The following is a 142597-nucleotide window of genomic DNA, read 5'->3' as shown; positions in this document are numbered from 1 at the left end:
ACTAAAAGCCTTATAAGCTCTCATATTTTAAAACAGAATAATCAAAAGTTTAAACTAATGAGTACTAATATTAATTCTTGATTAACTTTTTCATATAGTTAAATTATGTGAACTTATCTAAAAACACTATATAATCGGTTATTTTGAGAAATCATTGGAGCATAGTGATATATCGTTTTTTATTGCTTAAATTTTAACAATGTTACTTATTCTTTTTGTGGTTGCTTTTTTACGAAACTTATTCCCTTTGTGTGGTTACTTTTTGACTAAAAATGTGATATATTTTCTCTTTTATTCAAGATCCAACTAAAAGTAAATATAACTGTCAAAAAAAACTAAAAGTAAATATATGAAATATAATTGAACCTTACTAAAAGTAAAATATGAAATTGTGGTTGGAGAAAAATCTACATGAGTTGCATATGAGTACTTAAATCCAATGTGATATTTTGAGCTCACAAAAATAGTGTTTAAGCAACTCATTTAGCGATTTATGGTTGAAAATAACTTTCGTCAACAACCAACGGAGTAGTAGATTAGACATTTATTTCAAATCAATGCATTTATTTGAGTGAGAGAACATCAATACATTTCACAGAATAAGAAAATAATACTCCTTCCTCTGTTTACAAAGATCGTTGTTTTGGACATTTTTTCAATATTCCAAAATGTACGTTATTTTAGAAAAGTAATACATTTTTTGCTAATTTTTTCTAGTATACCCTCATTTAATGCATTCTCTCTCACTTATCACATTTCATATTAACTAATTACAACTCTTATCTATTAACTACATTATCTTCTATCAGTTGTATATGGTACTGGTAAAATTAAATAAGAACACTTTAATAACATTATGTTCAATAATTGTCATTAACTCTTTTTTATTTTTGAGGGTCAACTTCTGTTTCTCATTCAAGAAAGAGCAGATGAATCTGCTGGTGGTACATCATCTGAAATTACAAGGGAGGCCCCGGGTAATAATTGTCATATTACTCTTTGTGGAAGGAAAGGAGTAGCACCGGTTAAATCTAAGAGCAAGTTGATGCAATTTTCTTTTGTGTTTGTGTCTTAAAACTGACACGTAATAAGCCCTTTATTGTCATTTACTCATTTAGAACCTTGCTTTTCACGTGCTCGTTTCTTAACGAGTGAGGACGAGTGTTTCTTAAAATGTCACGGCACGAATCACAAGGAAACGTGATTCAGCCGCGTATATGGGGCCCTCACACGCGTAATTGTCGGTCCACAACCCCATTCTACTCACGTTGTTACCTAACATGGTAAAATAGTAAAAAACAAAACAGCCTGTAAACTATACTACTGGTTTTTTTTTTTATGTGCTATATATACAATTATATATGTTATCCAAGTTTAAAAGTAATAAGCCAAATAAAAACAAAACATGTTACAAATTCCAATTCTTTTTCTTTTCCTGGAAAGAAGCATTCGAAATGACCCCATGTTACCACATTTCCATTGCTATTCGGTGCATGTTTAAATAATTGAAGGTAAAAAATTATATTGAGTTAGCTATTTTTTTTTTTAAATATAGGCTATGTTCATGTTTAGCTGATAAGCTAGCTGAAAGCTGATAAGCTAGCTGATAGCTGAAAGCTCATAAGCTAGCCGATAGCTGAAAGCTGAAAGCTGAAAAGCTGCGTGATTGAAACAAAAGTGTTTGGTAAAACTAGCTGTTAAACAAGCTGAAATTATAAAATGACATAAAAGGACATACTTGCATAATTATTTTTATATTTAACATTACATTATTTTCACACTAATACCTATATAATATTAATATTAAAATTATTATCACTTTAAATATTTGTATTAACCCAACTTATTTATTATCTTAAAAATATAATATTAATTTTTACTTATTTTTATTAATATAATATTTATAATACTTGTGGTGCACACCGGTGTGGCGGGAATGGTGGCGGAAACTGCATACGTAAGTGTGAGGAGAAAATATGTTTAGTGTTTTTATAAATATATAAGGGTAATGGTGAAATTTTAATGAAATAATGAGGATAAAAATGAGAATAAATTTAATAAGCTATGAGTTTTAAGTTATAAGCTACCTGAGATAGCTTATAACTTAAAGCTTTAAGCTACCAAAATAAGTTCTTTCACCAAACATTTTTTAAGAGCTTTTAAGCTAGTCAAATAAGCTATAAGCTAGTTGAAATGACATGTCAAACATAGCCATATTGAGCTAACTATAAAATACTATCAATATATATTTATTAGCTTTTAAATCCACTTGTATCTAACACATGCACTTATTTTTCATACCAAAACAATATATACATACACTTATCTCTACGATATGTATTTCTAAATTTTAGAGGAATGATCGGTACTTCCTTATTTAGCTTTTGACTATTAATTAAGACTATTTAACTCATATTCTACGTATACCATTATTTGATTTTCTATATCTCGCCTCTTATTTTATTTTTATCTATCATAATTCAATCCCACTAATTATATGACCAACAATTATATGTTATAACTCAATTTTAAATAAGTATTTCAATCATATTATTCATCCATTCGTAATATTTTAAACTGTATGCATAATCTTAAATAACAAAAAATTTGAAATTGAAGAAATATCTAACCTTTTACAGGTGCAATGAGTAATGACCATTCAAAAGACATTGTTTTATAACCAAAAAAAAAAGACATTGTTTTTTTTGGTACATTGAAAAATATTCAAAAGACATTGTTTGAAAATAAATAAAAAATTAAAATAGGATCATAAATCATATATCTCTTACTCGCTCTATTTCTCTTTTTTTTTTTTAAGGTACTCATTATCAAGTACTTTAGTTAAAGGCTTTATTGATAAACAATATTAAGTTTCTCTTTTTTATTAAAAAATTATCTAACTCCTTGATATACTTCTTATCTCTTAGCATCATCCTACATAACAAAAAGTTAGCAAATCAAAGAGAAAATAATTTTTTAGGTGTTTCAATTTTACATGATGAAATCAAGTTGAAGATAATCATGAAATAAAATGCATGTTAGAACATAAGTAAACATTCTAGGTTAGTACATCAATATCTAGCCGTTGGATATATGTACTGAAATTTTTTCTTGAAGCTTGAGTCATTGAAAAAATAAAAGCAAATACCTCAATAAAACCTATGTGAAGTGAAAATTTTGAATGATTATTGACACTTATTAATTTCTATAGTTGTAGAAAAAAATGGTTAGCGATTGTCCTTTTTTCTTTTGGTAAGATCTTATTTAGTATTAAGCATACCTTTTTGAATTTCATAACGCATATGAAATAAATAATAATAAATTTATTTAAAGTATTTTTCAATTAATAGTAGAAGTATATATAATTACATTAATTGTTGAAGGAAGTTCAAGAGAAAGGGATAGATAAGTTTTATTTTTATTTTTTTCGATACATCGGAAGACGAAAGTTTTTTTTAGTGAGTGACTTTAACTTTTAAGGTTTATTATTAATATTAATTATTAGTTAATTAATACTTCAACAAATCTAAACTAATAATATGTGTCTTATGGAATTCATAACTAATATCATATTTAATGTTAATTTTGACCTATGACATTCCATAATTTATATAAATTAAATAATAATAAATTCATTTAAAATAATTTTGAGTTTAATAGTATATAGAAAGTTATATACTAACATTGATAGAGGAAGTTCAAGGGGAATATCGAACGGCTGAGATTAAAAGTCAGCTAAATATCGAACGGTTCCGAAAAATCACATATGAAATAATATGTATAATTACTTAACAGCTTATAGGTAAAAACAAATATATGTAACATTGTTTATTGATAGACTATTTTACCCTCGAGGTTTCTAAACTTCTCCTTTATATTATATATAAATATAAATATAAATAAATAAATATAAATACCTTTTCGAATTTCATCTCATATGAAATAAATAATAATAATTTTATTTAAAATAATTTTCAATTATTAGTAGAAGTCTATAGAATGACATTGATGAAGGAAGTTCAAGAGGAAGGAACATAAGAGTTTTTTTTGTTGAGTGACCTTTAACTTCTAAGGTTTATTATTAATATTAATTATTAGTTGATTAATATTTCAACAAATCTAAACTAATAATATTTATCTTATGAAATTCATAACTAATATCATATTTAATATTAATTTTGACCTAAGACATTCCATTACTCATATAAATTAAATAATAATAAATTCATTTAAAATAATTTTGAGTTTAATAGTAGAAAGTTATATACTAACATTGATGGAGAAAGTTTAAGGGGAATATCAAACGGTTGAGATTAAAAGTCTGCTGAATATCGAACAGATTCTGAAAAATCACATACGAAATCATATGTATAATTACTTAAAATCTCATAGTTAAAAAAATACATGAATTTTTTTTATTGATAAATTATTTTACCCTCAAGATTGCTAAACTTATCATTTATATATATAATGGTTAACAAATTAAATAAAAATTAAGTTTAAAATAATTATACTTAAATGCCATTCATCCTTTAATCTTTTTTAAATAAAATAATTTGTACTTTATTTGTTTCAATAAACTGGGATGATGAGACCTTCACAGGAGTGAGATCCATCACGCTTTTCTATGGCTTTTTTGTAACTGCCATAGGAGTTGTCTATGATGATCACAGTCTTCCTTTCAAAGATTCTAAAAGTGAAGGAGCATATTAGTGTATTACAATTAAATTTAAGAAGTACCCTATTCTAGTCATATAATTGGTTACATAATGTCAGACATATGAAATACAATAACCTCGTCCCTTGAAATCCAGAATTCTTCGTCCATGTGTGGGTAAGATGAATGGTGTGCCTCTTTCAACAAATAGTTCAAATAATAATGTGCTGAAAAACATCTTTACATTTTTCTTTCTCTTATAAAAAAGTTATCAATACTTATTGTGTTATACCAACTACATAGTTATTCGAATAATAAAAAATAATAAAATTCATGTTTAAATTTATTAAAAATGAAACAGTCGAACAAAAATTTAAAGTTAAAATGAAACTTAAAATTAAACAATGCTAATTACCATAAAAAATAATAAAGTTGATTTTTAATACTATTAAAACTATAAGTCTATAACGGTGGGGAAATGAATTTTAATTGAAACTAAAAGTAAGTATTTAAATAAAATATAATCTATTTATCTTATGATTGAGTTTTTGAATAAAAAATTAAGATTGAAATAATTTAACTTGAATGTTATTAATCCTTCAGTTTTTAATTTTTTTTAACTTTAAATAAAAAATGAAATAAAACTCAACAAATAGAGTTGATAGATTTATTTTTTTGAAAGAAAAAATATATATATTAAGTAAAAGCTTTGGGAAAAAGCTCAAAATAGTACAGGTAACAACGTGATTAGTATACCAAAAAAAGCTAATCACCTAAAAGGAATAAGAAGGTAGAATTAAACCGAAAATCAAAAACAATAATGTAAAATTAGTGACCACATTCATAATGTAAATGACACCTACAAATGACATAAATTGGATTAAACTTAATGTAGATGATGAAGATGACAAATTGAAACTAAATCAATGAAATGTAAAAGGAGAAAAAATGCTTCATTACCGGATTAGAAGAAAAGATTATCATTTGGTCAACTAATTGATAAAAAATTAATAAAAATTTAAAAAAAGCAAGAAACTCACATTGGTTGAAGATTAAACTGTCAAAGAATGGAAGCAAACATCATAAAATTGTGCAAGAAAAATAATGAAATACAATTAGAGAAATAATCAAGGAGATGACTTTAAAGTTTATGAAGAAATTTTTTTTTTGATAATAATAGTTAATCAATAGCAAATAACAAAACATGCATAAATTATAAAAGTAAAATAAAGGAGTAACTTTCATCTATTGAATAAGTGATAACAACATGCATATTGCAAATAAAGACTGAAACTTACAGGAGTGGGAGATGAAGAATGAGAAGAATGAATCGGAAAAAATAAAACAGTTTGAGAAGAACGTAGCATGAGAACAAAATCTGAAGAAGAAATGATGGAAAAATCAGAACAGAAAAATTAAAATATATAAATATGGCGAAAAAAGAAGGGCTCTTACCGGATTGAAGATGATGATGGAGAAAAACATTAATGCCAGAAAATGAAAAATGATGAAAAAGAAGTGACCAATAGAGAAGAAAAGATGCAAAAGAAAATTCTCTAACCTAATGGAAGATCTTCTTGTGATGGAATGATGCTGTTGGAGGATCCAAATCGGAGAGATTACTTGCACATGAATGAATATGCCAAAGATCAAAATGTGAGAGATGAAAATAATTTGAAAGGGGAATGGAAAGATGCTTTTTATATGGGAGAAGAAGGAAGAGACTCTTGGTGATTTTGTAACCATAATCCATAATCAAGAGTTACAAAAGCAACAAATAAAACTGCCAAGAATATGAAAAAGTTATATGTAAGACCCGGTTTTAGGGCATACTATTTTAATAATAATATTAAATAATATTCTGTGAATTGCTTGTGCTATATGTGATATTATGCCTTTTAAAAAGGTGATTAATTGTTAGAAGCAATATAAAGTCCTAAAAACCTCTAGACGTTGATTAGCGCGACGATATGAGCATTTTGACTATAATATTGCTAGGGTTCGGCGACGGCGACTTTTAGGTCAAAATCGACCCGACGGCAGCGATGAGTTGGCAAATCGAGTCGACGAGGACGATTTCGTGGGCCGCACCTTATGGGGAGGTGCTGGGCATGATTTTAAGAATATTCTAGGAGAGAATATTCCTTGGTTTTATTTTTGAAGGTTTTATTTAAATAAAATGGGGTTTTATTTAAATAAAATGCATTTAAATAATTTTAACCTATGGTTTAATATCAAAATTAATTCTGAAAATATTTTTGAGGCATCATGGAGCTGGTGCACGAATTTTTGGAGCCAAAAATTATTGATGAGGATTTTTTATTTTAAAATTGAAGCTTTGGGTGCATTTAGGAGGGAAATGGTGCATTTAATGCATTAATTATTTTGGGGTTTTTATTTAAATTATTATTTTAAAATTTTTTGGCGAAAATATGAGCATGGAGAGTGTGTGGTCGGCCAAGACTTGTGGAGGAAGGAAAAAGAAGACTTTTGCAAAAATTTCCTTTTCTAGCTAGGTTTCATGGTGGAGAGAAATTAGGGATTTGATTCTTTGACTTTCTAATTGATGTGAGATTGATTTATAAATTTTTAATACTTTAAGGGATCTCTCCAAATCTGATTGGAAACCCTTGTGATTCAGATTTAATTATTTTAAATAATTAGGGATTTAAATGCTAATTTTTCTGGGGTTTAATTAGGAAATAAACCTAAATTTGAGGGCTAAATGCGGGGAGCTTGGAAAGCTCTAGAAACCCTGGGTTGGGCTGAAGAAAGGGGCGGCCATGGGCCTCACTTGGAGAGGAAGAAAAGCAATTAATGCTTTGCTCTCACCTCTCACGATAAATAGAGAGCTCCTCCCTCTCATTTTCTTCAAATCAAGTTCATTTGCTCTCTTCTCTCCTTAGCTGTGAGCTTCTCCTCCCTCTCTTGTCTTTCTTTATTTTTATTGCTTTAGTTTCTAATCCTTGAGCAAGGTCATTCTCAATATGCTCTGTGGTTGCAGCTTAAGCTGATCTGCCAAAAACATAAGAGAATGATCTTGATCGAGTTGCTTAGGAATATTTATGATTTTGGGGGTTTTTCTTAAGAAATTCATGATGTTCTTATAATGTTCTTATGATCTTCAAACAATTATTTTAGAAAAGAGGTTTTGATCTTATGAAAGAGAAAGTTTTGATTTTTCGAGGTTTTTAAGATAGTATTTTTGAAACGACGGGGAAGGGATATATTATCGCTAAACGACTACTAATTCGTACCGTTACTCTGTCCACATGACTAGGAAGTTTGGAGCGAGCGTGACCCCGCCAAATCGAAAGTCTTAGGACGTGTTCTGCTGTGACTAAGGTAAGGGCACTTCGGCCTCGGCCTAGATAAATTGTTTGTGATTGTGATTGTTAACAAGCATGATGCTAGGACTATTGATGATGTATGTGCTAGATATGCTATATGATAAATGCTAGATAGTGTTATTATGAACATGCCTATATGCCTAGGGTGTTAGCTATATTTATTGCTATGCATGCAAGTTATTATGCGATGATATGTTGTTCATAAGAGATGAACGTGATGAGCTTAGGGCCTAGTGATGATGACTGACTTGCATGGCATGCATTTGTGGGCCAAGTGACCTGGACTGGGCTTGGTTGGCCACGGATGGTGACCTGGACTGGGTTAGTCAGTGGTGACGTTCAGGGGATGGACCTGAACAAAGGACGAACGTGAAACGGCAGTGCGTTGGAGAGGTCCAACCCCGATCATCAAGCTATTGGGCAGCGGTGTGTTGGAGGTGTCCAACCCCGATCGTGGAGTCGTGTTCGTCCTGACTTTCCATGAGGGATTGGCTTATGAATATCCATAGCGTCTGCATGCATGTGCACGAGCATTGACTAACAATAAACTATGAGATAGTTCCCTATACTTGTGAAACTTAGAATTATGAGATAGTTCCCTATACTTGTGAACCTTAGAACTTAATATAGTTCTCATATTTGTGAATGGTAGCATAGTGAAGAACTCGTGATTGATAGGGTAGTATACCCTACTTATGATGTGTGTGTGTTAGAAGTTGACCCTTGCTTGTTTGCTTGTTTGATGTTTGTTGTTTGGGGCGCTTAACGCATAGACAACAAGCATGCGTGTGATCAGTCGAGATGCGACCCTATCTCTACTTGATGTGGACGACGGCAAGGTTCGAGACATCGACTGCGCGACTTATGGTTCAACTATGGGATTGGCGAGAGCAGAGGATGCGAGACGATATGATGCGAGCGCCGGAGAAGGCCTTGGAGGTCATGCAACCTATGAGTCGGGTATTGAGGGTGATAATTGAGTCTGTACTTGGGGGTGGGCTGAGTTTGTTTATAGGGTTCGAACCTAACCTAGAGACCTTCTTGTGGTGTTGGCTCGGGGGCGGTCGAACACTAGTTTAATCATTATGTTGTAATTTGAAAGAATCATTGTACGCTTCCAAAACTTTTATTAATAAAATTAATTATTCAGCCTATTTCTCATGTTACTACTTTTTATTTGTAAGCAATGTTATTGAAAAGTTTTATTTCAACGAAAATTTACACACGTTTTTGGAAAAAGGTTACTAAAGTGACCCTCGATAAATCGGGGCGTTACATTATACAAAGGGTTTCATAATAAAAGGACCAACACTTAGGATCAGAAGCAATGAATGACCAAGATTGATTTCATATTAAATCACTAACAAATTTACGTATATGACCATGGAAAAATTTTCACCGATGTGTATTAAAATATTAAATTACAGTTTTGCCCTCAAGGTTGCAAAAACTCTCCCTTTATATATAGTATAGATAGATAGATAGATAGATAGATAGATAGATAGATATAGATAGAAGTATAGATAGATAGATTAGTTTTAGCTCTTAACTTTCCTATTGCTATTAATCATTATTTAAGGTTAATTCGAGCTGAGTATAATTGCTATAAGAAAATGATAAATGTTCTTTTTTTTATTTTGGTACATATGATAAATGTTCTATATTGAAGTGAGAAACATGATATATAGGTAGGAAAAAAAATTATAGTTGTGAGATATGTAAATGAATGAAGGGTGGTAAATGATGTGATTGTTCACAAAATATTTATTTTTTAATTTCACATGAGTATAGGACTATCTCATTTCTTAGATTTTTATAATTACCAAATAAGTTTAAATTGCTGCTCTAAATGGAAATACATTTTTTTTTCTAATTATCATCTCATTGTCGATACCACTTGACTTTCATTGCGACAGAAACATGATCCGTCACCAAACCCTAGCGAATGATTGAAAATAAATTAATTAGAGATGAAATGTGGAGAGAGGAGTTTTTCGTTGCAAAGTATATAGTGATAGAATATTATTTGCGGCGGAAGTTTGCTCTGTCACAAATCCTAATGAATAACACAAAATGAATTAGCGACGGATTATTGGGAGAGAAGTTTCCCGTCACAAAGTAATGGCGACGAAATGTTGTTTGCAATGAAAAGAATTCATTTCCACAACCCGTTGCTTTTTTTTTTTAATTATTACTAGTATTTTGTGACGAAATAAGTTATTGTCACAATGGAAGTAAAAAAAAATGTATTATCACCTATATATGAGGAGGCAATTTTTTTTTTGGTTTACATGGAGGGTTGTGGCCCGAAAGAAAAGAAACTACACCAGGGTAGACCGAGGGAAAGTAACTCTCATCCTATCAAACATCAGAGCAATCAAACAAACCGACGAAGGAGCCTCAAACCAGTGGGTGGCCTATAGCAAAAGAGTGAGCTAGATTAGCCAAACCATCAGCAACCTGATTAGCCTCACGCTTAACATGAACACAACATAACTCCCAATCCTTAGCCATAAAATTCCTAATCTAATTCACCAAAGAAGCATATGGATGCAAAAGATCACACCCTTCCATCATCACCAACCTCACGGCAACTAAGGAATCACTCTCCACATACCACAATGACTCTAGGTGAGCTATGGTCCCAAGCCAAACCAACCATGGTGTACATAGCCCACAATTCTGCCAAAAAAACATTACTAAAGCCAAGATTTCAATTGAATCCAAAGAGTCAATTGCCAAGATTTCGACTGAATCTAAAGAGCCAAATGAGGAGGCAATTTTAAAAATAGAAATAAATATAAAGTTATCGCTTCTCAGAGTAGTTTGATAATTAAAAAAAAATCCCATATTGATACATACGTTCTATTATTACTCTATAAATGTAAAAAGGCCTATGTTGTAGTTATATTTATTAGATTTTGATTTAAAAAATATAGAACATCATAAAATTTGTATGTGACTATTGTGTTGCATATATAGAGGCAAGAAACAGTCAAATGCTATTTAACAAAACGAAGATAATATGAATAAATAAATAACAGTATACTGTGAGACTTGTTGACTGTTTTCTCTTTTTTTTTTTTTTCCATACAAGCGGAATGAGTAATGATATATACACACCTCATTTTTTAAACAATTTATTTTCACATCTTTTTGTTTTTATCTCTCTCATGTTATTATCTATCACATCTCATACTTTTTCTCTCTTACTTTTTCTTTTTTTCGTATCTCTCTCTTCATTCCACCTCTTCCACCTCAAATGAGAGGTGTGTAAGTAACATTATTGCAAGTGAAATAGAACAAGTGGACAAGTAGTGAGAGGTAGGATAGGAGCATTGTCAGGTGAATAGTTGATGACTGTTCTTTACTGTCAGGGCAATTTGTGTATAAAATAATAAATTGCCTAAATTACGTAAGATAAATATTGAATAAACTCATACCAATTTCTGCTATATTTTTTAATTTTACATTTTACTACCAAATAATTGCCTCTAAGAATAAAATTTTAGTAATATGATATGAATGTTTCCGGCTTGAACATAATTGCCTCTGAAATATGACACATGTCTTATACAATAAAAAAATAATAAAATTTTATTATTTTAAATTTGAAAAAATTAAAAAACTAATGATATATTAAACTCTTGACAACACAAATTCAAATTAAGAAAAAAAAAGACATGCAACATTTTCCGACAATTACCGTAAAGAAAAATAGAAATAAGTACATACCAAACGAGTACCGTAAACTTTCCTTAAAAAAATGCCTCCATTGTTTAAAATACTTATTCTCACATGTTAGACTTTCTCAGCCAACTTGGAACAAGGGTGTCTGTTTGAACAAGTCACGAACCTCTTATTAAATCAAATGAGTTGATGTAGTGATTCAGTATTCCATCATCTAATTAAGTGGTTAAGAGTTTGGTTATCAACTCTTATAAATGAAAAAAATTTGTCAGTCCCTTAATACTAAATGCATAAATTGTAGGGCGGCAAATTAGTCTTACAGCTACCGACTACATGTATGATGTACCAACCATAGGGTGCCATAGTTAAGAAGAAATAAAAGCCACGGCCTACTTTTCTCCCCACAAAAAACACGTGCTTGAAACGAAAACAATATTTTATTGATGTCTAATAGAATAGAATAATAATAAAAGCAGGAAATTTTATCAAAAAAATAATAAATAGTCATTAGAATTTAGAAGATAAAGACCACATGGTCTCACACCTCTTACTCACAACTCAAACCGAAGCACCTTCACGGAACATGCTTAGGAAACTGCCAATTCTTCCTTCATATTCTCTCTTCTCACCCTCTCAAAAACTTCCTCCATTGAACTGAACACCCTCCTCATCAAACAGATTTTTCTTTTGTAAACAATTTTCTCAGTTCAATACTTTTCTTCTGTGAAAAATTCTGGTGGGAATTCGGTTAAGAATGGCAACTTTCCCAAACACGGTGGCGGATGGCCGGAGCTCCGGCAAGGCACTGGAGAAATCCAACTTCTCACAGACTTGCAGCCTCCTGAGCAAGTTCTTGAAGGAGAAACGTGGTTCTGGAGATTCTGTCTCTGGAATGGGTGGGAAAATGGATCCTAAAGGTACAATGATAATATTTGTTTCCTTTTTTCTTGTTTGTTATATGAAATTAAAAAAAAAAAAAAATTGCTTTATTTGAAATTGGGTTTGAAAATTGCTGATGGAGGTGTTGTTTGTGATGGAAATTTCAGCTTGTACGAAAGATTTGTTAGCAAACTTGCAAAAATCAGATGGGACTTTGAGACCAAATGCTTCTTCTGCTATGGATATTCTTCCCCAGCTTGTGGAAAACCCCTGCATTAAGAAGTCTAATGTTAGGTGTGTGACAATTTTAATTTCTGTGATGTTCTTCATTTTCTGATAGGATGTTTGGTTTCCAATTTGAGAGGTTTCAAACCACGGTCAAATCAAAATCATGGTGGACAAGACAAAAGCTTGGGCAAGTTGGTTTTGTCCACGGTGATTTAGGCTTCAAACATGCACTAAGATGAATGTTGATGCCTTTCAATACAAGAGTATATTGTACACATGAAAAAACAGCATTTTGTAGCTTGATCTGTTTAGTTTATAGGTATGAGACTTATGAGTGTTACATGATTATTACAACCTCTTTTTTCTCTTGATTTAGGTCAGCAGGGCCTAAAACACCCCAATTGACAATATTCTATGCTGGAAAACTGTTGGTATTTGATGGTTTTGTGCCTGAGAAGGCAACAGAGGTTATGGAGTTGGCGACCAAGTTAGCATCTGATAGTTCCAGTTCTGAAGAAAATTCCCCCAAGGCTCCGGTTGTCGCTGAAAAATTGAAGGAATCAAAAGCTCCTCAGACAAACCTGGCCTCAGAAACCTCTCGACCAGGAAACCAAGCTGTTCGTTCAGGTATTTAATATTTCAATTATCTCCATTTGAACCCAGATAGGAATCACTGCTCCAAGCTAGTAAGATGTTCATACACTAATTCAAGACTACAACTACTTTTGTCTAAACAGATATGAGGTATCCAAGGAGAGCTTCACTTCTTAAATTTCTTGAGAAGAGAAAAGAAAGGTAAGGACTGGTTTTGTATATATTATTTTGGTTACTTTGATTTGGTAACTTTTTGTTACTCAAATTCAATGCTCATTAATTCATTGATTCTTCAATTGTTACAGGGTAATTGCTAAAGGACCTTACCAAGTTAACAACCCCAAGCATGAGGGTAGCAGTTCAGGAGGTGAACCTGAAGATCAGAGTTCCAAACACTTGGACCTTAACCTCTAGCATGTTTGAATTTATCTTCAGATCTTCCCAAGTCAGCTCTCCTTCCAACGTGAAAATTTACCATGTATCGGAACAACAACAACACGGACATGTAGTGGTTTAGCCCATCTTGAATTTAGGATATACAGGCTCTGTGCCCACTCAAAATACCCTCCTAACTTCTGTGATTGCAGGCCTTTTGCAGAGATTGTTGTGGCCTTCATACATATATGATATCTATAGTATATATTTGTTTTTATAATGTATCAATGAGGTCCAACGCTTTGGACCAAACCAGAGTTAGTATAGTTTTGTTGTTGAGATTGATTAGTTTCAGAAAATTCCCAAGTATTTGTGCATTATTTCACCGATTATATGTGCTCCCGAATCCCGATTTATAGGCTTAATTTCCATGACTGTATTTTTTTTTGAAATCCAGATATTTAGATAAGAAATATAAGAGACTTTAGTCCTGCAAAATGATTACACGGGGAAACAAAACGAAAACCTCAAGCCACCCCTAATAGAAAAACGAAAAACAACCCTACACCTAAGAGCAAAGAACCAAACGCAAAAAACAAACAGAACTAAAACCAATAGCCTAAACCAAAAACAAAACCAAGAAGTAACAAGAACACAACAACACTTAATACGTTCATTGCTTATACAATTCCACTTCCCTTGCACATATATATAACCTCATCATAACTATCCTCAAACTCCAAACCTAAAAATTTGCCTAGAAACCATGCATTCTTAGCATGCGTGAAGTAACCACCATAACGAGCACTACTAGGCTCCAATGGAGCAAGAGAAACAAAATTGTCATCCTCAATCACTTCCAAAACCTTACACTTGGCCTAGGACGGCAAATGAGGCTTACTACCTCGTTTGACTTTTTTAGGACGCCCATGCCCCAAAGGATTTGGGACATGAGCTCTTTGAACCTGGTTATTAAGAAATACCAAGAATCCATATTCAAGAAATCCATTGAGTCATCCTCGAACCAAGAACCAACATCACCCAAACCCCCAAGAGCAAGAACAAAACCAGAAGAAGAACTGAACTACATAACATAGCCTCTCCCGAAAGCACAACCACCCACCTTCTGCTCCGGGCTAAGGGAAAATGACTCACCCAACAAGCAAAGAGACCCATCATTTTAAAACTCGGCTCGGATCGGCTGGTCCGACCAGTTCAATCGGGACTCGGTGGTTTGGCCGATCCGAGCCAGTAGTTGGATCGGAAATGCACAGAACCAGATCAAATCGGTGTGACTCGACCGAGTTGATCATAAAACCGGTGACTCATCCGGTTCTCGGTTGAGCCGGGAGTCACCCAAAATAATTTGTTTCCTTGCAGTTTTTTTGGAAAAAAGTGCTACAGGCAAGGTTTGAACGTAGGACATGGAAGCAACAAAAGGAAATCCCTCGCCGAGATTTAAGGCTCCATTAATTTGTTGCTCCTACTGGATGATGAGAAATATTTATAGAATAGCCAAATATAATAAAAAACAACAAAAATAAAATATATATTAAACATTTGCAAGTGAATACAACAAACAATTAAAGAAATTTAAGTTTGGTAATGCATAAAACACTACTTGCAAGTTTTTAAATTTGAAGTATCAAGTTATCAAACAAACTTGGCTAGTATTTCTATTTTTTAATTTTTTTCAATATTAACCGAGTCAAGCAATCCGCTCAATGACTCACTAGTTCGACCAGTGACTCATTAACTTAGTGTCTTGACCGAGTTGATGTCCGAGCCGAACTTTAAAACACTGCATCGACCACCAACAAAGAGTCCACCCCTGCGCACAACCTAGGAGCAAGCTGCTCACCACATCCAGCAACACCTTCCCATAAATTTCCCCAAGAATCAGGAAAAGAAAACAAATTAAAACAGGTAATCGAGACTCCATGTTGATTTACCACAAATCTCACCCCTTTCTACTCACCAGTCACATCAAAAGGGAGAAAAAGCAGCACATGCACAGACGTCCTCAACATTGTTTCGAAACAACACCAACCTCTGGAAAAGAGGGTGAAGATCTCAAGCTCCCCAACCCCCTTCACCTCAACAGCTTTCATCCGCAGATCATAGGAGTGGATTTCAAGGAATATCCCAATATCAGGGATCCTTGAGTCCCTAACAAAAGACCTTGAGATATTTACGACCATTTGCTCTTCATCCGTAGTAAAACCACCACCGCGTAGTGGACTCGCTGAAACCCCATCAAGGCATCGCGCTCAGGGGAATGAGTAGACCCGAACACTATGGTCTGCCACACACGTGAAGAAGATGTAACACCCCGTTTTTAATTAAAATAATGTTGGTATTTTATTTTAATTAAGATTATATTGTATGGTGGTTTAATAGGTGATATAATAATACTTTAATGAAATAAAATATTTTTTTTTGTGATGCTGGGTGTGTTTTATGAAATGGAAGAGAGTTAGGGGGTGAAAGTTAGGATTAAAAATAGAGACAAGGACTAGGAGAGATTTTAGGATTTTTAGTTTAGCCCTTGAGGAATTAGGTTTAGATGGTTTAATAAGGATGGGGAAGCAGCTAAAGAAAAAAAAATAAGAAAGAAGAGGACGCGTGAAAGAAGGAGAAAAAAAAGAAGAAGGTTGTGCGTGAAGTAGCAGGAAGAGGGGGAGAGCGGATCGGCTTCGGAGAATTCGATCGGGAACGGGGAACTACACTCAATCCAAAGGTAAGGGTGGGATTTTGAGTTTCTAATGGAATTATGGTGAATGATATTAGGGATTTGGGAGATGTAGAATTGTTGCTGTTAATGATGTTCTGGAAATCTGATTTGAAATCCATTGATTTTGGGATTTTCTTTTGTGTGATTGAACGGGGTGAGGGCAGAACCATAGTATGCTAGGAGTTTTGGGTTGAGGTTCCCTTTTGATTTTCTTTATGATCACGCACATAAGGACTGTTAGGTAGCATGCTTGTTAGGTTTTGTGTCTTGTTTGATGAGAAACAACTTTAATCACTTATTTTGGAACATAAAACGGACTGGTCATTTTCCTGGTATGAACCGTGACTTTCGAAGCCTTTTAGAGCCTGTTTAGAGTGCTCGAATAATGTTGCGTTGAACTGAGAAAGTGTAGGCCTTTGAAAGAGCTTTCTGGAATGATATGGTACATAATTTTTGGTTGAGAGACGAGGTCTGTAAGTTCAGTTTAGTAAACCATGTTTTTCTGCGCTCTGTATCTGCTATCTCTTCCAGTGAACTTCAACGTGATTTTTCACCTTGTTAATGTGCCCAGAAAATTCTTTGATGAACTAGAAAGTGGTAGAGTTTTCTGTTAGCTTTTCAAATTGAGGTCATTTGTAATTTTTGAACAAGTAACGAATCTTGTAGGTTATCTCTACTGAAATATGTTTCTGCTGTGAGCGTAATTCCTGAACTGCTATATGAACTTTAAAGTTGTCTTATAATTGGTTTTCTTTCCTACTGCAAGATAGAATGAATCAAATTGAGTACATAGTATAACGTTAGTGTTTTATAGTAAGATTAATGATTTCTTGAATATGAGCCAAAAGAATAAGGTGCTGAATTATGTGGTTTTAAGCGATGATAGTGATGTGGTGATATAGGCGCAATGTCTCATGTTGAAGTGATGATTATGAGATGTATACGCCCTTTCGAGTCGCATAGCATCTGCATACTCTGTGATGGCCTGTATTGGCGTTTTGTGATGAAGGCTTATGCCTTGTGCCTCTGATAATTGGCAATTAGTGATGAGGGCTGAAGCCCTGTTGGTACCTCATGCACATGCATAGTCCTTGTTGTGTTCAAGTTGCATCCGAGTCGATGACGTTATTTGTGACTGTTTTAGTAACTGAGCTATATTAATATAAAAAGAAGTGGTGTGGCATTAATCTAGCATATTTATTGCCATTCTTATATTTATGATGCTCGATACCTCACCCCTTCTGTTTGAATGTTACCCTTGTTGGTAACGCGCAGGTAATCAGGAGGAGTAGTATATAGCCTTTATTTCGAGTTGGAGTCCTTGCTCTGATACGTAGCACTCGGGGGGGGGGGGGGGATGGACGCTTGTTTCATTTCTGTTATATTTGTTGTTGAATTAAGTTATCATTGAGGAATTGTTCTTATTAAGTTGTGAACAAGATGCTATGTTTTCTTTAAGTTTTAAATACGTTATATCCACAGTTTATTTATTGATTTAGTGAACTATTTTTATTATTAAAAATTAATTATCTGCCACAGGAATAGTTATGTTTAACGCAGTTATGTTCATCATTTTTGTGTTCGTCTGCTATGAGTCCTTCTCAAGTTTATGTGCTATGTATCTGTTACAGGAGTATTATGTTGGGGGGATGGACGCTTGTTTCATTTCTGTTATATTTGTTGTTGAATTAAGTTATCATTGAGGAATTGTTCTTATTAAGTTGTGAACAAGATGCTATGTTTTCTTTAAGTTTTAAATACGTTATATCCACAGTTTATTTATTGATTTAGTGAACTATTTTTATTATTAAAAATTAATTATCTGCCACAGGAATAGTTATGTTTAACGCAGTTATGTTCATCATTTTTGTGTTCGTCTGCTATGAGTCCTTCTCAAGTTTATGTGCTATGTATCTGTTATAGGAGTATTATGTTGATGTTTTAAGTGATTATGTAATGCCTCATGATCGTTTGAAATTTTATCATTCTGATATTTGCAATATATATCGATTTGAATTGGGGTGTTACAGAAGACATCTCAAATTTATTATTTAATTTAAATAACAAAACTAAATCATTTCAATTTTTATTTATTTTAAATTATGTTATTTAATGTATCCAATTTTTTTTTTTTGCCATTACATTATTTTTATATTTTGATCCTTACTTTTTAAAATTATTATTTTATGTTTATGATTCTTATTATCACATCCATCATAAAAGTAAGTTTTTAATTATTATCTTATTTCATTTTAATATATGGTAAATTAAATTCGTTAGAATTATCATTTAAGATTAAATTTACATGAACAATATTTTTATATTAAGTTTTTAAATTATGTATTTATAAATTATACTTTTTTTTTGAAATGGTATTTATAAATTATACTTGAATACTTAAATTATTTTTTTGAAAGATAACATCTAGATATTAAATCTTACCATTTAACTTTATATTTATTATATAAATTATATTTAAAATAACAATTGGAAAATTATATTGAGAAAGTGGTAGATACATCCTCGGGGTTAACTTTTTGAGTTTAATTTATATGCACTTTTACACCGTCAACCAATCAGATTTCAAAGATATGAGAAAATTTGGTTTTTTATTTAATTTCATTAGTTGACGTGACACATTCTTATAATCTTGTTAGTTGATAGTGTAAAAACAAACTTTATACTATTGGCACGTCATTCCTTTTTTCTAACTTTTTTACGCAAACATTCAATTATTGTCCACTACATCACAAAATACAATTTTCATTTAGTTTAAAAAAAAGAGTGTAACTCTTTGTTTTGACATTATTGAGTTTAGTTAGTTCGTTTTATTTTCTTGTTAATAAAAAACTTTACATTAAATATTATATTTAAAAGAAAAAGAAATTACGTGAAACAAAACATATGCCATAATTAATAAAGGAACGTGATACACGGGGTGAGCATCCACTAAACCTAAATCTGGGACATGGAGCACTAGCCCCATATGCTACTTCCTTTAATAGAGCCGTACGGAATATAAACCTAAATCTGTAGCAAATTGAAGGTTAATGCTTCATTTCATTTTTAAAAGAAAAAAAAAGAAAATTATCAAAAAGAAAGTGAGACTATGGGCCGTTAACCCGTTAGGCCATGGACCAAAGAGCAAAGACATATAAGTATTGGATGTAATTGACCAAAAAAAAAGTATTGGATGTAGAAATATAAAATAAAGTGAATTTTGTGGTACCAATTCTTTTTTTGTGTGGTATACCGATGTGATATTTTAAGCTATAATTTTGTTATTTTGTTGAAAAAATGCGAAAAGGTTTATTATTGCAATTTTAAAAAGTTCAATGATCAACTTAATGAATTAATAACATATAGTTATTATTTTTGTTTATGTTATGTAATGCACAATTTGAAGATGAGGGTTTTTAGTTCAGCTTGCAACTCCGAAAGATCATCTAAATTTCTTTCATGTCAGGATCTTCTTCCTTCATGCTCCACCTATATCGAACCTCCAAATCTTCCTCCATCCTCTTCCTCTAAGTTTAAATTGTATGTTTTCTATTCGTCTATATCGTTTAAAGTACCACACATTGATCTGACTTAAGGTACCATAGAAAGCACCATCACCATTGACAATGAAGTTTTCCTTGACTGCCACCATCTCATCCGAATCGAATCTCATTGTAGTCATAACCCCCCCTCTGCGATTGTCTTTTTTGTTGCGAGAGTTGTCGTTGAGTATCATGGTAATCGTCGAGCCTCTCAACTTCTCTGCTGTTGTGTCGTCATTTGCGAAACTTGGCCCCATCGACCCCTGCAACCTCCACAAAAGGCACCTTATCAGCTTCACGTTGCCATGCTCGCACCTCTATCGCACTCCTATGATTTGCACCTCCGTGGCACTTTTTAACCCTTTTCCTTCTCTTTTTTTCATTTTCCTTTTTCCTTTTTGGGTTTGGGTTTTCTTAGTTTGGGGTTGTTAAATGGTTTTTGGGTTGAATGGAAACGGTTTTGAGGGAGGATCTTGTGTTGATAGAAGGACGAAGATAGGAGTTTTCTGCAACGAGCTTTTTCAAATTGGAGATTGACATGGAGATGCCTTTAAAGTGTGTTTTGAGCGGTGAAGGATCAGAAGAGATGGTGGTGTTTGGAGTTGATTATGTGCCACCCTCTTTTATCTTCGTGTCATCTCATTTTCAAACATACTATATTTTTTCACTCTGCATACTGAGGTGAGAAACTAATTTTTCATAAAACACTTTCGCACATTGTAAAATGTAGAACTGTTTTATGAAAGGTAGTTCCGCACTTTTCTATGTGCGAGAACTTCAAAGTATGTTCCGCTATTTAAATTGTAAGATTAAAGTGCGGCTGTTTTATACTCCTGGCGAAGTATGTTTTTCTGTTTTTTTCAAGTGTCTATTTTGAGTGCCTTTTATTTAAGCCATTTGATCACCAATCTGTTTTCTCCTAACTTCTAATGATATGTGATGGAAAACATAAAGATATGTGAAATTATGAGTGTGTTTGCCTGCAATTCCCAAATGTGGATCCGAGCTCCAAACATTGATTTGGGCCTCAAATGTGGATCTCTAGCGTTTTGAAAATATTTGGGAACCAATTTTGAGAATCAATTCTACAAACTTGATGTGAATCTGGCATAATTGATTGAGGGTAGCTTCTCCATTTAACTGATCTGATTTTGTGTAAGTGCACTATAATTCAATTACGAAAATCAATTAAGGGTAAATGTATTAAACATAAATCACGTTATCTAAATTCACGTTATCAGACTCAATTCTGACATGATCTAACTCTGCTAACACTGATCAAAACAAACATTATGAAGAAGATGGTATAAAAGGAATATTGTTGTGCCAACACTTCTTTTTCACTCCAACTTGATAAAATAAGAAAATAAATGAGTGATATAATAGAAATTACATGAAGAAATAAAAAGAAAAATGTATGAAAAAATAAGATAAGAGAAAAAGTTAAATCTATCTAAGCACACTTGACAAATAAGATAAATGAAGTTAATTCTGTCAGGAAGACAATGCTTACCTAGGGTGGACAAGTTTCAAACTGGTCCACCGGTGGACCAATGGTGTTTTTAGTAATTTAACTATAAAAAAAATTAAACCCTAAATCCTTCTCCCCCTTCTTCACCAGACCCACAACACCAGATCAAATCCTCCAACCTCTCTGGCGATGTCGACATCGGTGACGGGAACAACCTCACTTGCACCCTCGACGAGCTCAAAGAGGCGCAGAACGATCTCAAATTGTACCCAAACAAGAAGACTTTCTACCAGCACGCAGATGACCTCAAAACTCTCATATCCTCCGCCATAACCAACCAGGTAACCTGCTTAGACGAATTCTCCCACGACGGCGCCGACAAGCAGGTGAGGAAGGCTCTGGAGAAAGGGCAGATTCACGTGGAGCACATGTGCAGCAATGCTTTGGCCATGGTGAAGAACATGTTCGATTCTGATATTGCAAATTTTGAGAAGAACAGTGTTGCAGGGAAGAATATTCCCCAATCCACTGTTCTTCGTCAGATTTGTTAACTGGGTTCAGTGAGGGATTGAGGGGAGATGGAAGAAACATAAAAGAGACAAGAAGATGATGGATTAAAGATGAATCAAGAAAGGGAGAAAATGAGGTTGAAATTTATGCCTTTTTTAGTTTAATTTTCTGAAATTGAAAATTAATAATGGGTTTGGTAACAGATCCAGCAAAAGGATGAGGAAAGAAAACATTTTCTTGACATATCCAGCAAAAGGAGGAACGAAATATATTTTTTATGGGTTTTTTGGGTTTATGGTTGTTCTCATGGAAGAAAAAAGAAAGGAATGGGAGTATGATTTGAGTGGAAGTGGTGGGTAGAAAAAGAAGAAAGAAAAGATGAAGGGAAAATGTAGTTGGAAGAAGAGGATGATGGGGATGCTGGGATTTTTAATGGTGATGGTGGATTTTGCAATTTAGAGGAGATGGAGAGTTTCAGAAAGAAAGAGGAAGAAGATGAGGTTTTTTGTTTTAACTCCGATTCTTCGTTAACTTTCACTTTCTTCTTCCTTTGTCTATGATATCATTCAACCTTTATTCTCCCATTCCAAGAAGAAACCTGCGGCTAACATTTCCAAATCCAGAAATATAGTTTTTCTCACTCTCACAAATAATTTTGAGAAAAACAGTGTTGAATGGGAGAATCTTAAATTTACATTTTTATCCTTTTAATCATCATTTAATCCTAGCCATCTAATAAAAGAATATTTCAAGATTCTCAAATCCAACGGCATATGATAATGGTCCACCGGTGAACCAGTTTGAAACTTGTCCACCCTAGTGGGCACCGTTGTGTTAAAACCGATTCCCTTACTATTTTTCTTGGTAAGCTTGCGCGAGAACTTCGTTGTGACGGCCTTGCATAATAATTATGGTGCGGCTTTGGATATAAAAAACAAATGTAATCACTGACAGACTGACACTACTGATTGATTGATGTTAGATATGCGACTGGATTGCTGACTTGCTGCTCCATATGACGTGAGATTACAATAAATGTAATCACAAGTTTTGAATTACTTGGCTTGATTTTCCTCTTTTGCAGATGACCATTACACACTTTGTTTTATTACAGAAGATCATTTGTTCATGGTTTTTCCTTTACAGCAAGTTTCCTCTGTTCAGATCATCTGAAACTGTTGTTTCGGCACTCGATTTAGCCAAACCAACTTGAGATTATTCACCAAGAAAGTCTTCTGACAGGATTGGAGTTGGTGAAGGATAGGCTGAGCTTCTGGAAGCCTAGAGGCTAGAGAGAGATGCAACATGTTTTCCAAATTTTAAAAAAATTAATTAAATTTTATCTAATTGACCTTAAAAATCAGGCTCAACTTTTGTACTTATAAATCAGGTTCAATTGAGGTAAAACTCATCATCTCACTTCTATATTCTGAGCTACTGAACTTTACTCCATCTCCAAACAATGTCTTCTAAAGCTATTCACTTTAGCAAGAGGATTGATGAATGCAGCCTTCAAAAAGGGGTGTTGGTAACCATTCTTCTCCCTCTCTCATTTTCATTTGTATATATATTATGAATGAATGTGTATATGTGTAAGGTATGATTTTATGAATAAAAATTGCATGTTTATTTTCTAATTAAAGGACTTTGATTATGGATATGCTTCATTAACAATGGTTTTTTTGGCAGAGGATGCCGAGGAGGTTTGTTAGTAAACATTGGATCAATGCAAGAATTTCAAACCCAGTAGCTCTTTTGCTTCCTGGTGAAAGGTGGAAAGTTACTTGGAAAAAACATGGTTCTGATGTTATCATGTTTGGAGATCATTGGAAGGAATTTACAGAGTTTTATTCTTTGGATGTGGAACATTCTTTGTGGTTTTCTTTCAGGAACGATTCACGTGTTCGAGGAACACAATTCAAAGTTAGGATACATGAATCTGGCTTGGAAATAAAATACCCTGGTAGAGATCAAGAAAGCACTGACTCCGGTGAAGAGAGTGACACTGACAAGAGTACTGATGATGATGATGATGATGATGATGAAAATGAAAATGAAAATGAGGTTCACGGTTCCTCAAGACGCCAGAAAAAAAGGGAAAAATCTCCCTTACCATTTTCTGGGTCTTCTAAGAAGAAGAAAAACAACCCAAAAGAGGGCCATCATAAAAGCTATCACAGGCAGCATGCAGGAACTGAATCTCAAAGGGTTATGAGTGAGAATAATACAAATCCTAAGAAAACAGGTTCTCGTCTTTTCTCCTTTTCCGTTTCCTTTCCAAAGTTGGTTGAATGTAATATAAAGTGCTTAAGAAGGAGCAGTTCTTTTGGTAAAATTTTGTCATTTCTTGGGTTGATTTTTGTTTGGTCCATGGATGATGGAAATAGACTTTTTCAATTGGAAACCATGTCAAGTTTCACTATAATAAATTAATATATAAATAAATGAATGGTTAATGAAACTTGATAACTATTAAGTACGATTTGGTGATTGTTCACTTCATTTTTTAGCCGACATGACAATTAAAAGTTATAACATGTTGCTACTTGGTGTTTTGCATCAGCATCGATGTGATTAATCACTGTTGCCGCGGTGGATACCTTGGTTGCAAAAAGGATTTGTAAAACTTGACTTTGGTCAACTTGATTTGTTTTGTTAACAGGTAAAAGAGGAATCAGCCAAGCCAAAGGAGGGTGGTCTGAGGAGGAGCCCCTGAAAGACTCTAGAATTAGTAGTGCAGATAAAGCTGTAAGTAGCTCTGAGAACGTCATCATTCGTTGTACAATGCACCGATCATACATAGAAAGGAATACGATGGTAAGGAAATTAAACAAATGGTGTGTAACACATATGAAATGTGGTGGAAAATTTAGTTTTAATTCTGATTAATTTACTTTGTTATTGTGGCAGTATCTTTAATTTGCTTTAGTCCACCATTATTAATTTCAGTTTTCAAACGATCTTCCAAACATGCGCTCGCTATGTTTGGATCAATTTAATTGTGTGAATTGTACAAGTTGCATAATGAACCCCATAATAAGTCAGACAATCCTTATGTTATAACAAAACATTGACTATTGAGAAAATTGTTGTCTAAACAGTCAATGCCAGGCCGTTTTGTACCAGCACATCTACATAAGGAGGAAGGGAATGCTATTCTTTGGGTTGCTGAGAAGAGTTGGGATGTCAGGTTCAAGCTGAACCAAAGCAGTAATCAATTTTCACTTACTACTGGTTGGAAGAAATTTCAAGAGGAAAATACTTTGAAAAAAGGTGATAAATGTGTTTTGACGCAAATGAATTCAGAGAAACTTTCATATAGTGTAGAGATTGAACGTGCCAAAAGAGCATCAAGCCCTCACTTGGTTCAAGGTATATAATAACTTGATTGCTTTTTATTTATCTTGAGATTTTATTAATTATTAGCTTCATTTTCTCTTTATACTCTGCTTGACATGTTTTTGGATGAAGCAGAGGCAGAAAAAAGAAAACAAACAAGGCTTCAAAGTAACTTAGCTGAAGGCAGTGGAAGAGGAATTGCAGCTAATGTCTTGGATAATGGTTTACTTACTAGCTACCAACACATATATACCTCATTCTCTTCATTTCTTATTCGCTCATATTTGAGTTGTTTTAATTTTCAACTCATCCTCTTTCTTTCTTTTTCTTGTAGATTCTGAATTTCCTAAAATGAACAGCAAAAGGGAGAATCAATTCACCATCATTTTAAAGAACACTCATATGAATGAAATGGTAGTGCAAATAACTTATTGTGTGTTCTTTTGTTGTCTTTAATATGATCAAAGTATTTTATTTTTATGAGCCTACAATACAACTTTTTTTCCATCCAATTTTGCATTGTCTATTCTAAATCCACTCACATGAGATATAGGGTTCTCATTTTAATTTTGTGAATAAACTTGTCATGTGGGATCAAATATTTATGCCATTGCCATGACTAATTAGATTCACTTGTATTTGATGAGCAGAAAATACCACTGGGATTCATAAAAAAATATGTCACTGATAAGGTAACCAGTGTGGTGCTTCGAGCTAAGGGGAGAAAATGGGATGCCCAGCTATCCTATGATCCAAAGGATGATTCCACAGCATTCTCTTCTGGTTGGTCTGAATTTGTGAGGGAGTGTCACTTGAAGGAAGGAGATCAATGTGTCTTTGATCTGGTTGATAAAGAAAATTTTGTGCTTGAAGTTAAAGCTTCAAGATGCATGTTCTGAGGTGTGACTTGCTTATCACTGTGACTTTAGTGTTTTCCTAGTTTATTTTCATGCGCGGTTTAGAATGGTTAGCTTTATGCCTTTATAGAATTCTGGTGATCTTCCTGGTAGTACTTACTGTATGAACATGTATAACTTTTTTTTTTACTTGGATTCTGTAGTGTTTATTTGCTATTTCTAATATGAAAAGGGAATATAAAAAATATTTGGGTTAAATAAGTTTTTCGTCCCTAAACTACGTGTGTAGTTTGATTTTTGTCCCTCGCCGGCTTGACTACTAAAATAGCACTGGACTAAGGGAAATTGTTGGTATTGGTCCATGTTCGGGGATGGCGCCCAATTAACAAATAGATTGGTTATCATCATCTTCATCGACTTTTTCAATAAAAAAATAATTCTTCACTGACATCTTCAATTCTTCATCCATCATCATCTTCATCCATCATCTCCAACATTTCCATATCATCTTTAACAAAAAATCCCAACTAAAAAAACCGAACCTAGAACCACCAAAACCCTAACCTAAAAACCCAATTCCAGTGATGGGCGTAGAAGATCTCACCCACTGAGGCACCATTGAACCAACATCAAAATTTTCACTCTGAATCACTAACCCAGATTCAAATCCAAACTCCTATTCGCCATCGTATCTATATCTAACCCACTTGGAACACAAACATATTTAAATAAAAAAATAATTTAATTCATATATAAACATTGGAAGATTATTATAGGTTATGTAATAATCTTGAAAAATTACTTCTCATTTTTATTTTTTGGTTTTCTTGATATATTTTTTTACTTTTAAATAGTGTTTTTTTTTTAACGTAAAAAAAAAATAGTGTTTTTTTATTCAAAAAAAATAGTGTACTGTTTTTTATTATTCTTACAAGTCTTTCTCTTTTATATATTGTTAGAAAAATTTATCACATTTATATGGGGGCGTTTGTTACAAGGTATCAAAATCATGTCCAGGTGAGTGGATTCCCAGGGATATTATGATATGAATGTTATTCCCGGGCATCTTTTAAAAAAGTGTTTGGTTGATAAATTCAATTCCCAGGTATGTTTTTAAAATTTATTTAATTAAAATATTTAAAAATATAAAATTTGAAGTAAAAATAAAAGTTAATGGGAAATAACTTCCATTCCCATGGGAATACAAGATACCCATCCTTGAACATGAGAATGAAGTTTGGAGAAAGTCAATGTAAATTGCATGCCTGGGAATCCACAATACCTGGAAATATTTTTTCTGAAACTTGTACCAAACATGTGAATGTTACATTCCCAACCTAACTTACCCGGGAATCTTTAAAGATCCCTTCTACCAAACGCCCCCATATTGTTTTTCTCATGTATATATATTGTTGTATTCTAAAATTTTATATTTCGAACTCACTTTTCCATGAAAAGTAAAAAAAAAATGTAACGTTAATAAAAATGTAAATGAAATTTCAAACAAATATTTAAAGAATAGTAAACATAAGTATTAAATTTACGCAATAACACAAGTCATCTAAGCTTTGTTCAAGGGTAAAAACTAGAAATTACATCAGAAGAAATGGACTGGGTTCAACCTTGGGAGGGCAGCTGAAAAACGTATTCCCTCACCGCTGGATCACTGCAAAATTCGTGGATTCGGGCGCATCTTATGGGTATACATAGAATCACTTGAATAATTGATTTTGTCTTATATGCTCTCTTTTTTTAAGTTAAAGGTTAATTATTATTAGATCACATGCATTGATGGAATAAGAGTACTTTATCGGCACACGTTAGATATTTTCATATTTCTTCTCTCCTTTTTATTTTTTAAATACGCATATCACCTATTTATGTTTTTTTTTCTTTCTAATTTGTTATGCTTTGAATCAATATACCAAAACTATTTTAATCTTTCACATGTATAAACGAAAACATAAAATACAATTTATTTGAGTTAATTTCCAAATCAATCCTTTAAAACTATTTGATATCAATTTTTATGACATATTTGATATCATTTTAAACGTAAGATATTCAATTTATTTATTTATTTTGTAATATATAAAATAAACATAATCATTAAAAAAATATTTTGTTAACATATATCTTAATGGTAGAAAAGTCACAATTGACTTTTATGAATTATTCTAATATCAAAAAAATATTAAATGTTAAGTTAATATAATAGTTATTTTCGAAAAAAGTCATACTTTTATTACTTTTGAATATTTAACATTACTTAATGTCATTTAAATATTTTAATTTTTTACAAGATGTGAATCATAATTAATATTTTTACTAATTTTAATAATTAAAAGGCATTAAAAAATTTACTATTAAAAGTTAATATACTTATACTATAAAGTTTAACGTTAGCTAAATGATATTTTTAATCATAAGTTTTACAATTAGTATTTAATTTAAGACTTTAAGTAATAATATAAAATATCTTCAATAGCTAATTTGTATTCTTATTTTTGTAAACCTCATATTAATTATAAATATAGCTAATGGATAATATTTTAGTTAATCTGACTTCAAAATGACGGTGCACAAGGTTTATGGTCAACCTAATTATCTTGAATGACTTGACCCGACACCTAAAGCTCAATTTGGATTTTTTCACATCGGCCTTGTGCCATTGGTTTAGGTCTCGGTTCAAACCCTTAGAAATTGAATCAGCCCAAGACCAAAATGTTACTTATACTAACACTAAATATTTTGGGCTTAGCCCTTACGAGATATGAGCAAAGTTTTAAGTCTCATTTTCCAACGCTAAGTCACACTCCATCCCTTCTCCTTTCTCCACTCACTCGAACCCTAAGCCACCTTATCTAGACGCCGCTCATGTCCCTCGATGTGGTCGGTGCGTGCCGCCCAACCACAATCTCTGGCGAAGAAGTGAGGGGATTGTGACATTGTGGTCACTTCTTTCACATTCATCCCATTCATTCACACTTGTCTCACTTTGTCATCGTGGATTCACTTTCTCATTTGATGCTGTAGATCACCTTCATGTTGATGATTGTGCAAAAAATGTAGGTGCGAGACTACGAGAGCTAAGAGGTTTTCACCTTCATTTGATCCTTTGACCTCTATCACAGGTACGAAAGGTTTTCAAAAAAAATTATGCAAATTTATTTATTTTTGTCATTTTTCCTCTAGATTTCCCAATTGGTGACATTTTGGTAGTCATCGTGGATCTGCAATTTTGGCTAGGATTTTAGGCAGTGAGGATTACAAAATTTTATGAAAATTTTGAAGGGTTTGGCTTTATGGGATTATGCAATATTTTTTACAAATGTGATTGATATGTTTGATTGAGGTGATTCTCATTTTGGCTTTTTCTCTTAAGTGTTTTAGTTTATCCAAGGAGACTCATCATACCGATGAGGAGCAAATGTATCTTAGTAAGAAGCTTGACTGGAAGAAAAAGAATGTCAAGTTTTGATTTCAAAATTGAAGAATCCAACTAAAGGTTAAACTGGAATATATTAGTATTCAGACACTTGTTTTTTGATTTATTAAATGAATTGATTCCCATGAACCATTATGTAGGAAAATGAGAAGTTTCGGACAAAGAACAATGTGATGAAGGAAGTTATACGAAATGCAACATGTAACAATTATAGTGGATCTACCATTGCAGGTAAACTTTCACTTAAGATGAAGTAGTTATGAATTGAGAATGATCGACAAATGGATGAATTGAATCGCATAGGGGCCTTCGCATTAGCTAGTCCCATGAAGGCTCTTGCCAATGGGACTTGATGTGTTAGATTGAGTTTTTGGAAATCAATCATATGCATTTCCTAGGACTAGATCACCAATGGTGTTGATGATGTGTAGTGAAGTCCGTTTAGAGAGATATGTGCTTATGGGTCTTGCATTAGCTTCTATGAAGGAATTAATTAAGATGCCTCAGCCAGATATGCTTCTCTAGATTAAGAGTTCAAGTAAGGAGAAATAAGTACTGAATGCACAATAACATGTTTCTTCTTATATTGATCCAAATCTCATTAGGTATGTAACTGAAACTTCAAGAAAATTTTAGGTAGTAATAATCAATAGTCCCCCCGGAGACATTGGTGGGCACCGTATGATGTCCAACTTCTTATACTCTCTTGCTTATGATGATTATTTTTCTCTCGAATAATAATGAAAGTTATTTGAAGAGCCAAATATATTCGTCATTGATTGCTAGAGAAATCATCGTGTTTGTGATATATACTGGCATGAATGAATCTAAAGTGGATCTTTGTTAATGGTATATTTCTATTCATGTTCTAAGTTTTGTAAATAATTTTCTACATTTGGTTGAAAATTATTAGTATTGATTAACATTTTTCACATGCATGGTGAGGTTCAATTACCTTCCCCACTTATCCTAGTTCTGGAGATAAATATGCTAAGGTTTCATAAGTTGCATGTTTTTGTGGTTTGTTTTCATGTTGATGTATTAGGTGAAATTGAAAATTCATTCATGACCTATAGAAGACTTCATTTTGGATGTGGTGTGCATGCAATATCCAATGGTTTCTCTAAGGCGAGCGAGTAGCTTTCTTCATGTGTGGGTTTCCTACAACGCCATAGTTTCCTGGAACTTTGGCTTGAGCGAATTTTCTTTGACTTGAGCAAGTTATTTACTCTAAAATGGATTTCTTCACCCTCTTGTTGCTTTTCTTCTATGAAACCTTCATGGATTCTCTTTAGCATCCATACTACATCAAAGATAGGGATTAGACTCTAAATTCCACATAAAATCTATTCTAAGTGTAATTATTTACTAAACTACATAGCTGAGGGTTAAGTTGATATGAAATTTCACACTTTTATCATAGATAAGTGCCCAAAGTAATATGGAAAACTAGGTAAATTTAGCATTTATCAGCTAGTGTTTCATGCTATGAACTAATTATTCTAATTAAACAATTTGTATTTTAATTTAATTAGTTTGTTTCATTGTTGCATGCAGATTACATGGGTTGATCGTTCTAAGTATGATGAGAGTGTTTACCACCAACTCTATTACCTCTTAGTTGACTCGGGCACTACTTTTGATGCTCATTGACGAGTTGCAACTCTCCAAAGGCTATTGCATTCTTTGTAATGCTCATCTCCTTTTCCACCACCCTAGTACGCCTCAGGTACATATATATATATATATACATAGTAGCAAATATTTATAAATGTGACATGCATATTGATCATGAACATGTTGATTCCTGCGTGTAAGCATAAGTCAAGGTGTTATGTTAAACATGTAGAAATGAGCGTAATCCATGTGGGGAATCCTTCACATTGACAATGTTTTTTTGGCAACATTCACATGTTTAACATAACACCTTGACTTAATAATCCATGTTTATGTGAACAGGATAGCAACAGGATAGGATAAGAGTAGGATAGACTCTTATCATATCCTGTGTTTGAGGTGCATAGAATAATGTATCAGATTTATATTTGAATAAAAAATACATTTAAAAATTGATCATTCTATTAAATATAATTTCTTTACATTTTCATGAATAAGTCTATATTTTAAAATACATAAAATTAATTTAAATTTTATTAATTAGCCTATTTTATTGTTTTGAAGATAACCTATATTTTAAATAAAATTATGCAGTTAACTAATCGGTTTTCACTTAGTTGTGGCACGTGATAATTAACAATAAAAGTTAACTAAATTAAGAATATTATTATTTCAAAAGTACTTTATATTTAAATAATAGGAGATGAAAATAGAAAATTAATCTATTACTATTAAAAAATCAAAATTTGTAATCAATGGTTTTCACTTAGTTGTGACACGTGATAAACAATAAAATAACTAAATTAAAAATATTATTATTTCAAAAATAATTTATATTTAAATTATTATATAAGTAGATAAATAATTTTTAAATAATATGAGATGAAAATATTAAATTAGTCTATTATTATTAATAAATAAATATTTGTAAGTGAGTATTCTATTTTATTATTTATGAATAATAATTTTTTTATTTTTTTATTTTAGTTAAATTAATATTTTATATTTATTATAAAAATATATAACTAGGATCATATCATGTTTGATGGCCAGGACAGGATAGAATATGCCATTATAGTAATCATATCTTGTTGTTTGCCATTATTCTGTCTCCTATCATATCTTGTTCATCATGTGTAAAAGTTATTCTGAGGGGGAAGCTAGGATATAACAAGATATGATATTAGTTATATATTTTCTTTTAGTATCCTGACTCCAAATTAATGTATTTTAATATTATATAATTCATAATTTATAATCATATTAATTAATAAATATAAAAATATTAATTTCATTAAAATAAAATTATTATTCATAAATAGTAAAATAAACTACTCACTTACAAATATTGATTTATTAATTTTTTTTTTTGACAACAAAAGATGAATATTATTAATATCAAATGTTTCATGTTTCATGAGAACAAGCCTCTCATGAATAGACCACCAACCAAAGAGAAAAAAAAAAAGAAACAACCCATCTAGCACTTGTGCCTCGTTAAAACCTCCCTAGGAAAAACCCTCTGAAGGAGAAAAACCTAGGGTAGGAAAAAGAGTACACATAGCACCAGAAATCTTACACAAAAACTCCCAAAATTCAACCATTGCATATGCCCATAGCCCAGACCCTTAATTGTATCACCTTCCACCTGGTTATAAAACATTTCCCACGCTGCTGTAACTAATGAAAAAAAAATCAGCACACATAAGCAATGTACAGAACCATCAAGTAAGCACACTACCAAGAAACTCCATTTGCCCACATGCCTCCCCAAGGAAACCAACGTAGCTCATTTGAAAGCAAAAAACCATTTAACACTTTTGAATAAACAGACCATATTTATCAAAACATCATCATGCAGATTTACCAGAATAGTTCACAAAGTCCTCAAAAGTCAGCAGTATCCATTCATGTGCCTCCTTCATCAGTCACAAATCTGCCAAAGCAAAATCTCCCCATCCCGTCCACTCTTAGCCAAAAAGTCTGCCTCTTCATTTCCCTCACGCCGTACATGCCTTATTTCCTTGCAGTTCACCTCAGATAGCAGGATATCAATTCTGTCCAGTAAATGAAGCAGTCTCCAAGGCCTTCTACCCTCATTTTGTACCCATCCTACAGCCACCTTACAGTCACTTTCTATGATTATTGGAGAGAAATTAAACTGTTTACAGAATATCAAAGCGTGGTATATGGCATGAACTTCCTCTTCATAAACCCACATGATTCCTATCTCCAAAGCAAAGAAACCTACAGCTTCACCACGACAATTTCTCAAAACACCCCCCACTCCGCTCTTTCCCGGAGTCCCCAATGATGAACCGTCAACATTAAATTTTAGAAAAGGCTCTACCGGTGGTTCCCATTGCACATCCCCTCGATCCTTATCTTTTTTTGGAAGTGCAATATGCTGAAAACCAGTTGCAAACTGCATAACACTGTATGGACATTTCCACCACCAAGATTTTACCCACCATGCGATGCGAGTAGAATGCATATCCCACACCGAATCAGCACTGAAACCCTTGTCATTGAATATCAACCCATTCCGTTCCAGCCAGGTTGACCAGCACAACGCATAAGGGATCATGTCCCACATCACACGATCTGAAGCACACCTCAATTCTGCCTACATGCTCAAAAGATCCTTCATCATATGAGGCACTACCCAAATAACTCCCTCCCTCTGTAAAACTTTACACCACAATCCCCAAACTACTGGACAGTGGAGAGATAGATGTGAGGAGGTCTCTATGGCAGAGTGGCACACACCACAAAGTCCCTCATCCGGGAGATTAATTCCTCTAACCAGCAGATTAGCCTTCGACGCCACCTTGTCCTTTTCCAGTTGCCACATAAAAGTTGTCACTTTTGCAGGCACCAACTTTCGAGTCAGACTTGGCACCACCCATTCTGGCTCACTAAACAATTTATCTTCCAAACTGCCACACAATGCTTTCACCGAAAATTCACCCATTGTTTCACCTCTCCACAACAGCTTGTCAGGTCCATGCTTGTAAATCATATCTTGAATGTTCTTGAAGAATGTATTATACTGTTCCAATTCCCAATCAAAAAATGACCTTCGAAAATCAAGCTCCCATACCCACCTATTTCCATCTCGTCGCCCCACCTCTCCTACCAAGGCTTGTTTGTTTGAAGATACTGCAAACACCCTCGGAAATGCGATCTGCAATGACACCTCTCCACACCACACATCAGTCCAGAACCTCACACCCCGACCATCACCTATTCTGCAAGCCAACCCATTAATAAATTCAGTAACCACTGGACTTTGTTCTCGCCATAGCACCATTAAATCCTGTACTATACAAGACCCAACATTCATTCTCATCCCCTCAAAATGAGGCATTATGCAATTCAAATTTAGCCCATATTTCAAACAGATTATTCTCCTCCATAGGGCCCCTTTCTCCCTACCGAATCTCCACATCCATTTAAGCAGTAGAGCCTTATTTTTCCACCCCAGGAATCCTACTCCCAAACCCCCAAACCTATGACTTTTGCAGATATCCTCGCAGCCCACCCATGATATTTTCCTTACATCTTCTGCCCTCCCCCCCATAAAAAATGCCTCATCTTTATCTTCATCTCCTTGATTACACCTATAGGGGCCTTGAAAACCGACATATAGTATAACGGTAAAGCGCTGATCACCGCTCTAAGCATCACAACTCGACCACTCATCGAAAGAAATTTAGAGTTCCAGCTCGCCAGGCGATCATCCATTGTCTCCAGCACTGGTTTCCAGAAATTAACCCTTCGTGGTCTTCCCCCAAGAGGCAGTCCAAGATAAACGATTGGTAATTGTTCCCTCTTGAATCCCAAAACAGTTGCAGCTTGGATTTCTAACTCACTGGAGACGTTTACCCCAATCAAAGATGATTTTTGAAAATTCACTTTCAATCCCGAGACTAGCAAGAACACTTCCATTACCATTGCGATTCTCCTCACTTGCTGCAAATCACATTCACAAAACAGTAAAGCATCATCCGCGAACTGAAGGTGATTCTCCTCACTTGCAGCAAATCACATTCACAAAACAGTAAAGCATCAACCGCCTATATTCACGCCACACGAAAAATCTCCCTCCATTAGTTGATTCAGCATACAAGACATGGCATTGACACACAAATTAAACAGCAGTGGGGACAACGGATCTCCTTGCCTCAGACCTTTCTTAACTTGAAAAAATTCTGTAGGTGACCCATTCACTAAAACTGCTAATGTTGCTGTTGACACACAGCTCCGAATCCATTCACACCATCTAACCCCAAACCCCATTTCTTGTAACATATCTTGTAAGAAACCCCATTCTATGTTATCGTATGCTTTGGCGAAATCTACCTTCATTAGGAAACCACCACCCCCCTTCATTTTCAAAGTATCAACAACCTCATGAGCAATCAAACAACAATCCACAATTTGTCTTCCTTTTGTGAATGCGAACTGATTTGATGTGAGAAGAGCTGGCATGACCTCCCGTAGCCTGTTTGCTAGAACTTTAGCCAAGAGCTTATAAACCCCGCCAATCAGACTGATTGGTCTATAATCATTCAACGACTCCTGGCTGTCCCCTTTTGGTATCAATGCAATGAAAGCCGCATTCAATCCTTTAACCAATTTTCCATTCCTGTGGAATTCAGCAAAAAACCTCATTAAGTCATCCTTAATCACTACCCAGAATTGCTTAAAGAAAGCCATAGTAAATCCATCCGGCCCCGGCGCCTTTGTAGCATCACAACTCTTAATTGCTTCCAAAACTTCCTCGGTAGTAAACTCTGCATCTAAAAACAGGTTAGACTCATCATCCAACGTTGCCATGTTAGCACAATGCACTCTTGGACGCTCAGCAGGCATATGAGCAAAGAAACTCTCAAAATGAGATTTCACCGCTTCTTTAATTTGCAAAGGGTCCTCTAGAATCTCATTTCCAAGGCGTAGTTGTTTAATGCTTTTCTTTGCTGTTCTTGTTTTACAAACCCTATGGTAGAACCGCGTGTTTCTATCACCCTCCTTTGCCCAGCGAAGTCTCGACTTCTGGATCCAAGCCGCCTCCTCTGCTCTATATTCTTTCCACAATTCTTGATTTATTAATAGTAATAAACTAATTTAATATTTTCATCTCCTATTATTTAAAAATTATTTATCTACTTATATATTAATTTAAATATAAATTACTTTCGAAATAATTATATTTTTAATTTAGTTAATTTTTATTATTTATCACGTGTCACAATTAAGTGAAAACCAATTGGTTACAAATATTGATTTTTAATAGTAATAGACTAATTTTCTATTTTCATCTCCTATTATTTAAAATTATTTATCTACTTATATAAATTTATAATTTAAATATAAAGTACTTTTGAAATAATAATATTCTTAATTTAGTTAACTTTTATTGTTAATTATCACGTGTCACAACTAAGTGAAAACCAATTGGTTAATTGCATAATTTTATTTAAAATATATGTTATCTTCAAAACAATAAAATAGACTCATTAATAAATTTAAATTAATTTTAGTTATTTTAAAATATACACTCATTCATGAAAGTTTATAAAAAAATGAATTTAATAGAATGATCAATTTTTAAATGTATTTTTTACTCCAATATAAATTTGATACATTTTTCTTATCATATTTTGTCCTTATCATGTGCACCTCAAGCACATGATAGGATAAGAGTCTATCATGCTCTTATCATATCATGTTGCTATCCTGTTCACATATCATATTCTGTCTTGACCACCAAACGGGTCTTAAATGTCAAGTAAATACAATAGTTGTTTTCAAAAAAAAGTCATAACTGACTTTTGTTAATTATTCTAATGTCATGAATAACTATTAAATGTAATATTAATATATTAATTATTTTAAAAAATGGAATTATTTAATATTTAAATTACTACAAATTCTGAAAATATAAATATGAGAAAATCCACCTACTAATTATAGTATGAGAGAAAAAACTTGAAATTCTGGTTCTTGCACAGGACATATGTCGAACCAAATGTCTAGGACATCTGGCACAACGTACAGTAGATAACAGCAGATAATAGCAGAAGTGAAGCACAGTATTGAACGAGCAAAAACAATAAAGAATAAAGAGGATTGGTAACCCAGTTCGGTGCAACATCACCTACTTCTGGAGGGCTTCAGCCCGAGAAAGATAATCCACTATTATAGAGAATCAAGTACAAAAAGGTCTTAACAGAACTGCCCCAGTTCCCAGTCTTTCTACCTATTCCTACTCGTGGTTTATTACTTAGGTCTCCCCCTAAGTATGAGAACCCCCTCTCACTTTCTCTCAATCACTGCCACAGTGATTTAACAACTCACAACAAGAGTAAAGACAGATCTCATGATCAAACAACAATTGAAGAGATTACAACTCAACTAAAACAAACCAACTCTAAGCCATATGATTTATCAATGAAGGCAGTAGAGTGGTGTACAAAATCACAGAACAAGGACTCACAAACACAAACCCTAAAACACCATCCTTGGGTGCCCAATGCACACTTAACAACTAGGGTTAAGCCTCCTTAAATAGAAGTTCTTCAGCACGCCTTGATCTTCAATGGGCTTGCACAAAATAGAGTCCACAAAACATATCTGGAACAAATCTTTTTAAACTAGTAACAAATCTTATCAAATAAGATTTGAACAAAAGATAACAACTTTCACAATTTAAACCAAATCAAATCCTCTTCAGCAGATTTGATTCCACTATAATATATTCCAGATAGCACACAGAAGCTTCTTCAACAACCCTAGCTTGAATACCACGTAATCAAAGCACAACTTCACAGAAAACTCAGCCAACTCATATCAGATCCGCAGGGATACATGTCATAGTCAAGATGTTACAACATCGTGTCCGACAAGTTGGCACAGACAAGTATACCTTAGCTAAAATGCAGACAACCATGAAAAAAGGAACAACAAAACTTATGAAGAAAGTCATAGAATGAGGGGTGACACTTGTCGAAGTTGCCACTTTTAAGTTTTATAAATGACTTAAATACTCTGGAGGTCCTTGAAATTGTATGAAGTATGAAAATAAGTCCTTGAATTTTTTTTTCCTGATTTGGGATCCCTGGAATTTTTTTCAATCTAATTGGGTCCCTACCCGTATTTCATGCTTATGTGATTCATTTTTTACACAATCACAATTTCCACGTGGATTTATTCTTTTTCCTTCTTTTGATTTTAATTTTCTTTTAACTTTCCATCTTCTTCAATCCTCTTCTTCACCTGTCGACAACACCACCACCTCACCAATACCACTCCCTTTTTCTTCTTCTTCTTCTACTCCTCTCTCCAGCGCACCACCACCAGTCAAGCGTCAGACCGCCACACTCTTCTTCTTCTCCTCCTCCTCCTCCTCCTCCTCCTCTTTCGCTTTCACCTTCACCTTCGCCTTCTCCTTCTCCTTCTCCTTCTTCCTCTTCTTCTTCTTCCTCTTCTTTTTCTTCCTGCCGGTCACCACTCCCTTTTCAAAGCCACCAAAACACTCTCTCCACATTGGCCCAAAATTCATATCAGCCATGGAAATTAAATTAAAAAAATTTGTGAGGGTTTTCTCCAGATCTGAGTCACGCTCTTCAACCTCTTCATCCCTCTCACGTTCTTCATATTCCTTCTTGCGAATTGGTGAGGGTTTTCTCCAGATCCATGGCTCTTGCAAATGGAACATGTTCTTCACATTCCTCCTTTTCTTCCCTTCTTCATTGTTGATAAAAATCTAACCTTTAGTCCCTCTTGTGTCTGAAAAAGAAGAAGAGAAAGTGATATGGCAGAAAAAGAGATGGTGGAGCAAAGTGAATGGGATCGAGAGCGGCAAGCTTGTAATTCTGGGTTCATGTAGCGGTGATTCGCAGCTTGGGGCGGTGGTTCTGGGTCGGAGATGGGGACGAGTTTGGTTCTAGTGTGGATTTCTGTTCTTGGTGATGGAGGAGGAAGAACGCCTACTTGGAGAAACTTCAAAAACGCCTCTGGGATGAGTACCAAAAGGTGTTAATCCAAGAAGAACTTTTGTGGGAACAAAAGGCTCGTGTTAACTGGCTTGAACACGGAGACAAGAACACGCGGTATTTCCACACATCAACTATGATCAAGCGAAAGAGGAACATAATTAAGATGTTATCGAGGGATGATGGCTCCATGGTTACAGATGTGGAACAACTCAAGTCAATGGTTGTGGAGTTTTTTACGAAGCTGTATACTAGCTCGCGTGAGGGGGATGCCAACTAGGTGTGTAATGCGTTTCCAAGATTGCTAGCAGAGGAGATTGTGGAGATTGAAAAACCTCTAGACCCTGAAGAGATCAAGCATGCAATGTTTGGTATGGGTGCTCTAAAAGCACCTGACCTTGATGGACTGAATCCTCTTTTCTTCCAATCGCAGTGGGATGTGGTGGGAGATTCTGTAGTCATAATGACTCAGGATTGCGTTAAAAATCTGTCCAAGGTAAAGGAGATAAATGATACTCTTATAGTGCTTATTCCTAAATTGGATAGGCCTAGCTTTACTTCTCATTATAGGCCTATAAGTCTCTGTAATGTGGTGTACAAGACTATAACAAAGGCTATAACTAACAGAATTAAAGGGGTGTTACATAAACCGGTGGCCCCTAATCAATGCAGCTTTATTCATGGAAGACATAGTTATGATAATATAGTCATTGCTCAGGAGGTATTTCACTCCATGCACTACCTAAAGAGAAAAAAAAGGGTGGATTGCTATGAAGATAGACCTAGAGAAGGCATATGACCAGCTGGACTGGAATTTCCTCTACAAGACTTTGTTGGAATTAGGGTTGAGTCGTAGCTTCTGTGATCTGATCATTAGTTGTGTGTCTTTGAGCTCCTTCCAAGTTCTTTTTAATGGTGGTAAAGCTGAGAGTTTTACCCCTACTAGAGGCATTATACAAGGTGATCCTATTTCACCTTATCTTTTTGTCATGTGTATTGAGAGGTTGGCCCATAGAATTAAGAGGGAAGTGGAGTCTGCTCATTGGAAACTCGTTCAGCTTTCAAGGGGAGGTCCTTTGATTAGTCATATTTTCTTTGTTGATGATCTTCTGCTTTTTCGGATAAGCTTATGAGGGCCAGATGCAGCTGATGATGAGTTGCCTATATGAGTTTTGTCTATCGTCAGGGCAAAATGTGAGTAAGGATAAGTCCCGAATCTTGGTTTTCTGAGAATGTGAGTAGGCAAGAAGCTTCTAATATTAGCAGGGTGGCTGGTATTCGTTTAACTACTGATTGGGGGAAATATCTCGGGGTTCCCCTTCTTCATAGAACTCCAAATCGAGCAACTTATGACTTCATCTTGGAGAGGTCTCAGAAAAAGCTTTCGTCTTGGAAGGCTTCCACACTTAGCCTTGCTGGGAGGATTACACTAGCCAAATCAGTGGTGGCGACTCTACCTTCCTACTGTATGTAGACGATGTTGATGCCTAAAGGGGTTTGTGACAAGCTCGATCAGCTTCAGAGAGGCTTTGTTTGGGGAGCGGAGCATGGAGCTAGGAAGGTGAGCCAGATCAAATGGGATAATATTTGCAGGCCCAAGTCCCATGGAGGTCTAGGCTTTCAACGCTCCTACGATTTCAATCGTGCTTTGGTGATGAAGATAAGGTGAGGGTTGATTAACAAGCCAGGGTCGCTTTGGGCGAGAGTCATTAGAGGTAAATATGTCTGTGACAATGACTCTATCCCAGTGGTGAAGAAGTGCGGTCGAGAATCGCTCATGTGGAAGGGGATCAAGCAGACTTGGGGAGACCTAGAGTCTAGATGGCGCTGGAAGTTGGGTGATGGCACGAGGATTCACTTCTAGGAGGATCAATGGTTGCACTCATGTCATCGTTTGAGTCAGGTGGTAACGCAACCAATACCCAACGAGCTGCTGCATCTCCCAATTTCAAGCTTCTACGATGATCAGCGAGGCTGGAGACTGTACTTGTTTGAGCGTTTTGTGCCAAGGCATTTTCTCCAGGAAATTATGTCTATGCACAGACCCTATGAGAGTGGAGACAAGGATGAGGTAGTTTGGGTGTTTTCTCCGGAAAATTCTGTCTATGCACAGACCCTATGAATGTGTTCTTTGTTGAGCTAATGGCAGTGACGATAGCGGTAGAGATGGTTATGGGCCTTGACCTGTCGCGAGTAATCTTGGAGATTGACTCAATGGAGGTTGTTTCCCTCCTAGATAGCGGCGAGGTTAGGGGTCATCAATATGAACATATTGCGTGTGAGATTCTCATGATGCGTGATGCTCATGGCAGTCTTCACCTTCAACATGCTCCTAAAGAGGCCAACACCTTGGCCAGGGGCGGAGGCAGGAATTCGTCTCTAGGGGGGCTAAGATTGAATATCATAAAAAGAAAAAACTAAACATCACCAATAATACAGATGTGTGTATGTGTGTGGGTGGCACCTCTTGTGCCTATTAAATCAAATTTGGCTTACCCAAAACAAAAAAACCTAGCTCTCAGACTTTCACTTTTCTAAACTATTGTCATTGAAATAAGAGAAACTTTCAATTATTTTTTTACATACCCATTTCATTTGTGAAGTGGAAATATAAAAGTTTTATCTTATTTATAAGAGATTTATGTAACTATCTTATATTACTATATTATTTTTAATTATTTTATAAAGCGCTGCCCTATACGACTATACCTCTACAATGCCTAATCACCATTAATATGTTACTCTACTTAAATTTTAATATTGGTACTTTACTCTAATTTTTTTTTTTGATAGGCAGGTACTTTACTCTAATAAAAATGTATGGGTATACAATCATAAAAAAAACAAGAGGCCAAGGCCAAACAAAAAGAAAAAACGAGAGAAAAAGAGAAGTACATGAAATAGTAAAAGTTGGGAGAAAAAACAGAGGAGTAAACGTTCCCAAACAGGGGAGCAAAATACAAGTCAAGGTCTCTAGGCTTTAATGTGTTAGTCATTCCCTTCGTATTATACATTTCCATGTCATCAAGTCTAGTGGGAACTTGGGGGTGACTAAGCCACGGGAAGCACCCCCTTGGCTCCGCCACTGACCTTGGCAGACTTCGTCGCGAAGGTTGGTCTGAGCTTGTCGTATGGGACGCACTGGTTTGAAGCTCCCTTTGGAGAATGCCATTATCTTTTAAAGAAGGACAAGGGTCCTGAGGTTTCCTAGTCGTATGTGGCTGCTCCTGGTTAGGCTTGTGCTTGGGGTTTCTTAACCTCTCTTTGTAAAAAAGAATAATAACATTCATAAATTATACTACTAATATAGTAAATATGTTTATAAATTATGATTATCATTGTTTACTATATAGTTCAAATAATTGAAAAATGGAAAAGTTGAATGGTAAAGTTGATTATAATTGCTCACTTAGAATGCACATCCATGTATTCATTTAAAGTGAAAGAGTTTTGTAACTTTTACACCATTTTTTTTGAGAACAAAAGATAGTTATTATTAATAGAAGAATTTATGAGAACAACCCTCTCATAGATCACAAAAGATAGTTATTTTTAAGATAACTTTTACACCATACCATTGTGAATTGTGATGTTTTCAGTTTTCCATTTGAATTTATGCTCAAACACATACAAAAGTCATTTGGTAGAACATTGTGATGAGATGTGCAGAATTCACAAGAACACCATGATTTGACCAAAACAAATAAATTAATAAAAAAAACACAAGTACAGTGTGAGATTATCATTTAAAATATAGAAGAAAAAAAACCACTTTCTTAGTTTCTTTTATAAATAGTGACAAAGGGGTTTTGCGTGGAGTCCTCTGGTTTTCTCTGAGGCTCTGCTCTGAGAGGGTCATTGTGTTTGGGGACCCTTTGAACCCTAATCTCCAACCAAACCCATTTTCCTGGAAAATCAAACACAACAAGCAGGAAAATGCAGAATCACAGGTTGAAGCAGCAGCAACAGCAAGCTCTTATGCAGCAAGCGCTTCTCCAACAGCAATCTCTCTACCACCCTGGTCTCCTTGCTCCTCCTCAGGTAAAAAATTTCCCTCCCTCACTCATTTCCCATTGTTTCTTCGATCTTCTTCTGTTTTCTCGTTCTCCGGTGGTGTTGATCTTCATGCCTTGCCTTTTGTCTATCTGGGTTTGACTGGAAATCATAGGGTTTGTTGCAAAAATGCAAACTTTTAGGAAAATTAGGAACTGGGTGTGTGTTTGATTTTTGTTTTCTGGTGGGGAATTTTTTATTTATTCGGGTTTTGAAATGGTTTGTTTCTGCTGATTTTTTAGTTTTTGGTTGATATCTATGTGTTTTGGTGTTTGGTTTTGTGGAAAGATTGAATTTTTAGGTTAGATTGTAGCTTTTATTAGTTATGGTGAGGCATGGTTCTGTGTTTTGTTATCACTGTACCTGTAAATTTTCGGTCGGTTTCGCCACAAAAGCATGTGTTTTTGTTAAGTGGATGTTTTGGGTTGCATTTTTCTTTTGAAGGCATCTACTTGAATTTTTCTGCATTGTGAAAAATCTTGTGCTTCTGTTTTGGCTTTTTGCAGTGGTTAATGGCTTTAAAATTATGTTAAGCCATTTATAACTGTGAACCAAGCTTTGAAGTAATGACACATAGGCCCTCTCATAGTGTCTTAAGTAGTTTGAATATAGCATTAATCTAAACTAGGAAAGTATATTACTAATGCTACTTCTTTTCCTCTTATGTTGCCTTTTCTGCTTTGGAGTTAAGTTGTGGAAGAGAATTGTGGTTGTATGAGTTTGCAATTTCTTAAGCTGTATCGTTTTCCTGGAGGTTTGGTTGGGAAAGGAATCTACATGTTAGGAGTTATAGTCTGGTGTGTTTGATGCAGAAGTCTTATAGGATTTTCTGTTTCCCTCACTGCTTCAGTTTAATTTGTAGTTTGCTCATGTTTTAGAAGTGAAGGGTGGGCAGAATTCATTTTCAACAACTTCTGTTAGGCTGAACACTTGTATGCATTTTTGTTTTGCATTGTTTGGGTTGTATCTTTCTTCCTCCCCATCCACCCTAGTAAATGTATTTCATGCCACTGTATAGTGTATTGGTAGATACAATACAATTTCTCTACCTTGATTTGCCCCCTTTTCCTTTATTTTATTTTCTTTTTCACATTTTGATTTTTGCAGATTGAACCAATCCCAAGTGGAAATCTGCCTCCTGGTTTTGATCCAAGTACTTGCCGCAGTGTGTGAGTGTTTGTCTAGACATTTTTTTATCTTTTACTTTTCTATTTTAAATCTCATATTTCTCTGCTTGCTTTAAGTTTGTGATTTAAACATGTTTAGGCACTTTTACATTAATTTTACCATTTATTTATGAGATTAATTTCTATGCACCGACGGTGTAAATAAGTTTTACACCATCATTCAATCACATCCCTCCATTTTGTTTTCTCACAATTAATTTTGAATTTAATAATATCTAAAATAGAAAATAGAAGGTTGTGATTGAATGATGGTGTAAAACTTTTTACACCGTCAGTGCATAGAAATTAATCTCTTTATTTATTTTCTCTTTTTTCTAATATCAATAGGCATTAAATGCATTTGAGTTGTTGATCTTTGGTATCTTACTTAAGTAGATATATTGTCATGCTTACAGCCAATTCTGTTGCACCAAAACATTACATGTCTGTTACATCTTGCTTTTGTGACTTTCAGTGTTTGTACCCTAATTATTTTTTTGTTTCTTGTCTTCTTTTTTTAAATTGTAGCTTCTTTTTCTTTAATAAAATGCAGGTATGTGGGGAACATCCACACACAGGTAACTGAGCTGCTTTTGCAAGAAGTTTTTGCAGGTACAGGCCCTGTTGAAGGTTGTAAACTTTTCAGAAAGGAGAAGGTATGTCTCTAATATGGTTATGTCTTGGTCTGGTTATAATTTATTAACTTAAAGTGCTAGCTGAAACTGGAGATTTATATTTAACATCTTGTGCCTCTGTTATGCAGTCATCCTATGGATTCATTCATTACTTCGATCGTAGATCTGCTGCTCTTGCCATATTAACTCTCAATGGGAGGCATCTGTAAGGGCATTTCTTTTCAACTGTGTTAGATTGGTTTTGATTTGTACTCAAATTTTAATTCAATACTTTACAGATTTGGGCAGCCCATCAAAGTTAACTGGGCATATGCTAGTGGTCAGAGAGAAGATACATCAGGTTGGTCCAGAGTTAGATATATAGATATTTATGTTTGAACAAAATTTGTGGCTTGTGGCCCTTTAGGAATTTTTAACAAAGATACTATGATAATGTATATTACTTCAATTTGCAGGACACTACAACATATTTGTTGGTGATCTTAGTCCTGAGGTTACTGATGCTACGCTGTTTGCATGCTTTTCTGTCTACCCCAGTTGTTCGTAAGTTTCATTCTCTTATGATTTCTCTGTAAAACAGCTATTTTACCCATTTTTTGCATTTGGAATTGGATTAATCTTCATTTCTCGAAATGGAGGAAAAATGTTTGTGCTACCTCGTGTGATAAGTATACATTGCATGCTGTCATTTTCTGGGTGACTTTGCATGGTTAACCAAATTTATCTTTCTGACGCTACAGTGATGCAAGGGTTATGTGGGATCAGAAGACTGGGCGTTCGAGGGGATTTGGATTTGTTTCATTTCGTAGTCAACAGGTCTAATTTTGTTTTAAAAAGCTTTTTTTGTTGGCTGTTTAAGTGCTCTCTATGATGTTTTTGACTTCAATATTCCTGGACTTTCTTGCAGGACGCACAAAGTGCTATTAATGATTTGACTGGTAAGAAACTTGTCCTGGCTTACCAACCTTTTAGCTTTGAGCCACTTTATCAAAATTATTTAATGCCAAAGATCTTTCTTACTTGATGTCAGTTGAAACAAAAATAGTCTCTTATTGATGTTAGCTTTATATGTTGCTTAGTTACTTTAAGATTCAAAATGAAATATTGTCCTATAGACTTCTCGGGAAGTTTCACCTCCAATGTATGCAATTCAAATTGATTCTAGGAGGCTCATGTTTTTTTTCCTGTCCTTCTGTACTTCCTGTATGATCAAGGCGTAACGATGCCCTGCCTTTTTCTTTCAGGAAAGTGGCTTGGAAGTAGACAAATACGCTGCAATTGGGCAACAAAAGGTGCTGGTGGCAATGAAGAAAAGCAAAACTCAGACACCAAAAGTGTGGTAGAACTAACTAATGGTTCATCTGGTTAGTAGATTGTACTGTAGTTCCTGAAATGACTGTGGATATGGTTAATTTAAACATTTAGCTTCTATAATTCTTGATTTAAAGGTGGATCCGAGTGCTTCAAATGTTCTGTCACCATTTTTTATCTTTTGATCCATAAAGAATTATAGACGATTGAACTTGTAAAAGTCTTTCAGTTTGCAAAGTATTCTGTTTTCCTAGTCAACAGATGGAACTAACGAACATATTTTATCCTTGGACAGAAGATGGTAAAGAAATATCTAACAGTGATGCTCCTGAGAACAATCCTCAATATACTACTGTTTATGTGGGTAACCTTGGTTCAGAGGTAAGAAACTTTCTTTATCTCTATATTTCAATTTTTGGGGGTAAGAAAAAAAAGCAACCGCTACTCTGATGAAAAATTTTCAACCTTATTGTGATGCGATTGTGACTAATTTGTAGTCCACAACTAATATTTCCGTTGCTGAAACTTTACCTCGTTTATCTTATTGTTTAATTCTCTTCCTCTCTTTGGCCATTTGGTTAGAGATCTAAGAGTACTTTTGCTTCAAAAAAAATCTTCTGATAGAATAAAATATGCCATGTTTATTTGTTAGCTGTATTTTTTAATCCTGCTGAAATTTCCGTTGTTATTTTAATCATCATTACCTTTTGGTGATTCTGCAGGCAACACAGCTCGATCTCCATCGCCACTTCCATGCTCTTGGAGCTGGAGTAGTAGAGGAGGTTCGTGTCCAGCGTGACAAAGGGTTTGGTTTTGTGAGGTACAGTACTCATGCTGAAGCAGCTCTAGCTATTCAGATGGGGAATACTCAGTCTATTCTCTGTGGCAAACAAATTAAGGTGTGGCTTTCACCTTCTGATGTGATCGTTAATAACTACATAATGTATCTATTCTTTCTTGTGATTAATATTGTTGTTGTATTTTCCCTGGCTCTGGACTTAAGAGCTGTCAGCACTTCTTGTTTTGTTTTGTTGTTTGGGGGAAGGTTGGGTGTTGCGGTGTTGGCTTTTTTCTGTTTTTCATCACTTGTGCTCAGTAGGTGGAATATATAAGAACGAAAGTTTGATTGGTGGTTGGTATGCTACTCATGCTATAATTTTCAGCTTTAATCTTACCACTAGAGAAGGGGTTTGAAATTTGTGCAGTGTCATTGTGTATTTGAAAGCAATTCTTTTTCTTGGTTTATATGCTCCTTTTTCTACTATTGAATTTGAACTGGTGGGTGAGCACATTTGAGATTCTGGCGTTGCCTTGTTGTATATTATGGATTCTTGCATAGTATTTTGTTAAATATTGGGAGCTATGATGCTCAATCTGTTTTTAATAGTTCATTTCCTTTGAACTGTTTTTTTTTTCACTCATTTATATTATTTGTTTCTATCTTCACAATATTCTTCGTATATCCACTCCTATTCATTTCTATCACGTGCAAAATTTTATTTCCATAGGCTATCTGTTGGACTGTAATTCTAACTGCAGTTATATGTTAAATATAGTGCTCATGGGGCAGCAAGCCCACTCCACCTGGAACTGCTTCAAATCCTCTTCCCCCACCTGCTCCTGCAACTCTGCCTGGCTTCTCTGCGACTGATCTTCTGGCGTATGAGCGACAGCTAGCAATGAGCAAGATGGGTGGTGTCCATGCCTTGATGCACCCCCAAGGGCAGCACCCTCTTAAACAGGCAGCAATTGGAGCGAGCCAGGCGATATATGATGGTGGGTTCCAGAATGTTGCAGCTGCACAGCAAATGATGTACTACCAGTGATTATACTGAGGTTCTCTTGATGTGGTTTAATGCTATGTCTGCCTATCTATATGTCCTGCCATGTGCACATTGTTGATTGGTATTAAACTCTAGGGAGGTCTTTCTTTTTTTTACTCAAGGGTGGTGAGGTAGTTACCCCCACCATATTTAGAGAATATGATTGAACATTTGTATGCGTCTGTATCATGTATTTTATGCGGTTTTTCTATTCAATAGTGGTGAGTGCCCATGATTATAACTTATAAGAGAGGATGTCTATCGACATATTTTTCTTCCTCCTTCACCCATTTGGGTGTGTCGTTATGGTCATTATCATCCTGTTAAGTGGCTCTAGGAATAATCAAAGACCTCGTCAAATCAATCATTCAAAGGGAACATATTAATGACATTCCACTGAAGTCCTGAATTGATTTCCAACTCTTACCTCCTTGCGTACAATTGGAATTATCTTGTTGAGTTTCTCATAAACTACCACAATGTGTTTGTTTATAACTTACAGAATCTGTTGCATTGCATGCGAAAGTGGGATTACACATTTTGAGGGAGCAAACGTTTGAGGTTTGTGGTTCTTTTTGCTTTTAATGCAACTACATCCTTAAAAAATTAAGGGGCGCAATACTGAACCAAATTGTCACATATTTTAGTTCATCTTCTATTAGGATGTGTTTCACAATGTTGGAATCACTTGGTGCTTACACATTGTCTCTACTAGGAGAACATTTTCCGTTCTCAATTTAATTTTAATAAATGAAGAGGCTAAAAGCCCAAAACTACTCCGTTAAATAAAAGGTGTTACAATAATCAAATATAAAAAGATCTGAGCAAAAAGAAGGAATAACATAATAGATTCTCATACCATATAACAAAACTTTTAAATTTAATGATTTATCAATGCAGTGCCATGTATCATTTTAATAGAAGAAATACTTGAGAATTGAAAATATTTCTATGAAGTACTTTCAAATATGTAAGACACTATGCCGAACCACCTTTGGAACTCGGCTAACACAAGTATCTTTCATAGGATACAATCATGAGTCGGGAACATTCCTATTATTGTGTGGTTAACTCTCCTATTGAGAGTTTTTTTTATTTAGAAGATTCAAACCCGAGACATTTTCTAAAGTAAATCAATAATGTACTATTTAAACCAGTTTCACATATAACGTTTGGAACCATGGATGCGATTAAAATCATTCAGCAGCTAAAGTAAAATAGGTGATATCTTTCAGTAATACCCCTCTCAGCAAACTAGGGACTGAAGATAGAACTATCTCCATCCTTCAATTTTAACCTCTCCCTTAAAGGAGGTGTAATATCAACTCTACAATCACAATAATAGCTTAATATAAATAGATAGTTAACTCAAAAAATGAAATGGGGGGGGAGGAATCCGCATGAAACCGATTATGACAAGCTATGAGCAAACTCTAGTAGTTCTAACCGATTACTTCTTTCTAAAAATGTTGTACATTCAGGATTAGTCCTTTTCCAGCATTGCAATATACTTGTCATAGTATTCCCCTGCTTTCTCAAGGTCTCCAAGCTCAGTGTAACAATCAGCAATTGCCCCAAAAGCTTCTGAGTTTCCAGAGTCCTCTCCTTCCCTTCCAGAGATGGCCAAAACCATGGAATGGTATTTAATAGCATCTCGGTACTTTCCCTGTCTTTGTAGTGAGGCCCCTGTATATGCAATATTTAAACTGTACTCATGGTCTCCTTATAAAAGTTTCACTCATTTATAACACACAAAAGCTAATGTAATTGTATGGGAGCCTATCAGAAAACACATATTAATAAGCAAAATAGGGAAGATGACAAACCTAGCCCTCTAGCAGCTTTTTTCTCCTCAATAGGATCCTTCAGATTCTGCGCAAGCTCAAGCGCAATCTTAAACTCCGTGAATGCTTTATCTAGCTGTTGATTCCTTAGAAAGTTCTTTCCACTTTTCAACTTAGAAATTAGCTCCTGCTTCTTTGGGTCAACAATGATTTCATTATCAGGTATCCTAGCACCAATTGGAGCATAACTCAAGCTAGGGGCATAGGACTCAATTTTGGCTTGCTTCCTTAAAGCTGTATTGATCTGGAGCAGTTGCTCATTTACCCGCTGTAACTCTCCTTTCCTTTGTCGAGCAACCAACCCTGTCATCCGATAGAAGAATTCAGGAAAAAGACAGTGTATCCCTTAGCCATAGATATACATATGAAATGCATCTACCACACTTTAAAGCCACAGATATTTAACTTATGATACACAGAAGACAGATATTAATTGCAGTAACTGTCGTATATGTGTTTGGCTTTCTATTCTCTGGTTTTCTACTAAATTTAGTTTGCATCTAGCTCAGGAGCCGCGAGGGATGAAAAAAACCCAATCATATTACAGAAACAAAGACTGAATTTAATTGAGATAGTATTGTAAAATTTTGGGTTGTAGCGTGTGGACAACATATATTTTAGTGATATGCCACTGGTTTATTATATAACAGATGAACTGAATTGAGGACTAAAAATCCATTCTACAAAAAAATGCATTACAACAAAATGAAGTTCTACACTCCAAACCCTTGGATTCAGAAACAGTCATGAGCTAATATAAGTTATATAACTGTCCAAGAAATCTTAGAGTACCTTACCTCCTACTGTGGCTCCAATAAGGGCTACTGCAAGCAGTATAGGCATATTGAAAAAAGAGTTATCAGCCGCCTCACATGTTTCGGCCAAAGCTTTAGAAGGCATGGTGAACATCAAAATATTGCTTGCAAGAAATGTTAATGACGGAAACTTTTGGTGTATATCTTCCTGGCAAAGCAAACAAATTCAATCAGAAGAGAAAAATTACAGAAAAATCTGCCAAAACCATGATTTTCTAGGAGAATAGCAGCTGAAAATGAACAATTTCACAACCTATAGGCAGCACACCTACACTTAACAATTTCCAAAGCAGGAGCTTAAACAAGGGATCATAAAACTTCCATATTTCACTATAAAACTTACAAGTACATAAACCATGATACAACATCAAAGGGCTGCGCATTGCGGTAGGAATACCGTGACTCACCATCATACCTTACACTTTGAGCAGTGCAGCATACTTGGAATTTTAGAAGACCCATCAGAAGTATCTTTAAAGATTGGCACAAAGTTGTCAGCTTTGAAAGAAAGACAAGCCAGTTTTCCTGATTCATTCAAGAAGTTCAATCCCAAGTGAGTATCACTGTCTTACAAATTAAACCACACATTTTCATTATTTTGATACACAGCTAGGCTAATGAGTAAGTAAATGACCCAAAAGTTGAAATCATGATTTTTTTTCCAAAAACATTCCTTTTAATCAGTTAGTATAAGTGTATAACCAAATTAAAATCTGGGGTTGTTGATAAAAAAAAAAAGATACTAACAATTTGACTATAGTTTCCCTAGTAACAAAGAGGAAATGAGAGAAAATGGTGGGTGAAAACTGACCGGGAAGGTGGAGCATGGTGTTGTTGGCGGAGAATTGAGGTTGAGGGAAGTGAGGACGAGAGAGGAAGCAGGAGCAACGAACCAGAACCGCCATTGCTATCATCTACAGAGAAGCTGAGAGGATAAACGTTGGGATAGATAGCTGCAATCCCTGTTTTGTTTTGTGTGCTGTCGCTGGATTACAACTTACTATGTGTCTGAGTACGTGGATTTTTATTTTACTTTATCTAAATTCTTATCCTTTGTGGTTTCTTGAAGTAACTTATTTCATTAATATAATTTGGAATATTTTCAGTCTATCTCGCTCATCTTGTACGTTGTATTAAGCATGATAATATAAGTTTATATAATACATTACAAATTTATCTAATGCTAACATTGTATTATTATGTTTATTCATCAATCTACTTCTATACATTCAAATAATTAATTATGTTATACAACATATAGATAATTGATAAAACATGATAAGATTGTGACGTATAAATTATTTGTTGTTATACATGTTTAATTTAAATTATTTCTTGTGATACATGTTTTAGTACTAAAAATTAAATCAGTCTACACTGATCAAAAGTAATTAATGAATTAATTAGAAGATTTTGAGTAATTGAAAACCCAGTTATCATATTAAAAGGGAGGAGATGTAATTTTTTTCTCAAGATATCTCATCACTGACACTTATGAGACCAATCCCTTGAGATATCTTCATATACAGGGTCCGACGTGAAGGGGAAGGAGGAGTAACTTTGAAAAAATGTACTAGCAGTGGCTTTGTGGGGAGGTATATATCCAAATCCAAATATGTTACAAATGATGAGTTCAATTTTCAGGTCCAATTAATTAGTACTAATATGAACGGTAGACTGTAAATTAATTGCAAAGTTCAAGATATAGTAACTCAAAATAAATGATGTTACCGAAATTAAATCCCTCTTAATTAAGAAACTGAGAAAAAATTCAAACACTATTCAATAGAAGTATTAACGTTATGTGTTTTGATAAGCTTGATCTGATGAAACCAGCCTTTATTTGATAGAAAAAATCATAGAAGTGTGGAGTTAATTTAAAGATTGAAACTAAAGCTCACAAAAGTTTATTAGAGGGATAACCGTGACAATTTAGTAAGAGGTACATAGAATTAGGATATAAATGAATAGCTTCACTTGCTCTGATATTCATTTGTTAATTAAGACTTAACTAAGAGGTTATGCCTTGGAGAAATGCTATGCTACCTATCCATTTCTTCAAGATTATTCTTAAAACTAATCTTGAAAGGCTTGTAAGCATTCCTTCTTAGCCTTTTATAATATATCCATGTATCACATTTGATGTTGATATTAGGTTGAAAACACACAGACACACATATATATAATTATAAGCACTAGAGATTTGGTTAGGGAGACACACAATTAGATGATCAGTATTACATTTGTGGCATATGAATACATTTTACATATTAATACCAACATGATCTTTGCAGAAAATACCCAACAAATTTACAGAGATATTTGAAGGTGATTTATCAAATCCAATATTTATCAAGCCTCCGGATAGTACTAAATGGGAAGTTTATTGGATAAAACAGAATGGCGAGGTTTGGTTCGAAAAAGGTTGGAAGAAATTTGCTCAAAATTACTCTCTTGATTATGGGAACATGGTGGTGTTTAAATATGCAGGAACTTCAGAGCTTGATGTAATAATACTTGGCCAGAGTGCTCTAGAAATAGACTATACTGAAAATCTTGATCAGATCGATGATGATGAACCGGTTTCGGATCAAAATGCTAGACAAAAATCGCTATTATTATCTCCTCGACCTCATAAGAAAATGAGAAGTATGGATTTCATAAATTTTCTGTTTCTTTTAATAGACGTTGTTTGCTAGGATCTTCTTTTCAAATTTTCTATTCAATGCTTGAAGCTTTTATGTTTTATGATCACCTCCATGGCATATGCTAAAAAGAGTCAATGCATGGTGAAATCATTTGAGAACTTCTTTTTTTCCTTTTGCATTTCACAGGTGAGGAGCCTACTCAAAGAACTTCATCACTGAATTTGCCCAAGGAAGCTAAAGCAAAGGAAGTAGCTGAAAAGTTCATCTCATACAGTCCTTTTTTCACAGTTTCCATAAAGAATGTTAATCTGACAAAAAATTACCTGGTTGGTTTAAACACCAAATACCTACATTAAATCATTTAGTTGTTATGTTTGATTGCCTCAAATCTTTAATATGAACTCCAATTAGTACATGTTTATTTTACTTAATGTAATGTTTTTAATTTTCGTTTCATTACTAAATTTTTTGGGTTTTGTCTTTATTCACAATGCAGTGTGTCCCAGATTTGGAAGGTGTTATTGAGAATAAGAAGAAGCAAGTGAGGCTGCAAAATGGAAAAAATTCATGGAATGTGAATTTGCTCTGTCGTCTAGGTCCTACTTCAACTCGTCGTTTCTGTGCTGGTTGGAACTTATTCGCAAGGGAAAATAAACTGCTACCAGGGGATGTTTGTGTCTTTGAACTGTTAAACAAAGAAGATTCAGTTTTTAAAGTTCATGTTTATAAATGATGCAATCAATTTTTTATCCGGCTGGTGTTGTGTTTTTACTGCAAATTCTTTTGAAGAAATGAAGAACAATTTTCATAATTTCATTAAACTGGTGAAGTGACACTTATGTGTTGTTAATTTTAAAATACTTGGAAGGAGTAATATAAAGCTATATGATTCATGATTAATTTAAGCCGAGTTGTTTTTTCCTATTAAATTTTGAAAATGTTACACAACTAATTAACATACACATTAGCGACGGTTTTGGCTAGCATTAATGTTTTCGACTATTAAAAACTATTGCTAATACATAAGCTAAAACTGTATATTTATGTATTAGAAGTCACCATATTTATGCAACCAATTTTAAATTAATCACTTTTTTAAGGGTTTATGTTTTTTTATTATACTATTAACTACCACCGGCCACCAGACCCTCTCCCTCACCGACGCTTCGGTTTTGTCCCAAATTAACCAACCACCACATTCATCCATACCATCAACCGCCTCTTACCCCGAAAACCCTAACCATCATTTGCCCTAAATCAACTAGTCACCACAACCATCCATTCCATTGGAAACTCTAGCCACCTACAACCCCAAACCATCCTATACTACCGAACATAAGTGCGCAATCAAACCCTCTATATTGCTCTCCACTTCAATCATGCCAAGGTAGCCATGTCCAACCAAGCCACACACCTAAACCTCTCACCACCATGCTCTACTCCATGGACCCTGCCCCAACCACCAACAACCAAACCCACTCTTACCCACCATGACCCACGTTAACCATGAATCGCCCCCTTATTCATTGAGCTCAACCACCGAGCAAGTGAGAGAGAGAAAATGATAGTGTGAGATATTCAAGCCACCACCATTCAATCGCTCATTTTGAAACACAAGCACAATTTTTTTTTTTAAATTGAAAAGATAAATTGCATCATTTAGGAGTCGATCCCTGTACCTCCCTTATCGAACACAATTTGACAATTAAAGACCAAAATTGCAATTAATTTTTAATTTTAAAATACTAATTTAGTAAATTGTTTTTTTTTTTAATATATAATGCTAGAAAAACCTGGATGAGAATTGAGCAAGGGTTTAACAAAGTCATGAAACAAACATAAACCATTACCTTCCCGCGCTGAAAAACCAGTGCTAGTCTCAGCGAAGAAGAAGAACAACAACAAGGGTTTCATCTTTCACGGTAAACGCAAGATGGAAGACTACGAAATGGCAATGGATTCTTCTCCCTCACCCAGCTACTTCGACCCACAAGACCTCACCACTCGCCAGCAGTTCCGCCGTTACGGGTACGCCAACCCCTTCTTCCTCTCCTCCATTCCATTACCCACCAATCTCAATTGATCTATCTCGCTGATTCATCAATTATTTTAACTCCGTTGTTACTCGCTGTGTCATATGAACCATCATCATTGATCATTTGTCTTAATTTCACATCATGGGTATTGGGTTTACTGCATTTAGGGTTTATACCCTTTTTACTTCAAAAAGGTTCAATTTTTTCAATCAGAAAAACAAAATAGTAGGAAAAGTTTCAAATCAAGAGCTCCTATCTTCCTTTCGAATAAAGGGTAGTTTTTTTTGTGTGGGTATATGTCAGCTCTTGTTTGGGTTGCAGGAGCTTATTTTCCATAACACCAGTAACTATTACTGTCGCCGAGGTTTGTTGTAGTTGTGTTTCTTGACTTGAGTGCCCTGTTTATGATGGAAAATTGGAAAGTTGGTGACTTGGTGTATTAGACGTTACATGGAAGAAGGATTGTTAATGGCGGATAGCGTAGCATAGCGGCAAGCTCCAAAAACGCTATTTCGAGGGCTATTGCGGCCCTATAGCGGTGAATAGTGGAGAAGTGGTGAACCCCCCAGGGCTCTACGCTATAGCACTATCGCGCCGCTATAGCGCACTATTAACAAGCCTGCATGGAAGATAGTTTTATACCAATTTGAATTCTTTTGGAGTGAGAGAACTTGATGATATTCTCGGTTACTTTGCTTTGCATTCTTTTGAATTGCGAATCAGTAATTTCCTGCTTGGGTTTTGTTGCGCTTCGTAAGTTTCCGTGTCCAACTTTGTGTGATACAAATTTTGTAGGAAGAGGCACTCAACTTCAGGTGCTTCAATCCAACAAGACAACTCGGCGTCCAAGTTAAGTCAAACGGGGCTGTTTTATGACGGACAAAGCATCCATAGTCCTACAAATGCCGCACTTGTTCTTGAAAATATTAAACAAGAGGTGGAGAGTCTTGATGCTGATTACTTGGAAGAAAGGGCACAACATTCCTCTAGAAGGAGGTTATCCGCCGATGCTCATGGAGTCCCTGGTATGGATGCTGGTTTTTACTCTGAACGCCACTCATTAAAGGCGTGTAAGCAAGAGGATGAATCTGTAGGAGACGGTGCAGAAACAGTATTTACGTTATATGCATCTCTGCTTGATTCTGCTTTGCAAGGTACTGAAAGTATATTTATTCTTGCACTACAGTTCCCAAAAAGATTTATTTCATCCATCTTCCTTTTTAGCTTTTCTGTTAAATATGGATACGGAATGATCTCTTTGAAGCTTGAAATTACACATGATATGAGCATATGTTTCTTTTATTTGTTTGAATTTTTTTGGAGCATAATGGTTGATGGAGCAAGGACAAGACACTTATTTTTCCTGATAGTAGTAAGGGTGCAATTGGGTAAACAACTTAATTAAGTGCTTATCCGTAAGCTAATTTAATAAGCTTATCTCTTTTAAACGGGGCCTAAATCTTTCTTCTAATCAAGGAAAAAGGGAAAACAAAAAATCTTCTTTCCATATTTCCTAAGCACTTTAGTTTAGCTCCCATTCCAGAAAAATGCATGTGGAGATCATGGTTATGGGTTATGTACTCTTGGTGCACGTACATTTTTTTTTGGCATCTTAGGGAAAAAAGGAAAAGTGTAATTTTGGTTTTGTTACATTTTATTGCAGGATTCATGCCTATTCCTGATCTGATACTAAGATTCGAGAATGCATGTCGAGATGTTTCAGAGTCTATCAGGTTCGCTTGCTATTAGTAAGCCTAAATGTCTGTATGATAAGCTTTTATGATGCTAACATTCATAATGTGTAAACACCGCATAAGTAATATTATTATTTTATTCATATGATTTACATAAGGTTCTACATCTTGACATTTGTGCCTGCTGTCTTGGGGTAGCTTTAGATATTGTTATTTGCTCATTTATTTTTTATGAGTAGTAGGTTTAATGGGGTTCTCTAGTGGATTTTATGCACATACATTCAATGTTTGTTTTAATGATGAATTTGCAGAGAAACTATGGGGATATAGGTACATGCAAGACTTGTCAACTTTTTTGAAAACTAGGATACTTACTGTTGTTATTTTTTTTCTTATTGCAACCATTGCATCTGGTGTGTTGTAGCCATACTTGAAAATAAGGAAAACGCTTCCTGGCACGAGACGAAATTCGTCTGCGTGCCATGCCCTCATTTGATTGGTTAACAAAATTGAGTTTCTATTAATAACAAGATTCTTTCTTTTTATTATAAAAAATAGTTAGCTGATACAAGTATGCATTTAATTCGCAAGGAAAAAATTTCGAGCCATCAATCACTACTCTGAAAATAATATGGATGGATATATGAAAGGTTGAACGGCTGTTGTGGTTCATAGGTGTGAAATCATAGTTTTCTTTATGTTAAGAAGGTTTGTTATGGTTGTAAGCAGTCAGCACATACTTCTTGTTTGTAGTCTTGGGCTCTTGACTGTTTAGGAGGATTCTTTATCCTTCTGTGGTTCTCTTATTTTAATTCTTACTATACAAGGGAAATATTGGTATATCCGTACTTTTCAACTACACTGAGTGGTTTTTAAACTGAAGATGTATAGTCTATGTGTTTTTCTATTACAAAGCTACTTCGGTTATAATGTGATTGTTGCCTTTCTTCTACAGGTATGGTTTGAACGTTAGGCACCGAGTTGTTGAGGACAAATTAATGAGGCAGAAGGCTCAGCTCCTGCTTGATGAGGCGGCAACATGGTCTCTCTTGTGGTTCCTTTACGGCAAAGGAAATATATCACTAACCTTAGATGTTCAGTATTTTAAGAATTTATTATGTCTCTGTCCGCAGTTGTGCTATGACATCTGGTTTTTCAAGTGTATTTCCTTCTTTATACTGATCCTTACCCTTCTCATTGACGAACTTTACACTAGGGATGGTTTGGCGTCCTATGTTGATGTTATCCTTTTAAGTTAAAAACATGTAGAAAATTCAATATGGTTTTGAATGTCATCATCTCAATCTTGAGATTGTTTTCATGTTTGGAGAATTGATATACAACTAATGCACTCACCACAAGTTAAATAGACATAAAAATTGTCTGGAGGAAATTATTTCTTCCTTATACAAAGGGTGTGTAAGCTCCTATAAAAATACTTCCTGAATCATTATAGGAGAGATATGAAATGAAGTGATCTGTGTTCAGTTTTACAACTTTTTTCTGACAGTTTTTTCCCCTTCTTTTCAGTGACTGAAGAACTATCTAAAGAGAAAATACTGGTAATATTTTTGTGTGATGCTACTTTATTTGATCACATAATCTCTCCTCAATATCCTCGGAATAGACTTACTGAAATCCACTCACTTCTTATAGGTGTCAGATACCTCACACGTAGTGGCATGTGAGTTTGTTGCAGAGGACCATGCAGCTCAATTGTTCCTTCGAATAGTCCAGTGGTTAGAAGGTTTGGCTTCTAAAGCACTTGATTTGGAAGTGAAGGTATTCTTTTGCTATATGTTGATCTGTTCTCAAATAGAGTGTTATTTTTTATTTCCTAAATGGATTCATGAGTAAAAATTTAAGAAAGTTAACAAGGAAGTACAACTAGAGAGAGGTGAAGCTACAAAGTCAAGAAACAATAGGGAATGTCGAAAGGAGAAAAAGGAATGCCTTCAGGCTACCCAGTTGCTTTACATATCGGGAACCCATCTCCTTTGTGTGCATCGAATACTTGAAAATGCAAGCATTGCACTCCAAGCACATGCACGGAAGGTTCAATAGTAAAAAACATACATTACAACTACAATCAAAGTCTTTTTCCACCAGATGAGGTTGGCTACCAGGATCAAAAGACACCATAATGTTCCTATCATGAATTATGTCTAATAATGAAGCATTTTAATCCAAATTTTTCTTAATAATTTGACCTATGGTTTTCCTTGGTCTCCTTCTACCTCAAATTATTGGACTATCCTCCATCTAGTCAACCTTCTTTACTAATCCTTCTACTAGCCTTCTCCACTCATGCTTAAATCACCCAAGACGCGATTCTATCATCTTTTCCGTGACAGCTTTCTCTCTAATGATTTCATTGCTCATCGTATATCTTGTCTAATGCCAACATTCATTTATTGTAACATATTCATATAGGCAACACGAGGCTTTCTTTCTTGTTGGCTCTTATTCTTCCGCAATCCTTATAATTGTGCGGTAAATATTTCCTTTAAACTTGAGTGGAAATTTTCTGTCAGAAACTACATTCAAAGCTATCTTCTATTTCATCTGCCCTGCGTGGATACTATGGTTGACATCTCTACCTTTATCTTCTCATCACCGTACATTACCATAAAAAACTAGATTCTCTGTATTTGTAATGAAATACAAGTGTTTAGAAACTATGGTAGTGAGTTTATGATTATGTCACTATTCTGAATTAAATTAGATTTCGAAAGAATTTATTTGTGAAGTGTATTACAATGAGTACAGAATCAGGAGTTTTCCCCTTTTGCTTTATATAGGTAGAGAATAAAAATAAATAGAATATAACAGTTGATGCACTGCGTTTGTTAGTTGCTTGTTTGGTAAATTTTTTAACATATGCAAATATGAGAGTGAGATCTTTAATTGTTGGAGTATCGGTCACAAAATCAGTTTTGGTCTTTTTGAAAATATATGAAGGGAAACCATACATATTTTTCCTAGAGTGAAACGTATTCTATCCCCATAGTTTTGTTTTTTTGATTTGCCTGATCTGCATCCATATTCTTGTTTGTCCAAACATTAACCATTTAGGATTCCTCATACTTTTATGCAGGTGCGTGGATCTCATGTTGGTAGTTATCTCCCCAACAGTGGAGTTTGGCATCACACTCAACGCTATCTAAAGAAAGGAACTTCTGACATGAACATTGTTCATCACCTCGACTTTGATGCTCCAACTCGTGAAAATGCAAATCTTTTGCCTGATGACAAAGTACTGTGCTCTTGATTGCTTTCCAATTCTTTTACCGCTAGAACTTGATTGCGGCAGTAATTTAAATTAATGGATATGCTAATTTATTCTTGCTTTGTAGTTAAACTTTAGAATAATTGAATTTCAAATTCAATTGAAAGAAGCACAATTAATGCCTTGAGATCTGCATAAGATGCACCAATACCTGAAATTTAATTACCCCAAGTATGCTCATTGATAGATCATGCATAAATTATCTTTCTGCTTCATAGTATACTTTTAACAACCTGTCTTATTAGCTGTACAAAATACAGAACTTCAAGTAGGCTTTTGCTAGGTTTGGGCTGTATCTGTTGTAAACCTGCATCAGATGGAAACAAATATCTTGGAATTGCTAGCAAACACTTATCCATCTTACCTTTGTGATAAGTGGATCCTATTGTCTAAAATTTAACTGCTTTATTCTCCTCAACTGATATTCCCCATTCTCAAGGTTTTAATAAGGCATTGCCGCAGCTCCTCTCATACAGTAACTGTATTTCAGCTTAGCTTATGTAGCACTCAGGTTCAAGTCAACAAGTTTACAGTGACAAGTGACAACTCTCTCTATTCTCTCTAATCCTTTTCTCTAATTTTCTTAAATTTCTACCATCTTATCTGAACTCTTGAACTCTAGTATGTTATCAAAGCTCTCTTCCTGACCTGATCCATGGCCACCATGACCCGTCAATCCGTTTCAATTCTTTGAGCCAACTATGGTCTCAACATACACTCCATCTTCTACAACGATTACCGTCTTGACTCCATTTCTGTGCATCTTGATGAGAAGATTTCTTCTCTTGAAGCAACCAGTGGAGGCTGTTATCAAAGCACTCAGTGCACTGGTTTATGATAATTTTTCAGCCTTCTCTATTTGTGCAAAGCTTACTTTCCGCTTTTCCCTTGGCCTTAAAAAGGATAACAAAATCTATTTCTGATGCACTCTGAAACATTGGGCCTCCTTTAAGGTCAACTCCTTCATTTTTTCTGGATTACAAAATTAGATTAATGCCAATGATATGTAGCTCTGGTTTAGAAACTGCATTGAGAAGGAGATCAAACCACATTAGCCGCTTTTGATTGACATGTATATTATATTGTTTTACAATCTATTGTCCTGTAATAATTTAGTCTACCTTACCTGGTCCCTTGGTATGTTTAGAATAGAGCTTTTGGTTAATCTTTGCATTCTTATGAATTAAAACAATTTTTTTCTAGATTTTGTATCAACTAAGGATGTTTTTGGTGATTATGAGGTGAGCACATTATGGTGTACTGCTCATTTTGTGACACTCTGGAGTCTCTCTCAAAGAGGGAAATTCCAGGATTTTTGAGGGCCAGTTTTTTCCTATATCACTCGCTGTTAGTAGTAGGAAATCCACACTGTTATGATTTATTTGGTACACTTTGAGTTATTTCTTTTTCTTTTTTCCCTTTTGTTCTCTCCTGTCAGTTTTTATTAAATTGATATTAAGGGTGGATGTTTGGATTATAAGTTTCAAGAGCCTGCACTTGCTTGTAAATTTAATTTCCTGATAGTTGATAGTGATGAAATAGATAAGTAAGTCCATGCACACTCCTAGTCCTTTATGTAATCTAGAATGTCAGTGACATTTTTCTTTTTGGCTACAGAAACAAGATGAATCTCTTCTAGAAGATGTATGGACTCTTTTAAGGGCTGGTAGGCTAGAAGAGGCATGTGGACTTTGCCGGTCTGCTGGACAGGTGAATACAACTTTGAAAATGACTAGACTTAGTCTTTACTTCCTGCTGTAACATCTTGATATTTTGGCAGCCCTGGAGAGCTGCTTCTCTATGCCCTTTTGGAGGTTTGAGTCAGTTTCCTTCTGTTGAAGCTCTGGTGAAGAATGGTAAAAATAGAACTTTGCAAGCTGTTGAATTTGAAAGTGGCATTGGTCATCAGTGGCATCTTTGGAAATGGGCTTCATACTGTGCGTCAGAGGTAATGTTGTATGTTATGATGACTAGGCCATGACCTTCATGTTATTTTTATCGATATTTGTGTGTTAACTTGTTTATTGACAAATACCCTCCAGTTTTTTGATTTAAAAGTTATAGTTTTGGAAATGGAGTGTGCCATGCAACAGATGTTGCTCTCAGAACATTTTGAATAGCTTTTCACTACTCATGTTTAGTGAACAAACTTGCTTGTCTACTAGAAGTTCTTTCCATGAAGTCCTTGTGGTTCTCCCCTCCCAATTTTGACCAGTTGTTTTTCCTGCTATTGAATTTTGTATATTTTACCTTTTTTTCTAGCTGAGGAGGTTGTTATAGTGTTATGGCCTCTTCAAAAAAAAAAAATTATTTATAAAAAACGTGAAACCTTATTTGTGCCTTTGTCTTGCAGAAAATAGCAGAGCAAGGTGGGAAATATGAAGCGGCTGTGTATGGAGCCCAATGTAGCAACCTAAAAAGGATGCTTCCACTCTGCACAGACTGGGAGGTCTGTTCTTTATCTTTTTATTTTAATTTTTGCAGAGGCTTTTTCTCATTCATGCCAAATCGTTGATAAAATACCTTCTAGATCCATACTGATGTGCAAAGACATTATCATGACAATTGAAAACAAGGAATTTGGTTAGTGTATTATTGTAGCTAAATATTTAGCATAATCTGTGTCAATATATTGATTGATTATCTAGTCAACTGTACTTCCTTTTTTCTGTATTGATTGATTATCTTGCCTTATTTCCTGTTTAGCAGTTTAGACTTACATAAGTACAATGTATTTATTTTTTAAGCTCAGTAAGTAACTTTCTTGTTTTCCTTCCCCACACTTTCAACATTCACTAAACTGAGGATTATACATTAAAGATGAATAATTCATACATTACATATATAAATGCCAAAATTTAATAATTATTCAAAATTACAAGCATATTCATTACTGATAATCATAAGTCTAAACATAAATCACCATATAAAAGGAAGATGATGAAAGTAATATTAAACAAAGAAACAGAACATAGAGAATGTGATTGTGAAGATCAAAACATAATAAATTAATAAGAAACTAACATTGAACAGAGGCCCTTAAGTGTGAAGATCACAACATAATAAAAAAATGAACGCAGACTTGTTGGCATTTTGTAACAGAGAGATTCCATTGGAGAATTTCTCACTTTAGAGGGTAAAGTAAGTCGTCACAAAATCCCGATAATTTCTTTAGAGAATAAGATTCAATTATGTTAGAATCTAATTTGTTCTCTTCCCCATAAAGTTTGAAGATTATTTTACTTTTATTATTTTATCCATCCCACTGTAAACTTGATTTGTAGTGCAACACTTAATATTTGCAGTCAGCATGCTGGGCAATGGCAAAGTCTTGGCTAGATGTTCAGGTAGACATGGAGGTTACTCGCTCACTACCAGGGGGAGTTGATCAACTTAGAGCTTTTGGAGATGTAATTGACGGAAGCCACGGACATGTTGATGGCTCCCTTGAGCCTTCAAATGGACCTGAAAATTGGCCAATTCAAGTGTTGAATCAGCAACCACGACAACTTTCATCTCTTCTTCAAAAACTTCATTCAGGGTAAGCTGTATAACTGTTACCACATTTGTAGTCTTTGTTATGTTGTTATCTATTACAATTCTGTTTTTGCCTCATTTTATTTTAGGGAAATGATCTATGAAACTGTTACCCGACAATGCAAGGAGCAACAGCGGCAAATTCAGGTATTTCTTATTAGGTTGAGAGAATTTGAGAGAAGGTAGAAATTGATTGTATTGAATTGTATCAGACCAGTTTCGTGCTATAATACACACACACACAAACACACATGGAAGCCAAGCCCAACTGTTACTAGTCCTAATCTAACAGAACAACAGAATTGACTTAGGCTAGGATCTAACACATTCAAGTGTTTTCTACACTATACTATACTAAACATTTCTATATAAACTATTGTTTCTTTGTAGTTATGTTTCATAATCAAATGTATTTTAGAACATTTAAGTTATCATGAGAAAAAGGGAAGAAAAGGAATGAGATGTTGGACCTTTTAATTCAAAATTTGATTTAAACCTGCAGCAGGTCATGAGAAGACACAGAGCCTTTAACTCAAATGATGTGATCTAATGATCTGTATCTCACTTTTAACCTTTTTATGTTTTAATTATTAAAGAAAAGACACTCAATGGTGCAGCCACTTTGGGTCGAGAGAAAAATAAAATGCTTCTTTTTCATTCTCTTTGTCTTCGTGTATATTTTTTAACTGATGGCCTAAGCTGTACACTTTCTGACAGATGACTCTAATGCTAGGGGACATACCACGTGTACTAGACCTTATATGGTCATGGATAGCACCTTCCGACGATGATCAGAATGTATTTAGGTTAGTGTTGTTACCGCTCTTTTCCATATTCATAACTCTGCATATGCAGATGCACCTGGAAAAGTCTTTTTATGAAACAAAAATTAGATGTTCATTTCATTCCAATAACTTCCCAAAGGGGGGTCCTGCAATGCCACATTTAGAAATATGCACTACACAAACTTTTTGTGAATGAGTATTTCCGTGAACTTAAGTATATATTTTCTTAGTAGTTATTTTTTTGTATTTTATTTCATCATGTTATAATATTAACATGTGGGATTACTATGAGCTGGTAATGGAATAATAGATATATCCTCAAAAATAGCATTTACTACCATTAAGAGTCAAAAGAATATCATTTTGTTTCGTGATGCTTTGAAGTTATTACCCAGATCCTTTCAATACGTGAAATTCTTGAATACCAAAATCAGTACTTGATATAGTCTGAAGAAATGTTATCATATTAATTCTAGACTGAGCAAAACACGTAGAACATAAGTATATATATTATTCAGAAATAACTTATCAATGAGGAAAGAAGAAAATTTCAGGAAAGGGATGATGGATATATTTTTAATAGGAGTTAGGAGATAAGGTAATTGTAAAGTTGTGCTGTTTTTGCAGTTGTTTGATGCACATGGTTGGAGTATGTGTTGAATTCTTTCTTTGCCTTTGCATTGGGCTTTGGTTTACCAGCAGTTGCTTTCCTTGTTAGTCATACTGATAAATTGGAAGATTTATTAATCATTGTATGGATATGCTCCTTCTTCTTTTTCTGTTTTGCTTTATTTTATTGTATCATCCTCCATCTTCATACTCTCCTCTTCTTTAACATAATGTTTGGTTGGAGGGGAATGGAGGGGAGGGGAGGGGAGGGGAGGGGTTTTTTAAAACTTAATATGTTTGGTTCAACTTTTAGAAAGGGAGGGGAGGGGACCAAAATCCCTCCTAACCCAATTTTTTGTCCCCTCCAAAAGTGGGGGGATTTGGAGGGGAAATAAATTACTGGACAAAAATATCCCTATACATAGTTGGAATTCCAGTTCTGCCGACCTAAGCCTACTTTCATGCCTTATTCATCTATCCTTGCCGTTCCTCTCAGCCTCCCCTGTGCGAAGGCTTCATCTTCTTCTAATTTTCGTCAGATCTATCAAACCAAAACTTAATTTTCTCATGGTTTATTTTTATGCAATCGCCAATCGCACGGACCCATTCTCACGCACGCCACCTTGCTGCCACTGGTCGTATATCCTTATCTCCTAGAACATGGACATACACTCACAAACCCCTTGTTTTGTTTTCTTACTTTAATTTTTACCAATGTTATTCAAACTTTTAGCAAATGATTATTATTATACAGTGATTTTATGGAATTCTATTATGGATATAAAAGTAATTTGATAATAATAAATAATAAATATTGAAATCCCTCCCCTCACCTCCCCTCCTATGAACCAAACATAATAAATATTAAACCTCCCCTCCCATCCCCTTCCCTCCCCTCCCCTCCATTAAAATCTCTCCCCTCCCCTCCCCTCCATTGAACCAAACACACCGTAAGTTACAGACTTTTTCTTCTTCAATAAATAAATGATGTAACAGAAAACACATAAGTGCTTCTTCACATTCAAGAAAAAATAAAGCCCTCCAATCTTTTGGATATCTATTAGAGGAATACCGCCTTAACAAATCATGGGCTAAGGGAAGTTCAGGAAAAATATTATCCCACATTAAAGGTGGCTTTTTATATTCTGAAAATTTTGATGTACATAGGGCACTGAAAAATATATTTGAACAAGCAACTTATTTTAATTGATTGGAGGAAAATGTAGCTTTGCAAGATGTAAATGTCTTTCTTGCAAAAAATTGTCTATGAGAGGTTATTAACAAGGGCAGTTACTGCTGGCCAAACTCCAAAGTTAATGCTTATTGGTAATTATGGAATTTAGATTATGAAATGTAAAAGTGCATTTTTAGTTTGGGTTCTTAAACAGTGCATTTTTCAAATTGAGGCTTATTTGGATGGAGGTAGAGGATGTTAGATCTTTTACGAGTCACATTTTAATTATTAAGAGAAATAGAAAGGATAGTAAGGGATTGAAATTCCTTGGCAGCAACGATGACATGAATAATGGTCAGGATGGAATTAGGACTGTAACCACGCCACATGTGCAATAGTTGGGTAGAAGGAAAGCTAAGGAATGGAGGGGATTTGGAAGAAAACAAGGACAGAAAGAGAGAAGGGAAGCAAGGTTTGGTTAGGTTTGGGAAGGGTGGCCTATATGCTTGTACTGATCTTCCCATAAGCTGATATCCCTATGATATCAGTGAAGGAGTAGCATCTCATTGATTTCTGAATAAAACTATACCTGGTTTCTAGTTTCCTTTCAGAATCAGTTGACCGATATTCTTTATGCTTTCTCAAAGGCCTCATGGAGATCCTCAAATGATACGATTTGGTGCACATCTAGTCCTCGTGCTTAGATATTTAATTGCTGATGAAATAAAGGGCGCCTTCATGGACAAGATTATGAGTGTTGGTGATCATATTCTTCACATGTAAGTTGTTTCATTTGAAGTTCTTTTACAGTTTTTCTCCTGAATAATATTATTAGAGGAAAAATATCAAAGGATGCCCCGCTATGTCCTTAGAAAATTGCCTAAGCTTTCCTTCTTATTGCATGACTTTCTAGCAGCATGTGTTAGGATTGTTTAGCTTTCAAAAAAGTGATTTTAAGATTGTGTAAAAGAGTGCTTTATTTTCTAGAATATGTAAAGCATAAGCTCTCTTTTTAATGATTATAAAAAATGTTTTCATTTTAAAAAGTAATTACGATTACAACTTTTTTAGAAGCTACTTGAACTCGATTCTAAAATAAATGAAAAAAATCTTATTTTTTCAATATAAGTGATTTAAGAAAAAAAACTAAAACAAGCGCACTCTTGACATAATTTGAAGTATATGGTGAGAAAAATGATTTATTATGTGTTGAGTGAAAAATTCGCTTCACTATATTTACTGATTAATTGGGAAAAGTTAGGTATGCTATGTTTCTCTTTTCAAAGGAGCACGAGGAGTTGGTGGGTATATATGCTTCCCAGCTTGCACGTCATCGTTGCATAGACCTTTTTGTTCACATGATGGAACTTAGGCTGCACAGCAGGTATCCTTGATTCTCTCCTTTAGGCTGTCTGGTTCTTTATGCAAAAATCATGTCATTTGGTTATAATTTCTGTGTTCATTGTATGTTTGGAAATTATCTTAGGCGAATTACTTTTGGTTGTTTGCTGCAAAGTAAAGTTATATCCTGTCAGAGAATCGTGAGAACACATAATATAAGATAGAAGTTGACAACTGACAATTATGAACTACATGCTTTGATAGGCCATTATGTCCATGAAGAATCAGCATATATCTATCTACTATGTTTTAACATTCTTAGATATAGAATTTACTAAGAGGGATAAAAAAATCAAAGATTGTGGTAGGAGATCCTTCTAGAACAGAAAAAACAGCAGAATAAAGAGCATCCAGTCTAAACAGCAAACCAGCCCCGTTGCATAATGGTTAAATGAAATCACTGAGATAAGTTCATGAGTTGAAATCCACACAGGAATAAGAAAGCAAGCCTGTTCCGTAAAAGAGGTGAACAGAAGTGCTGACTGCTGAGTGAAAAATGATTTATCTATCATGAGAGGTTATTTTCTTGGAAGAATAAAGGGAAGACAGTTATAACAGTTAGTTAGAGGGAATTAGTAGCCTAACGCTACCTCAAAAGTTAGCTCGTAAGGTGAGCATTGCCAAAGCCTTTCTAAGCTCTACGTTGGCCGTATCTCTTGCTGATGTGGAATCTCAACACTCCCCTTCACGCCCAGGAGTGGACGTTTGGAATGTGAGATTATATAATTTTTTTATTTATTTCATCGGAAATCCGTGGGCCCAGGTTGATTGCATTGAGAAGTCATGGGCCAGGTAAATTGTGTTGGGGAATCCAGGGGGCCAGGTTGAATTTTGAACAGCAGTGGGTGGCCCAATATCAGATCATGCTTTGATACCATCTTAGAATTTGGGTTAGACTTAACTCTACCTCAAATGCTAGCTCGTAAGGTGAGGATTGCCCAAACCATTATAAGCTCTATGTTGACCTTATCGCTAGTCTATGTGAGATCTCAACGATTTTAATGAAAGGGGGGTGTAATGTATGGGAAACATTCAGGGAATTATGTTTTGAGATAACTGAGCAAGTACTTGGTTGTGAAAGGGGAAACCCTTTGTAAAGGGGAACCCTTCGAGGCGAGATCTCTCATCCTCTTCATATGATAAAATCATACTTTTCGTTTCTCTATTTCCATTTTTGTTTCGTAACTTTAATGATGTTTGTTTAATTCAACAGCGTGCATGTCAAATACAAGATATTCCTTTCTGCTATGGAATATTTACCCTTTTCTTCTGAGGATGATTCTAAGGGAAATTTTGAAGACATTATTGAGAGGTACGTAGCCTTCTTATTTAGAATCTATGAAAATTTTACTAAAAAATTTCATGCACTTATAAGCTTTTTTGTAATAAATCTACTTGGAACAGTGTTTTGATGAGATCTAGAGAGATCAAGGTTGGCAAATATGATAGCCTGTCAGATGTTGCTGAACAGCATAGACTTCAGAGTCTTCAAAAAGCTAAAGTCATCCAGTGGCTTTGCTTTACACCGCCATCAACAATTACTAATGTCAAAGATGTTAGTAAAAAACTTCTTCTCCGAGCATTGGTACATAGGTAAGTGATGCATCAAACTGCGCTCATGATGGTCAAACATTTGAAAGTGATGAAACCTAAGAGTGTTAGAGCTTTCACTTTTCAGTAGTCTAACTCTTGTACACATGTTGGCCGTATATTGTTAGTATTGATTATTGAAGTCCTATTCTCATTTTGTATTCTTCATTTGACCCCACCTAATGGGAAAAAAGGCTTCTGTTGCTGCATTTTGGAATTTAAATATTTCAATGTCCTAGGTTTGAATAAGAACCTGATCTTTTCAGTCCTACATTTGGCTGTTGATGCGCTCATTTTGTACTCTACAGAGAACATAATGCATCCCTCCCTTTTTTTGCCTTCGTAGTTTAATTGTTTTCCTTATTTTGAATTTTAACCCTTTTTCCCTCTCCACACAGCAACATACTCTTCAGAGAGTTTGCCTTGATTTCTATGTGGAGAGTACCGGGGATGCCTATAGGTGCCCATACAGCACTTGGTTTTCTTGCTGAACCCCTGAAACAGCTTGCTGAAACTCTTGAGACCTCTGAGGATGATAATATATTTGAGGATTTAAGGGAGTTCCAAGACTGGGTATGCCAATTTACACTTATTCAATTTAGTTATTCCTCAATCAAATCATTTCTGCCTTGACCATGATCATGTATGTTCACTCTATTTTACTAGCGTGAGTATTACTCCTGTGATGGAACCTACCGCAAGTGGCTCAAAGTTGAATTAGAGAATGCAGAAGTTCCTGTCTCTGAACTTTCACTAGAGGAAAAAGAAAGGGCTGTTTCAGCCGCCAAGGAAACACTGGATGCATCTCTTTCGCTGCTAGAAAGTGAGTTTAGTTTACAACCTTGTGCAGAAACTATGATCTGAGGAAAATCTCCAATTCTTTTAGCCCTGTATCTTTTTTGAAAATTTTGTCTGTGTTTTTGAAAATGAGTTAGTATATTGACTGATTGACATGTTAGCTACTGATGTATTTTTGTTTTTCCTTCTTTATGTAGGAAAAGAAACACCATGGTTGGCATCTATTGATCAGACATATGAATCAGCTGAACCTGTTTTCCTTGAACTTCATGCAACCGCAATGCTCTGCCTACCATCTGGAGAGTGTATGTGTCCAGATGCTACTGTATGCACTACACTGACGAGTGCCCTCTACTCTTCCGCTGGTGATGAGGTTGTCTTAAATCGACAACTAACGGTATGCAAGTTCAGCCTGGAAACATGTGCATGTTCAATTATTTATCCATGTTAAATTTCTTAGTATGCCTTAGCTTAAGATTCAAAACTAGGGCTTAAAAACGTGTGCATTTTCTCCAACCAGCTATGAAAATGCAGCATAAACCTCACAACTCGAGTTACTTCCCTTTTGTGGCTATTATTTTGATGAACTCCTTAGTCCATGGCGAATTCCCTTCCCTTCGATTTCCTATAATGATTTTTGCTTATTTTTCTGCATCTTCTAATGTACTCCTCAGTCCTTTTTATATGTAAAAAATGAATTTATTGAAAGATAAGGGACAAAATTGTGTATATAAAAAGAATGTTTTTTTTTCTTTTTCTAGAAGAGAGAAACTTTACTGGAGAGCAAATGATTAATTCAAAAATTTGCTTGGGTCAGAAATCAAAGTTTCTAAATGGCCATATCCTGTGATGATAATTCTTTATATGGACTGCCTTTGCCAAGCTTATTCTTGTTCTCTTACATAACTCATTGCTATCTTCTACTTTGCTTACAATATAATATTTTGCAGGTGAATGTGTCTATATCTTCAAGGGACAATTATTGCATTGATGTTGTTCTTCGTTGCTTAGCAGTAGCTGGTGATGGAATTGGACCACATGATTTCAATGATGGGGGTATTCTTGGCACCATTATGGCTGCTGGTTTTAAAGGTAGTGTGGTGTTATTAATTAATATATAGTATTCATTTGGAGTTTGGCCTAGATCAAAACGGGCAGGATGTCCATATAACAACATGAACTTCTCAATTTAGTCCGTGGAAGATTTTCTGACAAAGATATGCTTTTGAATTTAGCACTTTTGAAGTGAGGAGTTATAGTCGTCGTTTGAAAAACAATGGTTGAGATTTTGATTTTATGCGTACACGTGTATAAAAAACTATGAAGTTGTTTAAATAATTGTTCATGTACCCATTATTGATTATAACTTTACTTTTTCCTCTTTAGTGAATCTCACTTTGTAGGAGCTGTATCCTGCTTAATTTGGGTCTTTGCTTTCCTTGGACCAAATTTTGGTTGCTAGCTTTAGTGGCTGTCTGTGACAGAACTAGAAAGGCTTAAATTTTTATTAGTGCGCATTTGATCGGAGCATAATACATTTTCGAGGAGGCTTCTATGGCTCAGCAGTTGTTTGGGGATAAGATTAGGTGATTGGCCTCTATTTGATGTAAAGAACTGCACGACCTTTTGAGGGAGTTTCCCAAGTAGATATGTAGAGAGACAAATGATTGAGTGAGAAGAATCTTCAGTCAAAACTTGAAGCAGGGTTTTTTGAAGGAATTTGTTTTCTCTAGTGCATGCTCTTAATGGGATTTAAGGTCTTTCTTTTGATAATTAGTTTCGGAGTCCTAATCTTGAGGTCTAATTGTTGGTCTGCAATTTCTCTGATTCTAAGTACTTGTTATTGTCTTAGAGAGCATCTCATTTAGCATCTGAAAAGTTGAAGTTGTTAGTATAAAACCAATCCTTAGTCCCGTTGACTCTGATCTATGGAAGTTTTTGGAAAGAGTCAGTCCTTAACATGGCATTATTAGGACACTCTCGAGTACTAAGTGATTAGATTTAGTAGCTTGATTGTTATCACTTCTATTCCTCGTTACAAAAATCTCAGTGAAAGGTATGGTCTGTGCTTTCTACATGATTCAAGCCTAAACGGCTGTTGCATGGAATATAAGAAATATAAAATCATTCATGAGCTTAACAACTAAAACCTTAAGTTTTGGGATGAGCCGGTCACTGAGAGAACTTTCAGGTACGGGGGGAAAATGTATTCTGATTTGAAATTTGTGGGTGTAAAAGATTATTATTGCATTTGTTTCTTCCATAGAAGGATATGTCATACAATTTTGAATTTCAGTTACTTTTAGAGACCTGTATGACCAACAGGTTAAGTTTATTTCCTATTGCAGGCGAGCTTCCTCGGTTTCAAGCTGGAATTACAATGGAAATATCCCGATTGGATGCTTGGTATTCTGACAAAAGTGGTACCTTGGAGTGCCCGGCTACATACATTGTTAAAGGACTTTGTCGGAGGTGCTGTCTCCCTGAAGTCATTCTTCGTAGCATGCAGGTAAGTCAACAGATGGAATTAACAAATATATACCTTTTTGCTTGGGAAGTTACTAAAAGATTTCTTGATAAAAAAAGTTCAGTTTAAGAACATTTAACCACTAAGCAGTTAATTAATTCAGTGTTACTTATTAATTGCATTTCGGACATCAGATTAATTATGTGCAATATTTGTCTCATTTACAGGTTTCTGTTTCTCTCATGGGATCTGGAGTTCTACCTGATTGCCATGACACTTTGGTTGAACTGGTTGGCAGTCCTGAAACTCAGTTTGTTCACCTGTTTAGTCAACAGCAGTTACAGGCAAGATAATTTCCTTTACTCGAAAGACATTACACTCTCCTTGTTTTAAACTTCACCCTTTGTGTAATATCCTGTTCTATGCCTTTTCAATTCATGAGACCTTGCAGTATTCTTTTCATTATTGCCTTCACTTTTCTCCTGAACACTAGATCAACAGATCCTGACACACCAGGTTAATCGACTGAGATAGATGTATAATGTTACTGAGACCCTCATCTTTTTCCTTTTTATTGATTTCATCATCACAAGGTGCAGAAATATTTGTTTAGAAATGACAATACCTAAACACCTAGTTATTCATATACCTCAATTTAGGTATGAAGTGATTGAGCCACTGGATTCTATGTTCATTAAAAATTATTAGCTGCGCGTGTTGCATGTTAGTTGGTGACGAAAATTGCTGTTATTTTGGGGCCTGACTTTTTTTGCCTTTTCCTGTGTAGGAATTTTTATTGTTTGAGAGGGAATACTCAATCTGCAAAATGGAGCTTTTGGAGGAATGAATTTTGTCCTTTGAGCAGAACTTGATCGTGAGCTTCTTCCAGAGCCACAGATTTGTTTTGGTGTTTTGAACATTTTTTGGTGTATCTTGAGCTACAGTTTTGAAATTATATATTGTTATTTGTCTAGTAATTATTTTGCTTTGAGTAGAAAAGAGGGAGTATGAAAAACTTTGTGCATAAGCGTGCCTTGTGAATTACTATTTTTATCTTGTTTTTTTATGAACTGGATGTCCAAGAAGGCTATGGGCTTGACCCATGTGTATTTATTTTTACACTCTTATCCTAATATTATAAATAGAACGGAGGCTGCATCAAGCAGCTCACCGAGCGGTGCTATATGGTACGAGAGCCAAAGCACGAAGACGCACGAGAGTAGTGAAACACACCGTCTTGGCCTTCTTTCTCCTCTCTGCACTTCCCTCTACTTTCTCTCCACACTGTTGAATCGTCGAACCGAACCGGCGCCACCGCGAGCCAGAACCCTCTAAAGAGAAACCACAACCTCCAAATCTAACGCCGCTGCCGCGCGTTCAAACCTTCACCGTCGCACTGTTCCTCCTCTTCCACCTACGATTTCCACTACGCAGAACCACCACTGCATCATCAAAATCAACACATGCACCGCACATCAAAACAGGGGAGACATAAGCTAGAATCGGTTTCCCACTTTGGAGATTGAGATTATCTTTGGTTGAACTTGAATCCTCTATGAAATACCCAGTTGGTGCCAAACCCAACAGCAAAGAGGTGGTTGGATAAGTTCCCAATGTTGGTTTGAGATCCTTAGAAGGTGCAATGGTGGAAGTCATGCAATGCCCACCTAGATTTGGATACTCAATAACTCAGGGACAATAACCAAAGCAAAAGAGGAAGAAAAGGGAGAAAGTTTTACTATTTTCGTTCTTAAATTGAAAAGGGGTTGGGTGAAAAGCATGACCTTACTTTTCTCATTTTTCATCCATGGTCAATTGACGGGGAAGGGCAAGAGGAAGACACCTGTTTCGGGTTATACAGCTTTTTTTCATTTTTTTTTAAATTAAACATGGTTTTTGATACTCGTGCTGGCTCGTGCACTAAAACTCTCGTGCCTTTAAGCATTATTCTTAAGCATTATTCAAATGAAAATGATATTTATTACGAATGATCCCAACAATAAACAAACGAATGAGACACTCCTTCAATCAAATCCCCTTTTTATGTGGTTAGTGTTTCCTAATTTTTTTCCAACAACGAACACATACCTATTTCTTGTGTTCTATAACAGAGTGCTTCGTAACTAGGATGACAATGGGTCTCATACCTATGAGGTATCGCAAAAAATACCCACTATAAATATGGTAAAAATCCACTAGATGGGTATAAGGTTGAGTATGAGTAATTACCCGCACACACATTATTATTATTATTGTTATTATTATTATTATTATTTTGTAATATATGAAAAAATTAACTTAAGCTATAGCTTTCAAACTTACTTTTTATTTAAAATATAGGTGGGTATTTAAGGTATTCATAATCAACGCTAATTTACTCCCACTTATTTTTAAAATTTGTAAGTTATTAACCTACAACTTTAGGGTTATATTATAAATCTTAAATTATAAATTTAAAGTTATATCTTTTTCGTTTATTCCTTCTAAAATAATATGCTTAGTTGAATGATTTTATTTGTTAAGTATTTGAATAATCTGTTGTATTTTTATTAGTGTTTTTTATTTAAAATTTTAGTTGCATTTTTGTTTTCTATTAACAAAAATAGTGAAAAATAAATTTTGGTTAACTAAATTGCGGGTGATGGGCACGGGTACGGCAAATAGGTACCCAGAGGGTACGGGGACGGGCATTCAAGTTACTACCCACGCGGGTATGGGGACGGATACGGGTAATTTTTAAAAATGCGGGTATGTAGATGAGTACTATAGTACCAGGGGCGTATCTAGGGAGGGGTTGATAGGGCTATCGCCCCCCAAGAATTTTAAAATTTGCACTAACTTTAGGTATTTATATATAGATTTTTTTTGTAGTCAAGTCTCGCTCCCCAAAAAATTGTTGTTGTTGTAGAGTTTTAGTCGAGTCCCTCAGTTATCACAGAGTTTTATTATTTAAAACAAAATCAATTCAAAATCTCAAGTAATTAATGATTGATTAAATTTACTAGTCGTATATATTGAGAGAGAAATTACTGAAAAATCTCTATTGATACAATAATAGATAAATTTAGTACTATGAAAGAACGAATAGTTGTAGTTAAATTTTTTTATTATTTAAAGTAAACATAATATTCAATGAAGATTTTTTAATCTTATATCTCGCCCCCCCCAACAAGAAATTATTGGATACGCCCCTGTATAGTACCTACCCAGACCCTACCCATTGCCATTCATGTTCTTAACTAATAAGTAATGACACTTCTCAAAGATGAAAGACATAAGAGAGAAGAGACAATGTTGAGGGCATTAATGTTTGGAGCGAAGAAGAAAAAGAGAAAAGAAATATACAGTAATGGTAGAAGATTAAAAATTGCATAAACAGACATTGATAACAATTACTCGTTTATTGGAAAATGACTTTTGAAATCCTAAAACATGGGTAAATGTCAATACATTTAAAAGGCACAATTACTTGTTATTGGAAAATGACTTTTGAAATCTGAAAACATGGATAAATGTCAATACATTTAAAAGGCACTGAAAAAAATGACTAACATATTCATAAATGTAAACCTCGATTATCATATTGGTATACAATTTACAATGACATGTTATCACACTATTCAAATTTAGTTTTAATTATAAACTCTATCACGTGCCTTCTCTCACACTCCTAATTCTTCCCGTTCTTTCTTCTCGTTGTGCCCATTGAAATCTTCTAGTTCTTTGTGCAGTGCCTTGTTCACTCCATCATCTCTTACTCATCTACTCTGGGTGTTGTTCCTATTATGCCAACCCTCTCGCGCGCATGACCAACGACGCCACCTCATTCTTTCAGCTTCAAGTGCCTGTTCATTTTCTAGCAACCCTCTCACATGCACACATCAAGAGGCATCTTACACACACATGACGATTTCTAACAACTCCATCCGCATGTCATTTAAACAAGTTTCGTCTTCTTTATTTTCCTTTAGGTTCTGGATTTTTACCCTTCATTTCTAAGTATTTCCTTCCACTTTCATTCTTCTCACTTTTCTTTCTCATCCAAACACACCTAAAATTAAAATTGACTATATTTTCTCAGGCTTTTTCAACACTTACCAAATCTGATAAAAGCAAAAAAAAAAAAAAAAAAAGAGTAAAATAAATTTTCATTCTTTTTTACAAGAACACAAAGAAAAAGAAGTCTTTCCCCAGAAGAAAACTGAAGCCAAACGAAGCGTAAATCCGAAACCTTGAATGAACTTGTCTTCAGCACTCGCAGCATTTAAACAAATAAACACAAACACTCTCTCTTCCTTCTTTGTTCTTTTCTGATGAATTTCTAGGGTTTTGATTTCCCCAATCTTCACAAAATTCAGAGTCCCCCCATGGGGCTCTCCTTCAAGCTCTCGAAGTCTGGCACTAGGTATCGCCCCAAACCCCTTCCCATTCCACCCGAAGCTTCCCACGATGGTGTATCCGAGAATTCCAAGTCTCAGGTAGTTAATCTGACCAATGTGCAAGCAATTCAATTAGCTAATTCTACTGGAATTCACGAATTGAATTCTGGGTCTTGCTCTTTGATTTCTAAAGTTTGTTTTTTCACTGTTATTATGTGCTTGATGACGTTTTCGGTTGAAATTCGACACTAAACCACAAATCTAAATCTTTGTCTTCCTCTTTGATGTCAAATGTTTTGTGCTTTTGCTTTTATGTGCCTGATGATGTTTCTGTTTGAGATTTCGAATAAGGAGTTGAGGCTAACAACATGTAAGAATTGAAGGGCTTGGTAGCTTGTTATTTTCTTTTACGAAAGGGTTGAGTCTTCCATGAGCTGTGTCTTATTGTTCAATCGGCTAGTATATTCATCTATGATTTGACTACATTCAATTGAAGTGTCAATGCAAACAGTGGGAACGGTTCAATATTTCGGTAGTTTAGTTACTTTGTATTTTTTTTAATGCAGAGTCATCTTGTTGAAGCTGGTGAAAATACTGCTCGGATGCTCAATTCATCTGTTTCATCTGAAACTCGTCCGTTAGCAGGTCAGTCATCAAGTTATTTTGATACTTAACTTGTGCATAAATCCTGAGTGTTGTGGTTCTTGTTTTGACAGAGATGGAAGCTTCTTTTACACTGAACCTGTTCCCAGATGGTTATTCTATCGGAAAGCCCTTTGAGGTTTGTTTGAGATACCAGTTAATATTTTGCAAATGCTGAAGGAATTATCTAAATGAGAAAGAACTTCTAGTTCGACCTTTTATGTTTCTAAGTTATATCATTTATGGATTTTTAGAATGATACGGCGAGTCATTCGAGATATCAAGATTTGCCAAAGTTGTTACATCCATATGATAGGTCATCTGAAAGCCTTTTCTTGGTAATTCTCTTGAAATTCTATATTTTTCTTGTTCTTTTAGTTCTAGCTTCTATGTTCTGAAGTATTGCAATTATGATAGTAAAAAATTGTTAGTATAATCACTTAATTGTAGGATTTTGCAATTAGGAACCGCTTGGGCGATTAAAATCACTTCCGTAATCATTTGCTCCCTTAACCTTACCTTAATCGCACCATTATTGCGGTTATAGGCGAGTATGCAATTAAGAGAAAGCCAACTTCAGTGCCATAAAAGCAGTTTGGACCACCGAAAGTTGTCATCGTATGATGACCTCAGTTTTTGTGCAGCACTGCAAGAGGAATAAAAAGAAGGATGAGGAGGGTAGAGAGCCCGATCTAGTGACGGTAGAAGAAGTGGACTAGATGAGAAAGAAATAATGACAAGGGAAGAAGAAGGAAGAGCTCGTTTAAACTAACAGTAGTGTAGGTAACAAAATGGAGTAATGACTTAGGGTTTTGGAAGTTAATGGGTTTAAGCCCAGTCAGTGTTTTAAAAATAAAATAAGAAAGCTCATCACATGCCTGGTTTGGAGCAGCAGAGATCAATTTTAACTCAATTTATAACATATAATAAATATTATGGGAGTATATAATGTATATATATATATATTATAAATATAATAATTAGCATATATTTATAAAATATTGTAATAAATCAGCATAATATTTTTTAAAATATAATCTGTATAGTGTATAGTAATTTTGCTAAATCTTACCATTATTCTTACGATTGTGCGTAGATTAACTCACCCCTTCCCGATTAAGTTCATAATCCTGACTTTGACTACTATGATTGCAATCAATGATTGGGACATTCAATGATTTCTACTTGTATAATAAACGCTGCTATGGATGTGAAAAGTCTCACGCACTAATCTTTCAACACTGTTGACTTGATTCAATTGATTCTTAAAATCTGGCATAATTGAGCTTTATAGTTTGAGTTGAGTGCTGCTGGATTTGAGCTACTTGTTTCCACCTTCTTGACATTGTCTAACTGTAACTTGGAAATGGAAATAACCCCAGAAGCTATGCTTTTCTCTGGGTCTTTTCCTTTGGTAGCTTCAAATTCCTTGTCTTACTCAACATCATGCTTTTTCTTAATTTTTTTTATCATTTTCTATTTGTCTACTTATGTAATCCCTTTCATGTACTTACCTCCCTATTTTTTGTAATGATGTTTTTGGAGGCCATTGAGTCGGGTCATTTGCCTGGGGATATTCTGGATGATATACCTGCCAAGTATGTTGATGGAGCACTTATATGTGAGGTGAGCCTTATTTATTTTTGGTATGCTTTAGTTTTAAAGGTGACGAATAAATTTCCATTCATTATTTTATGAAAAATTATTTAAGGGTGCACAAATGTTCTTCCAGGTTTTAGTTTAGTTTGCTGTGTTTATTGTGTATAAAGGAGTAGCAGTTATTTGATACTCTTTTTGCTACGGGATCTCTTTCTCATTGGCATCTGTTTTGGTTTTGTCTCTTTTCATTGTGGAGAGCTTCTTGATTGCCATTTTGCGAGCATTGTTTCTTCTTACTATTTGCCAAATCTTATCACCATTTCATATATACTTTTAATGACGCATGCTGTTTACAAGATTGGGCTTTGTACAATATTTTACCTCAGGTGCGTGATTATCGAAAGTGCTCTTTTGAAAAGGGGGCCGGCATAGTGTCTCCGGAAAGTTCTCCTCTTGTTAATAAAGTATGCCTCAAGATGTCATTGGAAAATATTGTGAAGGACATCCCATCGATTACTGATAAGTCTTGGACATATGGTGATCTAATGGTGAGTATGATCTACCATCTCATGAATGACCAACTCCTATAATTTTATCATTTCTTGGGTGTTGATCTCACTTAACTATGTTCATATTGATAATAGGAAGTTGAATCGAAGATACTGAAAGCATTAAAACCAGACCTTCATCTAGATCCTGCTCCAAAGTTAGAACGGCTCTGTGAAAGTTCACTTCCACCAAAGGTATAAACAAGCTAGATCCTCCCATGATGAACTTATTTTATGGCTGTTTTCATATTACTGATGTTGAACTTGATATTGCAGCTCGATTTACGGAGAAAGAGATTAAGAGATATGCCAGAGTTCGCTGTTACTTCTAGTAATAGAATTTATGGGAAGAAAGTTTGCATAGATAGAGTGCAGGAAAACTCAAATAACAGATTAGTTGATTCAGGAATAACTGCATCTAATGCTATTGTGCAACAGAGTCTTGAAAATCCAGCAATGCAAAATCATAGTCCAAACATTGCCATGGCCTTGAGATCTAAGAATCTTATGCCAGATTCTTCTATCCCGGGCTTTTCTATGCCTCCCCAGCAATCAAGATATGCAATGGCAGTTGGAAATCCAAGAAGCTTGCAGGAGCATGGATCAGTTTCTGCTATTAATTCATCAGGGGCTTCTCCTGCTGCACAAGATGTCATGATTTCATATACTGATGATGCAAATCCAAGTGCCTCTCTTCATTCAAAAAGGGAGAATCAAGATGGACAAGCTTCACCTTTATCCAATGTTGCAAAAAGAATGAGGCCTGCTTCCACTGGTGTTGATGCAATGCAGCAGCAGCAAATTGGCTCGCATGTTGAAGGTCTTCAAGGATCAGAAATAAATTGGCAAAATACACTACTACAACAACAAGCGATGGCCAGAGGTATTCAATATGCAAGTGGTGGCATTCAGAAGTTTCCCCAGCAGGTTTTTGAAGGGGGGTTGAATCAGGAGACAGGAGCTATTCAATTTGCTTCTAGTCAGCAGGGCATGAGGTTAGTTGCCAAGGAAGAACAGTTTGAAATGGAAAAATTAGATGGCGCAGAGATAAACCGCAATAAAAGTGAGATGGGAATAGATACCGTCAATTTAGACCCACAACAATTACGGCCTCAGCAAAGATTGCAACCGAATGCATTCATGAAACCTAATTTCTCTCAGACAACCTGGAATAATCTGGCTCAGCAGCATATGGAGAAAGAAGCAAAAAAAGAGGACCAGTTCCAGAAGAGGAAATCAGTCCAGAGTCCTCGCTTATCTACTGGAGCATTACCTCACTCTCCATTATCTTCAAAATCAGGTGAATTTTCCAATGGTTCAGTTGGACCAAGTTTTGGTGGTCCATCACAACTGGCTTCAGTTCCTGCTGTTGGAACTCCTTCTATTTCTAATGATTCTACACAAAGGCAACAACAAGCACAACTAGCTGCCAAGCGGAGATCTAATTCCCTTCCCAAGACCCCAGCAATGAATGGAGTTGGTTCTCCAGCTAGTGTTACTACTGGTGTCCCAATGAATGTAAATAGTCCTTCACTTGGGACCTCGTCTTTGGTTGATCAAGGTGTTCAAATTCAAAATATGGTTGAGAGGTTCTCAAAAATTGAAATGGTGACAATGAGGTATGCTATTTTAATTTAGAACTGCATCTCAAGATTATTTTAATAATCCTATATCATCCACAAACTTTTAAATTTTTCAAAAAATTATAGTGCAAGTATTCTGTAGTGGTGATGGGAGGTTTTGATCGGATTTTTAATCACACATATTCTCCGCACCCTTGGAGATCTGAAGAGATTTAGGGCCTGTTTGGTTTAAGAAAGTGTTTTTTTTTCATGATTAATTACATAAATGTCATTTTGTTGTCACTTTGTTTCTTATTTTAATGTTATGTATAGAAAACAAGAAAAACAAGAAAAAGTCTAGTGTCTGAAAGTTATCGGCTTATTTTTTTCTCATTTTATATATATATATATATATATACCTACTAGCCTTTTCTCCTGATTTATGTTTTCAAATTTTGTGATGTTCATCTTCCTGTTCTTACATATAACTATGGACTTCTATCAGGCATCAACTTAACTTTAAGAAGAAGGTTGATGATTATCCCATCCAAAAGCAGAATACATATTCAACACAGCCATTAGCTTCGCATCTTGGTAATGCGATTAATAATGAGGGATTGACAGATGAACCAAGTTCTTTATCAAAGTCACTTATTGGTGGGAGTATGAACGTATGCAAAATGAGAGTCTTAAATTTCTGTTTGCCAGAGCGTGTACTTCAAGGTTTGTTGCCTTTTTTGCTAATTCTGTTGTTCTTGACAACATATATTTTCTTCGTTGTCTGACATTCCATTTTCTTCTACAGGAAATGTTTATTCTCTAGTTCCGAAGTTGCGTACTAAGATGATAATGTCTGAGAAGCCATCCGATGGTACTGTGTCTATGCATTATGGGGACATTGATGAAGGTGATTTTGTAGCTGCAGAGGATCATCTCCCCACATTACCCAATACTGTAAGTTTACTGAGAGTCAATTTTTTTTGGGTTATATATAAGGATTTACATATGAAGTTAGTTGAATGCATTCTGCTTCAATTATTTGAGGTATTATTCACCTTTTTTCTTATATCCTTTGTCAATCCATTCAAAACATTTATTTCCTATCTATATTAAAAGTACCTTAAGTCTTTCTCATCACCCTTTCAAACCTTGTAGCTTTGATACCCTTTTGGGGGGAATCCTTTGTTATTTTACCCTAGTACCACCATTCCTTTCATTTTCTTTCCATGTAAAATTTGGACAAAATGTTACTGTCCTGTATTAACTTTGACTTTCACTTCCCGAGGACACTTGTTTATCTTCTGCAGCCTCCATTTCGTCCCAAGGCACAGCTGTATTTTCCATTGTTATTTTGGAAAGATAATTTTTGTACTTCATTTATTTAGTTGGAATTAACATGATGGTGTATTGGTATTTGGTCATTGTTGATCTTGAAATCACTGTAAAAAAGATAACTAGCTATCAAAGTTCTAGTAGCACATTTAAATTTCCTGCCATTCATTTTTCTGCAACTTTGGCGCTGATTTATGTTACCAATTTGTGAATCAGCATTTTGCAGATTTGCTCGCAGAACAGTTCTGTTCTCAGGTATGTTTCTCGTTCGGAGTTGGAATCATATTGAAGACAAATCTAGGTCAATTTGTTTTTTAATAGCTTAATCTGCCATCTATGTAGATGGCACGTGAAGGATATGTGAGGGAAGATGACAGAGTCCAAGTCAAACCGAACCGGGTCAACTTTCCATTGGGAAGTCAATCTAGTGTACCTCCTAATAGCTCTGTAGGTGACATGCAGCAATACGGAGAACAAATGCCGGGTCAGTCACCCAATGAAGGTCCAAAGCCAGCTGGTGGCAGTAACGCATCATTCAACTTACCTCAGAATCTTGTAGTAAACTCAAGGATGTTGCCACCTGGAAACACTCAGGCGTTACAGATGTCTCAAGGACTTCTCTCTGGTGTTTCGGTGGCTCCAAGACCACAACAACTGGACCCGCAACAAGCAGTACAGCAACAGCAGCAGCAGCAGCACCACCAGCAACAGCAGCTGCAACCAAATCAACACTCTCTCATTCAACAGCAGAATCCCCAGTTCCAGAGATCTATGATGCTTGGGACAAATCAGCTGTCACACTTAAATGCACTTGGACAGAACTCCAACATGCCATTGGGTAATCACATGCTCAACGCTAAGCCTTCACCTATGCAGATGCAGCAGATGTTACAGCACCAGCAACAACAGCCGCAAATGCAAAGGAAAATGATGATGGGGCTTGGAACAGCTATGGGAATGGGTAACTTGAGAAATAGCATAGTTGGACTTGCACCCCTGGGCAATACTATGGGAATGGGATCTGCAAGGGGAATAGGAGGAACTGGAATCTCAGCACCAATGACATCTATTGCCGGCATGGGAAATATGGGTCAGAACCCAATGAATCTTGGCCAGGCTTCAAATATTACTAATTCTATAAGCCATCAATTCAGGCCTGGAACAATGACTTCACAATCGGCTGAACTTATATCTAAGCTTAGACTGGCACATAGTCGGGGAAGCATGTTAGGGTCGCCTCAGTCTAGCATAGCTGGTATCTCTGGGGCCAGACAAATGCACCCTGGCCAGGCTGGTCTTTCATCAGTGTTGGGTCAGACTCTAAATAGGGCTAATATGAATACACTGCAGCGAGCGCTCGGACCTATGGGTCCACCAAAGCTGATGGCAGGGATGAATATTTATATGAATCAGCAGCAGCAGCAACATCAACCATCTCAGCAGCAGCAACAGCAACAGCAACAGCAGATGCAATTACAACATCAGTTGCAGCAGCAATTACAGCAACAGCAGCAGCAACAGCAGCAAGAAATAAGTTCGCAATTGCAGGCAGTTGTTTCACCCCCCCAGGTGGGATCACCGTCTACCATGGGAGTTCCACCATTGAACCAGCAAACAGCGCAGCAAGCAAGCCCTCAGCAAATGAGTCAACGAACTCCGATGAGCCCACAACAGATGAGCTCAGGGGCAATTCATGCCATGAGTACTGGTAATCCTGAAGCTTGTCCAGCGAGTCCGCAGTTGAGCTCTCAGACCCTAGGGTCTGTTAGTAGTATGGCGAACTCCCCTATGGACATGCAAGGTGTTAATAAGAGTAATAATGCTCAATAAAGAAAAGTAGCCTAAATTGTCCAAATCAATGCCCTTTGGAAATTTCAGCACCAAAATCAGCTATCAAATGATTTTATCTTGAATTTATGAGCTGAGCTAATTTTTTACATATAAATAAACATAAAGCCAGTTGTTGATACCTTTGGGGAACTAATGTGCTGCTCTGGATCTCTAGAAGGAATAGATTATGCTGTGTCAATTTGTATATACTATATAGTTTCTTGTTTTCTTTCGCACTCTTTGAACTTACAGGTAGTTTTTTTTGGATATTTAGGCCAAGATTTGTTGTAGCTACTTTGTGTATTGCTGGAATTGGTACTGTTTTTATTATATTTTGTGGGTTAAGAAAATCATCGCCTCAGCTGCCATCAGATTTCAAATCAATTAGGGTCGTAGAACCGCCATTTCTGGCAGAACAATTTGTCACAATGGACATATACTGTAGATAGAAAGCGTTTTATCTTAAATACATGTTAACATTCATTTGCGCGGGTGCTAACAGATATTACTCGTGGTGGGGGTTGCTGGGATAGTGAAAAGAAGGAAAAACTATGGGGTTTCTGAGATAGTGAAACGAAAGGAAAAACTAAAAAGTAAAAGAAAAATATTACAATAGGAATGTAAAACGTCTACATTAGGGAAAGGGAAACCACCACTAGAAGGTCTCCGAATATTGTTTTTTTCACACCTATTATTGACGTGAAAAGAGGTGGATGGAGGAGAGAGATAGAAAAAAAAAGCGATAAAATAAAGATGTGATAAATGATTTAATTAAAAAAGAAGAAATATATTGAAAATGAAGGTGTAAAAAGAGTGAAAATGAATCATAACTCAAAGAACTCCCTATCGAAAGAGGAGTGACTAACTGCAACATTAAAAGCTAGGACTCGAAGTTGAAGCTCAGAATATGCTTGTCTACAATCCGAAGATTGGTACCTTACATTGCGCAAGTTGTTAAGAGAGAAATATATATATATATATATATATATATATATATATATATATATATATAAGGTGATCTTATGTGGGAAAATGATAATAAATCACGACCGTTAGATCTGATCATGAATGGTTCAGATTAAATCAAATTAATGGTCATGTGATCATTTAAAAAAGTCATGTTTTAATCCAGACCATTCATGATTAGATCTAACGGTCGTGATTTATTCTAATTTTCTCATGTAAGATCACATTTCTCATAAGATACATCATATATATATAGACTAGGGATAGAGAAGGTTCTGTTCTGTTCTGTTCTGTTCTGTTCAACCATCATTCCTATCAGAGCCTGTTCTGTTCTTGTAGTTGGGTTTTGTCAATGATTTGATCAGGGAATTTATCCGTGAACTCGATGGCTCTATTGATAGGAATGATGGTTCCTATGTGGATGTTGTGACCAAGGAATCTGATTTTGGTTTGGAACAAACTGACCTTTGTCTTGGATACAGCCAAGCCATTCCTTTTGATTACAGAGATGAACGTATTGAGATGTTTGAAATGTTGATCTAAAGTTTGGGAAAAGATTAGAACATCGTCAATGTAGACAATAGTGAATTTGGAATATATATATATATATATATATATATATATATATATATATATAAATCTCTTTTTACATGCAATAATTACAATTTTCATTGGCACGTAGTCAGTCTAGTTAAGTTTTATACGACTTCATAGAAGGGATAAACATATCATAAATATGAGCATGTTGGGATTACTCCATAAGAGCATCTCCAATCGGAGTGTCTTACACCTAAGAGACTCTCCCATTAATTAGTGTCTCATACCATTGGAGAGAAATGATTCTTCCACCATGTCGAATTTAGGTGTGGTAGTGTAGAAACTTCTCTCTCATGCGTCTTTCATAAATATATTCTTATAAAATATTATTATATTTGCTTATCATTTTATCATATAAAGTGTGTAGTTGAATGTGGGGTCTACTAGAAAAACTTTTAAGAGTTTTTAGGTTGGAGTAAAAAGTTAGTAAAATGGTTTAGATGATGTGGCACTATGGGGGATTATAAAGAATGAAGTGTAGACACTCTAGTGAGTGTGATGGATAAAGATGCTCTAAGGAGGATAGATTGACTTAGGTACAGGAATAAGAAAATAAGGAGCAAAGGGATAATTGACTATCTAAATAAATATGAATTTAATGGTAATGCATCATCAGTGTAAACATTTTTTACACAAACATCTAATGATGGGTTGCCAAATCAGAAAATAAGTTTTTAATTTGATTAATATAAAAATGAACATAAATGTTTTTTGAATACGTGACACTCAATTATTGGATGTCCGTGTAAAACATTTTTACACCGACAGTGCACATCTATTAAACTCAATAAATATACTATATTGAGTTAATTACTCAGTGTAACATAATTATTGACAGAAGGCAATTAGGTAAAATATGACTATGTTTGACACGCATAACTGATAAGCTAGCTGAAAGCTGAAAAGCTACGTGATTGGAACAAAAGTGTTTGTTAAAGCTAACTATTGAACAAGCTGAAATTGTAAAATGACATAAAATGATATACTTATATAATTCGTTTTATATTTAACATTACTTTATTTTCACATTAATACGTATATGATATTAATATTAAAATGATTATAACTTTAAATATTTTAATTTCACTCAAGTTATTTATCATCTTAAAAATGTAATATTAATTTTTACTTATTTAATTTTCTATATTTTATTAAATTAAATACAATAAAACATATAAGGCTAAAGACGAAATTTTAATAAAATAATAAGGATAAAAATGAAAATATATTTAATAAGCTATAAGCTACCTGAGATAGATTATGACTCCAAGACCAGTAGATTATTTACAGAGGAGATATTACATATCATATCGATCATCGACACAATAGTTGTGAGGGCAATGTGTATACACTATACACATAAATACATAAACATATAATTATTATCTACATACAATATAAAGGAAAGGTTTTAGAAAAGAAACTTTTGACACATGTCAAGCATTCACACAACTTTAGGCTATTTTTTATGAATTAAAAAATTATAAAAGAAATGTTTATTTCCACTTATAGCAAGTTAAACTTGGATCAAATGGAATTAACAAATTCACTAAGGGTAGAGCTGTAATAGCTCATCTAATTAATTTATGTTTTAAATTAAATGGAATTAACAAATTACGCAGATCACTTAATAGTGTTGCTATTTTTTTTACACACTTATGTATGGCTATTTATTTGGGAAAGTGGCATTTTAATTTTATTCTCTCCTAATGAATTGCTGCCACTAAATCAATCCAAGGGTTGCAATATGTCCTGCAGGGGGAGCGGAGCGGGAGGGAGTTCCGGGGGAGAGGGTCCAAATTCGAGACTAATCCCTGACAGACTCTGATATCGCATTAAGTGAGTAGATCTCTTTTAACAAATCATTCTTCATTTAGTGAAGTAGTATTTATAAGAAAGCATGGTTTTTTTTTCTCCTTTGGCCACCGGTCTCCACGGGGGAAGGGGCCCCACTTGACTAATCTGGCTCGGGATACAGTAGTGATGTCCCTGACCACAAATGTTTTTATTTTTGACCTCAGAAGGGATCGAACCCGGGCCAGAAGCCTAGGTGAAATCCCTTAAGAAAATGCACATTCACCACTTGTGTCACCCTTTGTGGTTATAAGAAAGCATGATTTATGTCTACTGTTATTATTATTTTTCCATTTAGTGTAGTAGTATATATAAGGAAGCTTGCTGCCTATGTTTTGGAATGTGTGTGTCATGCCATTATATTTGTGACCATTTTCATGGCTCGTTTGATTGTCAGGTAAAAATGGGAAGTCTTATTGCCTTTAGTTAAAGTTGTGGTTTATTCCCCATTAGAATCAAATCACTTGTCCTCTTTGTATGTCTTCCTTTGTGTTTGTAATGTGCCATTTTTCAATTGGAGGGACAGGAAGCCATTTGGATTGAAGAAAGGGTTGTCAGACAACAAGGTCCTCTGATAGTCTGATACCATAGAGAGATAAAGGAGAACTAGTAAGTAGCCCGTGCATAATGCACGGGTTTTTATAAAAGTATTTATATTTTTATACTGTTTGTTCATATTTTATTTTAAAGTGATTGTAAAAATCTAATAATTATGTTAATATTCCAAATATGAGATTATTTTTAGAATTGTGTTTTATAATATATGATATATCCGGTCTGAATGTGATTTTAAAGTAGAACACGTGACTATAATGTACTGATAATGTAAATAAGTTTTACACATTTAAAAAAATTTTTACACAATTATTCAATCACATTCTTTCATTTTGCTAGCTCATAATTAATTTAGAATTTAATTAGTAATATTTAAAATAAAGAATGAAAAGTTGTGATTGAATAACTGTGTAAAACTTTAATCTTATAAAAAAATAGAATACATAATTAATATTAAAATGAATATGACAAGATTTTATCACATAAGATTTACCATAATACAATCTGAAAGCGCCCAAAAACAAAAACTGAAAATTGGGATCAGCATGGAATGGCCTATAAATCCTATATTTTTGCTTTTATACTTTAGCTGATGTCTACTACTCCTATCTACTTAAATCTTTTGGCCGATAATCGTATTGCAGCAAAAATTAAAAACAGGAAAAAAATTATTGTATTATTTGGCCGACCATTATTGTATTGTTGAAATTCGAAATTGAAAAGTTTTCAAATCTAACGGATTTGAAATTCGAAATTGCAATTGAAATAAGAATTGAGAGTTGATTAAGGAATTTGGATTTGGGAGAGTGAAAAAATGAAAGAAAAAAAATCGAAGAGAAGAGGAACACTGATTTGGGAGAGTGAAGGAGATGAGGAAAATGAAAAACAGGAAAATTCAAAGAAAAGAGATGGTTTTGCTGCATCTCAAAGAGAATCAGGATGGTTGCTGTTAGTGAAAGAGATGAAAAAAAAAGAGAGAAGAGGAACCAACAGATTCGAAGACGAGGAGTGAGAAAAGTGAAAAAAAAAACAACAACAACCAAGAGGAACACAGTTTAAATCTAATGAGAGAGAAATGTAAATTTTAATTAAAAAGGCTGATGTGTCAATTTGTGATAGAGAGTGGGTTGTTTGAGTGCCTCACTCTCCAAATTGAGGTGTCAAAAATACTCCATTCGTTCCAGAAAATTTGTAGTTTAAGGTTGTGGTACAAAGAGTAAGAAAACAATTATTGATAGTATAATCTGACTAGATTGCCCTTATTTAATTTTACTAGTGTGATGTGCAAATATTATACTTAGATAGAGAAGAATATAATTAATAGAGAAGAGTTGTGGTTGGTTAATATGAAATGTGATAAGTGAGAGAAAATGTATTAAATGAGGGTATAGGTGGAAAAAATTAGCAAAAAATGCATTGGTTTTCTTTTTTTGGCTTAATTACACTTTTGGTCCCCCAACTTTTGCTTTCCTGCAAAAATCGTCCCCAAACTTTAAAATTAGCAAAAAACGTCCCTAACGTTTACACCCGGTTGCAAAATTGGTTTTCCATCCAATTCCATCCAATATTTAACGAATTCTGGGATAAAAATAAAAAATAAAATAAAATAAAAAAAAACCTAAAAATTGATGAATGTTCATCTTCTTCAAATATCTTCATCATCATCTTCAACATAAAGCTGAAAAAATTCCAGAAAAAAAAAAAAAACCAGTCTCCTCAAACCCAGTCACCATCAAACACCTTACATAAAAAAAAACCCATCAAACACTTTACATAAAAAAAAATCATTTCCATTCTCCTTTCACTCAAAGAAATCAGAGTACAGTTTTAGGATTTGAGGTTAGATATGTGGGAATCTAGATCCAGCACCACCACCACCACCTTCTTCTTCGAAATCACTTCCTTCTTTCGCTAGAGCCATTTGCCACCACTTCCTCATCTTCTTCAAAATCAAGATCAGGCAGCACCACCACCAAACCGCGCCGCCACCACCACCTCTGGGTTCGCAGCGCCTCCTTTACGTGGATCTCCAGTCCATGAAGCGCCGCGCCATCACCACCTCCGTTGAAGCTCTTCAGTCACCGACCACCGCCGTCGCGTATCTACTCTTATGCCTTCTTCATCTCTACTCCAGACCAAACAAAAACAGGAAAAGAAAGAGAGTAGGATTGAGGGAGGAAGAGAGATGGAGATGGAGGATTCGAAGAGGAGCGACGGTGGTGCTTCGGTGACGACGAGGAGCGGCGGGGTGGTCTATGGCAGATTCAGATTTGGGTTCAATAGAGGTGGGTCAAAATTCCAGGTCAAAGCCCCACCTCCTCTTCTTTGGTGCATGTCAAAACCCCACCTCTGAACAATATTTTTGAATTTTTGGATTTGGGTGAGGGAAAATGAGTATTGGCTTTTATTTCTAAAAATTTTTGTGGTTGAATTTAATATGGGTTTGTTGTTGGGAAGATTGTGAATTTGAGTTTGAGTTTGTGAATTTATGGGTTTTAATATGAAGATGATGAATGTATCAGATACTAAATTTTTTAATTAATTTTTTGAGGAATATTCCGTTAGTTTTTTGATGGAATTGGACGGAAAACCAATTTTGCAACCTGGTGTAAACGTTAGGGACGTTTTTTGCTAATTTTAAAGTTTGGGAACGATTTTCGCAGGAAGGCTAAAGTTGGGGGACCAAAAGTGCAATTAAACTTTTTTTTTTGGTACATTGGAAAGATAAATTGCATCCGCCAGGGATTGATCCCTGCACCTCTCCCTACCCAACCCATATGTCCCCCAGCTCCTACCACTTAAGCTAAAAACAACAAACATTTTGGGATATTGAAAAATGATGCAAAACAACAAACTTTCTGGAACGGAGAGAGTATTGGATAACATGGTGGATGGGTTCTATTATTCAGTTAATCATTTACAAATGTTGTAATGTGGTGATAATTAATGGAAAATAACTGTTGTCATTAGTGGAGAGGAATTATTGCTATTAATGTTAGTGGAGAAAATTAGTAGATATTAGAGTGATTAAGGGAATAGTTTTGACTCTTTAATAATTGTAACAACAGCGAAAGTAAGAAAATTCAGGCGTACTTGTCTTACTTTAAGCCAAACTTAGGTTATTGGAAAATTCCAAGACAAAAACAAACACAAATTTTAAACTCCACCTTTCTTTTCTTGCGGTGGTTGGAAGCGCCGCGAGATGCTAACGAGAATTATTGCCCATGTTGCAGCAGTTCTTATTGCTGCAATATTTACTGATTAAATACATGCAATCGCAAAAAAAAAAAAAAAAATCTTCAAAATTTTTGACAAAAAAAAATTCCCAAGGAAGATTTAACTTAGAAAATTAGAATTTAAGAGCTTAACTAGAACACAATTCTCAAAAATTAAATTGTAACAATTTTAAAATTAAAGGACTAAATTAGCTAAAAAATTATAAGGAACAAAAATCATACGTAAACTATAGCAAAGACCAAAAGTACCTTGTAGTTTATTTAATCTCCTCTTAGTGGAACATTACATTTAAAATAAGTGAATTATAAGTACACATTTTTCTTGAATTTGTGTAAACAATATCATTAATCCACCTAAAATATGGTTATACCTCCATAATATAAGTTCGAGAACTCAACTATAAATACGGCATAGAGTGAACACTATATCTTTATACCTCCATAATTTTATTAATTAATAATTAAACACCAGTTATTAAAAATTTAATTAAAAATGATGTGGATAGAGCCATGTAAGCTTTCCCGCCCCCGTCATGACTCTTTCCTCTGAACAAGGAAAGTAGGACTTGCTTATTTACAAATTACAACCAAGTCCTCTTGGTCAAGAAGCCATTGAAGATTATATGGCTTTGGATGAGGATTTGCAGCAAATCCTAGCTTATTCACTAGCCTAGAGCTAGCCACATTGGTGAAAACTAGGCATCTTTTACAAAAGATGTTCTCTATTTGGTTACCTCACCATCTATACTAGGTAATAGTCTCCTAAGAGCCTTATGATCTCCCTCTAACAATCTCTCATCCTCGTTGAAATGTTTCTACTTGGAAGTAGAGGATTTTCAAAAATTTATCCTTCAAAGTAGAAAACTTCTTATATCTTTTGAATTGTTCCACCTTGATAACTTGATGGACAAGCTCTTGAAGGTCAAGATAGTTGTGGAGCTCAACACACCTCTTATTTCTATGTGTAACCCATTGAGAAAGCGCACAATGAGTGCATCCTCATTTTAATGGAGATTATCTCTGATCAAGAGCATTCCCAATGGCACCCATATACAAGCATGGGCCCTTGGATGAACCGTTTGAGCTTTTGAAGGAGCACCATATGGCAGAAAGAAAGTACACATTTTTGAGACATTTGAGCTTCTTTGAAGAAGAGATATGTGATTCGTAACTCTTCTTCTCTTTAACTAGTCTATCCCTCCAATATTATGCAGTTTTGAAAACTTGGGTTGTTCTAATTTTATGGCAACTTTTGAGTTGTTCTACTTTAAGTTCCTACTCTAAGTAGGCTTCTACACCGCTTTAACCATGAAATGGAAATTTTAGTTCACTATCTTTTTCTCTTTTTTCATCTCTTATTTTTTCCTTTGTCACACGCTTTTCTTTTGTATCTAATTGCATGGTCAACTTTTGGACTTAGATGTTACAAGTCCATGAATATGCAAGACCTAGAAGAAAGAGAAGAATTGCTCCTATACAATAGCCATCACAAGAAGGTACGATGCAAAAAACCAAAAGAAAACGCAAAAAACAAAAGCAATAAAAAACACCCCTAAAGAACCACTTCAAAGGATCCTATTTCTAGCCTAGAGGATCATCCAAAAGATCCTATTTCTAATGATGCACACACAAGCACAGCAAACATGTAGGGATCAACCAAAGGATCTCAAAAGAATGTCCACAGTCCACTTACAAGAGAAAAAAAAGTACAAAACTATATCCTAATACAACGGAACTACTACAAAGTACAAAGATTTGATCCTATATACAATCTAAAAAGAAAAATTACAATGAGAATTCCTAATACAAACACACTATAACAAACAATACAATTGTAAAAGGAGAAAATAAGAAAGAAAAATTAACTAAATGGTAAAAATGGAAAACTAGTGAATAGTCAACATGAGAATATTACTTTTTCTTTTTAATTTTCTCACTCACGCGCCACTCACACTCATTCATGTGTCATATCATACTTTTTATGATTTTTTCTCTATTGAGCACTCTTTTCTTCCACTCTTAACTTTTCCACCTTTTTCTCAAAAGAAAAACCACACTAGAAGATGTAACTAAGTGTGAGATTAAAGGTGGTCTTGTGGAGTCTCTTCAAACACTCTACAAACTTCAGAGGTCAAACGGAAAATAAACCAATGACAAAACAATGGATAGCACAAAGACAATCAAGAAAAGCTCAACAAGGAATAAGGACTACCAAGAATCCAACAACGAAAAACACACATGGAGTTAGACAATTATTTTCCCGTTTCAGAAAAGGTTCTCAACAAGGCAATGTTTGTGTATCACATACCCTGGACATATATTTTCACTAAGGCACCATCTCCAACACATATTTTCACTAAGGCACTATCTCCAACTCGGTTTGAGGCTGTAAGGGACGAACTCCATGCGATCGACAAGATTACTCTTTCTCTCCACCTTGAGTTTGAGGGGGACTATTAGAGAATAAAGTTAGTTAGTTATAGTGCCAGCTGGATGTTACTAGCTGTTGTTAGTTGTTGAGTCAGTTTACTCTTGGTAACTGCTCTATTAGTTAGAATTAGTTCCTGAATTCAGCAAGCTTCTCTCACTCCATATATTAAGAGAGCACCTCTTGTATTCAGTTAGAATATCGATAACAGAATTCAATTCAGTTTACTTTTTTTTCCTCTCTAAACCTGGTTCTCAATAGGAAGAACTTGAACTCTCCCTTGCGTGTGTGATCAGAGCATGGAAACAAGTGCAAGAAGTGAAGAGCTTACCAAAAATGAATAGAAAATGAAGTCTGGAGGGTTACCTCCTTACCGAAGATGCTAAGTTGATGCACATAAATCGAATATTAGTAAGCAAATAGCAAACTAACGAGAAGCATATCAGGATAGATAAAGAAAATCAATTTCCAATTACCAAGACATGAGATCAACAGAATCAAACCACTGAACCACCAAAAACCAAAGAATCACAACAGCCAAACCTGCTAAACCAAAAAAAAAAACCTGTTGAAACCGCAAAGGTATGAGAATCACAGACCATGAATGTAAAGATAGATACATATTACATAGACACACACCATTTGCATTTAAGAAAAGAAACTCAGGAGTTGATAAAGTTCAAAGTCAGTAGGGTTGAAGAAGTGCATGTGCATCTAGAAAAGTTTTCAGTAAATAAAATATCTAAATAGATCAACACAATCAAAATAATTTCCAAACTCATTTTAACTTCAAAATTACTAATGTGCATTCTTCTTTGATGAGATGGTTTATATTATTAATTTACGCAATATCATGTGAAACTTATTATGGAAATTGACCAATTAGTTCCAAAGCTAGCCATCATTTTCTTCACTTTTTGATACTCACCATTTGAAGAGAAATTAGACCAGCAGTCCAGCAATATAGATATCAAATATGTCAAGCAAAATCAGTTTTTTGAAACAAGAAAACCATGATAAGTAACATAAGGAAATATTTTAGAAGATAAAGGAAGCTATTTATCTTCGAAAGCCATGGATCATTCATAAGAAATGTTTCACCTGGCCATGAGACTGGGGGCAGTGCAGTTTTGCAACTGGAGCTGATGGGATTTGCATGCTCATGATGTACCGTTCTGGTGCAGCATATATGATACAGAAGGATGGTACACATCATGAATTGCCTATAGTGGGATGTCAGGCACAGATGGATTCAATGGGAACATATAATCATATCAACACTTGAATTTTCTAACTTATGGTTATCTTTTTCTTTATATTATATGGATATTTCTATCTGTTTGGGTCATTTATTGGAATATACACAATACTTATTCCTCATCTCATTCTCTCAATCAACTAATCATCTCTGGAAGCTGTGAGAGCTTGTTCTGGTTCACATGTATTGAATGAGGATATAACTATCTGGATTAGTAGTTCTGTACTTGTAGAAATTATAAGGGCAATTTGGACACACACACAACCATTGGAGTGTAACAGAAAACGTGAATCTCTCTCTCTCTCACACACACACGTGAACCAAGACACAAGAACAACAAGGAAAGGAACCATATTAGAAAAACTGTCTGACACTGAATTTGAGATAAACTATACTCCCTCCGTTCCTATATAACTGACACTTTAAGGTTGTTGCACAAGTATTAAGAAATAGCAATTAATAATATTTTTTTATTAAAATTACAATCTAACTTCCTACTATACCCTTTATCTCTCTTATTAATTCTAACTTTTCAATTTTCCTACCACCAATAAATGAAGGGTACAATTGGTAAAATATAATTAATGCTCTCTTGAACTTTGTAAAGTGGCAGATAATTAGGAACAAAATTTAGATAGAAATAGTGTCAGTTATTTAGGAACGGAGGGAGTAGCAATAATTCTAAGAATCAAGAAAACAATAAAGAGAGAGATAACACCAAGATCAACAACTAAAGCACGAAAAATTTATACATCGCTTTTCCATTAAGCGAAGTTAAAAAAAGCACATACATTTTTGCATATAATGATTAGGTAGAAACACTAGGCTAAAAGGGTCAAACGGATATATAGAATGGACTATGAACAAGACTGACTACATTTTTATGTGTCATTGAAATATGAGAAATGATGAAATTCCAAAATGAGGTAATGGAGGAATGCAAGAATGAGACTAACCGATAAATAAAGAATGGGTGATGCAGATGATATCTTCAGCGAGTTCTGTCCTGAGCAAGCACGAGTTCTGTCCTTCCACCACTGATTGCCTCCTCTTTCATGGCAGCACCTTATCCCACCAACAATTTGTTCAACCCCGTCTTATGACAACTATTCTACCTATTTCCAGTATCCTAATGTCGCGAATCTCTGCCCATTTATTCTTTCCATCAATTAGTTAGGAATCTGAAATTTCCTTATGCTTAAAAATGACATTAGGATGGAAAGAAGAGTTAAGAAAGAAAAATTCCTAAATAAATCAACAAAGATTTGAAGCTGTCTCTGCACAGCAAGCTTGCTTGCTAATTCCCAGCTTCAAGGAGACAGAAAACCATCTGCAAATTCAAGAGAATAAGAAATTAAGCAACATTACTTGAAAAGACAGGTCGACCTTAATCATCCCCTTTTCCCCTGTTCCAGTTTTGTAGCGCAACAACCAAAAGCCCCGAGCAGGTGCCAGTGTGGTGGGCGCATATAACTGATCATCAAAGAGTAAAGTATGCAAATAAGAGATTTAGTCTGTGAAGTCATATAGAGTAACCATCCAAACATGCAAGCGTTTAGGCTGTTAAACGACTTCTCCAATAAGTTAAAAAAAAAAGTACATACATTGTTACATATAATGATTAAGAGGAAACATTAGGCTAAAATGGTAAAATGGATATATCAAATGGACTGCAAACATGGCAGCATATATATAAATGTTAAAGGAGGAATGCACGAAACACAAGATATGTAGTTCTTTTCTGCAAAATATTCTGCCCATGCCTATTCAAAAAAGAAATTACAAATAAAAAATATTAAACAAAATCATAAGTTACAAATTTAAAAAGGAACGCAATTCACCCATTAGTTAAACTTAAATCTTTAACGGCATTGTTCACATGATTAATCATATCGTTTTAGGGACTCACATCGATGATTTCCGTCAAAAGGGTCAGCCCTTAAATTATCTTATCTGAAAAGATAAAACCCAAAAAGGCAACAAGGGTCCATAATCAGAGTTAGCATTCTCACGACTTTTGGGGCATCGTTCACATGATTCACCATCTCCGTCAAAAGTGTTAGCCCTCAAATCATCATTATCCGAAAAAATAAAAAACAGAAGGGAAACAAGGGCCCATAATCGGAATCAGCATTATCGCGAATTTGGGGTCATTGTTCGCATGCTTAACTATCTCGTATTCGAGACTCACATCGATGATATCCGTCAAAAGGGTCAGTCCTATCCGAAAAGATAGAAAGCAGATATGCAACAAGGGGCCATAATCGGAATTAGCATTCTCGCGACTTTAGGGTCATCGTTCACATGATTAAGCATCTCGCTTCAGGGACTCGCAACAATGATTTCCGTCAAAATGGTCAGCCGTCAAATTATCTTTATACAATAAGATAAAAAGCATAAAGGCGACAAGGGTTCATAATCAGAATTAGCATTCTCGCGACTTTATTATCGTTCACATGATAAACCATCTCATATTAGGGACTCACATCGAGGATTTCCGTCAAAAGGTAAGCCCTCAAATTATCATTATCTGTAAATATAAAAAGCATAACGGCAACAAGGGTCCATAATCAGAATTAGCATTCTCGCGACTTTAGGGTTATCGTTCACGTGATTAAGCATCTCGTTTTAGAGACTGACATCCATGATTCTCGTCAAAAGGGTCAACCCTCAAATTATCATTATCTAAAAAGATAATAAGCATAAAGGCAACAACGGTCCATAATCGGAATTAGCATTCTCGTGACTTTATTATCGTTCACATGATTAACCATCTCAGTTTAGGGACTCACATCGAGGATTTCCGTCAAAAGGGTCAACCCTCAAATTATCGTTATCTGTAAAGATAAAAAAGCATAAAGGCAACAAGGGTCCATAATCAGAATTAGCATTCTCGTGACATTAGGGTCATCGTTCACATGATTAAGCATCTCATTTTAAGGATTCGCAACAATGATTTCCGTCAAAAGGATCAGCCGTCGAATTATCTTTATCCGATAAGATAATAAGCATCAAGGCAACAAGGGTTCAAAATCGAAATTAGCATTCTCGCGACTTTAGGGTCATCACTCACATGATTAAGCATCTCATTTTAGGGACTCGCAACAATGATTTCCGTCAAAAGGGCCAACCGTCAAATTATCTTTATTTGAGAAGATAATAAGCATCAAAGCAACAAGGGTCCAAAATCGAAATTAGCATTCTCGTGACTTTAAGGTCATCGTTCACATGATTAAACATCTCATTTTAGGGACTCGCAACAATGATTTCCGTCAAAAGCGTCAGCCGTCAAATTATCTTTATCCGATAAGATAATAAGCATCAAGGCAACAAGGTTCCATAATCGGAATTAGCATTCTCGTGACTTTAGGGTCATTGTTCACATCATTAAGCATCTCATTTTAGCAACTCGCATCATAGATTTCTGTCAAAAGGGTCAGCCCTTAAATTATAAATTATAAATATCTAAAAAGATAATAAGCATTAAGGCAACAAGGGTCCATAATCGAAATTAGCATTATAGCGATTTTAGGGTCATCATTCACATGATTAAGCATCTCATTTAGGGACTCGCATCATAGATTTCCGTCAAAAGGACAAGTCGTCAAATTATCATTATCTAAAAAGAAAATAAGCATTAAGGCAACAAGGATCCATAATCGGAATTAGCATTCTCGCGAGTTTAGGGTCATCGTTCACATAATTAAGCATCTCGTTTTAGGGACTCGCAACAATGATTTTCGTCAAAAGGATCAGCCGTCAAGTTATCTTTATCCGATAAGAGAGTAAGCATTAAGGCAACAATGGTCCATAATCGGAATTAGCATTCTCTCAACTTTAGGGTCATCGTATTCATTTACATGATTAAGCACCTCGTTTTAGGGTCTCGCAACAATGATTTCCGTCAAAAGGGTCAGCCGTCAAATTATCTTTATCCGATAAGATATTAAGCATCAAGGCAACAAGGGTCCATAATCGGAATTAGCATTGTCGTGACTTTAGGGTCATCGTTCACATCATTAAGCATCTCATTTTAGGGACTCACATCATAGATTTCCTTCAAAAGGGTCAGCCGTCAAATTATCATTATATGTAAAGATAAAAAGAATAAAGGCAACAAGGTTCCATAATCGGAATTAGCATTCTCGTGACATTGGGGTCATCATTCAGATGATTAAGCTTCTCATTTTAGGGACTCGCAACAATGATTTCATTCGAAAGGGTAAGCCGTCAAATTATCTTTATCCGATAAGATAATAAGCACCAAGGCAACAAGGGTCCATAATCGGAATTAGCATTCTCGCGACTTTAGGGTTTTCGTTCACATCATTAAGCATCTCATTTTAAGGATTCGCAACAATGATTTCCGTCAAAAGGATCAGCTGTCGAATTATCTTTATCCGATAAGATAATAAGCATCAAGGCAACAAGGGTTCAATATCGAAATTAGCATTTTCGCGACTTTAGGGTCATCACTCAGATGATTAAGCATCTCATTTTAGGGACTCGCAACAATGATTTCCGTCAAAAGTGCCAACCGTCAAATTAACTTTATTTGAGAAGATAATAAGCATCAAAGCAACAAGGGTCCAAAATCGAAATTAGCATTCTCGTGACTTTAAGGTCATCGTTCACATGATTAAACATCTCATTTTAGGGACTCAAAACAATGATTTCCGTCAAAAGCGTCAGCCGTCAAATTATCTTTATCCGATAAGATAATAAGCATCAAGGCAACAAGGGTCCATAATCGGAATTAGCATTCTCGTGACTTTAGGGTCATTGTTCACATCATTAAGCATCTCATTTTAGCAACTCGCATCATAGATTTCCGTCAAAAGGGTCAGCCCTTAAATTATAATTATCTGAAAAGATAATAAGCATTAAGGCAACAAGGGTCCATAATCGAAATTAACATTCTAGCGATTTTAGGGTCATCATTCACATGATTAAGCATCTCATTTAGGGACTCGCATCATAGATTTCCGTCAAAAGGACAAGTCGTCAAATTATCATTATCTAAAAAGAAAATAAGCATTAAGGCAACAAGGATCCATAATCGGAATTAGCATTCTCGCGAGTTTAGGGTCATCGTTCACATAATTAATCATCTCGTTTTAGGGACTCGCAACAATGATTTCCGTCAAAAGGATTAGCCGTCAAATTATCTTTATCCGATAAGAGAGTAAGCATTAAGGCAACAAGGGTCCATAATCGGAATTAGCATTCTCGCAACTTTACGGTCATCGTATTCATTTACATGATTAAGCACCTCGTTTTAGGGACTCACAACAATGATTTCCGTCAAAAGGGTCAGCGGTCAAATTATCTTTATCCGATAAGATATTAAGCATCAAGGCAACAAGGGTCCATAATCGGAATTAGCATTCTCGTGACTTTAGGGTCATCGTTCACATCATTAAGCATCTCATTTTAGGGACTCACATCATAGATTTCCTTCAAAAGGGTCAGCCGTCAAATTATCATTATCTGTAGAGATAAAAAGAATAAAGGCAACAAGGTTCCATAATCGGAATTAGCATTCTCGTGACATTGGGGTCCTCGTTCAGATGATTAAGCATCTCATATTAGGGGCTCGCAACAATGATATCCTTCGAAAGGGTCAGGCGTCGAATTATCTTTATCTGATAAGATAATAAGCATTAAGGCAACAAGGGGCCATAATCGGAATTAGCATTCTCGCGACTTTAGGGTTATCGTTCACATCATTAAGCATCTCATTTCAACAATGATTTCCGTCAAAAGGGTCAGCTGTCAAATTATCTTTATCCGATAAGATAATAAGCATCAAGACAACAAGGGTTCAAAATCGAAATTAGCATTCTCGTGACTTTAGGGTCATCACTCACATGATTAAGCATCTCATTTTAGGGACTCGCAACAATGATTTCCGTCAAAAGGGCCAACCGTCAAATTATCTTTATTCGAGAAGATAATAAGCATCAAAGCAACAAGGGTCCATAATCGGAATTAGCATTCTCGTGACTTTAGGGTCATCGTTCACATCATCAAGCATCTCATTTTAGGGACTGGCATCATAGATTTCTGTCAAAAGGGTCAGCCCTCAAATTATCATTATCTAAAAAGATAATAAGCATTAAGGCAACAAGGGTCCATAAACGGAATTAGCATTCCAGCGACTTTAGGGTCATCGTTCACATGATTAAGCATCTCATTTTAGGGACTCCCTTCATAGATTTCCCTCACAAGGGTCTGCCGTCAAATTATCATTATCTAAAAAGATAATAAGCATTAAGGCAACAAGGATCCATAATCGGAATTAGCATTCTCGCGACTTTAGGGTCATCGTTCACATGATTAAGCATCTCATTTTAGGGACTCGCAACAATGATTTCCGTCAAAAGGGTCAGCCGTCAAATTATCTTTATCTAAATAGATAATAAGCATCAAGGCAACAAGGTCCATAATCGGAACTAGCATTTTCGCAACTTTAGGATCATCATTCACATGATTAAGCATTTTATTTTAGGGACTCGCAACAATGATTTCCGTCAAAAGGGTCAGCCGTCAAATGATCTTTATCTAAATAGATAATAAGCATCAAGGCAACAAGGGTCCATAATCGGTGCTAGCATTTTCCCGACTTTAGGGTCATCATTCACATGATAAAGCATCTCATTTTAGGGACTCGCAACAATGATTTCCTTTAAAAGGGTCAGCCATCAAATTATCTTTATCTAAATAGATAATAACCATCAAGGCAACAAGGGTCCATAATCGGAACTGGCATTCTCGCGACTTTAGGGTCACATTCACATGATTATGCATCTCATTTTAGGGACTCGCAACAATGATTTCTATCGAAAGGGTTAGCCGTCAAATTATCTTTATCCGATAAGATAATAAGCATCAAGGCAACAAGGGTCCATAATCGGAATTAGCATTCTCGCGACTTTAGGGTCATCGTTCACATGATTAAGCATCTCATTTTAGGGACTCGCAACAATGATTTCCGTCAAAAGGGTCAGCCGTCAAATAATCTTTATTCGATAAGATAATAAGCGTCAAGGCAACAAGGGTCCATAATCGGAATTAGCGTTCTCGTGACTTTAGGGTCATCGTTCGCATGATTAAGCATCTCTTTTTAGGGACTCGCATAATAGATTTCAGCGACTTTAGGGTCATCGTTCACATGATTAAGCATCTCATTTTAGGGACTCCCTTCATAGATTTCCCTCACAAGGACCTGCCGTCAAATTATCATTATCTAAAAAGATAATAAGCATTAAGGCAACAAGGATCCATAATCGGAATTAGCATTCTCGCGACTTTAGGGTCATCGTTCACATGATTAAGCATCTCATTTTAGGGACTCGCAACAATGATTTCCGTCAAAAGGGTCAGCTGTCAAATTATCTTTATCCGATAAGATAATAAGCATCAAGACAACAAGGGTTCAAAATCGAAATTAGCATTCTCGTGACTTTAGGGTCATCACTCACATGATTAAGCATCTCATTTTAGGAACTCGCAACAACGATTTCCTTCAAAAGGGCCAACCGTCAAATTATCTTTATTCAAGAAGATAATAAGCATCAAAGCAACAAGAGTCCATAATCGGAATTAGCATTCTCGTGACTTTAGGGTCATCGTTCACATCAATAAGCATCTCATTTTAGGGACTCTCATCATAGATTTCTGTCAAAAGGGTCAGCCCTCAAATTATCATTATCTAAAAAGATAATAAGCATTAAGGCAACAAGGGTCCATAGTCGGAATTAGCATTCCAGCGACTTTAGGGTCATCGTTCACATGATTAAGCATCTCATTTTAGGGACTCCCTTCATAGATTTCCCTCACAAGGGCCTGCCGTCAAATTATCATTATCTAAAAAGATAATAAGCATTAAGGCAACAAGGATCCATAATCGGAATTAGCATTCTCGCGACTTTATGGTCATCGTTCACATGATTAAGCATCTCATTTTAGGGACTCACAACAATGATTTCCGTCAAAAGGGTCAGCCATCAAATTATCTTTATCTAAATAGATAATAAGCATCAAGGCAACAAGGGTCCATAATCAGAACTAGCATTTTCGCAACTTTAGGGTCATCATTCACATGATTAAGCATTTTATTTTAGGGACTCGCAACAATGATTTCCGTCAAAAGGGTCACCCGTCAAATGATCTTTATCTAAATAGATAATAAGCATCAAGGCAACAAGGGTCCATAATCGGAACTAGCATTTTCGCGACTTTAGGGTCATCATTCACATGAGAAAGCATCTCATTTTAGGGACTCGCAACAATGATTTCCTTTAAAAGGGTCAGCCGTCAAATTATCTTTATCTAAATAGATAATAAGCATCAACGCAACAAGGGTCCATAATCGGAACTAGCATTCTCGCGACTTTAGGGTCACATTCACATGATTAAGCATCTCATTTTAGGGACTCGCAACAATGATTTCCATCAAAAGGGTCAGCCGTCAAATTATCTTTATCCGATAAGATAATAAGCATCAAGGCAACAAGGGTCCATAATCGGAATTAGCATTCTTGCGACTTTAGGGTCATCGTTCACATGATTAAGCATCTCATTTTAGGGACTCGCAACAATGATTTCCGTCAAAAGGGTCAGCCATCAAATCATCTTTATTCGATAAGATAAAAAGCGTCAAGGCAACAAGGGTCCATAATCGGAATTAGCATTCTCGTGACTTTATGGTCATCGTTCACATGATTAAGCATCTCGTTTTAGGGACTCGCATCGATGATTTTCGTCTAAAGGTTCAGCCCTCAATGACAAACTGGGAATCAATGGTTAATAGTAACCATACAATTAGGATGCCATATTGCCATATTTGAACTTAATAAGATGAACACACTGGCTTATATATCAGCAACACTTCATGTTTATACTTTCATTTCAAAATTCAAGTAATAACCAGTATGGATGGAGTTTGTGCAAACAGAGTTTAACCGCTTCTAAACTAAAAATATCAATCTTTATTCGTTAGTGACCATATTCAGAGTCTACTTATTTATGGAAGGTCTACCTTTTGCAATTTCCTAATGTCTGAGATAAAGAAAGCAGTAGAAAATCCATGAAGAGAGGAGACAATCAACCAAATTCACATGAACTGATACTGCTATGAAATCTGCTACAGTGCTACTTCAAATTTATGAAATCTATCGAATTCACATGTTTATAATATCACTATAATCTACAGAGCACGGGAAAATACAACAAAACCATATTTGAAAACAAACAAAAAAGAGGAAAAATCAGAAATAAAAAGAAGTAAACAAACATGTGCAGTAAATAAGGGATTCTAAAAGCACAAAATCAAATTCATGTCATGTCACTCCGTTTGAAACCAGCAATGACTATTACTAATACAGAATCGAGGTAAAAAACTTACTTTATAATTTTGCATCTCATATGAAGCACAATCCAGAACGAAACAAAGATGGGTGGGTTACCTGCAACCCAGCATGAGATGAGTGTGACAGAGTTCTTTTCCTTATCCTTGTTCTTTTCTCTTGGTGGGATTCCTGCTCACCTGCATGTTTCCACAACACAAATAACGTGAAAGTCACGAAAGCAGACATAACCAAATAAAATCAATGATTATTGCATGGAAACCAACTCATATGACCATTAATTATATTGATAGCATAGTAATTAGAAACATAAGGGTTTCTAAGAGAATAGTTAATAGTGTTTTAAGCACAAAACTACAAAATTGAACATGTTCTAAAGTAAAACCATGAATCCTTATTCGTTAGTGACCAAATTGAGAGTCTAGTTATTTATGGAAGGTAATGGGATCACTACTACCTGTTGCAATTTCCTAATGTGCAAAACACAGAGATAAAGGAAGCAGTAGAAAATTCATTAATCAAATTCACATAAACTGAAATCTGGTCCATCAAATTCACATGTTTACAACCCATATGCCAAAACAAAATCAAATGAAGGAGATAAAGAAGCGTGCAGTAAGTAAATTAGGGTTTCGAAAAGGGGGCAGAAAATCTAATTCATCTCATGGAGAACCATACCTGCATTTCAGCAAGAGTGAGAGACGAGTGTGAGAGATGGCCAAGCGATGCAGTAACAGAGAAGATGAAAATCTATTTTGGTTTCAGGACCAACTCAGTCTCAAAATCTATTTTGCTTTCTTGGTTTAACGGCTATTTATTATTTATTAGTTATTACAACTCTCTTTCTATTATTTAATCAAATCTTTCAACGTCAAAAAAAAAAATCAAATCTTATAAATTAAGATTAGGTTTACTTATTGTTCATTTCAAAAAAAAAATAGTTAGGAGTTTTCTTTCATGCTTGGTAGAATAATTTCTCCTCCTAAAACAGGTGAGTCTCTTCCATATTAGGTGGATCTGCTATCCAAATAAGTGAGTTTTCTTTTACTTATGGTTTGGTTTCCCTTTTCTGCAAACCACTTCCTACGCTTTCACCTCCACCTTGGTTGTTCTCGTCGCCTCCATCAACCATTGTGAGTTGGGTCGCAGATCTAGTTCTTTCTTTTCATATTTAGTTTTAGAGTTATAATTATAATCTTCACCGTTTATGCCATGTATATTGTTGAATCAATAAAAAAAATTAATTTTTAAGTTCTTGAAATTTAAATTATATAGCTATATGGAATAAAAATAGTTATAAAGATATATAAAAAAAATATAGAATTTCTCACCATATATACTAGTTTATATATATTGTGGAGGCAATTGTCCCATATGGCTCAGAAATGAAACCAAGGAAACATATTAAATGTGGAAAATAATTACCATTCAAAGGTATTGTTGCCAATAAACAGAAACCAGAAACCATATTGTACTTCCTTGGAGTTTCGCTTTGTAACAATTCTCATGAATAAAAAGATAAAACTTCTCTCACATTTAATATTCACCTAAACCAAGAGATATGAAGGAAGAGAAGAAAGAGAAACGATAAATGTAAGTGATATGGAAAAAAAGAAAGAGAGAAAATGAGTAAAAACGAGATGGAAGAGAAAATATAGCTTGAATCAATCAAAAAAATACCATCTTCTTGTAGTGTGAATAAATCAAAACACCATCATCTTGTGATAAACAATCTTGAGCATTGGCCCTCATGTATGTTTCTATAATGAGCCCCTGAAGGTTTTGTAACATCTATTCGAAGGAAATGCAACAAACCACAATATCTCATAACTTTTAACATGCATTCCCATTGTCTCACAGATCATGCAAGTATTTGCAGTTATCCCCAAAATAGCACCTCCCACGGGAATAATATCTACACAACTGTCCCTGCCTAAAGCTTTCTCTGTTAGGAGTCAATGGATGAAAGTGATTTGCATTTGCCAAAGGCTCCCTACGATAAGTCCTCTCTGTAAATCCGTTTCTCTCAGCTATGGAAGGGTGGCGTTTCTCAATAGTAGTTCGATTTTCTCTGGAATGGAAGTCATTGCGATTGTAGTTTGCACTAAGTTCAGCTCCCCTACCGAAAGTGCTCCGTTTCTCAATAGTAGTTCGATTGTCTCTGGAATGGAAGTCATTGCGATTGTAGTTTGCACTACGTTCAGCTCCCCTATTGAAAGTGCTCATACAATCAGCTGAGGACTTCAAACTTTGCTGATTATACATATGGTTGACAGTAAATGGTGTTTTTCCTGAATATCCCAATTGGTCAGATCCCATTGTCGGTTTACTTATGATAGCAGATGTTTGTTTAGTTGCATGGTCAGATAAACCTGAATTTTGAGATGGAAATTCTGCTTTTTCTGAATTCATGGATACGTCTGTTTCTTGAGTTTGATATCGTGGCACAACAATGTGTGAATGGGATTGACATTGGTTCCTAACAGAGTCCTTTTTGGAAATCCTGAATATAAAGATTGCAGAAGCACATGAAATTATTTATCTTGTAAACATAAAAAGCAGGGAGAAAAGATATTTTCAGTACATCTTTGGAGATCCTTCTATAATTTATTTAAAGCCAAAATCAATTTTGGAAAAAAATTGTAAGTAGATTTTGAGGTACCTTTTTTCCCTAATATTTTTCCTCTTCTCCTTTTCTTGTACCCTCACTTCTCTATCTGCCCTGGCAACAAATCCCCTGGAGTGTTTTTCCATCAATATTTGCTGCCGTTTCCCTTCATCCTCCCATTTCTGAAATTAAAGACATGGAGATAACATAATGAGCATTAAAAGAACATGGAACAACCCGATGGTATCAGAAGAAGGACTTCTTTTAAATGAGTACCTGTCTCAATGTCTTCAACCTATAAAGATTTCGACCCTTAATCAGCAAAGGGTAAAGGGGACGGAGAGGCTTTTCTCCTTTGCTCCAGAGCACTTCAATCTATAACAGGATAGGATAAGCAGATGAATATTGTTACTGGAAGAATGGTTCGCATAAAAGAAAATTGTAGTGCTATTGCTATCCAAGACAGATGATGTGCAAGTGCTATTGCTATCCAAGACAGATGATGTGCATCTTTATTGGGACACAACAAATAGATCTTCTTGAAAATGGAGGCCATAGCTCTACAGATTTGTGAAGCATGGTACATAAGTGACTTATAGTTAGTAGCATACTTAGCAAATAATGTGCTTAAGTTCTCGACGCCTTATACAACAACCATAAAGACAGACAACATTCAAGTCTAAAACTTTCTCACCGTAAATGTATGTTGCTGCTTGGCAGCACCATAGCTTTCTTTCACTATGCGGCCTGCAACAGTCCTTTTGCCACAAGGTGGACCAGTGGCACTCCTAGATGCTATGCTAAACCTGAAAAAACCAAATATGATTAGAAAACTAATAGATGACTGTAATTATAGCAATTAATTTCATCTACACCATATTTCTCCTATTCAAGTCTGCCATCAACTGACCACATCTAATACACTAGCAAGCATAACAATACTGTGTATGTCAAGCTTTCTGAAGCACGAATATGTGTATGCCTTCAAAGTTTTCGGTGCATAAAATGTAGCATGGTGATATTTTTCAATACTCCAACTGACATGTGTCAGTTATTCCTTTTTAGTCTTGAGTGTTACAGTAGTACTTAATATTTGATCCACGGTAATATCTCTGTCATCTAACATGCACTGAGAAATAAACAAAGAGAAGCTTACATTTCATAAACGTTCTGCTCAAACAAAACAACATCACCAGTGCATGCATCACCTGCATAAAGCAAAAAAAAAATCCAGATTTCAAAGTCAGATAATTAATAAAGAAAATTAAGGCCTATTGAATTTGAGAGACAACCAACAAATACAAGAGATAGTGATTATATGTACAGAGGATATAGTGAATAAGCAACAGAAACTGTTAAAACCGATCCGGGAAAACAGAACCGTAAATAATATTAAAAGGTACAGAGAAAATAATTTAATTTTATAATATTAGAGATCCTGGTCAATGTTAAACAAACATTCGTGTAACAAAGTATTAGTTAAAACTTAAAATTTTGTTTTCTAAACAAATTATTCTGTAGAAAAGTACTAGGGAGTAGGACAATTGATTCTGAGTAAGTGTTGTCAGTAGCATAATAATATTTCTTTTGAACTTTTGTCAAGAGGAGTTTAAGGAAGTAGTTTTACATAATATGTGAAACTAAAAAAAGGAGATTCTATTATTTGTAGAAATGCTACAATTTAATCAACACATTTAACAATCCATTGGCACTGACCTTTACAATTCAATACAAAGCTAGAAGGCGGGTACTTTTTCTCCCCTTCACCATTCACAATCCTGGAAATATCACATACTTAGACAAACCATACAATTTTCTTAAATAACTTCTCATTGTACACAAAACAAAACTTACTCTAGATGCTCCTTTATACGCTGGATGAGTGTAGCCTTATTCCCAGTTAGCCTCAGACCATTCTTCCTCAAATAGAGCTTGCACTCATCCACTTTCAGCTTCTCCAGCAACCCCGCTGCCAACCAAAAACAACGAGAGACATTCATCTCGAGAAATCTTAAACTAAACATGTTTAAGGCCCCGTCGGGAAGAACTTATTTGAATTTTGAACTTATCTTATACCATAAACGCTTATGCAAGTAATTGGGAGAGCTTATATAAATAGCTTATGACCCACCAAAAAGCTGTTTCGAGCTTATTTTCATAAGTTGTTCAGATTAACTTTTGAATAAGAGCTTATACTTACAGATAAACTATTTTCAGCTTATTTCAATAAGTTTATCAAATTAGCTTTATGAATAAACATTAAATTGTTTACTTAATCGCGCCCTACGTCATCTTTAACTGGTCAATATAACATTAGGGTTTAAGAAAAGCCTTGTTTGCAAAAGGCTATGTATGTATATACTATATACATCCAATCTAATAATAAAGCTTCCTTCCACCATCCATTTCCCTCAAAACCCAAAATAGAAGAACAATCTAGAGTAAAAAAAGACTAACCATTTATTGTTTTCTGAACTATGTCAAAATCATCATCATCAGGAGATGGCACTTGTGGGTCATTCTCAGTGGTAGCCAGGCCCTTACCCTTAACAGAGCTGCAATGCAAGCAACAAATCAATCACAAATAATGCTTAAAAATCCAATTTTGATAAGTGGGTAATTGTTAGATTAGATGATTTACCGCGCTTTCGCCTTGCTTGTGACTGAGAGATTTGAGAAGCTGATTTGGGTTTCTTCGAGGATTTCGAAATCGGGGTCTCCTTCCGAATCGTCGAATTCCGAACCAAGGTAGGAGGATCCTTCAGAATCGTCGTTGCTGGTGATTTGGTGCATCTCCTCTTCTTCCATTTGGGTCGCCATTGAACGATTAGGTTCAGAGTTCAGACACAGAAGAGAGTTCTTGACCGTTGCAATTCAGTATCAGGGTTTTTATTTGAAATTTCTCACACAAAACCAGGAATGGACATTGACCATTGCTCAAGGAGGAAATCAAATTACTAGTAAATTACCACTTTAGAACATGTACATTGGGGTGGGGATCCTTAAATTTGAAAAGAGATAAGTGAATTCAGATTTGTTTAAATTCAGATTTGTTTAAATTTGGAAATGGTAACATACTCATAATTACAATGTTTTGTGGTTTCCAAAATCTTTAAAAGTCATATGATTTGATATGAGAGTTTCGTTTAACGAGTTATTAAAACAAGTACTCCCTCTGTTCCTAAATAACTGATACTAATTTGGTTCTTTTTTTTGTTCCTATTTAACTGATACTTTTACAATTTCAAGAGAGCATTAATGCTACTTTATCAATTGTGCCCTTCATTTATTGTTGGTAGAAAAATTGAAAAGTTAGAATTGATAAGAGAGATAAAGGGTATAATAGGAAGTTAGATAATAATTTTAGTAAAACAATAATGTTAATTGCTACTTCTTAATATTTGTGCCACAACATTAAAGTATCAGTTATATAGGAACGGAGGGAGTAATAAAGTACATGATTATAATTCATTAGTATTTTCTTAGGTTCTTCCTTCTATCCAATCATTTTCAGCCACGTGCCCTCAATTATTGCATATTCCTTTGTTTTTTCGACCATTATTTCCTAAAGAATCAACACCCTGTTTGCTCTTTTCATATGGATCATAAAACTGATGTGGCAGAAGTTCTACACCTCTAACAAATAAAATTATATGATGCACCACATCATAATGCAACACCTTTTATAGTGGAACACATTTCATAAAGAGGTGGATTAAGGAATAAGTATTCAAAAAAAGAAGATGGAGAAGAAGTGGTCTTACTTACCCTCATGAAAGCCTCATTAGCAATTTAAAAAGCATATGACTTAACCCTCTTTTTTTTTTGACGGAAAAATGAAATATCATTGAAATAGAAAGGCCAAAATATCCGACCGAATACAAGAGTTAAAAACCAAAGGGTAATTCCCAACCCAAACATCATCACCCAACGACCCTGAATACTTAGTTTAATAGGTTATCGGTCGAAATGTAGCAATTGGTACTTGAGTAACGTAGTGATCACGAGTAAAATGTACATTAGGGGTCACCATTCACCAATTTTTAAATGTAAAGTTATTTATTTTAAGTTAACCATCGTGTATAGCAGCAATAAGTACTTCCTCCAATAAATTATTATTTTTGAATTATTGTGTATAGCAAAAAAATTCAACTTTAGCCTTTGGAAAATACAAAAATCAAAACCGAATAAAATTTGATTGAAGACAATAAGATAGAAAAGGTCAAATGAAAAGAAAGAAAAAAAACTGTACTCTTAATATTACCAACAGACTAACTAATAACTTTTCTTAAATTTCTTCATGAGAAAATATTAACATTTTTTTCTTTTACTCTTGGTATTACCAATTACCAACAGACTAACTAATGACTTTTCTTCAATTTCTTTACGAGATCAAAGTTGTGCCCTACTGTGCAATGTGCTAAAATACGAGGACAATGCATGTTCCTTGAGCTAAAATTGCTGACACATGGAACAAAGTTGTCATTTCACCTCATTCGGGTATACCACAACTGGTATAGCGTTTCCAATTCTCCTTTGCAAAAACCAAAGCAGAATATCCATACCTAAAGACTGATGTTTTCTCTGTTTCCTTTTTTTTTAAGCATTTGTATCTTCAATGAAAATGAATAGATAGTTCAAACTATACACGTACAATGATTCATTAAAATATAAATGCTGTATAAGGTGTAAAATGTATATACCAAATGACATAAGGTTTACCATCTTAAGAAGCAGCTAAAACGTCTAATTCAGCAGCTCAAACGGAAACACCAAAATCGAAGGGGTAATATATTTAACTCGTTAACGCAATAATCCTGAAAATAATTGGGAACTAGCAAGTAATGTATATATGCATCCCCAAAGAGATCAAGTTTTACCATAACTTGGTTTGTGCACCAGAAAGCCCGATTCAGTCATGCTCAGAAGTAATAGAAGATAGTTTTTTTCCTAGACCAAAGTTGCCCACAAAACGTAGACATCAACTCGTGCATATAGGGTTCCCGCCAATTTGTGCAAATCTGGATAGTCATGTGAGAAAGCAAAAAGGTACAGCCGCAAAATCCAGGTTTATAGTCACGTACTAGCTGGATCACCAAATTTTATTCTTGAGCCAGAAAAGTACAAAAACAACTCCTAACACAATAGCAACAGGGGCCCACTTCCGAATCAGAGCCTGCAGCAAATATTTGATTTTAAGTTATATATCCACAATGCAGAGAATAACTAGAATGCAAATATGAGCCAGAAACTTCAAAGGAACTCATCATCCTAACACTAAGCAGGGTTATCAGTTCCATCAACTCAAATCATTGAATAACATTAGAGGGCTAACGTTGCTTGTATTATAGAATACAGACCCACACCAACACACACTAGAAAACACCATTGGAAATTGAGAGAAATGGGAAGCAGGAAATATGGATTTTTCTACAGTAATAAAAATGACACAACATGGAAGTATTCAACACAAGTAACAGTTATAAGAAGTAGAACATCTCAAATCTGCATACAGAATCTCCAAGAAACTTATTATATTAACCTATACAATATCTGCAGCCATAGGTAGTCCATGCCGCATTTTTACAGATAAAAAGACCATAAAACGATGCAATGTATTGTCATTGGATGATAGCCCTTTTGGTCAGAATTCTATTTCACAAACAAATGCTACAAATTAACCACTGGGTACACAAAACTCACAAACTGAAACTAGCACATAAAAAAAGTTCAAAGGAATACAAGCTACAAACATTTTAAACTAAATTAACGCAAACACAGTCCCAGATTTAAATCAGAATTATACCAGCTAGACAAAGGCGCCGTAGCTGAACAGAAAAGAAAATGTAATTTTTCAAATCCATCAAATGATACTTAGGTAAAAGCCAATAAAGTGCTTTAATTGTATTAGCTATATGACAAAATCCACAGCATTCCATGCTTCCTCTATCTGAATTATAAAAGCAGATCCTAGCACAGAGTAATTTACAACTGCAGCAGGTATAGTTTCAGAGGTAAACAAAACTAGCATGCATCTAAAATCAAATGGAAATGGCTGTATCACCTGAACTATTAGATATATGATGTGCATGATGCAGTAAAGCTGAAAATGACTAACCTGTCGATTTAAATCTCTAGCCTTATCAGCATATATGCGAGATTCAGATGATAAGTGACTAGACATTTGGCTGACCTCTGCATATTAGAATTTGAAATCAAATGTAGAACATAAAATTTATATGTTACATGCACAAGGAAGTAAAAACCGTAAAAATACCAAAACATACAAATAGAAATTGAAGCTGCATGAGAAGTGGAAATAAGAGGAGATCATCAAATACTAATAGGACGGACCATGAAGGTGAAAGTGTGGAACTATGAAAGTTTAGCAGAAGTTAGTAAGAAAGTTCTTTAAGACAGAAAATGATTTGAAGCTGTTCTTTTCAAGATAAAACCAACACTCCATTTAATAAAACACTTTGATTGCTGTATTACTAGAGCAGTCCTTCTCAAACCATCAGAGGGACAAAGGCATCTCTAGCTTTTAATTTAACATTGTAATTATCCATTAACTGAAGATCATAGCTGCAACTTGAAAGTATCTGACAAAGATTTCTATGGGAAAAACTAGTTTCATAGACAAGTTTAGAAGGATAGAACCTTGGGCATTGTTAATCATGTCATTTTTATCTCTTTCCAAGCAAAGTGTCTAACAAGTATGTTAAGGTCCCACACTAACTAGGGAAATGGCTAAATAAGTCATTGTATAGGGAAGAGCAATCCTCACCTCTAAGCTAGCTTTGGGGGTAGAGTTAGGCATAACTTGAATTCTAATATAGGGCTCATTTGTTAGAGGTTGAAAATACTGATTTAAAGGTTCTATAAAAAAAGTAATTTATTTTGAGAGATTTTATTTAAAACAGAAGCTATATTATTCATTGGGCTACAATTAATATTTTAAAAAGGAATCACAATTATAGCGTCTTTTTTTCTCAAAAGCTACTCATAATAATAATAAAAAATCTGTTTTTTTTTTCATTTTCTAATTTTTCAAAAGTTTAAACAAACACAAATTTCTAGAAGTGGCTATTTTATTGGGAAAAAAGCAAGCAAACAAACAAACAGGCTCATAAATCTCAACTGAGATTAGTTTACTACAGAACTAAGCAAGCAAGCTCAAAAATATATGCTGATCATTCTGATAAGAAAAAACAAATGTTAGCAGCAGAAACATATGCCATATTACAGCTCTAAACCCATACTTCATTTTTCATATATATCTGAATTTATTAGAAATATAGCAATCAGAAAAATACAACTAAAGTGGATGTATACATAGTAGAGACAATCATTTTGATATCATGTTCAAATTAAAGAGGTTTGTAACTATATATTTACATGTTGCATCCCAAGAAATCAGAAGACAGAACACTAAAATTAAATTACTAAAAAATACAATGAAAAAAATCTTACGATCCAACTGTTCACCAACACCAAGAACCTCCTGCACATTTCGAGTCATAATCTGATGGACTTCATAGAGTTCATCGTTCAACTTTGAAATATTACGCTGAGTATGGGTATCCTGGTAAAGTTTCTTTGTCTTCTGTATAAACGTGTCTTAAAATTTAAAAAGAAAAAAAGAGACATTAAGCACCTTTGGAAAGGGAGAAGGCACTATTAACGGAACATGACAGCATAGAAATTGATACCTACCAAACTTAATGAAGGCATAAGGTCTGGCAGCAGTTTCAATTTGAGAGCCATTTACACGCTCAAACTCATTCCTGAGCTCCTCAAGATATTGAAAGGCTAGTTTCTTAGGGTAAGCACGATCACACATTGTCAAGTAACAGACCCGTCCTTCTATAATATAGCTAAGTTTCTGTCAAGGACACTTTTGGCTTTGAAACTATTCCAAAATAAAGACAATACAAATACATTTTTAAAATGCAACTAAATCTCAAAATTCAAAGACAATTGAAGACAAGGGTGTGACTAGTCAAATAGTTACGGAAGTAAGGTTCCGGAGCAGCAAGATAGTTTTCCGTTTTTGACATGCATACCATATATAAAAGCACCAGCTGAATCGCAATACAACAGAGAAATGAGATACCCATCAAAACAAATAAAATAAAGAATACTTTCTTCTAATGTCCAAAATACAGATTAGCAGATATGTCGATTAAGATAAGCATGTGAATAAATAAAGTCATGCCCATGCAAGCATCTCATGTCAGATGATGGGATGTCCAGCATTAACCGGAAGATAACAGCACATAAAATAACATCAAATCGTAGACACCTCCACAATTCTAATATATCAATTAGATGAATCTTGCAATATAATACCAAAACAAGCAGAAGTATAGGACAATCAAGCAATTCCTGTTTGACTACCACAGACAGAATTGAATATTTGTGAGGAGGAAGGATACTGGAAAAAATAAGGGCCACTTTCAACAGACATCCTTGATGCCTCGTTATGCCCTCTTGAAAGATTCTTAAACAAAGCCTTGACTTGTTGTTTGTAATACTCAGAATCTTTCATATCACGACCGTCATCCAGTCCTTCAGCTAGTGGAAGACCATCAGTAACACGAGCAATCATAGTCAACTTAACCATCTTGACCAGTTCACAATCTCCCACTTAGAGTCTAAAATTTGCACTAACCAAAAACACACTGCAAAACCAATACAAAAGACAGTGACAAATCAAAGTTAGACACACAACCATTTTTTTCTTCATTCACTAATTAACTACAAATACATTAAAAAAATTCAAGAATAGGTCTCTCATTCCCTATCACCTCATAGCCTCTAAATCACGATAACATCGTTTTTTTCAGCCTAGTTAGATCTACCACTATGAGCAATCAAACAATGCCAATTTCAAACAATTCATTTTCATTTTGTGATTCACAATTCAAAAGCTGTTCTCCAAAATGCAGAGTATTACACAAGATTAAGCAAATTTTTGAAAATTGAAGATGAAAAAATCGGACAACAATGAGAGGCAATTGCAATCTGTACAGAGGTGAAGTCATGCATATACGACAAATGGTGAAACCTAATCATTGCTTAATGGAATTGAGTAACTAGATCTGACAAATGGTGATAGAAAAAACAAAATGGAGTTCGGTGATTCAGATCGTGCGCAGAAATTCGATCATTATCTTTGGTCATATGCATGTAACAGATACATTAGGTTTTTTTCTGGAAAATTTCAAGAAGTGAGAAAGTAACAGAGATTTTTAGGTTTGGAGAAAGAGGAGGATAGGGATGATGACGAACCTGAAGAAGAATGGAGATGAGAGGGTGGTGGCCGGAGCTGCCGCAGCTACTGGCAGCGTGCGTGCGTGGATGGTCCAGCCGAGTCGAGATCGATGGAAACGGAGATGAAAATGTGTTGTGTTGTTTGATGTGAGAAGAGAATTCTGACCCAACGCCACGTCGTTTTAAACCAAAACAGATCGATCTACACTGCAGAGATGAGATAAAATCTTTAATTTTAGAGGAAAGAAAAACAACGCCTAATAACTTCACACTTTTCTGTCCTAACTCTTAATCGTACAAGCGTTGTTAAATGAAAAACAATTTAAATTTTAATAAATTAAAACTATTAAAAAAAAATTTATATTGGGAGTCCAAGACATAAACACGAAAATTGAACACATGAGCATTCCTAGCTAAACAATGAGTCATTCAATTGGTCTCTCTAGGGATAACATGAAAACGCACTTCCATTTGGGAGGGGAAGACACAATGGACATTTGTCACTAGTTCTAAGTAAAGATTCACCAAAACACAACTTGTTGTCACACTCGATGATAAGTCTAGAAAGACTTTTCACCGAGACAAGCTCCACCGCCGACTAGATGGCTCACAAGCTCAACCAAAAAACGGATTTGAGGTGTCTCATCTACATAAAACCCCCCAAGACCCCCCTACAGTCCCTAATCACCACCACAACTAGCCATGAGAACTTGACTCACCGAACCATCAACATTAAGTTTCAGTCAGCCAAGCTCCGGGTATAACCAATGGGAACACCAACTGATCTGATGATCACCAACCGGAACCTGCTACTATCCCAACTTACTTGCTGGAAAATAACTTCATTCCTCATCTCCGAAAACTCCACAACAGACTCGCCAAGAAGTTAGACCAAGACAGGATTTGCTATGATCTGGGGGAGAAGTGCATGAAACGAGTCACCCATTGATGCAAGTCCAACGCGTAAATGGATGGGGTAAAATCACTCATTCACCAGAAGCTTCCAAGTTGACGAGATCACACTAAAACCACGAAGGGCATGCAACAAGGACTCACTACCAATGTCGCATAAAGGACACATGTATGAATCTGTAAACAAGTAGTGCATCTGCTTCTGGTTCATCATTAAACCACATTTCAAGAGCTTCCAAACAAAAACCTTGCCACGTTGGGCTCGTTTCTAATGCCAAACTAACTTCCAAGTCAGATCAGAGGGAGAGAACGCACCTTGTTCCACCAGGATATCATATGCATAACTGTTAGAGTACTAACCACTAGCGGTGCAAGCCCACATCGGTTCGTTTGGGACCACACTCGACCTAGGTAAGCTGGACGACAAGACCTATATGTCTTTAATTAGTCAACAGTATAATATGTTTCATTTGACTTAATATTATCATGATATTGCAACATGAGTTGGAAGGTAAAGTATTTTTTATTTAACTCAAATATGTTTTTAGTCCCTAATAAATAAATAAAATCTAAATTAATCACGGTAAAAGAATTCATTGTTTTTTAAACAATTATTTGAAATCAGTTTTTTTTTGAAAGAATTATTTGAAATCAGTTGAATTAATGTCACTTAGCTTTCATAACAGTTTTTTGTTTAGTTCATGTGGTGGGCTAACCAGCTGAAGAAAATCTCTTTAATTTTTTTTTTAATCACATTCATTTTCTCCTTTCTTTCTTTTTTTTCATCTTCCACTTCCCCTTCTTTGTTACGGTTAAAAAAAACCAATAAGGTGTTGATCTGCAAGGGCAAGGGCAGCAAATTGAATTCCATGAAAATCATTTGTTGAAAGAAACAACTACAATTTTTGGAATATATAGAGACATCAAAGAGGGAAAAAAAAGCAAACAAATCCCCTAGTCCTTCATTCTCTTTAAGTACTTGTGTATAGTAAAATAAAACTAGTGTTATTGAAAGTAAGGTAATTTTTTGCTATAATTTTCAATTCCTTAAAGTTATTATTTTTTCGTCTCAATTGTCGTATGTATAAGACCATTAAGTTCTCATCCTTTCTTCCAAATATTTTAGGGTTAATGGTAAATATCATATTGATGCAAATTTTCAAAGTTAAAAAATTAGTGAATTTTTGATAATTTTTTGATGGATTTGGTTGGATGTGAGAATATGGGTTAAAGATGTTGAAAATACATATCAGAGGTGGGAGTAGACAGGATCGATGTAGTTTTTTCTTAAATAGGTTTGACATATTTAAAAAAATTTAGGCTTAAGTCTGACCTGTTACATGTCATAGATTTTTTTTCACGGATTTTATCTGACCTTCCTGAAGTCTGGCTTAACCTAATAACTTATTTAAAGACATGTTTCATAATAACACTCTATCTCTATCGTAGTCTATAAACTTTATATGAAAAAATAGACTAATGTTTAAAATGAATGGTATAAGACTAATGTTTAAAATGAAGTTAAAAAATGAATTGTACTCTATAAACTTTAATACTATTATTGAGTGTAACATTATCCATGATGTAACTACCAAATAGTAGCAAGTTTCAACCACCAAATTGTTGGGTAAGCTATTCAATATTTGAATAAATAAAAATAAATCATAGATATGTGTGGTGCTGTAATTTCTTTGTTCTTTCAAGTTACAAAATGTAGAGAGTTTAACTTCTTAACTTTTATGCATGCTTGAGAATTGTTCAGCAAGAAAAGTGCATTCTTGCAAGGTGCTAGTGGGTGTGTCTGTAATACTGTGAGTGAGGTGTCCAAATTTTTGCTGTCATTTGGTAGATATCTCACTTATACTTTCAACCAAGTGCTCACAAAACTCTTCCTATTTGGCTGCCAAACTTAACAAAACTATGTTGCTTGGCATGAGAAAATACAAAGTGTAATTAAAGAAAAAACTTCAAGTTGAACTACCTTCTCACAAAGGCAATGGTTGCCAACCAATATACGTGTAAGCATTTCACAGATTTTAACCATATAAAATTACATATTACCTTTTCTGTTTATAAAGTCCAACACAAACATGCGTATCGATCACATTACTTTGCAATGAGACTGATCACCTTGATCAAATGTTACTGATATATCAACCAGCCAGCAGAAAAGATTGGAGTGGAGGGTGAACCACGCTGGAGAAGCAGGGCACATGCTTGACCTCTCGAAATTAATCTTCTGATCGAGCATATGCTCTGGCTCTCCAGCATGGATTCTTTCTCCTACAATTGAAAAATATTAGCAATGTGGTTATATAAATCGATTTGTCAGCCACAAGGTAAGCTTCTCCACTTGTTGTGCATTCATGTTAGATTGCAATTCCTATTGGAACCTAAAATCTGTTCTAGGATTTCTGTTTTTATGTCACCAGAACCTAACATATGTTGATGATATATTTTTTATTTGAAAAAAGAAAAGAAAATCGACCCAAAATTTAGGATAAAATATGGTATAAACACTTCAAAATGGAGTGGATTTTTTCCTTTTATATTATCCAATTAATATTACAGGCACAGATCATTTGGATCAAGAAAAGGCATTGGCTTCAGTCTCAGCTCGAACTAAGCTAGCATACAAACCATTTTGAGAGGAAGCCATGAGAGTGTCATGGCTACCATACTCAACCACTCCCCCATCTTTCATCACTGCAATCCTTTCAGCCTCTCTGATTGTGGAAAGACGGTGTGCAACTATTATGGTTGTTGCCTCCTTTGAAACTTTCTTCAGGGCATCTTGTATGTGCTTCTCTGATTCCAAGTCCAAGGCACTGCTTGCTTCATCAAGCAGAAGCACTTTTGATTTCTTCAATATGGCCCTTGCTATTGCAATTCTTTGTTTCTGCCCACCTGATAATTGAACCCCACTTTCACCAACCTGTCACAGAGAAAATGCAAAAATCAACCATATGCTTAAATAATAGAAGGGTGTCAGGAAAATCGAGTGAATGGTCAATTTGGTCCCTGAAAGAATTTACCGTTGGCAAGTTGGTACCTGGAAGAAGGAAATATGTTCGAAAGTCCCTGAATGTGTAAAACATTAGTCGGGGACTAACTTGACAGCCAATGTTTTAGTAGACCAAACCTAACTTTAGGGACTAATTTGACCGACCTTTTACACATTCAGAGACTTCAAAACATATTTCCTTCATCCAGGACTAACTTGTCAACGGAAAAATCTTTTAGGGATTGACCATTTACTCCAGGAAAATCATGTGGAAAGTGGTGCAGGTTAAATGAGTTATGGTATAGACTGATCCTACTAATATATTACAGTACCTGGGTTTCATAGCCCTGAGGAAGACCACTGATGAATTTGTGAATGTAAGCTTCCTTTGCAGCAGCTTCAATTTCAGCCCATGAAGTACTTGGGTCCCCAAATGCTATATTATCCCTTATGCTCCCAGCAAACAATGCAGGTTCTTGACCTACCAAAGCTATTTGCCTCCTCAACCACTTCACATCAATCTCTCTCAAATCCACCCCACCCAGCATCACACTCCCTTCATCTGGATCATAGAACCTCTGTGTCATCCATATGACTGTTGATTTTCCTGATCCACTTGGTCCCACCAAGGCCACAGTGCTTCCACCTTTCACCTTCAAACAGAAATCCCTCAACACAGTCACCTCAGGCCTACATGGATATGCAAATGTCACCATTTTGAACTCTATTTTCATCTCCTTTGATCTTCCAAGTTTCCTACTTTTGGTTCTTCCATCGCTCCCTATGAGTGGCCTTCTGTTTATGATATCTTGAACTGAAGGAATCGCTGAAGCCGCCATAGAAGTATCCGGTGCTAGACCAGCTAATTGTCCCACAGAAAATGAGCTCAGAACAAGAATGAGAAAAATCTTATACACATCATTAAATGATGCTTTGTCAATTTTTACAAGGTAGGCTCCAAACCAAAGAGTTAAGGTGTATGCTCCATACATGGCACCTTGAAAGAATCCAAACACAAGACCTTGAAGTTGTGAACTTTTTAATGATTTTTTCATAGGTTCTGATAATGCTCTATCAAAGGACATGACTATCTGTTCCTGGGCTGAAAATGTTGCAACTGTTCTTATGTTTGACACTGCACCAGAAGCAATGTTGCTAGCTCTGGCATAAGAGGTGTTGTCAACTCGCGGCCCGATGTTTATGATCAAGTTTACATAGCTTGCACCAAGGGCTAAAGGAGTTAAAGCAGCTGCAACAAGGGTTAGTCTCCAATTGAAGGCAAAGGACACGCCAAGGCCTACAGCAGCTGAACTCAACCCCATAAGAAGGACTGAGATTCGGTCACCGAGTACCGACCGAAAACTAACAGCGTCTATTGAGAGCCTTGACACCAACACTCCAGTGGAGTTTTCTTCAAAATCAAACCATCCAGGTTCTTGTTTCAGTATGGATTGAAACAAGAGGTTTCTAACCCTCAGTGTTAGCTTTGAGCCAGCCCAACCACACAAGCCTTGTTGTCCTGTCATGGAAAGTATGCAACCAAATCCAAGGCCAACAAGTACCAAACAAAGGTATCCAACATCTCTTTTCATCTTTGAAAGGTCATCGCCAAAATACACCCCCAGGGATATGCCTAAAATCAATGGGAAAAGGGACAGAATAGCACCTGCAAACATTCCCAGAAGAAACCCTGAAAGTAGCATCACAGATTCTGGTTTTTGCAATTTCCATACCTCAGAAAGTCTGTATTGTCTTGCCCTTTTATCTTTCTTATCTTCCATCTCGTCTTGTTCATCCTCCTCCATGGGTTTGAAGATCTTAGGCCGCGAGATATCAACTAAATATTCTGATCTTGATACATCAGGAGCAGATTTATCATAGATGGATAAATCATTGGCTTTCTGCATGCCATTTTCTTTAAAGAGAGGTTGTGAAATGGATTCAGTAGCAAGCTTGACAAGGTTGTAGTAGGTTCCCGCTTTCGCCATAAGCTGGCGGTGGTCACCGATCTCAGTGGCAGAACCATGTTCAAGGACTACAATGGCATGAGCATTCTTCACTGTTGCTATCCTGTGAGCAATGACAATGGTTGTTCTGCCTGCAGAAATCTTGTCAATGGCCCTTTGGACTGCAGATTCAGACTCAGCATCAAGAGCACTTGTAGGTTCATCTAAAAGAAGGATTTTAGGATCTTTGATCATCGCTCGAGCCAACGCAATTCGCTGCTTCTGACCTCCTGAAAGCTTTGTACCCCTATCTCCAACCTGCATAAAAAATGATACTTTTTCAAACCATAATTTCTGAAGTAAGTTTTTCTGTCTTGTATATGGATTTTGGATATCATATATAGAGGTTATTTCCTATTATCTTTACGAAGTGCACATTTGAAAATCTTTATACAATTGATTCTAAAGTCATAATCAATTCTGGGGTGAAGCTCCTCTTAGTAGCCTTTGGGTTTCAGAATTAACTCTGCCCTGGTTCAAACATGCTATTACTACATTGCAACCTTAGTTTTGTTGAATATATTAATCTAGAAAAGAAGAAATGTCTTTGTCATTAGTTGCTGCACCTGAGTGTCATAGCCTAGTGGTAAGTTATAGATGAACTTGTGAGCATCAGCAGCTTTGCAAGCAGCAATTGCCTCTTCCTTGGTGGCATTATCTTTCCCCATCATCACATTTTCCAGTATAGATGTGGCAAAGAGAACTGGCTCCTGACCAACCATCCCAATCTGATCTCTTAGCCACTTTACGTGCAATGTCCTCAAATCATGACCATCCAAAGTAATAATTCCTGCAAAGATATTTAACCTCAACAGAGTTAGGAGCATATAATTAATTTTCCTTAGCTCTGATAGCATGTTTAGATCAACTTGTCTTTCATCAGAATCAATTCTGAAACACAGAATCTACTCACACAAGTTTCTCCCCAGAATTGATTCTGGCTTCAGAATGTGTTTCCAAACATTGCACTGAATATCTTATGCCATCACTCATATTGTTATTCTGATACATGCTTACCTTCAATAGGGTCATAAAACCTCTCTATAAGAGCAAAGATAGTGGACTTGCCCCCTCCACTTGCACCAACCAATGCAAGAGTTTTTGAAGATGGAAACACCAAGTTAAGGGAATTAAGTATCAGAGAATCAGGACGAGATGGGTATGCGAAACTAACATTTTTCAACTCAATCCTTCCACGAGCAGAGGAAACCTTCCTACCCTCAGGACTATAGGGATCAATCTCAGGGACTCTTTCTATGATAAAGAACACACGGCTTGCTGCAACAGTTCCTTGTGCAAATTGTGCAAAATATGAAAGTGCCAGTGCCAAGCCTCTGCCAATAAATAAACAAATAAACTTTTAACAGTTAGAGAAAGAAAGTTAAAATAGTGTGTTCGGATACCAGTTGTGTGCAACGTGAGCAGACTATTATCTCAATTCATAAGAAAAGTTATGTTTAATTTTTGTCTCAAAGTGAGTACTAACGTCCATTTGCTGGCAACGGATATTTAAACAGTAGTCTTTAATAGCCAATTGAAGAATCATTTCTTTTGTTTAGAAAGTACAGTTAAATAATCTTGCATCTAAATCAAACATAATCAACTTAGTGAAAGAAGAAAGTACACCTTCCTCCTACATTGACACCAAAGAAACAAGCAATAGCAGAACCTCCATCAAGTTGACCCTTGGCAATTAAAATGGAGCCATACCAGAAAGCCAAGGCCCATGTTGAATAGGTAACTAAATAGATAACACCCATGCCTGCACCCTTAGCAAATCCAATTCTTGCTCCAATTGGAGCTGATTTTTGCAGTAGGTCAGCATATTTTTCACCCAATTGGCTTTCTGCAACAAAAGAAAACACTGTCCTGATTGAACTGATGGCCTGCTCAGCAATGCTGCCAGCTTTCTTATAAGAAGCCTATAGCCAAAAAAAAAAAATAGAATGAGCAAAATGCCAAGACATATATAAGATCAAATTTAATGAATGTAAGCTAAGTGTGTATTTTTTTTTTTATCTTACTTCCTCTTTTGCTGCTAGACCACCATAAATTGCTTTGTAAGCTATGCCTAAGAACATTGTCAATGGGGTGACTGAGAATACCACCAGAGAGACTCTCCATGATCTTCTAAACCCAACTGCATACCCGCATATGAATGTAAATACATGATGGATGAAATGGGCCATCTGCAGTGCCAGAAAGAAAACTTAGAAGCGCATTTAAGGAGTAGTGTCAACCAAATTTGAAGCTAAAAACTTCTAAGGCTCAGAAAACTCATGAAACTTCTATTATATTATTGATATGGTATAAATTGATAATACATAAAAACAAAGGGGCGAACTCTGTGATTGCCATTTTAACTTCTTGAAGCTCAGTATTTTGGTCAACTAAACAAATTTTTCAAGAGTCTCTTATTTCATTAGTCTTTTATTTCATTGGTTGAGTTCATGTAGGTCCCAACTAGAAGTCTGCCACATATTTTTAATAGACTCCCCCATGAATTTTAACCAATATATGAGAAGTTAAAGTGAGTGCTGCCACTTGCCACCATTTTTTTTTGGAAGCAAAATAATTTTATTGAATACCAAAGAACCCCATGAGAACAAGTCTCTCATGAAAGGATAATAATAAAAACACCCTTTGGAAGACCAGCCAAAGAAAGAGCCACCATTTTTTTCTTACTAGTATATTGTCCATTCCCCTTTTACTTTTCTTTTAGTAATTCATTTTCACTTTAGTTATGGTGTTACAATATTAATGCATAATTACATATTTATAAACGAGAAATTGATATATAATTGTCTAATAATCATATATAGAAGTCAATTAAGATGATAGTTAAGAGTATAATACAAAAATAGTTTTTCACCATAAAAAATAGAGATTTTGATAACAATTTCCATGAAAACGAGATAACTAGATTTCTTAGTAAACTAATTGACTAAAAAATGACTTTAATAAGAATGATATCAAGTTTTTATTTTATTTTCTATTTTTCATAACTTTGTAAACTACACTTGAAAAAGGAACAGACAGGAAGAATGAGTCACACAGATGTCAACCATTTTAAATTTGTCCCCAAAAAAATGTAAGAGCCGGCTACACATGACGAAATATTAATAAAATATGAAAAGGAAAAAAATCAATTGAAAATGTTTTTCAATATAAATAAAAATGAACTATGGTACAGAGTAAGGGTTCAGAAAAATAATATAAAATAAAAATGTCCGGGAAAAATGATATCATTAGAGAGAGATGGGGATGAGGAAACCAATTTCATAGTTTATTTTTGCATCAAAACTCCATATCTAAACTCAAAAGTCAGAAGACTATGTTAGTTATATTGATTTCATAGTTTATATTTGTGTGAGAACTCCTGATCAAAAGTCACAAGACTTCGTTAATTATATAATGCAGTTTAACTATCAAGTGCTTTTTGTTCCCAGAACAAGAGAAACAAGAATTTAACCTTCTCTCCCATAACTTCTTGAATTTGTGCAACATCACTAGCAATTCCATGCATGATATCTCCAGTGTTCATCTCAGTATCAAAAAAACTAATGTCCTGTCGAAGAACTGCTCTTAGATACTCAGTTCTGATCCTCTGAGCACATCGCTCTCCCACTAGCCTCCAACATGTGATCTCTGCCAATTTTAGTGATAAAGAAAATCACAACTTGCAACACCTCTCAAATAAACCTCAAGAATTCAAGGCTATCCATTGAAAATCATAACAAAAAAATGTAAAAATCAATGATTAATTTCTTAATCTCCTTACGCAAATATGCTCCAACTACCACAACCGCAGCTAATCCGGTCATAAATAAGCACATCTGCAACAAAGAAAACATGCTTCAATTCCACTACATATGCATACATTAGAGTGACTATAAAGTGTTTTAAATTGCGGTCTGCAACCGCAATTGCAATTGCTTTTAGAGTTCTCGTGATCGCAATTGCAGCCGCATCAACCTGCATTTATCTGCAATTCTGTAGCACAATTTTAAACCCTGACTACAAAGGAAAAGGAGATTAAGGAAGAATTAGTACCTTCTCTACATCCTTCAACATTTGTTTTCTGTCATTCTCTGCTTCCCCTGAAAGCTTATTAACCAAGTTTCCAAAAAGATAAGAATAGCCAGGAAGTGATCCTCCATTAATGAGAGCCCCTAAGCAACCAAAAAACATTAGCACCCAATCCAACTTGGTTGAGTACCTGAACAAGCTAAAAAGCCCAATTGTCCTTGGAGCCCCTGCATCTCCCTCATCCTCCTCACTTTCTTCATCATCAACATATCCTGAAACCTTCTTAGTATCATGGTGACTATAAAATTTGCTAGAGTATTTGCTCTCATGTGATGGTACCCCATGATGATCAACATAATAAACCCCACCATAACCATCATGTTTATTATGTGATGATTCATGATCATGATGAACATTCTTTGTAGTAGGTGAAATAAAGTTGTCTTCTGTTATGCTATAATCTATCATACTGAGCTCATCTTCCTCAGCCAATGGACTAGTCCTGTGTTTAACCTCTTTGATGATTCCCAATTTGGAGAAAGCAAGAGAATTATCATTGTTATTGTCCCTAGCAACATGGCTCCGGAGTTCAACTCTGCCATAGGAAGAATAGTCATGAGATGAGCCTGTGAGGCCTCTGAAATTGGATGTTCGAGAGAGGTAAAAGTCATTTGCTGATTGGCGAAACACGCGGCTGCGATCAGATGGGGTGGTATCTGGCCATGGACTCAGAGCAGAGCCGAAGTTTGTGCTGTGCTCACGGAACCCGGTGGCCTCGAACTTCCATGAAACCTCTCCTTGCCACGAACGGTCATCGTCCGTGGCAAAGGGTGTGGTAGGAGGAACAACTCTGCTGCGGCGAGAAGCTCTGCTTCGAGAGCTTGATGGTATGAAAGAGTTCGAGCCGGAGACACTGCGGTAGCTCAGCGGCGTTGTATTGTGTCGTCTCTGGTAGCTTGTGGAGGAGAAGGAGTCAAGCTCAAAGGAAGAATCAGCCATGGTTAGCTAGCTATGCTAGCTGCGAGTGATTGATGTTTGATGAGAAAAACTGGTAGTATGATGGGAAAACTAAAACAAGAAAGAGTTCAACTTGTGATTAGTTTCACATTGGGATAGATAGGTCCAATGTATCAAACAACTTTGCACATTCCGCCTGTGTTTTCTTTCTAGCCTAGCCAGACACAAGAGTGACCAAAACAGCAACTCATATATGGGTCTATGCGGTTCAGGCAATGATAACTACTTTGAGATTTTTTTCATTTGTTTAAAACACTGGTATCCTACACTCCACTGGGACAATCTTATTCAAACCGAGTATGATCTATATGAGTCATAAAGCTCTTTCTATCCAGCATTTAACGCAACTGCTTTCACAAGAACTCAAATCCTAGACTTCTGCTTAAACTAGAACAACTCCGACTTTGGGAGTTTAATTTAGTAGTTTCTTAATGTTGTTGGACAGGGGCGGCATGCAAGACTATGAGGCCGGCTTGCCAATTTCAGCACCTTGTTATTTGGAGAAAATAATGTTGGGATGGAAGTGACTTATGTGGATGTTTTTTGCTAATTACTTATGTGGAGGTTTATTGTGACAGGTCAAACTTTCTCTAATTTGATATGAACAAGAAATGACAAGGACTATCCATTTGTCATGTGTGTATTTCCCTCTTTAACTAAGTATATTATGTCATGTAATTAAGAAGTGAGAAGCTTGACCAATGAGTTTGTAAGGAATATTTAAGGAGGAAAATGAAAGAATAAACAAAGATTAACCATTGAGAACGTAGACGCTATACCGGAACTTACAAAGGGTAATATTCTTCTGAAGTTCTATTTAGAGTATCACAAAATGTAAATTGATGGGAAAAACTTGTGTAAAAGGTGTAGTCCGGAGGGGAATCTGTTTGAACAGCAGGAAAGAGCATTGCTTTGTGCATAAATATCAGATTAACAGTATAGCATGCCTAATCCAAGAAAATTAAATAACTAAAACATTATTGGCCGAATTACTTCCTAGAAAATATCAAATATTAAAATATTGCGTCGTCTAGCGTTGTTCTGGTTTTGTTTTTTTGTAGAGAACAAGGTTGATCCATTTTTGGATCAATATGACTGTCGTGTAGCATTTCTTTTGAGCATTCATCTACTTCTTATTTTAAATTCCCATTTGGTAGTGTTAAAGAACACATAGGTCAACCTCAATCATTTTAAAATTCAGAATCTACTCATAGAAGGTTCTCTCCACAATTGGTTCTGCTTCCATAAAACTTTAAGCATTTGGAGAGGGATGGCTAATTTTAGAACCTCGAGTATTAAGTGTATTTTCATAATAATCTGGTTTATATAATTCATTTGCTGCTTCCTAGATGACAATATTCAGTTCCACACTCCACAAGAACATATATCAGTGTAATGTTATTTAGACAATCAATATCTTAACATTTAAAAATGTGGATGGCAGAAAATGCAACTTAACAGGACAAATCAGGTTTTAGCTCAATACCAAATAATGAGAATGCAATTGAAGTTCCCACTTGCCCACCACTGCTATCAGACAGCTCAATGTTCACAACACCGAAATCTTTGAGTATAAACAACCAATGCAACATCACAAGGTGACAAGGTAACATTACAAGGACCCACAGCCAAGTACATTTACCATGTGATGAAGAATTACAAGTAATTGAACATGTATATCATGAAAATAAACAATAATAGCCGAGTTTATACAGTTAAGAGTACAGTGATGTGTCCTTCAGCAAAGAATAAAGAAGATAACAAGCCAATTATCTTTGCTTAATCTTTGAGGAGAAAGAGTAATAAACTTTTGAAAGCTATTATTATACTCCGCAACCACATTACTCTTCTTAAATTCGTCTATACTGATTCATTCTAATAGGGGGTTCAATTCTGATATACATCACACAAGTAGATCAAAAATAAACGGGTAAAATAATGCCACTACTGCCAAAATTACAATGACAGTGCACCAATAGGCGACTCATCATTGACTACAGTATGCATCATATTTCAACACAAACATTGCTAACTAAATCGTAGGGGAAAACCTCATAGTCCAAGAAAATATACATAACCCCATCATATATCTTTCATGTACCGTGCCTGTCTCTCTTTTCTGTATCGCGTTTAATGTTGTCCTTTACACCTTACCGTTGAAGATGATCCAAATTACTTGCCAGCCTACTCGGTGAAATTTCATCTTGGTTTCGAGTCACTGCCCTTGCTTCGGAAGGTTGAGAGTGAAAAAAATGATTTGGGAGCTGCACAAAATTAAAATTATTGTATTACTAGAATGTCACGCAAAATATTAGCATTATCTAGCGATCTGAACAAAATTAAATGATTATTAGTTTTGAAATCAATGAAAAGAAACCCATGTCTTTATTAGCAATAGCACAATATTACTTTCCCTTGAGTCAAGATTACATTCTAAGGCCAGACACAAAAGACAATAATCCAAGAGACCAGTTGCTTAATCCAGAATGAACTACCAAATCAAGGATATGCGAAAGAAAGATGACATATTTTGAAGATTCTTCACAACTACTTCATCAGCCTAACACATACAACTGTGCCAAAAATAGATGAAAATTTGGCGCAAGATTAATTAAGTTATGCAGTTTTACCTTTTATTGAACTTCCTGATATATGATCATCCCTTAGTTTAAAATGAGCGGGAGGTGCAGGGATAGAGCTTTGCATGGATTGAACTGCAAGAATTGAGCATAAGATTGTCAATAAAAAACTAATTTACCTCTATCCATCGAAGAAAAAGTGAAAAGAACATGCATAATAAAGCTACTAGTTCAATAAAATATATATCATGAACAAGAATTTAGTGCAACATTAATTTTCCAGCAGTGAGAACATAGAACATCACAAATACCAGAAAACAACAGTCCCACCCAGCCACCAAATATGACCTATAATAATAACATAAACCTTTAACTACATCTGAGTATACTATCATGAAGAAATTGGTTAGGGTTTGAAAATGAGTATAAAAGAAATAAGAGCATGATTCTTTTGAATTCCTAACAAAGGTAAACTAAATTTTTCCTAGTCCATTCACTTGACAACTATGAAAGAAGAATCATCATTTAAAAGTGTAACCAAAGATGTAAAAAATGAAAAAGGATCCATTTCCTAACAGCAAAATATCGCAAGAAATCAGCAAAAAAAATATTTGAACTTGTCTCTAAGCAGTAACCAACATGCAGATCAGTAACAAGAAATTTGGGTAAATAATGATAGGTTACCCTGCTCATTGAACAGCTCACTATCATTGAAGCTGTCATCAGAAGGATGACCATGAGAGAACCCCATTCGTGATTTCCTCAAGTCTTCTGATGACCGGTTTGCAAGATCTCGACCATCTTCCATATCATCATCTCCTTCAGAAGTTGTAGCAGAGATCCAATCAACCAAACTCTCTGACCCACGAGTCTTTCTGCCGAACTTAAGTAATCGCTTAAAACCTCTTGTGACATCCTTGCGGGGTTGATTCTGGGATGAATTAGCAACAAAATACGGCTTTTGAGCACTTCCCCATTTTTTCCTCATTCGAGCAGCATCATTCTCTCCCGGGTTTAGGGAATGAGAATTCCAAGACGCAGGGCTGCCAATTGGAGAATCCGCAGAAGCATCAATGTCAGAGGATTCGTGTGGGTAAGAAAAGGGATGAGGCACGTGTGAGTTCCATGACACTGGACTTCCAACTGGAGAGTCCTGCAGAGATCCTACCCCGTTGAAATTTGATGGATATTCAGTAGGCATTTCACCCCCTGAAACAGAGTCTACCTGAGCAAGAGACCTTGTAGAATCACCAATTTCAGACCCAGAATTACCAGATTTCCCAGATTCTTGGCTCAGGCTCACCTTTCCATTATTATTATAAGTGCAGTCTTCGATGGCCACAGTTCCGATTTCATCTTCTTCCTCTGTCGCCATATGCAAAGAATCTTCCATATCAAATTCTAGGTCATCAAATTTATTTTTATGAGTATGAGATGCCGCTGAAGCTTTATTCCTGATAGCATTGCCTCCAGAACCAGGGCCTACACTATTACCTGTTTTAGTGAAAGACCTTGATGGTTGATCATAAGGTCCCAGATCAGTCTCATCCAAATCAAATTTCAATGGAGTCAAGACAACCCCATCTGAGTTCAAATGGGACAAATCCTTAAACTCTGCAGGATTAGCAGAGCTCTTCCGCAAAGACTGAGTTTGCTTTACCTTCTCTTCCTTGATACCTTGCGCTTCTTCAGCAGAGCTTTTGCTACGGGCATAGTTTCTCACCTGAGAGCGGGTCGTTTTACTGACTCCAGAAGAAGGCTTTGTATTTTCTTTTCTTAAATCAGAGAAATTTGGAACCGACTGAGCAAGAGGATTTTCTCTTCGCCTGCCAGATGAGCGTGAGATTGACGCTGCTGTTGTGCGAGGTGCGCCTGGAGGCACATGTCTGTTAGGAAATACTTTCCTAGTTTGCCTTGAAGCACCATAAATCTTTTCTTCTGAGAATTCAGAAAGATCTTCAACCTCTTCATTCTGAAGCAAATCTATTGGATGCTGTTGATAAATAAGAGAAATCAGAACCAAAATAGTTTTTTTTTAATATCAAAACAAGCTTGCTTTGTAGAAGACAAAAATGCACCAGTTATCATAAAACTATCAAACAAGCAAGAAATACCTGGTCTCTTTTATTATTTGATTTGAAATATCCAAGTTTCTCAGCACGATGAGCGCCTGTTAGTGAACCTTGTCTATTTGTTGACCCTGAAAACTTGGCCTTCATCTCCTCTCTGCTCCGCTCAAGACTATCCTGCATGGCCTTCATCCTAGCTTCTTTCTCTGCTCTGTTTGAACTCCATTCTTCCTGAAGTTTAGCATTCCTTTTTTTCATGTACTTTTCATAAAATTTACCCCTAGAATCATCACCAAAGTTAAGTTCCGAGAAATTTTGCCTTAGAGCATCGCCATAATTGTGACTGTCCCCTGACTTAGTTTGCGACGACTTAGCATCAAAGTTTGTCAAATTGCTAGAACTTGCAGCTGGTTCAGACACAGTGCTTCTAGAAGGCGGCTGAGGAGTTGAATCCCCCACAACAGGTCTTCTATGCTGTGAGCTAACAGTCTGTTCAACATGTGCATCCGCCGCAGGCTCAATTCTCCGTGCAGAACCAGATTGTTCCCCAGGAACCCTCAATTTATGCTCTGCAAAAAGCTTTTCAAGCTCATCCGCCTTCATTTTCAGCTCATCATGTAGCTCCTGATTTCCTTTAGTCTGCCTTACTCTCTGAGCCTGCTCTTGAGGCACAGCTGAGGCTACCCGAGCATTACCGTGACTCTCCGAAACTTGTTTACCAGGATAATTCAACCTGCTACTTTCATTACCACCCCGAGTTTCATCCCTTTTACCTGATGGCATGCTGGTTTTTTCCTGAGTAGCAGGTACCGTTTTTTGGTACTTCATTTTTGGAACTTGAGAATCCTCGTCCTTTTGCTGCTTGGCTATTAATGAAGATGAAGAAGAGTCCTGAGATGTAGATTGATGAACACCCTCAACCTGAACAGGAGAAGCATCCCTCTGTTTGAGTGCCACGCCACCTTCAAATTGAGCTGAAAGAGATCGTGAATGAATACGGTGGACCTTAACAAGTGACGGCGCAACCACATGACTTTTCATCCCACCAGAAACCTTCACATCACACAACCCATCTCCAGAAGACAACATGGAACAAACAACCTCTTCCGAACCCGAAGAAGAACCCTTCAATGGTGGCCCAGAAGCACCCACTTCATCCTTAAACCCTCCACTCCTCTCATCTCCATAAACAGAAACGTTTTCACTCTCCTGAAAAGACCCATGATCAGTTTTCGCAACATTCTCTGAGTTTTCTTCGGAGGTGGTGGCAACAGAGGAGTTGTTCTGCGGAACAGAGGACGTGGACGAAGACAAAGGGCTCTCTTCAGAGAGCTTCTTCTCGCCGCTACCGTCAATGCTCATGTCACTGCAGCCACTCCACCGCCGCAAGACGTCGGAGGACATCCTCCGAAGCTCCGCCGGTTTACCTGAGGAGCCCTCCTTCTGCTTCTTCTCGAAGAGGTTGATCCGGTCCTGCACGCTGAGCCGCCGCGCCGACGGTGCCGCTGAGGAGGTCGTTGACGACGACGGCGACGGTGAGGACTCGGTGGTGTCGTCTTTGGTGGCGGCGTCCTTGGCTTCGTCACCTTTCTGGTTTACGTCGTTGTTGCTGGCGCTACGTCGTAGTGAAGCGAAGTTGCCAATGGCTTTGGGCTGTTGCCACGTGGAAGGCTTTGATTGGTCATCGTCGTTGTCAATGGACATGTCAGAGTTAACTGATGACCGGAGATCCCTGTCATCGCCACCTGGCTTCCAGGTGCTGATAAGGTCTGGTCTTCTTTCATACAGTGACAAATATTTAGCACATGCTTCACTGCACCCAAAAAAATAAAATTAAAAAAATTATTTAATATTTTTACTATATTAGAGATGAAAATGAAATATATAAAAATCCAAGAGTGAATGACAAAATTGGCCTCCGAAAGTGTTAGGTGCTGATAAATTTGTCCCTGGATGGAGGAAATACTATGTCAGTCAAGTTAGTTCTTGTGGTCGACACTTTCGAGAACCAATTTGATCATTCACTCTAAATCCGACTATATTATATGAGTGTGGTGGTTGTTAGTTACTTCAAGCGGTGGGCACGGAATCGATCTGCAAAGAGTTTGAGATGAGAGACAGTGTGGGGATTAAAACCAGATGCTGATGCACGAGCACATGCTGAGGTTAAGTCCTGCCTAACTGCACCGAGTCTTACATCAATGGCTCTTAGGAGTTCCTTCCTGTTACAAGTGGTGACAAAGTTAAATATTTCAGAAGATGACAAAAGATAATAACTATGTTGGATTCTTTATTGAACATAATGATTGTTTATCATTTCATGTAGATAAACATGTTTTCCAGACAGGTCATTTGTATAAAAAAAATTAAAAGGTTTCTTTTTAGTCTTTGAATTTGGTCTGCTTCCGTATATAAAGGTCATTTTCCTTATGGTAAGACAGTAAGAACTAAGAAGAGAAAAAAAAAAAAAAAAAAACTCTTCTTACTGTCTTACCAAGGCCTCTCTATTGGTCTGATTCTCTCATATAGCCAAAGTGTGTTTGAAATGAATAGTTTTAGGTAAGAAAGGGTCAAATTTTAAATTCCAATAAATATTCTCTAGTGTGATAATTTTTTAAAATAAAATGAAACATTAGCAGCAAACTTAATATCCTAATCCTTTATTCATCTTTATAAATATTATAAAACTCTCTTAATTTGAAAGTAAATATTTATCTGAACCAACAAAGTCTAATATGGTTGGTAAGCAGTTGGATCCCTTAATCATGTCAAAAGGCTTTGTTGGTGCACACCAAAAAAATGAAAATATTATCCCCCACTTCCTTTACTTCCAAAACCCTCATCACAAACATAACATTGCAAAGGTTAACTTCTCAAACAAGAACCTTTAGTCTTCAAATTGTTTATCCAAAATTTCTTCACATGCTTCTTGAATGTAGTCATGTTCTTCTTAACTCTGTTCACAATCATATGCGATATCTTCGGCTCAAAGATTCTCATACATTATTTGGTGGTTAAGTTCTCATATTTGAATTTTTGGTCTTTCATATGTTCTTGCCAAAGACCAAAATGCCAAATATGAGAACTTGATCATTACTACTGTACTGAAATATCTGCGTATAGTCGAGAATGAGCTGAACTAGAACACCAAATAATGAATGACAGTCTTCCAAGAGCACAAGATATCCCATATGATCGAGAACAAACTCAAGAAAAACATGACTACATTCATGAAGTACATGAAGGACAATTGGATAAACAATTTCAAGACTAAAGGATCATATTTGAGAAACTAACCTTGGTGCAGTGCACCCAGATAAAATGAAAGTGGATAGAAATGTTACGTGGTTGCATCTGCCGCTGCAATGACTCCTGTTCCATCCCCACCTGGAGCAAATTGACCAAAATATTGTTGTCACCATATTATTATCAATCACTCACATTAACTAATAGAATGAAACTGAGACTTCAAAAGAACCACAGTTCTCAAATCAAAATGCCCACTTTCATAACCTTATAATTATCCAGCAAATAACCACATGCATTAGTATCCATAAATATCTATAGGGACCAAATGTATTGAAATTTCAGCTACATTGTTTATGCTGAGGTGAAAGTCAATGAAATAAAAACTTCAATCTCAACTCTCTTTGATAAATTATATATGATTTAAATTTTTGATTGTTTAGTCTGTTTTCCCAATTTTCTTCATTTTGACATTCTTTTCTCCATATCAAAATCCAGGTGATTCCTGTTTCAAGCATGAGTTTAATTCTCTGTTTCTCTTTTTGTGTAAGACGTCAATGTTGAATGTTCAACCCATTTTTACTTTCTCTTAACAATTTGGATAAAGCAATTTTGTTGGTGCAATTACGGGGAGCATGTGTAATTAAAATTAGTATGCATTTTCTCTTTCCTTTCTGACTCATTTTCTGGCCACAATATAGATTAGGAATTAATTAAATAACATACAGAACAGATTAGGAATGAACTAAATAAACTATTACAGACACAATACAACATTCCAAAACTGTCCAAATACCTAAAACAAGTAGCCAGCACAAAAATATAGCTTTAAGATTCTATGATAATTGTAATTTCATATCATAGTGAACTATACTTAATAGTTGGCCTTACATTTTAATAGAATTTAGGTTAGGTCTAACTTTACCCCAAAAACTAGCTTATAGGTGAAAGTTGTCCTACCATTTATGAAGACTATTATGCCCATATCTCTAGAAAATGTGAGACTTCTCCATATATGGGTGGTCTTCAATAAACGAATCTAGAATAGGCTCTTATACCATCTTAGAATTTGGGTTTGGCCTAACTCTACCTCAAAAGCTAGCTTAGAAGGTGAGGATTGTTCAAACTGTATAAGGATTTAGTTGGTCATATCTCTAACCAATGTGGGACTTCTCAACACACCCACCCCTCACGCCTAAGGGCTGGACATCTGGAGCACAGGAACCAACTTTGCGGGTGACCCATATATGGGGGATCTCCAATAAACGGATTTAGATACCATATCAAAATTCGGGTTTGACCTAACTCTACCCCAAAAGCTAGCTATGAGGTCAGTGTTGCTCTACCATTTATAAAGACTATTATGGTCATATCTCTAGTCAATGTGGTACTAGTACTACTCAACACTTTGAATAGTAAAATATACAGTGGGGGGAAATAAAAGGGAAAAAACTAAGAAGACAACTAATGAACTTTGATATTGATCAAATTTCCAAATTTGGACAATATGATCCCAATCGATGTGACTAAAATTTATAGCTTACTTTTCATCCTTTTTTTTTGTAAAACTGAAGAGGAAACACTATTTGTCTTCATGTTCATGCTTTCATGGTATGTAGTGCCTACTTGAAAAGAGAACATACCTTGTGACTCAGCACGCTGGTCTCCTGCCCCCTAAAGTAAGACATTCAAAACATTAGCATAATAAAAGAAAGAAAAGAGTTAATGCTTTAGTTCAATGTTTGCACCAATCTTCTCTTTTTGATTATAGGTCCGTTATTACCTGAGAATATATTTTTCGTGCTGCTTCCAATTGTGTCATCTCTGCATCAAAGGTAGCGACCATTTCTAAAATCTCAGGCATGCCAACAAACCGCACAAACCTGTAAACGCCAACACCAACCAGCTTAGAGGGTAAATCAAAAGGCTCACTGCAAAGGCCGTGAATCCAATAAATAAACTTCCAATTCCATTGCTTTCACCTCTCAAATGTCCCTTTTGTAAACCAAGTCTCAGCATTCTTATGTCTATCAATTTCTAGTCTAATTGATTGGACTGCAAGTGAAGCCTGCTCTTCCGCAACCTTTAAATGGGTCAAGAATGGCTTTACTAATCCTGATGTTAGTTTCTCAGAGGTTCCATCACTTGAAACAAGCAACTCACACCTGCCCATTAATAGAAAGAAAAATGAAGAAATATGATTACAACCCTAATCAGCAGAAAATGTAAATTTCAATCAGAAAACCCCAAGGAACATAAACCGCACCTTGAACGCTTTGGAGACAATTGGAGCACAGCATAGTCAAGTAGTGTGTCAGGCTTCATTTTTGTTTACTAGAGGTAAAACTATATCACTCTTCAGATGATTTCACATAAAAAAATACAATTTTCAGTTTTTCACCATCATTTTCACCTGGCACCAATCATAATCAGCAAAACTGCACACCAGAAATCCCCATGTCAGAATGTAGATTCTGTATAAACAAAATAAGAATCAAAGAGACCGAAAACAAACGTTTCGCTAATTGTTCAGTGTGTCATTTCCAAATTAGCATTGCATTACAAATCTACATTTTCAATCAAGCTGAAAATTTTATAACCACCCAGATGCAGATAAGGAAAATCCCACTTGTTTCCATTCCTATCAGAAGCATACCAGAGATCCCAACCCAAAGTTCAAGCCTTTAAGCAAAGCAACAAAAACCCAAAATTGCCACAAAGAAATTACAACAAAATAGATCTGATTCAGCAAAAGACCAAACTTGACTAAAGTTGAATAGCCACCACACAAACCTAAAATCAAAGATAAACCCAGAAACTCACAAAAATAGAAATAAACAAACAAAACCACAGTTCAATGAAGCATCACCATGACTATACAGAAAGAACTATGCATGCTACAAAATCAAAAACTGAAGAAAAAAACCCTAATCACTTACATTGAAAACTGGGAGAGTAGGGTAATGCAGAAACGATCGTGGAATTGAATGGTAAAGGCAGCAATGAAGGTATGAGATCTTTGAAAACACAACCCGATCCTCCGATTTGGAGATGAAAAGGGCACCAGCATTTGGGTCTCTCTCTCTCTCTCTGCTTTGTCTTTCTCAGTTCTTCTCCATCTTCCCCCTTTTGTGTCTTTCACTGTGGAAGAAATGAGAGACCCTTTGTTTTCTTTACGCAAATTTCTTTTCTTTTTAAAATTTTTTTGAGTTTTACGAAAACCCCACAATGAAAAGGATGGTTTTTGCTTTACTCATCCTTCATTTCAAAATCTTCTTCTTCACTTTCTCTCTCTAGATACACCCTGTCTGAATAGAGAAGAGAGAGAAAAATATTACCAGACACTGTTACCTTTGTGAGTTTGTGAATTTTAATGTAGTAATTAGCAGCTAACTAGGAAGATGAAACCTTGGTGGAGAACAAGATTTACCAGTCGAAATTCAAATGTTGTTTTCACCCGGTTAAATTTTTTTGTTCAGGTTAAGGTGGTGGTGGTTTAAATCCAATCACTTCCCACTACAAGTTTTTTGAAATTCCAATATTTAATAATCAATTAATATTTAATTCATTTTGAACCCTTTAATTACGTTATTGTCATTCAGGTGTTGAAAATAGACAATTAGACACTAACAATGTGATTGGACGAGATGGTCATTTTGGTAAATTCAGGTCTGTGATTAAGCTTTAGTCAACAGTGTGTGGCACTGTGTGTATTGATCAAAAGTGTGGAAATTAAAGAAAATTAATATCCGTTTTGGGGAAAATGACAGAGATGCCGTTCATTAACTTAATTGAGGAACATATGATCTTGTGTATAAAATCTCTGACAATGCAAACAGAATTCAAATCAAATCAAATGCTTTTTAGTTTTTTTTTGATAGGCTCAAATCAAATGCTTTTTAGTGACTGTCGATATCTCATTGGTTAGATTTTTTCCTTCAACAGAGTTGCTCCAAAATTATGCTACCCATTAAATGGTCTGACTTGAGAGTTGAGATTAGGTTAATCTAAAAATTGTGAATTCTGATGGATGAAAGTCAATAGCATGAGGTTCTTTTTTTTTCCAGTGATTGTTAATGTTTGTTTTTAGGGATGTATTTGAGGTCATTTTGAGTAGTGTTTGTCATATTGTCATACATCTAAATTATTTTAGTAAACTCTTTAATTCACGAGTTTCACGTTTAAGTGGTACAATTATTTGAATTTATTTATAAGCCATATGAGTTTATAATATCATTAGTTACACTGTGTGTAAAAAATGTGGTGTTTGACAAATGTTAATTTAGATGATGAGTTAGAGTCTCAGGAATAACGATTGTCTCATGATCCTCATAAGTACTAAGTAAAAAACTTTTTGCAAAAAAAAATTAAATAGCACTAAATAATTATTGCAGACATAAAAAATATTATGTCAACAATACAATTCAATTGGGGAGAGAGGGTAAAGGAAAAAATCGAACACAACATAGGAAAAATGTGGCACGACGTAGTAGGGGAGGCGGACACCGCCACAAAGGCGAGGGATTGTGACGATGCAGTGGGACTACACGGAGAGAGGGATTGAGGTGGAGGTGTCGAGATGGTGGGAGCTACAACAAGGCATTGGGACGGTAGGGTCGTGGGCTTGGTGACGAAGAGTAAGGGTACGATTTGGAGAAAGTGTGAGAGGGCAGTGGAACGGTTGGGATACACCGAGATATGGGGTAAGGCAGAGGTGTCGGGATGAAGAGCGAGAGAGCGGACCAATGTTATACAAGGGGAGGTTAGGCGGCGATGAAGAGTGAGGGTTAGGTTTGGAGAGAGAGTGAGAGGATAAATTTTATAAAAACGAACAAGCGGAGAAATCATCGAGATTAGCATCGGCCAAGCCAACGCTAAATTTGTCGGCTGAATAGATGACCGAAACGAATTTACATTAGTGTAAGTCATAACCAGCGCTAATTTGGCCAATGATTTTAGCGTCGGCCTGGAACCGTCGGTTGGTGGTGGTCTGTCACAAATTTAACCGAAAGTCTGAAACTGACGTCAATGGTCGGTGAGTTGACGCTGATTATTGTCAGCTTAACCGACGCTATATTTAAGAAGATTATAATTTAAGATCAACATTATGTGTAGGTTTTGCGTCGATTTATTGGCTAATGAACAAAATTTTGTATAAATATCGGGACAAATACTAAATTTTGAGGCTAATTTGGTTGTTCTAGTAGTTAAAAACCGTGAGTATAAATGATAGGTTTTGATACTTTTACCTCTTATTTTGTCGTCAATCACATTTCTATCAATTTTTTTTTTGTATCTTTCGTTTTTCTCTTTTATCTTTCTATCTATCTTGAAGTGCGAGTGAGTTTAAGATGTAGATCAAGTTTTGTGGCTTTTGTACCCAAATAGTGTAGTTTTATAGCAAAATTATAGTTTTGGGGTACTTTTTTTTTAATTTACCATTTTGGTATAAATCGCCCCTGTTAGTGGCGATTCTATTTTTTTTTTTTATATTTTAATGAATCGCCAATGTTCTTGGCGTTTTAGTTTTTTTTTTTCCTTTTTTTATTAAATCGCCAACATGGTTGGCGTTTCTCTTATTTTTTAACAACCGCCAACATGGTTGGCGTTTTTTACTTTTTACTTATTTAAAAAAAAACGCCAACCTTAAATTTTATTTTAAATTATTTAAAAATGTCAATTTGTATACACCTGTGGTTTGGTTTTCTTCTTAATTCGTTCTTTGCTGATCATGGTCATGATTCTTACCTTTGTAAACAATATACTACTCTTGTATATATATTAAGGTACATCTTGTACACTGGTTTATTGCTATTTAAAAAATCGGCAAGCTACCACAAAATTTCCACAACAAGATAATGATGTCTAATCGTCATGTGATTCCAACAAAAAATGAAAAAAAATGAAAATCAAGTGGTGATGAAGAACTTTGCATGCAATGACTCCAAAACCGCCAACCATGTTGGCGATTTAATAAAAAAATGAAAAAAAAAACTAAAACGCCAATAGCATTGGCGATTCTTTAAAAAAATATGATAATAAAAAATAAAATCGCCATCACCACTGACAGTGGCGATTTATACTAGAATGGTAAATAAAAAAAAAAAAAACCCAAAAGCTGTAATTTTGCTACAAAACTACACTACTTAGGTACAAACCCCAAGTTTTGTTGATATATGAATCACACCTAAAAAATATTAATAAATAGGGACCTATCAAATGAACGGTGTGTTAAGGATGGTGAGGTTTGGGTGTGATTGAGCATGGACCATCCAGTATGATTCGGATCAGAGGGTCCATACTCCACCATAGTCGGCAGGTGGGACACTGACTCAACCTGCATATTTTTGGAAAATTAGTTAGTTAGTTCTCTCTTAAATCTCATTAGATTGCCTTACATTTGAATATGGATTGGATTCTAGGTCCATCATTTGAATGGTTGGTGGTGTACATGTGTCTCGACCAATAACATTTCTGAAGGAAGCTGATTTTAATTCTAAAGTTGATCTTCATCTCAGGTCGCTTTTGATTTGCTTTCAAGTTATATATTTGGTCCTTTTATCGACTTGTTTGAAGAACTAGAATATTTATGCCATAAGCTTTGTTTGATAGTCAAGAACCTGATTATCTACACTCATGAAGTACTTCATCATAGCTTTGCTCCCTGGATTCAAAATAATAGATTACAATGCATTATTAGATTTTAAGGGCAAATGACATTGGGATTT

General features: G+C 35.4%; 11 protein-coding genes and 1 long non-coding RNA gene across 18 annotated transcripts; 6 read left to right on the top strand and 6 right to left on the bottom strand.

Moving 5' to 3' along the window:
• Nucleotides 1-12227: 12227 nt before the first annotated feature.
• On the top strand, nucleotides 12228-14153 carry LOC130746434 (jasmonate ZIM domain-containing protein 1-like). Its single transcript, XM_057599061.1, has 5 exons — nucleotides 12228-12614; nucleotides 12744-12870; nucleotides 13181-13431; nucleotides 13542-13599; nucleotides 13704-14153. The coding sequence occupies exons 1-5, from the start codon at nucleotides 12452-12454 to the stop codon at nucleotides 13810-13812; spliced, it is 708 nt and encodes a 235-aa protein (XP_057455044.1). The 5' UTR covers nucleotides 12228-12451; the 3' UTR covers nucleotides 13813-14153.
• Nucleotides 14154-23451: 9298 nt separating this feature from the next.
• LOC130744840 (B3 domain-containing transcription factor VRN1-like) lies at nucleotides 23452-26370 on the top strand. The gene is made up of 7 exons (XM_057597000.1): nucleotides 23452-23558; nucleotides 23720-24275; nucleotides 24693-24847; nucleotides 25132-25402; nucleotides 25505-25591; nucleotides 25704-25783; nucleotides 26020-26370. Exons 1-7 carry the CDS (start codon nucleotides 23493-23495, stop codon nucleotides 26266-26268), a joined length of 1464 nt encoding a protein of 487 aa, XP_057452983.1. The 5' UTR covers nucleotides 23452-23492; the 3' UTR covers nucleotides 26269-26370.
• A 16725-nt stretch (nucleotides 26371-43095) lies between these two features.
• On the top strand, nucleotides 43096-48527 carry LOC130746433 (oligouridylate-binding protein 1B-like). 2 transcript variants are annotated; one of them, XM_057599060.1, is made up of 12 exons: nucleotides 43096-43332; nucleotides 44452-44513; nucleotides 45064-45166; nucleotides 45274-45350; nucleotides 45424-45485; nucleotides 45601-45688; nucleotides 45886-45961; nucleotides 46053-46083; nucleotides 46390-46509; nucleotides 46755-46837; nucleotides 47179-47355; nucleotides 48013-48527. In XM_057599060.1, exons 1-12 carry the CDS (start codon nucleotides 43228-43230, stop codon nucleotides 48280-48282), a joined length of 1254 nt encoding a protein of 417 aa, XP_057455043.1. In that variant the 5' UTR covers nucleotides 43096-43227; the 3' UTR covers nucleotides 48283-48527. The 2 variants fall into 2 exon arrangements, with proteins under 2 accessions (XP_057455043.1, XP_057455042.1); XM_057599059.1 differs by having other exon boundaries at nucleotides 43097-43332; nucleotides 46752-46837.
• Nucleotides 48528-49445: 918 nt separating this feature from the next.
• Nucleotides 49446-51926, bottom strand: LOC130746432 (protein FLUORESCENT IN BLUE LIGHT, chloroplastic). Its single transcript, XM_057599058.1, has 5 exons — nucleotides 51750-51926; nucleotides 51354-51463; nucleotides 50921-51086; nucleotides 50106-50426; nucleotides 49446-49965 (listed from the first exon to the last, which is right to left on the bottom strand). Exons 1-5 carry the CDS (start codon nucleotides 51850-51852, stop codon nucleotides 49763-49765), a joined length of 903 nt encoding a protein of 300 aa, XP_057455041.1. The 5' UTR covers nucleotides 51853-51926; the 3' UTR covers nucleotides 49446-49762.
• Nucleotides 51927-52959: 1033 nt separating this feature from the next.
• Nucleotides 52960-54319, top strand: LOC130744839 (B3 domain-containing transcription factor VRN1-like). Its single transcript, XM_057596999.1, has 4 exons — nucleotides 52960-53031; nucleotides 53233-53587; nucleotides 53773-53912; nucleotides 54083-54319. Exons 1-4 carry the CDS (start codon nucleotides 52960-52962, stop codon nucleotides 54317-54319), a joined length of 804 nt encoding a protein of 267 aa, XP_057452982.1.
• Nucleotides 54320-55392: 1073 nt separating this feature from the next.
• Nucleotides 55393-74085, top strand: LOC130746431 (nuclear pore complex protein NUP107). 2 transcript variants are annotated; one of them, XM_057599056.1, is made up of 24 exons: nucleotides 55393-55614; nucleotides 56418-56776; nucleotides 57286-57355; nucleotides 58272-58387; nucleotides 58847-58878; nucleotides 58973-59098; nucleotides 60414-60572; nucleotides 62223-62315; nucleotides 62386-62553; nucleotides 62959-63054; nucleotides 63911-64146; nucleotides 64232-64289; nucleotides 64860-64948; nucleotides 67358-67489; nucleotides 67972-68094; nucleotides 69325-69423; nucleotides 69516-69704; nucleotides 70100-70274; nucleotides 70368-70524; nucleotides 70697-70896; nucleotides 71450-71591; nucleotides 72848-73008; nucleotides 73194-73310; nucleotides 73754-74085. In XM_057599056.1, the coding sequence occupies exons 1-24, from the start codon at nucleotides 55520-55522 to the stop codon at nucleotides 73811-73813; spliced, it is 3252 nt and encodes a 1083-aa protein (XP_057455039.1). In that variant the 5' UTR covers nucleotides 55393-55519; the 3' UTR covers nucleotides 73814-74085. The 2 variants fall into 2 exon arrangements, with proteins under 2 accessions (XP_057455039.1, XP_057455040.1); XM_057599057.1 differs by having other exon boundaries at nucleotides 58272-58410; nucleotides 58870-58878.
• Nucleotides 74086-77077: 2992 nt separating this feature from the next.
• Nucleotides 77078-85208, top strand: LOC130746430 (protein PHYTOCHROME-DEPENDENT LATE-FLOWERING). Its single transcript, XM_057599055.1, has 12 exons — nucleotides 77078-77444; nucleotides 77912-77990; nucleotides 78062-78126; nucleotides 78242-78325; nucleotides 79533-79613; nucleotides 79973-80134; nucleotides 80231-80329; nucleotides 80411-81753; nucleotides 82202-82419; nucleotides 82502-82650; nucleotides 83245-83283; nucleotides 83371-85208. Exons 1-12 carry the CDS (start codon nucleotides 77334-77336, stop codon nucleotides 84856-84858), a joined length of 3918 nt encoding a protein of 1305 aa, XP_057455038.1. The 5' UTR covers nucleotides 77078-77333; the 3' UTR covers nucleotides 84859-85208.
• A 7369-nt stretch (nucleotides 85209-92577) lies between these two features.
• On the bottom strand, nucleotides 92578-105925 carry LOC130746429 (uncharacterized). 4 transcript variants are annotated; one of them, XR_009022124.1, is made up of 4 exons: nucleotides 105802-105925; nucleotides 105162-105302; nucleotides 95596-97225; nucleotides 92578-95037 (listed from the first exon to the last, which is right to left on the bottom strand). It is a non-coding gene; the product is annotated as an uncharacterized LOC130746429 (long non-coding RNA). The 4 variants fall into 4 exon arrangements; XR_009022125.1 differs by having other exon boundaries at nucleotides 92578-95717; nucleotides 96709-97225; XR_009022126.1 differs by having other exon boundaries at nucleotides 92578-95669; nucleotides 96709-97225.
• Nucleotides 105926-106764: 839 nt separating this feature from the next.
• Nucleotides 106765-110822, bottom strand: LOC130746428 (zinc finger CCCH domain-containing protein 62-like). Its single transcript, XM_057599054.1, has 9 exons — nucleotides 110373-110822; nucleotides 110189-110286; nucleotides 109586-109700; nucleotides 109448-109509; nucleotides 108888-108939; nucleotides 108426-108537; nucleotides 108008-108106; nucleotides 107786-107913; nucleotides 106765-107626 (listed from the first exon to the last, which is right to left on the bottom strand). Exons 1-9 carry the CDS (start codon nucleotides 110549-110551, stop codon nucleotides 106978-106980), a joined length of 1494 nt encoding a protein of 497 aa, XP_057455037.1. The 5' UTR covers nucleotides 110552-110822; the 3' UTR covers nucleotides 106765-106977.
• Nucleotides 110823-112387: 1565 nt separating this feature from the next.
• On the bottom strand, nucleotides 112388-117244 carry LOC130746427 (25.3 kDa vesicle transport protein SEC22-1). Its single transcript, XM_057599053.1, has 6 exons — nucleotides 117026-117244; nucleotides 116170-116415; nucleotides 115448-115608; nucleotides 115205-115351; nucleotides 113850-113926; nucleotides 112388-112907 (listed from the first exon to the last, which is right to left on the bottom strand). The coding sequence occupies exons 2-6, from the start codon at nucleotides 116355-116357 to the stop codon at nucleotides 112824-112826; spliced, it is 657 nt and encodes a 218-aa protein (XP_057455036.1). The 5' UTR covers nucleotides 116358-116415; nucleotides 117026-117244; the 3' UTR covers nucleotides 112388-112823.
• Nucleotides 117245-120413: 3169 nt separating this feature from the next.
• LOC130746426 (ABC transporter B family member 19-like) lies at nucleotides 120414-128151 on the bottom strand. Its single transcript, XM_057599052.1, has 9 exons — nucleotides 126983-128151; nucleotides 126711-126765; nucleotides 126402-126577; nucleotides 124954-125118; nucleotides 124556-124851; nucleotides 123947-124263; nucleotides 123496-123719; nucleotides 121256-123187; nucleotides 120414-120854 (listed from the first exon to the last, which is right to left on the bottom strand). Exons 1-9 carry the CDS (start codon nucleotides 127955-127957, stop codon nucleotides 120507-120509), a joined length of 4488 nt encoding a protein of 1495 aa, XP_057455035.1. The 5' UTR covers nucleotides 127958-128151; the 3' UTR covers nucleotides 120414-120506.
• A 1480-nt stretch (nucleotides 128152-129631) lies between these two features.
• On the bottom strand, nucleotides 129632-139077 carry LOC130746425 (uncharacterized). 2 transcript variants are annotated; one of them, XM_057599050.1, is made up of 11 exons: nucleotides 138809-139077; nucleotides 138136-138343; nucleotides 137852-138034; nucleotides 137653-137752; nucleotides 137513-137543; nucleotides 135968-136010; nucleotides 134693-134845; nucleotides 132669-134436; nucleotides 131239-132547; nucleotides 130606-130689; nucleotides 129632-130239 (listed from the first exon to the last, which is right to left on the bottom strand). In XM_057599050.1, exons 2-11 carry the CDS (start codon nucleotides 138192-138194, stop codon nucleotides 130175-130177), a joined length of 3795 nt encoding a protein of 1264 aa, XP_057455033.1. In that variant the 5' UTR covers nucleotides 138195-138343; nucleotides 138809-139077; the 3' UTR covers nucleotides 129632-130174. The 2 variants fall into 2 exon arrangements, with proteins under 2 accessions (XP_057455033.1, XP_057455032.1); XM_057599049.1 differs by having other exon boundaries at nucleotides 138136-138307; nucleotides 138809-139076.
• Nucleotides 139078-142597: the final 3520 nt, after the last annotated feature.

The sequence above is a fragment of the Lotus japonicus genome, chromosome 3, assembly GCF_012489685.1.
Source record: "Lotus japonicus ecotype B-129 chromosome 3, LjGifu_v1.2".
Taxonomy (NCBI): domain Eukaryota; kingdom Viridiplantae; phylum Streptophyta; class Magnoliopsida; order Fabales; family Fabaceae; genus Lotus; species Lotus japonicus.
Note: the sequence above shows the minus strand (reverse complement) of the source record. Positions and strands in the feature narration are given on the sequence as shown.

Coding starts and splice junctions, on each gene's coding strand:
- LOC130746426 (XM_057599052.1), bottom strand. CDS start 127,957: ATGGCTGATTCTTCCTTTGAGCTTGACTCCTTCTCCTCCACAAGCTAC. Junction 126,766..126,982: donor TGTTGAAGGATGTAGAGAAG/GTACTAATTCTT, acceptor TCTTTGTTGCAG/ATGTGCTTATTTATGACCGG. Junction 124,852..124,953: donor GTCTAGCAGCAAAAGAGGAA/GTAAGATAAAAA, acceptor TTTTGGCTATAG/GCTTCTTATAAGAAAGCTGG.
- LOC130744840 (XM_057597000.1), top strand. CDS start 23,493: ATGTCTTCTAAAGCTATTCACTTTAGCAAGAGGATTGATGAATGCAGC. Junction 23,559..23,719: donor GCCTTCAAAAAGGGGTGTTG/GTAACCATTCTT, acceptor TTTTTTTGGCAG/AGGATGCCGAGGAGGTTTGT. Junction 24,848..25,131: donor ACATAGAAAGGAATACGATG/GTAAGGAAATTA, acceptor TTGTCTAAACAG/TCAATGCCAGGCCGTTTTGT.
- LOC130746430 (XM_057599055.1), top strand. CDS start 77,334: ATGGGGCTCTCCTTCAAGCTCTCGAAGTCTGGCACTAGGTATCGCCCC. Junction 79,614..79,972: donor ATGGAGCACTTATATGTGAG/GTGAGCCTTATT, acceptor ATTTTACCTCAG/GTGCGTGATTATCGAAAGTG. Junction 82,420..82,501: donor GCCAGAGCGTGTACTTCAAG/GTTTGTTGCCTT, acceptor TTTCTTCTACAG/GAAATGTTTATTCTCTAGTT.
- LOC130746432 (XM_057599058.1), bottom strand. CDS start 51,852: ATGATAGCAATGGCGGTTCTGGTTCGTTGCTCCTGCTTCCTCTCTCGT. Junction 51,464..51,749: donor CACCATGCTCCACCTTCCCG/GTCAGTTTTCAC, acceptor TGAATGAATCAG/GAAAACTGGCTTGTCTTTCT. Junction 50,427..50,920: donor TATTGGAGCCACAGTAGGAG/GTAAGGTACTCT, acceptor ATCGGATGACAG/GGTTGGTTGCTCGACAAAGG.
- LOC130746428 (XM_057599054.1), bottom strand. CDS start 110,551: ATGGCGACCCAAATGGAAGAAGAGGAGATGCACCAAATCACCAGCAAC. Junction 109,510..109,585: donor CGTATAAAGGAGCATCTAGA/GTAAGTTTTGTT, acceptor TGATATTTCCAG/GATTGTGAATGGTGAAGGGG. Junction 107,914..108,007: donor GGTTGAAGACATTGAGACAG/GTACTCATTTAA, acceptor CTTTAATTTCAG/AAATGGGAGGATGAAGGGAA.
- LOC130746427 (XM_057599053.1), bottom strand. CDS start 116,357: ATGGTTAAGTTGACTATGATTGCTCGTGTTACTGATGGTCTTCCACTA. Junction 115,609..116,169: donor AGTGGCCCTTATTTTTTCCA/GTATCCTTCCTC, acceptor ACAGAAACTTAG/CTATATTATAGAAGGACGGG. Junction 112,908..113,849: donor CTAGAGATTTAAATCGACAG/GTTAGTCATTTT, acceptor TATTTGCTGCAG/GCTCTGATTCGGAAGTGGGC.
- LOC130746433 (XM_057599059.1), top strand. CDS start 43,228: ATGCAGAATCACAGGTTGAAGCAGCAGCAACAGCAAGCTCTTATGCAG. Junction 45,351..45,423: donor ACTCTCAATGGGAGGCATCT/GTAAGGGCATTT, acceptor AATACTTTACAG/ATTTGGGCAGCCCATCAAAG. Junction 47,356..48,012: donor TCTGTGGCAAACAAATTAAG/GTGTGGCTTTCA, acceptor TGTTAAATATAG/TGCTCATGGGGCAGCAAGCC.
- LOC130746434 (XM_057599061.1), top strand. CDS start 12,452: ATGGCAACTTTCCCAAACACGGTGGCGGATGGCCGGAGCTCCGGCAAG. Junction 12,871..13,180: donor ATTAAGAAGTCTAATGTTAG/GTGTGTGACAAT, acceptor CTCTTGATTTAG/GTCAGCAGGGCCTAAAACAC. Junction 13,432..13,541: donor AAACCAAGCTGTTCGTTCAG/GTATTTAATATT, acceptor TTGTCTAAACAG/ATATGAGGTATCCAAGGAGA.
- LOC130744839 (XM_057596999.1), top strand. CDS start 52,960: ATGCCTTGGAGAAATGCTATGCTACCTATCCATTTCTTCAAGATTATT. Junction 53,588..53,772: donor ACCTCATAAGAAAATGAGAA/GTATGGATTTCA, acceptor TGCATTTCACAG/GTGAGGAGCCTACTCAAAGA. Junction 53,913..54,082: donor ATCTGACAAAAAATTACCTG/GTTGGTTTAAAC, acceptor TTCACAATGCAG/TGTGTCCCAGATTTGGAAGG.
- LOC130746425 (XM_057599050.1), bottom strand. CDS start 138,194: ATGAAGCCTGACACACTACTTGACTATGCTGTGCTCCAATTGTCTCCA. Junction 134,846..135,967: donor GCAGCGGCAGATGCAACCAC/GTAACATTTCTA, acceptor CACTTGTAACAG/GAAGGAACTCCTAAGAGCCA. Junction 134,437..134,692: donor TTCCGTGCCCACCGCTTGAA/GTAACTAACAAC, acceptor TTTTGGGTGCAG/TGAAGCATGTGCTAAATATT.
- LOC130746431 (XM_057599056.1), top strand. CDS start 55,520: ATGGAAGACTACGAAATGGCAATGGATTCTTCTCCCTCACCCAGCTAC. Junction 58,879..58,972: donor TATCTAAAGAGAAAATACTG/GTAATATTTTTG, acceptor CACTTCTTATAG/GTGTCAGATACCTCACACGT. Junction 62,316..62,385: donor TTTGCCGGTCTGCTGGACAG/GTGAATACAACT, acceptor ATATTTTGGCAG/CCCTGGAGAGCTGCTTCTCT.